This window comes from Equus asinus, chromosome 26 (assembly GCF_041296235.1).
Source record: "Equus asinus isolate D_3611 breed Donkey chromosome 26, EquAss-T2T_v2, whole genome shotgun sequence".
NCBI classification, from domain to species: Eukaryota; Metazoa; Chordata; class Mammalia; order Perissodactyla; family Equidae; genus Equus; species Equus asinus.
Genome location: NC_091815.1, coordinates 39,933,151 through 40,055,046, shown reverse-complemented (window position 1 = coordinate 40,055,046; position 121,896 = coordinate 39,933,151). Strand labels below are relative to the sequence as shown.

Sequence of the window (121,896 nt, the reverse complement as noted above, 5' to 3'; positions counted from 1 at the left end):
AAGCCACCATATTACCTTGTACATCATAGAACCTTTCAATTCTGAATGTGTTCATCTTTCCTACCTACTGGGAGAATAAAGAGTCCTCTGCCTGCTCTAAAATCTGCAGGTTTGTTAATCTAGACCTACTACTTCTTTTTACTCATAGCTGAATATGATTGTAAGCAAACCATTACCTTAATGGCACTAATTATCTGAAAAGGATTGTGTGCTAAATTCTTTAAATGGATTACCTAACATATTCTTCAAAACAAGCATTTTAAATGGAAAAGTAACATGAATATATATTTTTATTTTTAAAAGATTAAGCTGGCTACTGTGTTAAAAATGCGCTTGAGAGGAACAAGAGGGAAAGTGGTTACAACGCTATTGCAGAAATCCAAATGAGATGGTTGTGTCTTGGACTATCAAGACAGGATACGGACTGGAAAAAAAGTAGGTGTATCTAGAAGTATTTAAAATAATGAATTTAGAGGATTTGGTGGTATGGGGGTGAGGAGGAAGGAATAATTGAGGATGACTCTCCAATATGAATTCGCCGATGATGAGCAAGATGTACACTCTGCCTGAAGGCTTTTCCACATTCTTTACATTCATAGGGCCTTTCTCCAGTATGAATTCTCTTATGTAGCGTAAGATGGGCAATCTGGCTGAAGGCTTTGCTACATTCCTTACACTCATAAGGTTTCTCTCCTGTATGAATTCTTTGATGTAGCGTGAGGGATTTACGATGGCTAAAGGCTTTCCTACAAACGTTACATTCATAAGGTTTCTCACCTGTATGACACCTTTGGTGACAAATCAGGGATGCCCTCTGTCTGAATGCCTTTCCACATTCAAGACATTCATATGGCCTTTTGCCAGTGTGAAGTCTCTGATGTTGAACAAGATAGGAGCCATCACTAAAGGCCTTCCCACATTCAATACATTCATAAGGCTTCTCGCCAGTATGAACTCTCTGGTGTTGAACAAGGTGTGCAATTTGACTGAAGGCCTTACCACAGTCCTTACATTCATAAGGTTTCTCTCCAGTGTGTATTTTCTGATGTTGTGCAAGGTGTGCATTCTGGCTGAAGGTTTTGCTACATTCCTTACATTCATAAGGTTTCTCTCCAGTATGAACTCTCTGATGATGAGCAAGGTGTGTGCTCTGCCGAAAAGCTTTTCCACATTCCTTACATTCGTAGGGTTTCTCTCCAGTATGAACTCTTTGATGAAGAGTAAGTGAGCCACGATGGCTGAAGGCTTTCTCACAGACAGTACATTCATAAGGTTTCTCTCCTGTATGAATTCTCTGATGCACAGTCAGGGATGACCCATGGCTAAAAGCCTTCCCACACACATTACATTTGTAAGGTCTCTCTCCAGTATGAATTCTCTTATGCTGAATAAGTCCTATGTGATCAGTGAAAGCCTTCCCACAGTCAATGCAATCAAAGGGTTTCTCTCCAGTGTGGTAATATCTCCGATGACGTATAAGAGATGCATTCTGCCTAAAAGCTTTCCCACAGTCAATACATTCATAAGGTCTTTTGCCAGTGTGAATCCTTCGATGATGAGCAAGGGATGAACAATCACTAAAAGCCTTTCCACATTCAATACATTCATAGGGTTTCTCTCCAGTGTGAACCCTCTGATGTTGAGCAAGATGTGCAAGCTGGCTGAAGGCTTTATTGCACTGCTTACATTGATACGGTTTTTCTCCAGTATGAACTCTCTGATGTTGAATAAGATGAGCATTCTGGCTGAAGGCTTTCCCACATTCAGTACATTCAAAGGGTTTTTCTCCTGTGTGTATTCTCTGATGTTGGGCAAGGTGGGCACTCTGGCTAAAGGCTTTCCCACAGTCAATACATTCATAGGGTTTCTCTCCTGTATGAATTCTTTGATGAAGAGTAAGGGTTGAGATTTTGCTGAAAGTTTTCTCACAGTCATTACATTTCAAAAGTTTCTTTTCTCCATAGACTTGCTTGTGTTTCTTAAGAAATGAATGTGTTTTTAAGATTTTCTTACCTGTGTCAAAACTATATATTCTCTCTTCCATGGGAAATACCTGTTTTATATAAGATAATGTATTCAGATGAAAAATTCTCCCAGATTTGTTAGAATGGTCTCTTTTCTCAGTAAGGGTATCTATATTGGTGATTCTCTCTTGCCTAAAATGTGTCTTCTGACTTATGGGCTCCCTCTCAAACAGGTCTTCACAGTTTCCCCAGTTTTCCTCTAATGTGGAAGATTCAAGGTCATAGTTTGTAAGCCTTTCCATTATCATTGCCTGGGATAATTTTTCTTTAAAAATGTCCTGGTTTGCAGATAATTCCCTGGTCATCCACACATATTCCAAGTCTGAAAGATATTAAGAAAGCAAATGTCTCCTTTAATGCTAGAAGAATAGAAACTTCCAAACTAAAACCATGTGACTCAAAAACTTATTGAAGCTCACAAGAAGGGCATGTTTCTGAAAACTCTTAGATAAAGCTAGGCAATGCAACCATCCTTGCATTTCTGGAATAAACTCTCCTTGGCTATGGTATATTATTTCAATATGACCTGTTATTTAAGACTTTGGACCACTTCATAATTCAGATTTGTCTGTTAATTTCTTTTTTTGTGCTATTTTGGTATCAAATGTTATGCTGTCTTCATAAACACTTTTTTTTTAAAGTTCTCCTTTTTATTCTCTGTCATGAAACACTTTAAACAATGTTGGTGATGCTTTTCCTTAAAGGTTTTATAGAATTGATTTGTGAAACTATTTGGGGTTGTTGCTTCTTTTCTTGGGGAGGCAGTTCTAAGACATTCTATATTTCTTCTATGCTAACTGGTCTGTTTAAATTTTCTCTCTCTTCTGGGGTCACTTGTGGTCATTTATATTGTCCTAAAATATCATCCATTTCATCTATGCTTTCAAATTATTTACAGAGAGTTGAGAAAAATAGATTTATGGTTATTTATCATTATTTCTAATTTGTTTTCTCTCATCTGTTCTGACAGTTTAAATATTTTATTGGTTTTCTAAAGAAGTACCTATTTGATTTATTTTCATTAGATCTATTGTTTTCTAATTTATTTATTCCTACTTTTATCTCTAAAAGTATAAATTACTAAACGTAACTTACTTTAACTTTCCTTAGATTCATTTTGTTCTTTTTCTAGTATCTTGAATTGAATGCTTAATTCATTTATTTTTCACTATTTCTTATTTATTAATGTACATAATTAGGGCTACAAGTGACCTACCAATAATCCTCTTCTTGAAACTATGAGAAGTGAAAACAAGAAATTAGGCCACACTATAGGCTACAGAATAAACTGCAACCATCTCACTTGTGGCTCATTTCCCTGCAATATATATATATAATCTCTTATCTAGCTTTTTAAACCAGAACAATGGCTCTCAAGTAAGGCAGGGAACAAATAAATAAACTTGAAGAAAGTACACTGGGCCAAAAATCCCAACGAGTACAACAAAAGTGGGGAGATTATGGACAAAGAGGAAGGAGGTAACATTAATGAGCTCATTTCTTCACCTTTCATATGGATAGCAAAAGATGATGTCTTCAATTTCAAGTGGATGAATTTTAAAATACAGATTAAAAATTATTATAAACACATAAGGGAACAAGTTGTCAGACTAAAAACCTTTCCAATTCAAGAGGTAGGATGGTGTGAAGGGGAAATAAAGAAAAAACAGACATAAACAACAAAACAAAAATAAATAACAACAAAAAAAAAAACACCAAAGAGAAAAATAATTAAAAGCAGAGAGAAGAATATAGCTATAACACTTGTTAACCCAATAAACTCACTTTTTAAAGAATGGAAAATATTTAAACCAGTTCAAAAAACTAAACACAAATTTGCCTAAAGAATTCAGAAATGTTGAAAGTCAGGGATTATTATAACAATATGGGTAGCTGAGCAGAACTAGGTAAACACCAATGGAACATGACGGAGTTCAGAAACAGACTGTGGTATTTGCAGGAAATTCATAAAGGTAAAGGTGGTATGTCACACCAGTGGGGAAGAGAAGATCCATTAAAAAAATGGTGCAAGGAACAAAAAGTTTTAATTTGGGAGGGGTTTTGAGAGGTGTTTTCCAACAAGTACCAAAGAGAAGAAACATCTTGAGAATAGTTTCCTAGCTCTACTTATCCTTCACTTACCTGGGCATAGGCCTCTTGTCATCTCTCCTTTCATCATCCAGGGCTCTTTACCTTGTTCCAATAAGGAGATCACATCTGGTTTAGAAATACAAAGACCTGCATAGAAGAAAAAATAATAAAGTTGGTTAATCTGTGGATATTCCAGAGCTATGACCCAGTCCAAATGGTACTGAGAGAAGAGGGGCATTACAGGAAAATGCTGATAAGGGCATGAAGCACTAATGAGTTATGGGGAGATGGAAGGGGGAAGATACTCTTACCCAAGGAAACCAGGTTCCTGTAGTTCTCCAACATCACCTTCTTGTACAAAGTCCTTTGAGCAAGATTCAGCCATTCCCACTCATCTTGGGAGAAGTCTATGGCCACATCTGTGAAAGTCACTGAATCCTAAAATGACACAAATATAATCTTTCTCAGTAAGTATTCATGCCCCCACTTAGCTGGCTCTAAGGTAAAGGGTTATGCTGCACACTTTTGGATAAAAATATTGTGTATAAGTAATTGCACTGGGAGTCTAAACGATCCAGGTCAGGTAGTTACTGGACAACTTTTCTGCCCAGTTATATTGCACATATTAAGAAAAAGAAGATATGAGAGATACTCTCTGCTCTTGGAGCATTTCCAGCTTTATGGTGGTGAGAAGACATTCTCATATGAAAAAATGTTGACTGTATTCAAAGCAAGGTATCTCCAAGTACCAAACTGTTATCTAGGTTAGGAGCTGGAGCACTACTCTACATAGAGAAATCAAGGAGCTCGAGGACTGCAAGAGAAACTTTCAAGGAAGGATGCTGACCTGATGAACATGATTTCAATTTCCACATTGTATTCTGAGAAATCTTAGTGTTCTTGAGATGTTAAGAAGTATGCCTAAAAAAATGAAAGAAAAGAAATGCCTAGTGATATGCTTTTCTTTTCAAATAAAAATATATTTGGATTAGGAGAGAACACACGTGGAAAGTTGGTTTTTAAAAATCTATGGAGAAGTATCACAAGGGAGCATGTGAGGTAAGCACATGTCAGCAACCTGTTTTATTACATGAGCTGCATTTCCTAATCAACCAGCAAGGTGATGCCAGTCATCCATTCTGTGGTTGCTGGCATATTTTCCATTTCTCATTTTGTGAGTTCACTTATATCAAGATCTAAGTAGTTTTAAATAAATACCAGTCTTGAATCAAACCAGAGAGAGAGAGCTCAGATTAGTCCAAAGAATTCAGACTCTTGCACTGACTACCTGGGTGATCATGGCCAAGTTAATTAACTCCCATATGCCTCAGTTTCCCCATCTTAAAATTGGGAATAATTTTGGTACCTACCTCATCGCAGAATTGTGAGAATTAAATGAAGTAACAGGCATACAGTACCTGGCACAAGTTAATTGCTCAAGAATTGTTACCCATGATAATGATGAAGGAGGGATGGGAAAGGAGGAAGAGAAGGTCAAGAACAAGTGAAACATTTGGTTTAATACTTCAATAAGTTTTCCCTATAATTTATTTTATCTATTACTAGTTAAGAACAGGGTCTCTGAAGCCAGATCACCTATGTTCAAACTGTTCTGTTTAGTAAACCTAAGCTATTAGTGTCATTTTCACCTGTTGAAGATATTTAAAAGAACTCAAGAGAACAGTCGATTGTATTTACATACATATATTTACCATTTCTGTTGCACTTCCTTCATTCCTGATGTTCCAAGTTCTCTTCTGGTATAATTTCTATCTGAAGAACTTCCTGTAGTAATTCTTTTAGAGATTTGGCAATAAATTTTCTTAGTTTTTCTTCATATGACAAACTGTATTTCTCTTTCATTCTTTTTTTTTTTTTGGTCTAACATTGGTTTAGCCACATTTTTTTTAATTGAGGTATAAATTGACATACATTATATTAGTTTCAGGTGTACAACATAATGATTCAGTATTTGTATATATTGTGAAATGACTGCCACAATAATTTTAGTTAACATCCATCACCATACATAGTTACAGAATTTTTGTCTCTTGTTACGAGATCACCTTCATTCTTAAAGGCTATTTTTACTGGACATAGAATTCTGGGTTGACAGTTCTTTTCTTTGAGCACTTTAAAAAAGTTCTACTAGACTGGCTTACATGGTTTCTGATGAGAAATCCAGTTATTCAAACCACTGTTGCCCTATGTGTTATACATCATTTTTCTCTGGCTTCTTTTGAGATCTTTTTTCCTTGTCTTTAGTTTTCAGCAGTCTGATTATAAAGTTTCCAGGCAGGGATTTCTTTATCACCTTGGCGTTTGCTGAGCTTCATGGATCCATAGGTTTGTCTTTCGCTAACGTTGGGAATTTTTCCGCCGTTATTTCTTCAAATGGTTTTCTATATTCTACTTTCTCCTCTCTTTTTTGGGAGTTCAATGATACAAATGTTAAATATTTTGGTATTGCCCCACAGGGCCTTGAGGCTCTGTTCACTCTTTTTTCTCTGTCGGGTTCAGATTAGATAACTTCTGTTTATCTTCAAGTTCACTCTTTCCTCTGTCACCTCCATTCTGCTGTTAAGCCCATCTAGTGAGTTTATTTTTCTTCACTTCTTGTTTATATTTTCTATTTCTTTGCTTGAGACTTTCTATCTTTCCACTTGTTTCAAGGGTGGTCACTCTTACTTGTTGGAGCATTTTTATAATAGCTGCTTTAAAGTCTTTATCAGACAATTTCAACCTCTGTGTCACACCGATGTTAGTATCTGTTGTCTTTTCCCTTGTGAATTGAGATATTCCTATTTTTTTGTTAGCTGAGTAATTTTAGATTGCATCTGGACATTTTGGATATTATGTTATGAAACTCTCTATCTTGTCTAAACCCTGTGGAGAATGTTGATATTTTGTTCAGGCTGCAAGTTCTAATCAGCCTTCTATGGGTTGTGTTTCAACGTCAGTTCCATTTTCAAAGCCTTTGCAGTTAAACTGTTCTATTTGTACACCACCCAGTGGCCAGCCTGAGACCTGGATAGTGGCCTACCCCTTAGTTCACATCTCAAAGAGAATGATATGCTCTTTAGAGTCAGCTACATACATAAGCAGCTCAGAGTAAGTCCAGAAGTTCATAAACAACTTTATGTGGTTGATTTCCAAAGCTCCTCTCTCTCTGTGAGCTCTCTAGTACTTTCTGTTTCCCTGGGGCTCCTCTTTTTGGTTCTCTGGCCAGATAATTTAGGCTTATTTATTACATTCCACTGTGCACTTTCCATAACTGTACCCAACCCTGGGACGACGCACAGAGAGTAAAGAAGCAGAAAAAAAGCAATGAGGGTTTACCCCAGGTCTGGGGAACACAGACTCTCCAATCATAGAGAAAATTTCACCTCCCTCAGAGTTTTAAGACTCCTGCAGAACCCCACTGCCATCATCAGGGCACAAGAAAACAAATAACATTTTTTTAAAGGGGAATTCCCCCTCCCTGAGCATTAAATCCCTTTTCCACTTCTTAAGCCTGAACTAGAAGGTTCTCTTGCAGCTTTTTCTGTCCATAACAATACCTACTTCTAGGTTTTGGGCTTGTTGAATCCATGCTAGGAGATACTGGGGTGGGGGGCGCAAAGGGAATAAGGTAAACACACCGCAGGTTTAGTGGTACTCGAAATTTTGAGCTTCTTCCCTAATCTGCTTGCTACTGTTTAGAGACCTTAAATTGCTGCTCCACACATGCTGTTCTGGTTTTACAGCAGCTTTCAGTGGGAAAGGATGGACTGTCCTCCGTCCATATTACCCAGAAACAGGACCCTCTCAAATTCAGGGTAAATTATTATTTCATTGGAAATAAAAAGCCTCCTGATGTTCAGTGCTTCTTGTGCATCATACATCATATTGTAGTTCTTTAATTTATATATGTATGTGTGTGTATATGTGTGTGTGTGTGTGTGTGCACGCAAAGAACCACATACACACATAGGCAAATAGTAGCATATACAGCTAATGCTTATATGGTGCTCACTATGTGTCAAGTACTTTTCTAAATACCTAAAATACATTAACTCATTAATCCTCACAACAGTCCTATGAATTTGGTACTACTATTATTCCCATTTTACTGTTGAGGAAACTGAAAGTAAGGTGATATATCTAGTATATAGTGGAGCTAGAATCTGTACCCTGCTGGGAGCCGTGGCTACATCATTTGATCGGCTGTTTGACAGGGTCCAGCCGATTAACGCCGAGGGGTGCAGGGTCGCCCCTTGCTGAAGAATAACTGGCCAGCCCCTCACATAGTTCTGAAACCTGTGCTGCTTCTAATTGCCCTTCATTCCTTTTCCTTTCTTAACCTCCAGTTTTCACTCCTTTGGGTGGCTGCTTGGGAGGCACTACCTCCTGGGAAAATTAGATACAGTAAGAGAATGTGACCACCTGCAGGTAACTTTCAAGATATTTTTCAGTTAATTATTGGAGGAGCACACAGTCCTATTTGAGACAATCAGAAAGGAATCCTGCCCAGATAAGATGTCGAATTAGGTTTATGGCCTCTGTCTGGTTAATGTTTCCTTCTCCCTCCAGTTCTTTGTCTAAATATATATGCATCGTCCTTCTAAGTTTGTTGGTTAATTGGATGATCAAGAAGTATCTATATATTATTCTTGACCTTCTGCTTTCTGTTAAAATGTTATAGAGGTTTTCTCCTAAAAGCAATAAATAATAAATAATTGATGAGTAGAAGGGCCGAGGGGTGCAAGAATGCCCCTCAGTGAAGAATGGCCAGCCGAAACCCCTGATATTTTCTGAATTATATGCATGCTTTCTAGCAAGGTTGTCTATACTTGTTTCTGTTTTTTATTCTTGAAGATATATACTTTAGCTTAGCTTTTCAGCCCTTTACTTTACTAACAAAATGATACTTTCTCCGGCAGTGTGTTTAAGGGACTGTTAGCTCCACAATCTAAAAGACAAAGGAATGCTTTCACCCCCTAAAGGGCGCGAAAACGTAAAGGTGTTTAACTGCCCGCTGAGAATGCAGATAGCCCTGGGGATAAGACACCCTAGAGTCGCCTTTTGTTCCCATTAACCATCTACACTAATGGCGTAAATGATTGAGGGAGGCAGGGATGGCTCCACCAGGATGTAACCAGACGGACTGCTGTCCTGTCCGGAGGCCTGGACCTTCTCTCTTTGATTTAACTTTACCATGAATTACAACAGATGCCTAGGTACCTATCTCCTTTAGCTTAGAGACAACAAACATTAGTTAATTTCAGAGAAGACTACCATTAACCTTATGCTATACAGAATGGAATGCTAATAAATATTCTTGTGCTCATTTTTTACTTCCTTATCTCTCTGAGAATATTTGTAGAACTGTTTCTGTACCAATCCTGAAAAATATATAAATGACACTTGAGCACAGTAAAGTCGGACTTGCTAACACCAACCCAAGTCTCACGTCCCCTTTATTTTCCCCTCATCGCGCCGACGCCGTCCATCCCTCAGGAACCTGGACTCCGCCGGGGCGGGACCCCGGCAGTACCCAGGCAGTCTGGTTGCAGAGTCCATATTGCTAACCTTTCCGCTATACTCTGCCACTCTTAAAATATTTTCCTCTGACAAATAATAATTGTGCTCTTGTTTAAAATGTTTGAATGTACTTAGAAGCAAGTTCCATTGGTAGTGCATGTTTTGTGACATTATAGCTGATAAAAAAGGTGTTTTGCTTTGCCATAAGTTGCTCACTGTCTTTGACACAAAATAAAAACAATTTAAGTATTCAAGTTATTTTTTTTTAAGATTTTAGTTTTTTCCTTTTTCTCCCCAAAGCCCCCCAGTACATAGCTGTATATTCTTCGTTGTGGGTCCTTCTAGTTGTGGCATGTGGGACGCTGCCTCAGCATGGTTTGATGAGCAGTGCCATGTCCGCGCCCAGGATTCGAACCAACAAAACACTGGGCCTCCTGCAGCGGAGCACGTGAACTTAACCACTCGGCTGCGGGGCCAGCCCCTCAAGTTATTTTTTATTTGATTAGTTTTTTAAGTTTATAAATAAAACTTGATCATTTCTTACAATAATTAATTTGCTGGTGACACTAGTTTAGCATTTACTTTAATCAGAACATGAATTATGGCTCTTAAGCGTCTATTGTTGGTCATAAAAGTATTAGAATTAAAAACATTCTCGAGTAGAGTAAGTTTGAGAAACTAATCCACAAGGAATGAAAAATTAGGAATTTAGTCAAAGAAAATAATCAATTGAGGGCAAAAATTCAACTACAAGGATGATCACTGCAATTCTATTAAATAGCAAAACAGTGACAACAATTTACCTATGGAACAACAAGGGGCTGATTAAATAGATTCTGGTATTCACTCTAGAAAGAAAAAAGAGTGTAGAATATTCCCTGGCATTTTAAGACACTCATGGCTCCACAGTCAACTGGGGAGGGGAAAGCTTTGCGTACTCTGCCCAAAATGCCACCCATCTCACCTGTGCCCGCCAATCTCCTCCTTCAAGTTGCAACTCAGTAATTACTTCCTCTGAGAAGTCCTTCCAGCCCTTCCTCCCTCCAACAGTATGACTGTGCAGGCTATATTCTGCATGAGGATCTCTCACCAAGGAGGCAAGAAGGAGCTAAAATAAAGTAGACTTCCTCTTGCCAGATTGTGTGGTCTGTCACAGAGCTTCACCAGTCCACAGGGAGGGGCACCTTTTTCTAATTCAGCCAAAGGCCCCATTTGAGCTATTAATGGTCCTTCCTCTACTAGAGACCAGAAGTCTACTCTCCACTTGCAGCACTTATCACATTGTATAAATAAACGTTCGCTGCCTTTTCATTTCTCCAATGGATGATAGGCTGAGAGCCAGGATGGGGACTTAGGGACTAGGCAGATCATGGCCCTAAAATTTCCTCTAAGGACTTCACTTACGCTTTTTCAGATACTTATGAAAAGATTGAGCACAGGGAAGAGCTCAGACTGGGTCAATTCTTGAATGAAGAATAAACACTGAGTAGGAAGAAGAGGAAGTTCTGAGAGGGCACTGGGCCGTTTGAGTCTATCCCTGTGGCCCCATCACTTATCAGAAAGGAAAAAAATGGGAACCAGGCCCAAGGGTGGAACTCTAAGGCAGACAGCTTTCAGAAGGAAACAAACATCACCAAACCCTGGAAAGCAAGACTGTATTTTAGGGAGGACAGAGGGAATACTAACTCACCAGGGACATAGCTTTAAGAAGTTCAATTCCTGTCACCTCCTCCTCTTCCTGGCTCCTCATTTGGAGAAGAGCTTTACTCTGAGAGGGCAGAGCTGGGGGAGGAGAAAGGAGTAGTGAGAGGCTGAGTAGCTCTAATAGTCACAGCCTACAAACTCTTTCTGCCCTTCAGTTCCCTCTGTTCTCACTCCCCCATTCCCACCACACCCTCCCCTCAGCATTCCTGGGAGACCTACAGTTTACAGTGGGGTTCCGCTCTGCTCTGGGTTTTCAGGCTAAGCACAACCTCTCTCTCTCAAAGCCGCCCAGTAATTAACAACAGAGATGTACTATGGGTGCTGCACATCTGAACACTGACAAGTGTCACAATCTTCAGTGAAAACAGGGGAATACTGTCATCATTTCAGATGTGCAAGCTCTGGGAAGTGAAGGCTTCTGCACGAGTTACAGAGCTTGTCAGTTACGGAAACCAGCCACCAACTTAGGTCTGCCCTGCTGCACCACCCAAGTTATCTGCCCAAGCGGACACCAGAATATAACAGGAAACGGGCACCCCATGCGACTAACTACTCAGGATTTGCAAAGGTTCTATGAGACCTGGAAAAAGCCATCTTTCCCAGAGAGAGGCACTACCTCTGTTACTACCAAGAGTTCACATGGCTTGCAGATAACTGGACCAAAAACCATCAGGAGACCCAGGTTCTCATTTTGCTTTGTGACAATCTATAGTTTTGAAGAATTCCCTTGGTCCCCCTGAGACAAGTTTCTTCAATCAGGAAGAGGATGAAAGTATCAGACATAATTCTGGCTTCTTTCCTCTAAACTCCACTGCTTTCTCAAAGCATTATTATAGTGATGACAAGAATGAACAGTTATTGAGCACTTTCTACGTCATGTGCTTTACAGGTATGAGCTGGTTCAATCCTTATAACAGTCCTATAAGGTATTAATATTATCATCTCCATTTTACTTAAGAGGAATCGAGGGTCGGAAAGTTTAAGGAAAAAACACCTGTTCAGTAGAGGCTTTAGGATCGGAACTCTTGAAGTTATTTAACCCTGTCCGAGTCAGTTTCTTCGACAGTCACAAGTGGGTATGAACACCTACCTCGAGCAGTTGTCGAGGGGATTACACGAGAGCCAGGACGCAGGACTCTGGAGTCAGCTGTCCTGGATCTGAATCCTGGCTCCTCCACTTACTTGCGACACTTGTCCTCTCTACGCTTCAGTGTCCTCATCTGTAAAAAGAAGGTAAGCTAGTTCCCACTTCACGGTGTCGTGAGGGTTGGTGTTAACATCCTCAAAAGGTCCTGGAACTGTGTCTGGCACACAGTAAGCACTCAGTAGACATTAGCTGTTATTGCTATTACTGCGTGCAGCAGAACAAGCAAAGAACGATACGGCTTCGAGCAGCGCTTCTTCCCCCCTCCCTCCTTTGTTATCAGAGTTGGGATTGGGAGGGGGAGAGACAAGTGTGAGGGAGGAATGGGAGTATTTTCGCTCATTTACCAGAAGGCGACCAAGCCATGGGAAGGCTGGTGTCGCTCGGCACTTCGGGTGAAGCTGTGAACCTCGCCTTCCTCCCAGGCCCCATCCCACTCTTGAATTACGGACAGGGCTCGGACAGGGAAAAGTTAGACACTGAGGGCCTCCTCGGAGAGCAGCAGGGCGCCCAGGGGCCGCGCTCTGGCGGGAAGGCTCTCTCCCCCGCGTCCCCGGAGATCCCACAAAGACCTGGAAGCCGAGAGGCTGGCTGGCCGACTCTGGGCAAGTCAAGGGCCCTCCCTAAATGCAGCTCCATAGTCTGACCAAGGGGACCCTCCAAACCTCTGGACTCCCAGGTCCATCAGCCTTTGAGGCCGGGGACATCCTCCTCCAGGACGGGCCCCGAAGACAGCACCCCCAAACCTCAGTTTCTACCCTTGCGGCCGCAGGCGAGCCGTCCGTCACTCTTACCCCTGTGCTCCGTCCGTGGACATGTGGACGCGTCCCGGGGCCCGCCCCTCAGGTGGGACAGGCGGCACCCGCCCGGACTCCGGGGCTTCGGGCCACGGGGGCGCTCCGGGGCGGGGTCGGAGGGGAGCGAGGTCTCGGCCAGGAGGGTTTCCACTCTCAGCCGCGTAACATCCTTCCTTCACTCCGGCGCACGCCGTCTCTCACGCGCTGCCGGGACGCGCACACACACACGCCGCGGTCACACACATCCCTCCTGCGCCCCGCCAGTCACATCTCACACTTGCACACACCGCCCCATTCACACGCGTACCCGCCTCCTCCCCGTCAGTCACACATCCTCTCAAACGCATGCACACACCACGCTTGTCAGTTGCCAAGTCGCGCGCACACGTTCACGCCCGCCCCGCATGCGCGGACCGGAAAGCCAACCCCTTGGGGTCTCCGGGGGCCCGGGCCCAGCCACTGCCGCCACCCGAGCCGGCTTCCTCCTCAGAACCGGTCACACTCGCTCACGCACGGAGTTTGAGCCCTCGCCGGAAGTGGGCGTGTCCTCCCGGCGCAATGGCCCCTGGGAAATGTAGTCCTGACAGGGGCAGCGGCCGCGTTCTGAAATCGGGCGGTGAGGCTGCCAAGCACGGTTCCTTTCCCGGCCTGGTGATCACAACCCTCTGTCCCATACAAGTGGCTCCTGGTCCGGAACAGAGCCGACTAGAAGCCTCCCAGCTCCTACTCTGGCTCCCAGAAGCACAAGCCACCCCCAAGAGGCGGGCCGAGCCCCGGGGGCTTCTGGGAGCCTTCGCCGGGCTCGGAGGAGGTGCAGACAGCCGAGACCTAGCTCTCCGCACTCGGCAGATTCGGGTAGCAGGAGGCGGGGAGCGCGCAGGCGCATTGGGCCGGGGGAGGCCAAGGAAAGTGGGCAGGGCTTAGGAGAGGCAGGTGTAGGGGCGGAGCCTTCGGGATCTGAGGAGTGGAGGCTTGGATCTTGCCTGGTGTCTTGTGCACTTGTGATTTGTGATTTTTGAGTGTGTGTGTGTGTAACCTGTCTTATTTCATGCCTCCCGGTCCTCTGTCTCTGATATACTCTACTCCCCCAGCCCATTTTGTCCCTCCTTGCTAGAATGAGGGTCCCAGGAAGACACACAGCTTGTTGGTCCTGTTTAGGGTCGTATTCCCAGTGACTAAAAGTGTGTTTGGCACATGGTAAGTGCTCAGTAAAAAAATCACAATTTAACATGAGCAGTGTCATCGTGACACAGGTACAGAGACTGGTCCACCACGTATCACCCCAAAATTAAGCTCCTCTCTCAGACACACCCAATCACTCAAACCCACACAGCCACGTTTTCCGGGATCCAATTTCCCTCAGACTTCATGGACTCCATAACGAAGTTAATTCTAGCTGTGAAGATGCCATCTCTAAGGAATTGCAAATGGAATCTTAGTGTTCCTAACATTTTGTGGTTGGTTATTCAAGTTGGATAAAAATGACACTGCTACTTTGTTTTAGAACTGACGTATTAACAGCTTGGAAATCTTCACTCCCATCCTCACAATAAGAAAAACATTCAACAAAATGAAAATCAACTTCTTTTAGATCCATCAGAGAATTGAGGTCACAAAGGAAACCACTACCCTGAAATTTGGAGAGACAAGAGAATACAGAAAATCACAGCCAGTATCAGCTTACCTGAAGCAAAAGTTGCTGGAGCCATGAAATGGTAGGAACTCTTAATTGGTAATCTTGAAGAATTGTTGGAGACTTAGTGTGGACCAGCTTGTGAATTAAAAAATCTGAGGGGCCTAGTCTTAGAGGGGCCCCTAGACTTTCATGGATTTACCTCCAGGAACTCCATCAAGTTCTCACAGCAAAGATTGGGGAGAAACGTTGCGATTTAATATTCTTTATATTTTCTCGTGCAATTTTAAATTTTTTAAAGAATTTATCCCCTTTATTTGGATTTCAAATTTAATAACTACATAGTTGGTTAATTCTCTATTGTGTCTAAAGTTATTGCTCTTTTCTATTCTGCATTGTTCTTCTTTTTGTTCAGTTGGTTAAAAAAAAAACTCCTCTCTCTTTTGCTCTCTCATCAGAGGCTTTGATATATTCTGAATCTTTTCAAAGATAGTGCTTCTGCTTCTGTTAATCTTCTGCGTTTCACTGATTTTCTCCTTTGTGTTTTTGCCTATGTCCAATTGCTCTTTAACATGCTTCTTTACTTAAATACATACTTTGTTCTTGACCTTTCTAATTTCATGATAAATGTATTTAAAACTTAATTTTCCCACCATTTGAGCCATGAGTGTTTTATCATCTAGTTTTAAGTATTTCTTAACTCCTTTTCTTTTTTATCCATTCTAACAATCTCTGAATTTTAACTGGGGTATTTAGTCTATTTACATTTAATGTAATTATTGATATGGTTGGATTTAGGTTTATCATTTTGCTATTTTATCTTTTTTTAACCACTTGTTTTTAGTCCTTTTGTCCTCCTTTCCTTTTCTTTTAAGTTAACTGAGTATTTTTAAGAACTCTATTTTAATTATTGACTTTTTAGCTATAATTCTTTACATTTAGTGTATTTTACATTTATGGTACATTTAGTATATTGTAGAATAAATATATGCTCAAGGAATTATAATATACATCCTTAACTTTTCAGTGTACTTGAATATTGCATCCCTTCACATTAAATGTAAGAAATTTGCCAACATATAGTTCTACTTATGTCTCCATCACTTATGAAAGATATATATGTTACATCTATATGCACTATAAACTCCATGATACAATGTTATAATTTGGACTTTAAAAATCATGTTTTAAATGAAGTTTGTAAAAACAGAGAGAATAATTATTAGGTGTTTAAAATTCACCCACATGTTTACCACTTCTGGTGCTCCTCATGCCTTCTTGAAAATCCAAGTTATCACCCAATATTTACCTCAAGCCTGAGAAACTTTCTTTTAGCATTTTTTGTCATGTAGATTTGCTAGTAACAAATTCATAGCTTTCGTTTTTCTAAAAATGTCTATTTTACCTCCATTTTTGAAGGATATTTTCTCTGGATATAGAATTCTAGCTTGAAAGGTTTTCTTTCCTTTTCCCCCAGCACCTAAAAGAGTATTCCACTGTCCTCTGGCCCTGATTATGAAAAGTCAGCCATCGTTCATATCATTGTTCCTGTTTGTATCATTTTTGTTTGGCCATTTTAAAGTTTTTTTTCGAGGAAGATTAGCCCTGAGCTAACATCTGCTGCCAATCCTCCTCTTTTGCTGAGGAAGACTGGCCCTGAGCTAACACCTGTGCCCATCCTCCTCTACTTTATACATGGGACGCCTGCCACAGCATGACTTGCCAAGCAGTGCCATGTCTGCACCCAGGATCCGAACCAGCAAACCTGGGGGCACCAAAGGGGAATGTGCGCACTTAACCTCTGCACCACCTGGCTGGCCCCTATGGTTTTCTTTTTATCTTTGCATTTCAGCAAATTCATAATGATGCCCCCAGGTGTGGTCTACTTTGTATTTATCCTGCTTGGGGTTTTATGACATTCTTGAACGTGGAAATAGGTATCTTTCACCAAATTTGGGAAATTTCTGGACATTATTTAAACAGGTTTTCTATTCCTTCCCTTTTCCTCTCCTTTTGTAACTCCAATTACGTTAGATCTTTTGATATTATCACACAAGCCACTGAAGTATTATCCATTTTCTTTCAATCTTCTTTCAGATTAATGTATCTATATTCAACTTAATTGACTCTTCTGCCACCTCCAATTTGCTGTTAAACCTATCCACTTTTACTTTCAAATACTGTATTTCTCAGTTTTAGAAATCCCATTTCCAAATTGTGTTCATTTGCTAAAATTCCCATCTGCTCATTCATTAATCCCACACATTCTTTTATATATCCTTCAGTAAAATTATAATATCTGCTTTAACATTCTTGTTTACTAACAGCAATATCTGAATTATCTTAGGACTGGTCTCAGTTGCTTTTTCCTCTTGAATGTGGCTTGTTTTCTTGTTTTTTTCATAGATAAATATTCATATATCTAATAATTCTTATTGCATCCTAAATATTGTGAGTCTTCTTCCAGCTAGACATCATTTTCTTAATAATCAAGCCCTGAGTGACATACATCACTCCTATTCAAACCACATCGAAAAAAATTAATCTTATAGCCACAACTAGAAGCAATAGTGGATGAGTAGCGCAGGATGTGCCTGGGCAGTGACATTCCAGAATCAATTCCAGACAATGGAAAGGAAGCACAAACTTTTGGTGGCCATGTAGTCATATCACAGATATCATTAACACATACATACCCAGGACCTGGGGAAATAACCATAGTATGGGTTTGTGGGCACTGGACCTGCTATAAGCTACATTAGGTGAGAATTTCCCCAAAAGCCCTTACTCTACATAAATGCAAGTCTTTTACAAATTCCAATGGAAATGTTCATAGTGATTTTAGTTACAATCACTTAAGAGTACTCAGTACCTTTTCAACTGGCTCAAGTCAATATGGGACTTGGATGCCATGCCATGGAGTGTTTTTAATTAAAACAAAAACCTTAGTGTAGTTTCAATTCTGGTTATCAATTATTAAATACAGTGGAAATATCAGCTATCAGAACCTTCTTGGCGTGTGAGGCTTATTGTGACCTTTTCACTTTCCTCACATGGTTAACTCATGCCCTGTAATTCAGCTACTACACATGCCATAGTTCACCACAGAAATAAGATACCTTTTCCAAGTGCAATCACCCTTATGAGAAGTCTCAGTACTTAGAGGAGACATAAGGAAAAATTTAACATGCTGGCACTTCTTTTATGTCAAAAGAACATACAAAGGCTACGGGGTCCTGACAGAGGACTTTGCAAAAGATGGTTGGGGAGCATGGACATAAATGATCTAATCCAGCATTACAAACTCTTGAATCCTTTCAAGTCCTTATATGTTATGCAAAATAATTTAACCCTCAAAATACATTTCCAAAAATGTTCCCTAGATTTTTGATATTGTAATTAGTGAAGGACATTAAATATTTCTGGGTGAGTTTAATCTCCTCCCTATCTTTTGTATTTCAAGCTACAGGTCGTATTAAATTCAGATTTCAATTACCGACCAAGCAACGATGGTGGAAGTAGACGAGCAGACTCAGCTGAGAGTTTTCTGTCCCGAGGCAGGTGTGGCAAGAATTAGTAGGGAGGTTTCTTAAGATGTGAGCGAGAGCTGAAGTTTTCTAAGACCCCTGAATCCTTCATGATAGCCCCATTCCAATAACATGGGTTCAAATCTTTCCCAAAATCCAAATCTTTCCCAGGGCTTAAATTTCATTTAAGAGAAGTGGCAAGGTTTGGAATTCAGTAAGCACCATAGTTCAGCAACTAACTGGATCTACTGTTACATCTGACCTTCAGCAATTGCAGCCCCATGGTTAGAAGCAGTAAGATGATTCCTAACACAATCATAAAAGGGCCCTCATTTCAATTTCTTGCTTAATGTTAGAATTTCAAGTGGCCTTTTACTTTTCCGATTTCATTATAAACAAGCATCACATGTACTTTTGGAACTAGCCTTCTTCATCACCTTTAGTTTTTGGCAAGAGCTGTCCAGCCCCTTGGGCACAGTGAGCTTATGATCCCGCTGTATCGTGAATATCCTTTCCTGGTGCAAAACAGGGTTACAAGTTTCTGTGTCTTTTGATCTAATTCAATAATCAATCTTTAATACTCTGCTTCTCTACAGCCTGATAATCATTCTCTAGTATCAGTTTCTATATGGGCTAGCTTTCTTTGGTTGAAAGATGAGGACTCTCACTTAAAATGAGAAGTTAAATATTGGAAGAATACCAGGTGCCTCACAGATTTAAAGAAATGAACAAAACTAGGATGTGAGAAAGCAGGAGTCATTTTAATGGACTAGAGTGATAGGTATAGAGATGCAGAAATCTTGAGGTTGCTGCCAAAAGGATGAGTGAATTCCAATGACTTCCAGTCCAGGAGTGACATTTCATATATTTAACAGCTAGTACAGTATGGGCCCCAACCAATCAAAATGCATACTGACTGAAAGAAAATATCCTTTATGGCCATACATAAAACTGAATATTGGCCCTGCTACTGTCCCTGTGTATCCAATCAAAGTACAAAGAAGGAAAAATCTGATTGGCTTAATTGGAGGCATGTGTAACTGGCAGTTCACCTGAACAATATAAAATGAAGAAACAAAAAGTGTCAACAAAGAGCTAGGGAAAGTATGCGTGTTAAAGACAAAAACAGATTTCAACATATATACTGAATATATATATAAACATATGTACACACACACACATATATATACGCACACATATATGTATATTCAAGATTAATTTTGACTCTAAGACTACAAGATCATTTTATACATAAGGTTCTGCAAATCACATAATTCATTTAATATATTGTGCACGGACAACTCTCCATAGAAGCATACATAGAGCTTAAACTTTTTCTACTAGCTGGACAATACAGTATTGAAGAATCACAATTTAATCAATCTGCTTGGCAGGACACTGAAATCCTATTTGTCATAATTAAAACAATTCTGCAGTAAACATTATTTACATCTACCTATTTATTCCAATGGGATAAAATTCCTAGATCTAGAATTACTGTTTCAAAGGAAATGCACATTTATGACGTTGACAAGTCATGCCATATTGCCATCCAAAAAGGTAGGAGACAAATTTACACTATTGATGAACAAGTACCTATCTTCCAACACTGACAGCAGTGTTGAATATTATCCAAGTTTTAGATTTTAATCCATCTGAGAGCCAAGAAATTTTAATTTGTAATTTTCTGATGAATGAGGGTAAGAACTTCACAAATTTTCTTTATTCATTTGAGTTCTTCAACTGTGACATGCCTGTTGGTAAGCACTACCAGTTTTCCTCCCACTGCTTTGTATGTGTAATGGCACTCTCTTCCTAAATGATATATTCTTTCATACAAGTTGTGCATATTTTCTGGCAATTGCCTTTTACATCTTTTTGGCGCCTTTCACCATGACCACGTTTCAAATCCTTGTACAGCCCAGCTAACTCTCCTCCTTAGGTCTTCTACAACTCCACGTCCTACTTAGTGAAGCTTTCCTCTTCTCTATGTTTGCCTCCAACACATTATTTATTAGAGATGTCAAATACAATTGTGTTATATTTCTCTCTAAGGTGAAAGTGTGCTTCTAACTTTTTTTTGGAGATTGGATAACCAACTGTCAAAACATCATCTCCCCAATAATGAAAAACCAGTTTTATGATACACCAAAATCTCAAATGTGAAGAAATCTACTTCAAAGATTTCCCTGCTATGCTTGCCAAATTATCCTTCCTCGTGTTATTTTAACTAAAACTGTCAAAGTAAACATATCCTACTGGGACTCTGTTGTGAATGACAATTTACAAACATTTTAATAGTATTATTTCATCTAGAAAAGTGCCATATTTCTTTTATTGACATTTTTCCTATTGTTCAATATAGTTTAATAATTTTTCACCTCTATTCATAAATTGTTTCATAGTATTTCTTGTTTTTGATGTGAGAGTTGTATTACCCTCATAGACATAATTAAAACCTTTTGCATATTCTTCTCTGCACTAGAGCAGGGGTTGGCAAACTTTTTCTGTAAAAGGATAGAGAGTAACTCTGTGAGGTTTTGCAGGTCATACTGTGTTAGAGCTACTCAACTTTGCCATTGTAGGGTGAAGGCAGCCACAGGCAATATGTAAACTAATGAGTGTGGCTGTGAGCCAATAAAACTTTAGAGACACTGAAATTTAAACTTCATATAATTTTTATGTTGTCATAAAATACTATTTTCACTTGTTCAACCATTAAACTTTTTTTAAAAATTTATCATGGGTCACACAAAAACAGGCAGTGAGACTTTGGCCATGAGTCACAGTTTGCTGACACCTACTCTAGATTAGTTTACTTCAAGGTTAACCGTTCCTTGAAAGTTTAATAGAATTCATTCATAAGCCCAAGTGACTTTAAATAGGTCAAATCTTGCTAAGTTTTCTAGTTCTTGAGTAACATATCAGTAGTTTTAACTTATGCATGTAAATCTTGCATTGTTCTGATTGTTCCAGTTCTTTTGCTCCAAGTGGCCCAGTCATCCATGCTCTCCACACACTTGCTAAGACTGCTGGCGGATGTATAGTAAAGTTGAATTTTCTCACCAACAGGGTCACATCACCTTACAGTTTTGCAGATTAAGATGGGAAGGCACAATACTAACTCAACCTTACGGAATGAAGTTTTACACCAACATTGGCAAAGCCTCATTGACTACCTTGAAACTCCTGTTTCTGATCTAAATTCTGGTTTCTCCTAGCCTCATTCTATGCATCATTTTTATTCAGAGCTAACTATAGTAACTCTTCAATGTCTCCAAATAATATTTTTAAAAGAGATAAAATTACTCAACACTTAGTATGGATCAGGCACTGTGCTAAGAACATCTTATGCATTAACCAATTTAAAAGATCTCAACAAATGTTTACATGAGGAGTGAATGAATTACACTTACACTTAAAAAAATCAATCTGACTGCAATGTGAACAACAAACTTGTAAAGGACAAAAACAACATGAAACAAAAAGAGCAGAGAGACAAGTTTTTAAAATATTGGAATAGTCTAACTGAAATAATGATGTTTTGAGACTATGGTGATGGGAGTGAGGACGGATTCCAGAGAAATTTGGGAAACAGATCCACAGGATTTGATGTGGAAGGTAAAGGGGTGCGTGTTGATGACTCTCCAGTACGAATTCTCTGATGAGCAAAGTGTGTACTCTGCCTGAAGACTTTCCTGCTTTTCTTATAGTTGTAGGATCTCTCTCCAGTATGGACTCTTTTATGTTGATTAAGGTGTCCAATTTGGATGAAGGTTTTCCTACATTCCTTGCATTCATATGGTTTCTTTCCAGAATGAATTCTCTGATGTACACTAAGAGACTGACGATGGCTAAAGGCTTTGCCACATGCACTACATTCATAAGGTTTCTCCCCAGTGTGACTTCTGCGATGACAAATAAGGGATGACTTTGTCTTGAAGGCCTTCCCACATTCAATACATTCATAAGGTCTTTGGCCAGTGTGAAGCCTCTGATGTTGAGTGCAGGATGAGTTGTCACCAAAGGCCTTCCCACATTCAATACATTTATAGGGTTTCTCTCCAGTATGAACTCTCTGATGTTGAATAAGATGTGTGGTCTGGCTGAAGGCTTTACCACATTCCTTACACTCATATGGTTTCTCTCCTGTATGAGTCTTCTGATGCTGTGCAAGGTGAGCTTTCTGGGTGAATGCTTTACTACAAACCTTACATTCATAGGGCTTCTCTCCAGTATGAATTCTCTGGTGGGTGGCCAGCTGTGAACTGATGCTGAAGGATTTACCACATTCCCCACATTCAAAGGGTTTCTCTCCGGTATGAATCCTCAAATGACTAGCGAGGTGTATATTCTGCCTAAAAGCTTTCCCACATTCTTTACATTTAAAAGGCTTTTCTCCAGAATGCACTCTTTGATGTTGAGTGAGTGATGCATGATGGCTGAAGGCTTTTCTACAAACATCACATTCATATGGTTTTTCTCCAGTATGAATCCTTTGATGGACAGTAAGGGATGAGCCATACCGAAAGGATTTGTCACACACGTCACATTTGTAGGGTTTCTCTCCAGTATGAATTCTCCTATGTTGATTAAGTCCTATGTGATCACTGAAGGCTTTCCCACAGTCAATGCAATCAAAGGGTTTCTCCCCAGTGTGATAATATCTCCAGTGACGAATAAGGGATGTGTTCTGTATGAAAGCTTTTCCACATTCAATACATTCATAGGGCTTCTTGCCAGTGTGACATCTCTGATGTCGAGCAAAGGATGAACCATCACTGAAGGCCTTTCCACATTCATTACATTTATAGGGTTTTTCTCCAGTATGAATTCTCTGGTGAACAGTAAGGGATGAGCTCTGGGTAAAAGTTTTCTTACATTCACTACATTTAAAAAGTTTCTTTCCTGCATAGATTCCTGTATGCTTTATTACCACTGAATTTTTGGGGAAAGTTTTCTTAACTGAATCACGATTATGACCTCTCTCTTCTGAAACATCTAAATGGAACCATCTTCCAGATTTGTTACACGTACGTTCTCTTTCCAAAGAGAGGGTTTTGTTATGAGTGAGTGTCTCTCCCTTGAATTGTGCCTCCTGAGCTACCAGCTTCCTTTCAAACACACCCCCAGAATCCCAATTTTCTTTGAAAGTGGAACACTCCAGGTTAGTGTTTAAAGTTCTGTCTGTTTCCACTTCAGAAAATGAATGCTGCTTTGGAAATAATTCCTGGATCTCCCGTATAGATTGCTGACCTGAAAGATATCAAGAAAATAACAAGAAACAAACATTTCCCTTATTACATGATAGAAAAAGAGGAATCTGCTAAAAGGAAAATTGTTAATGAATTCACTAATTGTTGAATTAAACCACATAACTTATGTACTTCTAAACATGTAAACATGCAGTCTATACTGTATGTAAGAAGACCCCAGCCTGAATTTATACAGGAACCTAGGAGAGGTGAGTAGAAAAAAATATATATATGTGAACGTAGTTACATATCAGAAGACTAAGGAGTTGGAAAAATGTTCTGCAATCACACCACCTAAAAGTATAGGCTATGACATTCATTGCCTTTACCATCTCTCACTCTCTATGCTGCGTCAATGCCAGAGCAGTCAGCACATCACAGAAGTTGTTCCAGGAAGCATGCCAAAGCACAAAAAAGACAATGTATTCTATAACATTCATTAGGATTATCTGAAAGTCCGGTCATTCCCCTACAACCAGAAAATAGTGTTTCTGTTAACCATATCTTATTTGACTACTTTCAACAAAACCCACATTGCCAATTGATGGCTGAAGCTCAGTAGTCACATAAAAGCATTTTTACGTTTACCTGCTTGCTTCCACAAGCCTGAGAAAATCCTCACTTCTTTGGCCATTTATTAATGGATAGGGCCTTGCGGTTTAATTTCTCATTTTGAAGAGACTGTTTTTATAAAAATAGTGAGTGCTGACAGCGTATTTAATTATATCATATACACTACTGAACAAGTATATGTCTTATCTCAGACTATAGGCTTACAGGCAGGAGTGAATATGCCTGAGTTCCTTTGCTAAATTACTTAGCATGTACCAAAAACGTGTGCATGTACAGCTATATCTCAATAAATGTAAGGAGATGAAACTGGTATTGGGGAGATGATGCAGAGTCAAACGTTTGGAAAAAGATGATCTTAAAAAAGGGAAAATAGTCTTTTTTTTATGACATCTGAACACTGAAACCTTTCCTTCTTAAATCAGTAACAAGACAAGGAAGCCTGCTTTCACTATTTCTATTCAACAATGTACTGGAAGTTCTAGTCAGAGCAATTAGAAATAGAAATAAAAGGCATCCGAATTAGAAAGGAAGATGTGAAACTATATTTGCAGATGACATGATCCCATACATAGAAAACTCTAAATAATCCACAAGAAAACTATTAGAGCTAACAAATCAATTCATCAAAATTGCAGGATACAAGATCAACACACAAAAATCAGTTGTATTTCTATACACCAGGAATGAACAATCCGAAAAGGAAATTATGAAAAATAGCACTAAATGAATAAATTGTTTAGGAATAAAGTTACCCAAGGAGGTGCAAGATTGTATGCTGAAAACTACAGAACATTGCTGAATGAAATTAAGAAGACCTAAATAAATGGAAAGACATCCTGTGTTCATGGATGGGAAGACAGCAAGAAAGAATTAAATACATAATAGAAACAAGACCCAACAAATTTGTTACGTGGTACAAATGGGAATCACACATCTATTAATTTTAACAAAAAATTACGAGTGATACAAAAGGTCAACAAAGTAAACGCTTCTATAAGTGAAGATACCACCCAATTTAAACTACTGTATAGTCAGAAACATCATATGCAAACTTATAGGCCACATGAAACTGGGGAAAAATTTATCACATTTATGAAACAGGATTTATATTCATACTATACAAAGGCAAAGCAATATGACCCAGTAGAAATGTGGGTGATGAGTACGAACACACCATTAACAGAATATGAACTCTAAATGGATTTAAATGCATTTATTCTCAATATCACAAGTAGTCTGGGAAATAAAAATTAAACAAAACTCAATTTTCACCCAACAGCTTGGCAAAAATAAAAAAAGAAATACAAAATAGTCATTATTGGTGAAGATGTCTAGAAACAGGTATTCTCATAAATTATTCACCAATTGTTATAGCACTATATCCATGAAACTTTAAAAATATGTATAATTTGGTCATGCAAAAAGACACATACAAACTAGACCCTGTTTATTATAACTGAAAAGACCTAAATGTTCAAATGTCCTCAATAGTAAATTAGTTAAGTAAACTATGGTATTTCCATATATTGTAATACTAGACACCCACTAAAAAAATGAAGGAGAACTACACAGATCAAGTCTCTAAGGACACAAATAGAAGGAGAAATCATAAAAGAAATAATTTATTAGACTATATGAAAATTTTAAAAATTTTACATATCACAATTTTAAAAGGTCTAATTAAAACAAAAACTCTTATTACCATATGTGAAAAATAGTTTGAGACAATACATCAAAGAATTAGTATTTTATATAAAAAAGTCACTGGGAATGTTAAGAAAACATTTATAATACAAACAGAGAAATGGGTATAAATGAGGAACATTTTACAAAAGGATAAAGAGAATAAGTAAATTTAGGGAAAGTATTCAACCTGTTTCATAATAAAAAAATAACTTCAGGCTATAATCTTTCACCAAATAATATGAACACATTTTCATTAAAAATACCTGGTGCTATGAGGATGCAATTAAACCCAGACATCTGGTCAGCCAGTCATTGCTAGAGTCACTAAATGCAAACAAAACTTTCAAAGCCAAGCAGATGTTCATATCCAGGGATATGGCAATCCCCAAAATGTATCATTTTCACTTACGTAAAGATACCTATTATAAGTACGTTTCTTTTTTTTTTTAAAGATTGGCACCTGAGCTAACAACTGTTGCCAATCTTTTCTTTTTTCTTTCTGCTTTTTCTCCCTAAATCCCCGCAGTACATAGTTGTATATTTTAGTTGTGGGTCCTTCTAGCTGTGGCACGTGGGACACCACCTCAGCGTGGCCTGACGAGTGGTGCATGGCCGCACCCAGGATCCAAAACAGTGAAACCCTGGGCCACCGCAGCTGAGCGTGCAAACTTAACCACTCGGCCACAGGGCCAGCCCCTATATTTCTAATATCAAGAAATGTAAAATAATCTAATAGAGCAATGGCATATACAACATGTAACGCATGTGAAAAACATCTGCACACACAACTGAAGACACACAGCAATTTCTACTCTGTGAAAAAATATGTTTGTTATCACTTGAAGAATCTAGAATTGCCTTGGTAACATGTGATCATGATTTTCTATTCTTTATCCAGACAGGTTGTACAGAGTTCATTGACCTCCCCATCTTCCAAGAACACTGGGCCTGGGCCCTACGTGAAGGAATGTGTCTGGGCTCGGGGTCAAAGGTGGCCAGTTTGGCCCTGACTCTAAGGCACAAATTACAAAGAATATGTCCTGTGTCATGTTCCTTGTCTGGGCTGGGCACCCTGATGGGCACCTGACTGGACTTTAGAAACATCCCATCCGTGGGAACAAAAAAGATAGAAGCACCCCATCCGTGGGAACAAGAAGAAAGAACTCAAAGTATCCAAATGTCTGAAACCCTGAGTCAGAGCCCAGAGAAAACCTAGGATAAAAGGGAGTTACAGACATAGAACAACTGGGAGTCTCACTGAGGAAAGGACGCTTTGCCTCGGACCCGGACAATCGGCATTCCCACCCGCTGTACAAACTATTGGGACTTCCCCGGCTGATTGTGGTGTGGATGTTGTAAGTACCGATTTGCTGTTCCCCTTTATCCCTGCTCCTTGTTGTGTTTCCCTTTATCAATAAACATTGATTGCTTCAACAACCAAGTAGCCCTGGCGGTACCTGTCATTCCTTGCCCTTTGCGGCTGCAGACAACACAGGTGATAGGATTACACTTTCCACAAACCAGTATTTTCTAAAGAAATTTCTTTTCCTTCCCTTGTGTATGGAAAGAGGAAGAGACCCTCCAATTACGTCTTCTTGCAACTTGACTTTTGCCCACCCTGTCCAACTGGAACAAGGAAGCTGGTGGGAATCCTCTCCTTTGCGCATGTAACACCCTACTGGAAAATCTGCAAACGCTACTTCATGCGAGTTACCCACGAACGTGTCTTATCCTCTTATCAGAGTAATTAATTGATGGTTTGCAATGTATGTGTAAATCCCCTCCTTCTCCAACGGCCTGCCAATGCCAAGCAGAGTGGCTCCCTCAAATAACTTCCAAGCCATGGTTCTTACAGGAATGGACACTTAATGAAGTGAAGGGGCCATCTGATCACAGAAGAGTAAACCTTTGTAAGACAGCTCAAAAGTACATGGGGGTCAGGAAAAGGTCACTAAGGAACCAAGGGGCTGATTCACATGTGAGTGGCCAGGAACAGGAGGAGCTACAGGGAAGGAGTTCCCATTCAAGAGAAGGCGGCAAAGGAGGAGGAAAGAGAATAATTGTGAAAGCCCAGATCTCAATTTTCTCTCCAGACTCGGAGGACTTGGTAAAGTCTTCCACTGAACAGCAGCGAGCATGCGGCCTCTCCAGTGAAAGCTATGCTCTAACCTGCGGGGGCAATTCCACCCCAGGCCTCTGGTGCTCACCTGAGAACAGGCCTCTTGTCAGCTCTCTCTTCACCAGCCAAGGCTCCTTCTCTTGCTCCAATACAGAGACCAAATCTGGCTTAGAAACACAACGTCCTGTATGTGTGAAAGGACAAGGGGTTCAGTCATACTCTTGGCATTCTCAAATTGAGATCCAGTTCCTTGGCTTTGAAAGAAAAGTGTCATTACAGGAAGCAGCAGAAAGAAAAGTGAGGGGCATCTGAAAGATATCAAAGACAATGCTTCAAACGTAATGAAGATCCCAACTTTCACCTCCACAAATGTCAAATTCTTATCTTAGGAACTGGAGGCAAAGATGCAGCTCAACACTTCAGAAGACACCCCTCCACCCCAGCCCCCGCAACACACTCACATACACTTCAACACCGAGGAATGAAAATGGTGGATCCTGAAGACACATTCAGATGTGGGAGAGGGACATCCTTACCTACTGGCCCCAGGTCATGGTTCTTCCACATTACGTTCTTACAGAAACTCTTTTGAGCTGGCTCAAGCTGCTGGGAGAAGTCTACGGCCACACTGGTGATGGTTACCAAGCCCTGAAACGGCACAAAGATGTTTTTTGATCAAACCATGCTCATGACCCCACAGTGGCTCTGGGGTGGGCTGCATCCACATGCTGTGAAAGAGGCACTTGGTACCAAGAATTGACACTTAGGCTTTGAGTGACCCAGGTCACATAGTGACTGGGCCTAATTATATCAGACATGTTTTGGAAAAAAAAAAAAACAGTGAGGAGAAACTGTTTCTGCCATGGAGAATTTGTAATTCTGCAGAGAAGCATGAACTGACACACAGTATGAATTTCTAATGCTGACTGAAGGCTTCCCACATTCAATACGCATTATTTAATCGTCGGCAAGGTTTTTCTCTCATACAAAACCTCTGATGAAAACGAAGGGTTGAGACCCTGCTCAAAGTCCTCACCTTCATTACAGGTCAGGCATTTCTGATTTAAATATACACATTTGTGATTCATTACAGCTGAATTTTTCCCCACTTTTCCTCTGTGTATCAAGGCTGCATACTCCTTCTTCTGTGGGGAGACTCTGTCTACGAGAAGCACTGTATCCAAATGGAAACGTCTCCCATACTTACTGCAGTCATTGTCTCCTTCCTTATCAAGAAGGCTTTCTTGATGAAGGCTGTTGTGTTTTGACTAAGGGTTATCTCCTGACTTACCGGCTGCCTCTCAAACAGAGCACCATAATCCCAGTTTTCCCCGAATACGGAGCACTGCAGACTGCAGTCCGTGAGTCTCTCCATCAGCAGTGCCTTGGATAACTTCTCTTCACAGAAGTCCTTCTTTGGAGGTAACTCCTTGGTCTCTGGCACAGCCTTCAAGTCTAAAAGAATATTAAGAAAGTAAATATCTCTTTTGTTATGTATTAGTATGAAGAAAACTTCAAAAATGTAATCAGATGAATTAAAATCCTCAAAAAAGCACATTGTTTTGAAAATTTTTTTATATGACCAACCAACCTTACATTCCCAAATCTGTGCAGCTTTAATCCTAAAGGACACAATATGAGCTTTCTTATCTAAACGTTGAGCAAGCCATGCACATTATGTTTTTAGCAGGAGACTAGAAAAAGAAATTGAAGAGCAGGAGATAAGAGAGCTCATAAAAATTGAAATCTAAGACAAGATGTGGCTAATACAGACAAAGAGGGAGGGGAGGCCATAGAAGAGAATTGCCATACAATCCTTATTTCAGCATTATTAAGGAACACTCGCTTTGACTCTCCATTTTATCTCTAGCTCTCTCTTTTTTTTTCTTTTACAATGCCCTGTGCTTTTCATTAGTGTTAACTAACAAAAGGTCAGATCCTGGCCTTAAAAGTGCAAGTCTTCATAATTGAGAAGAGTCTCAGCAACAGATGAAGGATCGACAGAAGGAAAAATCCACTTCTGTCTCATAAAACTAGTTCAGAGAATGTGATTGAGTATGATGTTAAATGGAAAACTTTCACAAAAACACCATTTGAGTTCTCCTGGGCCATATGATGACCCACGTGAGTTGCTGTAATTTATAACTGTGAGCAACCTGTCCCGTTCTGTCAATACAAACTTTTCCTTGGATGTATGACTTGAACAAAGAGGTCTTATAGGATTCTCAATTCTTAGCAATTATTGCCATTTCCTATTATAATAACCTCCAGAAGAAATCTGTAGTTCTGATTCCTTGTCTTACTTGATTAATTTGTTGTTCCAGAAATAATGCTGTGGTTGAAATCTCTGTATTCCCAAGTGGTATAAATATCATCACAATATCTGTAAGAACATTCCATCAAATCAGAATCAGTGTTCTTTTCTTCTGAGAGCCAATCACCCAACTGCACACTGCCTGTCTACACCGGGAAGGCCCCCTGAAACCCAAACTATTACAGCCCAACCCAAACTCATCTCCTAACGTACCAACCTCTTTCTTCTAATTCTGATGTTTCTGCTAAAGGCTCTACTTTAGTTTCTTGTTTTCCTGGCTTGAAATTTGGAATGATTTTTCCTCTTCCTCTTAAGTCCCTATTTATACTGATCATATGTAGAAGAGCAGTTTCTAATCCATTTAAGTTATGTAGATACATCTTGGCTCCCCTAGGAGATAACTTAATTACTAAATTAATTTAATTATTAAATAAAGTTAATTCTTTAATGGCTTACACTCATCTTATCAACCAGCACCTGACGGCCTTACTCAAACCTGACACCCAGGAAACACCAGTTAAAAGAAGCCCATAAATGAAACAACCATCTAGTCAAACAGAAATAAGATACTAAAAACTACACCAGAATCAGTGAAAGATTTTTTAAAGAACAGAGATGATGATCTAAGTCTGAACAACAAAGGGTCTGAGAAGGAGCTAGGGAAGAATGGGATCCAGAGAGAGGTTTAGAGAGAGGGGAGAGAAGAGACAAGGGGAGAATGAAAATTTGGGAGCCCAGGCTCAAGAGGCCTCAATTTTCCCTCCAAGCCTGGAGGCTTAGGAAGGGTCTGTTGATGACCCTACAGGTCTGAGGTCACTGAACTGTGACTGGGAGTGGCTTCAACCCACCTAGGTCTCCCACACTCACCTGGGCACCGGCCTCTTGTCAACTTTCTCTTTGTGATCCAGGGCTCTCTCCTCTGTTCCAGTGAGGAGATCATATCAGGCTTAGAACCGCAAAGTCCTAAAAACATAAGAAGTAGAACATGGTCATGCTATGGGTCCAGATTTGAGATGCCACTTTCTTGGCTTGATGGGAGAGGGGCAGTGCAGCACATGGTGATAAGGGATGAGAGACTTCAGAGTGAGGGCAGCAGTCAGGGGAGAGGTGGGAGGAGGTGTGGGAAACAGCCTTACCCAGCGATGCCAGGTTCCTGTAGTTCTCCAACATCACATTCCTGTACAGAGTCCTCTGAGCAGAGTTCAGCCATTCCCACTCCTCCTGGGAGAAGTCTATGGCCACATCCCCAAACGTCACCAAGCTCTGAAAGGACAAAACCACATTCTTACTCAACCAGTGCTCATGCCCCAACACAACTAGGGGGTTGTTATGGACTGAATTGTGGCCCTCAAATTCATAGGTTGAAGTCCTAACCCACAGTACCTCAAAATGTGACTGTGTTTGGAGACAGGGCATTAAAAGAGGTAAGTAAAAGTTAAATGGAAGGGTGATGTCAATATCACAGCAGAGTGAGCTCTCCCCTTAAACTCTCCCCTCTAAGATACAACGAAAAGGACATTCATAAACCAACAGAGGACATCCACACAACACAAAAGATATCTGAGAGACCCACACAGCCATATGTCTGAAGGTGGAGGTGCTGCAACCCCTGGAGGAAGTGGAAGGAGGTACGTCGCTCTCCAAGGTCCCTCACAGCATGAGGGAAAGCACCACACAGAGGTGACTAGCTATTGCAGGGGTGTCTTCAGCAAGCTAGCACCACAAGAGAGCAGACAGCGAGGACAGAGTGACAAGTCCCCAGGATCACATAGGTGAAAGAAAGAGCCCCTCCCCCTGCCCACCGCCATAGTTCAGCCGATCCAGAAAAGCAGCAGCTGTGAGCTGAGCTGCAGATTGCAGGGTGCTCAAAATGCACAGCTCCTGACTCCCATCCAGTGGCAGCAGGTGGACATAACGACCACATATTACCACTATGCAAAGGCACAAATATACGCCATCAAGCAATATGAAAAAATATATTAACTCTCCAGATCAGAAGGAAAATGACAAGTAGCCAGAAATCAATCCTGAAGGCACAGAAATCTATAATCTAAATGACAGAGAATTCAAAATAGCTACCATAAAAAAACTCAACAAGTTAGAAGAAAATACAGATAGTTCAATCAAATCAGGAACTTCTTCAAAAAAGAGATTGAAACTACAAAGAAGAATGAGAAACACCAGAGATGAAAAACACAATGGATGAGATTAAGAAAAATATGGATTCCCTGAGTAACAGAGCTGATATTATAGAGGAATGAATCAGCAATCATAAGGACAGAAATATAGAAATGCTTCAGATGGAGGAGGAGAGAGAACTAAGAGTAAAAGGAAATGAATAAATTTTCTGAGAAATATCTGACTCAATTAGGAGATGCAACATAAGGTTATAGGTATTCCAGAAGGAGAAGAAAAGGAGAATGGAGCAGAAAGCTTGTTCAAAGAAACAATAGCTGAGAAATTTCAAAACCTGGGGAAGGAGCTGGAAATACAAGTGAAAGAAGCCAACATATCACCTAACTATGTCAATTTAAAAAGACCTTCTCCAAGGTACATAGTAGTGAAGTTGGCAAAAGACAATGACAAAGAAAAAATATTGAGGACAGCAAGGCAGAAGAAAATAACTTTCAGAGGAACTCCTATTAGGCTTTCAGCAGATTTCTCAGCAGAAATCTTACAGGCTAGGAGAGAGTGGAATGATACATTCAAAATTCTGAAAGACAAAAACTTACAACCAAGAACACTCTATCCTGCAAAAATATCCTTCAGATATGATAGAGAAATACAAACTTTCCCAGATAAACCAAAACTAAGGGAGTTCATCACCACAAGACCCCCCCCTTACAAGAAATCCTGAAGAAGGCCCTCATACTTGGGGAAAAAAGGGGGACGAGTTACAAAGCCCTGAGCAAGAAAATAAATAGGTAGACAAAATCAGAAAATTGTAGCTCTCCATCAGAACAGGTTAGCAAACACTTAATTATAACATTAAAGATAAAGGGAAGGAAAATATCAAAAATAAATATAATCTTGTTATTTTAACCACAAACTCACAACACAAGATGGAATAAGATGTGACAATAACAGCTGAGAAGGGGTAGAGGAGAGGGATAGAATCGGCTTAGTCTAAGGAAATAAGGCTATCAGAAAATGGACTACCTCATCTACGAGATTTTTTATACAAACCTCATGGTAACCACTAAAAAAATAATTGGAAAAGAGACACAAATGATAAATAAGGAGAAAACTAAGAAAACCATCATAGAAAACCACCTAACTGAATTGGTAGTCCAAAATATATGGGACGAGAAACAAAGGAAACACAGAAGAACCGGAAAATGAGTGATAAAATGGGAGCATTAAGCCCTCATATATTAATAATCACTCTAAATGTAAATGGATTGAATTCTCCAATCAAAAGACAGAGTGGCAGGATGGATTAAAAAACAAGATCCAACAGGGGCTGGCCCCGTGGCTGAGTGGTTAAGGTCGCGCGCTCTGCTGCAGGCGGCCCAGTGTTTCGTTGGTTCGAATCCTGGGCGCGGACATGGCACTGCTCATCAAACCACGCGGAGGCAGCGTCCCACATACCACAACTAGAAGGACCCACAATGAAGAATACACAACTATGTACCGGGGGGGCTTTGGGGAGAAAAAGGAAAAAAATAAAATCTTTAAAAAAAAAAAACAAGATCCAACAATATGCTGCCTCCAGGAAACAAATCTCAGCTCCAAGAATGAACACAGGTTCAGAGGGGAGGGATGGAAGATGATACTCGAAGTGAATGGCATACAAAAAAAAAAGCAGGTGTTGTAATACTTAGACAAAGTAGACTTCAAGATAAAACAGGTAAAGAGAGACAGAGAGGGGCAGTATATAATGATAAAGGGAGAGGCCACCAAGAAGATATAACACTTATAAATACTTATGCATCCAACACAGGTGCACCAAAGTAAATAAAGCAATTATTAACAACCCTAAAAGGAGATATAAGAACAAAATAATACTAGGGGACCTCAACACCCCACTTACATCAATGGATAGATCATCCAGACAGAAAGTCAACAAGGAAATAGAAGAATTAAATGAAAAACTAGACCAGATGGACTTAATAGATGTGTATAGAACACTCCATCCAAAAACAGCAGAATACATTCTTCTCAAGTGCGCATGGAACATTCTCAAGGATATACCATATGCTGGGAAACAAGGCAAGCCTCTATAAATTTAATTCGATTGAAGTAATATCAAGCATCTTTTCCAACCATACTACAATGAAACTAGAAATCAACTACAAGAAAAAAGTGGCGAAAGGGACAAAGATGTGGAGACTAAACATTGTGCTACCAAACAACCAATCGATCTTTGAAGAAGTTAAAGGAGAAATCAAAAAACATCTGGAGACAAATGAAAATGAAAACACACCATACCAATTTATATGGGATGCAGCAAAAGTGGTCCCAAGAGGGAAATTCATTGCAACATAGGCCCACCTTAACAAACAAGAGAAATCTCAAATAAACAATCTCAAACTACATGTAATAGAATTAGAAAAGAAAAACAAAGCTGAAAGTCAGAAGAAGGAGGAAAATAATAAAAATTACGTCAAAAATAAATGAAATCAAAAGAAAAAAGACAGTAGAAAGGATCAATGAAACAAAGAGCTGGTTCTTTGAGAAGATAAACAAAATTGACAAACCCTTAGCCAAACTCACTAAGAAAAAAAGAGAGAAGGCTCAAATAAATAAAATTAGAAATGAAAGAGGAGAACCTACAATGGATACCACAGAAATATAAAGGATTATAAGAGAATACTATGAAAAACTACATGCCAACAAATTGAACAATCCAGAAGAAATGGACAAATTCTTAGACTCATAAAACCTCCCAAAACTGAATCAAGAAGAAATAGAGAATCTGAATAGACCAATCACAAGTAAAGAGATTTAAACAGTAATCAAAAACCTCCCAAAACATAAAAGCCCAAGACCAGATGGCTTCTCTGGAGAATTCTACCAAACATTCAAAGAGGATTTATTACCTATCCGTCTCAAACTATTCCAAAAAATCGAGGAAGATGGAACACTTCCTAACTCATTCTATGATCCAACGTCACCCTGATACCAAAGTCAGACAAGGACGACACAAAGAAGGAAAATCACACGCCAATATCACTGATGAACATGGATGCAAATCCTCAACAAAATATTGGCAGATCAAATACAGTAGTACATTAAAAAGATCATACACCATGATCAAGTGGGATTTATACCAGGGACACAGGGATGGTTCAACATGCACAAATCAATCAATGTGATAGACCACGTTAACAAAATGAGGAATAAAAACCACATGATCATCTCAATAGATGCAGAGAAAGCATTTGACAAGATCCAACATCCACTTATGATTAAAACTCTCAATAAAATGGATATAAAAGGAAAGTACCTCAAGATAATAAAGGCCATATATGACAAACCCACAGCTAACATCATACTCAGTGGGGAAAAACTGAAAGCCATCCCTCTGAGAACAGGAGCAAGACACGGGTGCCCACTCTCACCACTCTTATGCAACATAGTACTGGAGGTTTTAGCCAGAGCAATTAGGAAAGAAAAAGGAATAAAAGAAATCCAAATAGGCAATGAAGAAGGTGAAACTCTCACTGCTTTCAGAAGACATGATTCTATATGTAGAAAACACTAAATAATCCATCGGAAAACTATTAGAAATAATCAACAACTACAGCAAAGTTGCAGGGTACAAATCAACCTGCAAAAATAAGTTGCATTTCTATACTCTAATAATGAAGTAACGGAAAGAGAACTCAAGAATACAATCACATTTACAATCGCAACAAAAAGAATAAAATATCTTGGAATAAATTTAAGCAAGGAGGTGAAAGACCTATACAATGAAAACTATAAGACATTATTGAAAGAAACGGATTAGAAGAATAAACATAATTAAAATGTCCAGACTACCGAAAGCAATCTACAGATTCAATGCAATTCCAGTCAGAATCCCAATGACATTCTTCACAGAAATAGAACAAAGAATCCTGAAATTCATATGGGGCAACAAAAGACCCCAAATAGCTAAAGCAATCCTGCGAAAAAAAGACACTGCTGGAGGCATCACAATCCCTAAATTCAAAATACACTACAAAGCTATAGTAATCAAAACAGCATGGTACTGGTACAAAAACAGACACACAGATCAATGGATCAGAATTGCAAGTCCAGAAATAAAATCACACATTTGCGGACAGCTAATCTTCAACAAAGGTGCTAAGAATATACAATGGAGAAAGGAAAAGTCTCTGTAATAAATGGTTTTGGGAAAACTGGACAGCCAGAAGCAAAAGAATGAAAGTAGACCATTGTCTTTTGCCATACACAAAAATAAACTCAAAATGGATCAAAGACTTGAAGGTAAGACCTGAAACTATAAAACTTCTAGAAGAAAATATAGGCAGTACACTCTTTGATATCGAACTTAAAAGGATCTTTTCAAATACCATGTCTACTTGGACAAGGGAAACAAAAGAAAAAATAAACAAAGTGGGACTTCATCAGACTGAAGAGCTTCTGCAAGGCAAAGGAAACCAGGAAACAAAACGAAAAGACAACCCACCAACTGGGAGAAAATATTTGCAAGTCATATATCTGACAAGGGGTTAATCTCCATTATATAGAAAGAACTCAAACAACTGAACAACAAAAAAAACAAACAACCCGATCAAAACAGAGGATATGAACAGACATTTCTTCAAGGAAGATATACAGATGGCCAAAAGGCACATGAAAATATGTTCAGCATCACTAATTATCAGGAAAATGCAAATTAAAACTACGAGATACCACCTTACACCCGTTAGAATGGCTATAATCACCCAGACAAAAAATAACAAATGTTGGAGAGGTTGTGGAGAAAAGGGAACCTTCATACACTGCTGGTGGGAATGCAAACTGGTGCAGCCACTATGGAAAGCAGTATGGAGATTTCTCAAAAAAAAAAAAAATAGAAATACCATATGACCCAGCTATCCCACCACTAGGTATTTATCCAAAGAACTTGAAATCAACAATTCAAAGAGATGTATGCACCCCTATGTTCATTGCAGCATTATTCACAACAGCCAAGATGTGGAAGCAACCCAAGTGCCCATTTACTGATGATTGGATAAAGAAGATGTGGCATATATATACAATGGAATACTACTCAGCCATAAAAAAAGACAAAATCGTCCCGTTTGCAACAACATGGATGGACCTTGAGGGTATTATGTTAAGTGAAACAAGTCAGACAGAGAAAGACAAACACTGCATGATTTCACTCATACGTGGAAGATAAACAAACACACAAACAAAGCGAACAGTCCAGTGGTTACCAAGGGGAGGGGGGTGGGGACAAACGGTGAAGGGGAGCACTTACATGGTGACAAATAATAATGTACAACTGAAATTTCACAATTTTGTAAACTATTATGACAATTAAAAAAAGAGTTAAATGGTTAAAAGTTCAATAAAGTCATAGTTGGGCCCTAATGCAATCTGACTTGTGTCCTTATAAGACAAGGAAGAAACACTAGAGATGGGTGAGCACCATGGAAAGGCCATGTGAGCACAGGGCGAGCAAAGGCTGTCTGCAAGCCCAGCAGAGGCTGCAGGAGGAACCAACCTTGCCCACTTCATGCTCTTGGACTTCAGCTGCCAGAACCATGAGAAATAAATGTCTGTTGTTTAAGCCCCCCAGTCTGCAGCGTTGTGTTATGGCGGCCCTCAAAAACCAATTAGGGGCCTAAGGATTACCTTTCCATTTTGGGTGAGAGACTACACATGTAGGGAATAACATCTAATTATTTGGAAATCTAGTTAATTATTGGACAGTTGGCCTCACTATGTCATAAACTTCAGAGAAAAGAGAAAAATAAGGAGACAGCCCCTGCCCTGGGAGAACTGGCAATTTTGTGCAGGTGAAAGGAGGTACATGCAAGAAAAATATCTGACATCAATTCAAAACAATAAACAACGGAGGTAAATTGTTCCAGGCACAACAAATACCAGAGCACTTTTCACCATGAGGACACTTGAGTGGCCTGGACCAGAAGAAGAATGGAGGAATAAAGCTGAAGATGAACCTCAAAAGACAACACAACTAAACCCCAAACCGGGTTCTAAGGATTTCTGACTTTGTGCTCAATTGATGTTGAGTGTTTAAAAAAAAAAATTCTGTTTTTTTGAAATAAAGTGTATAATAAGAACAAAAAATACTATGAAGCTTTTTTTTTTTTTGAGGAAGATTAGCCCTGAGCTAACATCTGCTGCCAATCATCCTCTTTTTGCTGAAGAAGACTGGCCATGAGCTAACATCCATGCCCATCTTCCTCTACTTTATATGTGGGATGCCTGTCACAGCATGGCTTGACAAGTGGTGCCATGTCCACACCCGGGATTCGAACCGGTGAACCCCAGGCGCTGCTGAAGCAGAATGTGCTAACTTAACCACTGCACCACTGGGCCAGCCCCTACTATAAAGCTTTTAGTTAATAAAATGCCTTTGGGAATCAAGATGCCATCTCAGAAAAGCTGGGAAGAATCAAGGAGGTGTCATGAGCACATGTACGATAGTGGGCATGCTGCTCATCTACTGCTGGTGCACTTTTATATGGCATATTTTTATGATAGTGTATAATTGTGATACTTTCCAATGGAGTTTTTTTTTTTTTTTTTTTTTTTTTTGCTGAGGAAGATATTTGCTGTGAGCTAACATCCACTGCCAATCTTCCTCTTGTTTTGCTTGAGGAAGATTAGCCCTGAGCTAACATCTGTGCCAATCTTCCTCCATTTTTTGGATGTGGGTTGCCACCACAGCATGGCTGACAAGTGGTGTAGGTCTGCAGATGGGATCCAAACCCCTGAACCCTGGCTGCCGAAGCAGAGTGCACAGGACTTTAACCACTAGGCCATGGGGCCGGCCCCATTCGGACGTATTTTAAACATTTATTGAATTCAAACTCTGACCCCAGGAATCTGTGGCTAACCGAAGGTAGATTTAAATACCAGCAGCCTTGGGATTTTCAATGTACTCAAATGAATAAGCAAAAAAGTCCAACTACCCCAAAGGCTAAATCCAGACTGGGGTACTCACCAGCTCTGAAACCTGAGTTAGCTACTCAACCCCTCTGTGCATCAGAGTCCCATTTGTAAAATGGAAAAATCAACAAACCAACCTCATAGACTGTGATGTGGATTAAACGAGACAGCATACACACAGCACTCAGACCACGTGCGGTGCCCCGTAAGTGCTCAATGAATGTTAGCTGTGCTGACGCTGACCCACAGCTGAACCTTTGGTTTAAAGGGTCACATAATTCTCCCGGAAACAAAAGTCCCTTTGAGGTTTGGCATCTGTTGAGTAATATACCATCACGTGTTCTCTAACCCACACCAGGTTTGAAGACATTTTTAACCGAATTGTGTAAAGACAAGTCACAAGGGTTTTGTAAGGGATAGCTTGCTTTGCATGAAGACAGGAAACTCCTGAGGCACAAAGCTGCTAAACCGGAGACTGAAAGGCCCCAGGCCAGGGAAAACATCTGGTAATACTTGCAGGAAAGAGCCAAGAACTGCTTAGTGAGCCTTGGGTAAAAGAGGTACTCATAGGTCTACCTGAGCGAGCTGGTCTACACTGAACGCCGGTCAGCTCTCAACAATAGTTGTGCAAGTTGGAGCACCTGCCCATGAAAGCAGAGGAACTGCTCTGCTGGCTGAACAACTGGTAGGAGCACCCATCTTGCCAGAAAGGCTTGGCTCTAGGTCCTGGGGTTGTTCATGTCGGTCTGCTACTGACCTGCATTTTACACCAGCAGCTTGTTAAATGCCTTCAATTTTGAAAATCGTGAAAGACTCAGCAGTAGAAATCTTCAAGTATACTAAAATTCAAACCTTTCAATGCAGATGCTCAGTGAAATAAGCCAGACACAGAGAGACAAATACGGCGTGATTCACGTATATGAGGAATCTAAAATCGTCAAACTCAGAGAAGCAGAGAGCAGAGAAGTGGAGGCCAGGGCTGGGAGGAGGAGGGAATGGGGAGGCGATGGTGAAAGGGGACAAGTCTCAGTTCCGCAGGATGAACAAGTTCCAGAGATCTACCGGGCAGCATGGTGCTTGTGGCTAACAATATGTATTGCATGCTGAAAATTAGCTAAGAGGGTAGATCTTATGTAAAGTGTTCTTACTACCAAAAATAATAATAATAATAAAGAGGGCAGGAGGAAACTTTGGGAGGTGATAGATAAGTTTATGGGCTCAATGGTGGCGGTTTCGCTTACCCCTTTACCCCCAAACGCATCCAATTGTACACATTAAAAATGTGCAGCTCTTTACATATCAATCATACCTCAATAAAGTGGTTTAAAAACAAAAAAAAAAACATTTCAGTGCAAAGATTTTCAATTGTGTTCAAAGATATGGGTGTTAAGACACACGCTCCTTCTGTGCTTCCCTTCTAAGCCGATTCTAAAAGGCAGGTTTCCACTGATCCCAGTCTTATAACTCTAACTGTATGTGCCCTGCCTGGCACATCTTGCACTTAATTTTTTCAGATATTCAAATATTTCAAATATTTTTCAGATATTCTTTACTAAATGAAACAAATTATATACTATATATAGTATATAAATTGTATACAAATTACAATATCTTTTTTAAAACTTTACAATATCTTTACAGCATCTTTACAATAACTTATAGGTCTGTTGGTACAAGAGAAAATGACATCCATTTTTCTAGCATCTGTCACAACTTTGTCATTGGTAAGAAAACCGGAATCTGGGGGCTCCTAAAGAGAAGAACATAAGTTCTAATATTTTCTTATACTTGGCAATTGGGTTTTTTGGGATTTTTTCTTAATAAGACATGTCCCAAAGGGGCCGGCCAGGTGGCACAGTGGTTAAGTTTGCACACTCTCCTTTGGTGACTCGAGGTTCACAGGTTCAGATCCCAGGTGTGGACACACACACCATTCGTCAAGCCACGCTGTGGTGGCATCCCACATACAAAATAGAGGAAGACTGGCACAGATGTTAGCTCAGCAACAATCTTCCTCAAGCAAAAAGGGGAAGATTGGCAATAGATGTTAGCTCAGGGCCAATCTTCCTCACCAAAAAAAAAAAAGAAAGAAAGAAAGAAAAGAAAGAAATATCCCAGGGCTGGCTGGGTGGCGTAGTGGTTAAGTACATGCACTCCACTTTGATGACTCAAGGTTCACAGGTTTGGATCCCAGGCACAGACCTATATACCGCTCACTAGGCCATGCTGTGGCAATGTCCCATATGCAAAGTGGAGGAAGACTGGCACAGATGTTGTTAGCTCAGGGCCACTCTTCCTCAGGAAAAAAGAGGAGGATTGGCAACAGATGTTGGCTCAGGGCTGGCCTTTGTCACCAAAAACAAACCGAAACAAAAAATGTCCCCTTCTCTACCTCTCTAATCCCATGCTCCAGAGGGACCCAATATTAACAGTATGTATTTTTCTAAGACATTCTCTCAGTTTATAGAGACTGCCCTTTAGGCACAGCATCAGTGACTTTTGTGAGTGTTATGGTCTGAATGTTTGTGTGCCCCTAGATTCACATGTTGAAATCCTAATGCCCAGTGAGAGGGTGTTTGGAGGTGGGGCCTCTGGGAGCTGCTGAGGTCACGAGGGTGGACCCTCAGGAATGGGATTAGTGCCCTTATAATCGACCTCAGGGAGCTCCCTCAGCCCTTCCACCAAGTGAAGACACAGTGAGAAAGTGCCAGCTATGAGCTAGGAACCAGGAACCAGCCACCACACAGAATCTGCTTGGCACCATGATCTTGGACTTTAGCCCCTAGAACTGTGAGAAATAAATTTCTGTTGTTTATAAGCCATCCAGTCTGTGTCCTCCTGTAATAGCAGCCCAAACGGACTAAGAGAGTTAGCAAATGTCTTTTACTGTAAATAGTAACAATTATAGCTCACAGCACTTATAATATTCCAGACACAATTCTAGATACTCATATATAGGTTCCTTTAATCCCCACAACACCCCTCACAGTCAGTGCTACGACTATTCCTATTTTACAGATGGGGAAATGGAGCGCTGTAATGTGCCCAAGACCAGTCAGCTGCAGAGCCAGGATGTGGGACCAGGCAGTCTGGCTCCATACTCAATGCTTAACCTCCATATGAGGAAAGTTTTTCTGTAAAGCGCAGGGACTCAAGCATTTTAGCCTTTGTGGGCCATCGCCTCTTTCACAACTATTCAACTCTGCCCCTGTCACACGAAAGCCACCACAGACAGTATGTAAACACTCGAGTGTGCTGTGCTCCAAGGAAACTTTATTTATGGACACCAAAATGTGAATTTCATATAATTTTCACATCATAAAATATTGTTCTTTTGATTTTTTTCAACCACTGAAAAATGTAAAAACCATGTGTAGGACGCGAGCTACACAAAAACAGGTGGTGGGCCAGATTTGGCCTGTGGGCCAGACTGCCAACTCCTGTCCAAGACTATATATTGTCTGTTAATGTACGTCACCTAAGGGGCTTGTCTGTAAATTTCTAAAACAATCAGAATGACATGAGGATGCTGACAGCTAACACTTACTGAGTTCTCACTCCGTGCCAGGCACTTACTCTGTTCCAGGCACTTTACATGTGTTAGCTTAATTAATCCTTACAAGAACCACACAAGGCAGGTACTGTTATAAGCTCATTTTTATAGATGAAAAAAATCTAGTCATTTAAAGTTGCCTTAAGGTTACCCTGCGATTAATGCCAGAGCTAACGTCTGAACCCGCGCCATCTGGCTCCACAGTCCACACCTGTGACCATTACACTACCCTGCCTCTAGCAAAAGCTTCCACTCTGACAACAGCAATAATGTGTGATATCCCTTCACCTTGACAGTGGAACAAGATCCACTAGACAACACAGCTTCCAGATCAAACAAACGTTCTCTAACTGATGTCTGGATTCACCTGCTTTAGGACATAAAACGCCCTCAGATGTGCAGGTCCTAGGCTTCCTCCTGTTGCCATCACGTAAATGTGTAGATTTCCAGACGGGTTTCACAATATCACACCACACCTCAGAGAAAACACGCAGGGGCAGCATCTGCACCTGATACAGCAATCTGATTTGGTGCTTTAACTCTTAATGAAGATGAGATAGAGACATTAAAACAAAAGCAACTCTAGCCTTACAAAAATACTTTGTGTTAATATTTTACAGGAAAAAAGGGGGAAAAAGTATTTTATAGGAAAAAATGCATTAAAAAGTTTTTTTCATTCAGTTAATTTTCTTTTTTTGAGGAAGATTACCCCTGAGCTAACATCTGCCACCAATCCTCCTCTTTTTTGCTGAGGAAGACTGGGCCTGAGCCAACATCTGTGCCCATCTTCCTCTACTTTATATGTGGGATGCCTACCACAGGATGGCTTGATAAGTGGTGCATAAGTCCACACTCAGGATCTGAACTGGTGAACCCCGGGCCGCTGAAGCAGAACGTGCAAACTTAACCGCTGCAGCACTGGGCCAGGCCCCCAGTTAATTTTTAAAGCACAGGAATGAAAAATTGGTAGTAATTTTTTTTGGTGACGTTTACTTTTTTTTAAAGCATGAATTCTAGCTTTTGAGGCCCTATTGCTATTCCACCCAAATATACATTTTAAAAGTATTCTGATTTCATGTAAGTTTGGTAAACTTTAGTCTACAAGGTAAGAAAAACTTCTGGAAATATATCCATAGAAAATAATCAGGGAAAAAGCACATCTTCAGGTATAAAAATGGTGATCATAATACCCTATTAAATAGTGAAACACTGGCTACAAGTGAACTTTAAACTATATTCACATTCATCCACCAAATATTTTCTGTATTGGGCACTGGAGCAAAACTGTCCAAAATCTCTGTGTCCAGTGTACTTTGGAGTAAGGGAATAAGACAAGAGAAAACCAGACGACTTAAGTAAAATATGCAGGACGTTGAAAAATGCTAAGAGTTTAAAAAAGTAAAGCAGGGAAAAGGGCTGTGAGGAATTTGAATGGGAGGCTTTGAAATTTCAGACAGGGTGACGGGAACAAGGAGAAGGCAACTTCTGAGATAGCAAAGTGAGTGACGAGGGAGTGTGGTGGTGGGTGTCAGAGGTACAAGGGGCCCTGTCTGGCCTTCATCCAGGGAAGCCCCAGGAGGGTTCTGAGCAGAGGGACAGAGCTAAGAGAGACCCCTCTGGCTGATGGTTGGGAAGCGAGCATGGGGACCATAGGTAGCAGGTGGTCACAGAAGGAGAGTCAGCGCTGACAGTAGACAACGAGGACTGGGCAGTGGGCATGGTGATGAGAGTCAGATTCTAGAGACAACTTGAAAACAGTGCTGACAGGATTTGCAAATGGACCAAATTCAGGAGGTGAGGAAAACTCAGGAGATAAGAATGACACCGAGCTTTCCAGCCTGAGGAACTGAGAACATGAAACTGCCCTCATCTGAGATGGAGACAACTGTGGGAGGGGCCAGTTTTGGGGTGAATCTCAGGAATTTGGGTTTGGATGTGTTAGTCACCTATTCAACATCCAAGAGGGAGTCATGTTGGATACACAGGCCTGGAGCTCAGAGGAGAGGCTGGGGCCGGAAAGGTGAATTTGGGAGAGGCCAGCATGTGGCTAGTTTTCCCAGAGAGGAATGGGCTGACCTCCCCAGGGGAAGGTGTGCAGACAAGAGGGGGCCAAGAAGAGTCCTGAGGCACGCCGACAGCTGTAGGCCAGGGAGATAAGGAGGAACTAGTAGGGAAAACTGAGAAGTCAGGAAGGTGGAAGGAAAGCCAGATGAGTGTGGTGACCCAGAAGTCAAAGGAAGAAAGGGTCCCATTGGAGGACAGGGATGAGCTATTTCAGGGGTTGGCAGCCATTGGTTTTTGTAAATAAAGTTTTATTGGAACACAACCCCACTAGTTTATTTACATATTGTCTGCAACTGCTTTAGCTCTAGACTGCAGAGTGGAGTAGGGGCAGCAGAGCCTTAAGGCCTGCAGAACCTAAAAGATCTACTACTAGCCCTTTACAGAAAAGTGTGCCCACCCCTGAGCTCTTTCAAATGCCAATGAGAGACAAAGAAAAGCCTAAGAATTGAGCACTGCATTTGGTAATGCAGAAATCACTGGTGACCTGCTTAAAAGCAGTTTGGGTGGGATGAGTGGAACCTGGTTCATACATTTAGGGGACACAGCTGACAGACACACACAAAACTGTTTATCAGCATTCTAAGAAGCCACACAATCAACTGAGAAAAAGACAGCCTTCCGTATTGCGCCAGCATTGCCCTTCCCTCTTCTGCCTGCCAAACATCTCTCCCTTCAAAGCATGGCTCAAACTCATCCTCCTGGTAGACTCCTTACCCTCCCCCACAGGCGGCCAGAAGCCAGGAGGTCTTCTAGCGCCCTCTCATGGTACTTGCTCCAAGCACTCCTGCACTCCAGAACCTTGTTTGCTTCCACGACTTTCTGCCAACAGGCTGTGAGCAACTTGAGAGCAGGCACTGGGGCTGAGCCATCTGTTTCTCCAGAGGCTGGCACAAAGCGGATCCCAAACAAACCAGGGACCGTACAAGGAGCTGCCGTGTTTGCCCCAAGGAGTCCTTCCCCATCCATCAGAGTCCCTCTGAGACAAGTGGCCCAGGGAAGGGCTGAATCACTACGTCAATGAAGAATGAACACTGAATGGGATGACGAAGAAGCAGGAAGGGAGATCTTGGGCTATGCCCGCAGCCCATCACTCACCAGAATGGGAGGAAATGGGAACCGGCAACCAGGACAGGTCTCTTAAACTGAAAACTTTTAAAAGAAAATAAACATTACTAAGTCCTGAAAAGCAAGACTGCATTTCAGAGAGGAGAGAGGAAATGCCAACTCACCGGGGGCATGGTTTTCAGCTCAATTCCTGTCCCTGCTGCCTCCTGCTTTTGCCTCCTCTCCTGGAGGAGAGCAGTGTCCCTGGCAGGCAGAGCTGGGGGAAGGGAAAGGAGTGGTTAGAGACCAGATCTATACCACACGCCGGAATCACCAACCTGGTAAGGGGGGCCTTCCTGCTGAGTCTTAAACTTCAGCCATCAATCAGGAAGGGCTTCCACAGGTGGGGAATCAGAAGCTCGGCACGAGCAGGATGGGACGAGTTTTGAAGGGGCAGCTGGGATACTGTCATTACTCTTCCTAGGGCTGCCGCGGGGCGGGGCGGGGCGGGGGTGGTGGCTTCTTTCTGGGAGCACCGAAACGGGGAGGTGCCAGATTAGGGTGACCCTGGGCAAGTCAAGGTCTCTCCCTGCCCGCTGCCTGATGCTCTGACTCAGGTTAACTCCAACCCTCTGACCCCCCCGCCCCTCCTCGCAGCCACGGGAAGACACGCACTAGCACCCGGGCCCAGAGAGGCCCCCTGCCCCAGGGCCTCACCCTCCCCTCGCCCCGAGGGATGGAGTCGTTCCCGTTCTCCCGGCCGGCCACCTGTCATCTCACCTCTGAACTCAGGCCCCGCGGTCACCGCTCCTCGCTGGCCCTTGGATGAGAGGCCATTCCTCGCGCACGGCCTTCCCCGGGCGGGGCGGGCAAAGACGGCCGGGGTCCCCGCGCTCCGGCCTCGGCCCACCCCGGGCTTTGTGCGGGGGGCGCCTCGCCGCGGCGGGGACCCCCGCTCGCGCGCCCGCGCCCTCCGGCCCGCGCCCGCCGCCCCCGGCATGTCCCCGCCGCGCGCGCACACGCTCCCCGCGGCCGCGCCGACACACCCGGCCCGCCCGGGGCCCGCCTGGCAGCCAGCGGGCCCCGCCCCGGCCCCGCCCCGCGCCCGACCCCGGCCGCCGAGCCCGCGACCCCGCCGGGCCCGCAGGAACCGTGCAGGGGGCCGCCGCCGGAGGTGGGCGTGGCCGCCCGCCGCTACGCCCTCTGGGAAACGTAGTCCCGGCCGGGGCGAGGCGGCGCCGAGCGATGCGCAGGCAGCGAGGTGGGTGGACCTGCCCCGAGCCTGCACAGCGTCCGTTGGCTCGGCCCTGGGCCGGTCGCTCCCGGCCCCTCTGGATCGCCGCTGCCCAGTGGTTGTCGATACCAGGCCCGGGTCTGGCCGGAAGTACAGGACGCCCCGAGAGACAGAACCGCCCCCCAAGGGCTTCTGGGAGTCGGCGCCGGGCTTGGAGCGCGCAGGCTCGGTTGCAGGGGCGGGGCTTACGCCGAGGGGCGGGGCCTCGGGGATGATTGAGATGAGGCTGGGCGGGGCAGGTAGCGCGGTCGTCGCGGTGGGCGTCCCCAGAGGTGTCACCGCTGACAGAGTTGGGGGGACGCTCTGGGCCTTGCCAGTTTCCAGAGTGTGATTCTGATGGGGGTGGGGCTTGTGAGCGCAGCGGGCCTTCGTGTGTCCGATTCGCATCACACCTTTGAGCCCAGATGGGTCCGCTTCTCCCTGGGTACGCGGCCCCCACCTCTCACAGCCATCCTCCGAATGTCGCTCCCTTGGTGCTTGCAGGCCCTGGGTCCGGGCTGGCGCCTATTTGTCATTCACCTGCCATCTCCTCCTAGAGGGCTGCCCGGCCTCCCAGTCACAAATACCACCCTCGTGACCTTTTAAAATCCTCTCCAGAACATTCACCATTATCTGAGTTAGCTATGTTTTATTCATTTACAAGGCTATATCACAGGAATGCCAGGGTGGGAATCTGTAATGAAATTCACCACCATTCATAAATAAAAGGTGAAAAAAATCCTCTATCATCTCTATAGATGAGGGAAAAGCATTTGATAAAATCCAACACACGTCTCTGACTTAAAAAAAAAAAAAATTCGTAAACTAGTAATGGTGGGGAACTTCTTTACCTGAATAAAAATTTAGAATACAAATATTCTAAACCTCAAATACTTTCATTCAGCTTTTGTTAAAATTATGGTTTTCCAGCTTCAGGCTAGAAAGAAAAGGTTGCCATAAGTAGTTCTGTGAACGGAAAGCAATAGCATAAACTTTGTCTTTTATCATAAAGAATACTCATCACTTACCATAAATGTAAAAGAAAAAGGCTTAGCCCAAGAGGTGAAGTCTTGCCTCGATTAAATTTTTATGAACCTACTTGAAGGGCAGTAGACTAATAAATTTGACTTCATCAAACTGAAATAGACAGTATGTGAAATAAAAAATTCACTGGGCTTAAAAGCAGAATGGAAATGAAAGAAGTAAGATTCAGTAAACCTGAAGAGAGATCAATAGAAATTACCCAATCTGAAGCATAGAGGAAAAAAGATTAGGGAAAAAAAAACCAAGTGCCTCAGGGAATGAACACTTAGAAACAAAAATTAAAAATACAATACCATTTCTAAACATCCAGATTGCAAAGGAATAAATAAAAGTGTCTTTATTCAAGGATGACATGATTATCTACACAGAAAACTCCAAAGAATTATATCAGTTATGATATTCCCCCCTGAAATGAAGTAGTTGGGTATTAATCTAACAAAATATGTGTAGGATCTACATGCTGAAAACTTTAAAACACTGATCATGGAAGCGGAAGAATATCTAAATAAACAGAGTAATACACTATGTTCACAAACTGGAAGACTCAATATTTCAAGGACCATTATGCAGGTTTCCCATCCAGATATGTAGTCATTAGTAAAATGTAGGAAATAAATGTTCGGAACTCACTGTTTCCAAACTATTGTCTTTGTTTTTAATATAACTTATTGAATTGTCAGTTATAATGTATGTATATATGTACATATATAACATATAAACATAGATACAATGTGTGCACATTATATACGCATAGTACAGATACACACTATATATAATATATACATATATTACATATGTATGTAGATATTTATACACAAACATAAACACACTTACACACACACATGAGCCTACCCACCTACACCACTGCATCGACCACTTGGCTTCTGAGTTGCCGCTGCCTGGGGCTCAGCTTCCCTGGTCTCCCTCATTTGCTAGAGATCAGAAATCGTTTTCCAAAAGCAGGGCCTCTCTCCAGTATGAGCAGCGTCCTGACGACAAGTAAAGCACTTTCTAAGGCAGTGATACTTTCCCCAGGTTCAAGGAAAGGCATTTTGGCCCCATCTCAGGGAGCCTAATGATAGGGTAAGAGAGAAACTCAGACATGAGAAAGCGAATTCAGCATCCTAAACTTTTTCCACGTCTTTCTTGTGTATCAGGTAAGATCATTTCTGGGCTTTCAATGTCACTTAGTATCAGTCAGGACTTAATAGCTTTGCAGTCATCTACCCAGAAAATTGTAAGAAAAGCAATAAGCCACACAAATTAGCACTACGAATATTTAATTACTCATGTGTACACCTATAAATAATTTCAGCCCAGTTCAAAATTTTGTTCCAATTTCTGAGGTCAAGCACTATTAAAACCCACTCCTGCAGCCATTTTCTACCTTCTGATATAAATGTTGATAAATACAGGAGTCTTTGTTCCCTTCCCTAATCTCTTTTTTTATATCAACTTCTAGACTACTTTAGAATCTTTTTTTTTTTTTTTTTGGTGAGGAAGATTGGCCCTGAGCTAACATCTGTGCCAGTCTTCCTCTATTTTGTATGTGGGACACTGCCAAAGCATGACTTGATGAGTGGTGTGTAGGCCCACGCCTGAGATTTGAACTTGTGAACCCTGGGTCACCGAAGGGGAGTATGTGAACTTAACCAGTATGCCACCGGGCTGGCCCCTTTCTTTCTTTTTTTAAATCAGCGGAGGTACAATATTGCTTGGCTAAAAGGCAAATTGGTTTGCCTTCATCCATGGGTAGCTCAGGCAAAGGAGAATTCATTGGTATTGTTTCTTAAGGTTTCATTGGGGCTTAGAGTTTTAAAATCCCCAAATTCTCCCCCAAATCCTCATTCCAAAAACCAGGATACTGACCATTCCTAATTAATGTCAAACATCTTACTTAAGAAACCTGCCAAAATTGTTAGCCAACTGGCGCTGTAGCTCAGCAACCTACAGGCTCATTCTTTGATATTTAGCAATCAGAGCCATAGAGCCATAAGGAGGAAGAGTCTTTCAACTGTTACCAAAACAGCTTGTGATCTAGTACATGCCTCGAAACAAAAATCTTAAGATCTAAGTTGTTCTTTCTCTTGCTTTATATTGTCCAATTCCATTACGAACGGGCAGCACACAAACCTCTTGAACTGGCACTTCTCGTCCTCTTTCAATTGGTCAAGGCGTTGGCAATCGAGACCACAGCTGATGAGTTGTTTTACCGTTACTATAAATGCATGCTACTCTCATGGCACAAAATATGATTAGAGGCCTTACAATCCTTTGCTGCATTTCACCCAATAACCAAACTTTAATAATAATCCACATTTTCTGAGGACCTTTCGCCTGAAACCAACTCAATGCTACCAATTTCTGTATTAGTTAGGTTTATTTGGTTGACTGGAAAAGAACTTAATGTAATTTTAAAATGAAAACAAGATAGAGGTGGGATACAACCTGGAAAGAAGATGAATCTCGTCAGCTCTCGAAAGCAGAGCAGCAGGAACTTATGCATCACCTTTAAGTGGTGGCCAGAGATGACTCATATGCAACTCCCTCCTGTGTCCCTCTACTGAGTGGAGTAAAGTGAACTGTGTACAACTGGTGATGCAAACAAAACCTTATGGAATGGCATCAGAGCAGCTCAGGGAAAAAGTCTGTGTGTATTTGTGTCTGTGTGGTTTCTATTTGTATTGCAGAGAAAAACAACAAATACCATCCGATATGTACACATTTTCATAATTTTAACTTTATAAAGTTTATGTATTTATAACTATGTGATTGTATTACAAGGTGATGAAAATCACATTTTCTATTAATAAACTACAAGACATCTTTCTACGAGTACAGAGAGCTATCTTATTCTTTTCAGGGACTGTATAATAATATACTGAGCTGATCTTCCATAATTTAAGTAATCGATTTACTATTGCTGGATGTTTAAGCTGTTCCAATTTTACATTTCTAATAAATGTGCTTATGCATCTACATTTCTGCATTTTTCCTTTTCAAGAAGATAAATTCCTAGATGTAGAATTGCAGCAAAGATTAATTACATTAAAAATGCTGACATGGGGCCGGCCCCGTGGCCAAGTGGTTAAGTTCGCACGCTCCGCTTCGGCGGCCCAGGGTTTCGCCGGTTCAGATCCTGAGCGTGGACATGGCACGGCTCATCAAGCCATGCTGAGGTGGGGTCCCACATGCCACAACTAGAAGGACCCATAACTAAAAATACACAACTATGTACCAAGGGGCTTTGGGGAGAAAAAGGAAAAATAAAATCTTTTAAAAAAAAATATGGTTTCTTACATCTGCAACAGTACTTGATATTAGCCAACATTCTCACAAAATTTGTGATTTGTGTTGGTGGTGAGGACTTTTAAAATTTGCATACATCTGATCATTAGCATGATTAAAACCTCCTGTATTTTATTTGATTGTTTTAATTTCTTCATCTAAGAGTTGTTTGTTGGTAAGCTTTGCCAGACTGTCTATCTTATCTTGACCTTGCTGCTTTCCAACAGCATTTTTTATAAGGGCGATATCTTTCGTAATATACGTTTTAAAAATCTCTCAGCCTGTCATATGCCTTTAATATTGCACACATGGTTTGATACCATAGAAAAGGTTTAAATTTTTTGTATGGTCCTACCTGTCTCTCTTTCTCCTTATGGCTCCTGGGCTCTGTGTCCTGCTTACCAAAGCCTTCCTGAACCCAATGGGATAGAAGTAGTCTACGTTCTCCTCTAGAATCTTAATATTGTGTTTCGTATTACATCTTCAATCCATAGTGAGTGAACTTTTCTGTAAGTGGTGAAATACAGATCAAACACCACTTACATAATCCATCCCTCCCACTGATACATCAAAAATACCACTTTTACAATATACTAAATTCACAAGTATATGATCTTCTTCAAAAATGTCCTTGTGGAGCCAGCTCTGATGGCCTAGTGGTTAAAGTACAGCACCCTCACCACTTTGGCAGCCCAGGTTCAGTTCCCAGTAGCAGAACCACACCATTCATCTGTCAGTAGCCATGCTGCCAGAAGGAACTAGAAGGACTTAGAAGTATGATATACAGTCATACACTGGGGCTTTGGGGCAGAAAAAAGCAGAAGATTGGCAACAAACATTAGCTCAGAGCAAATCTTCTTGCACAAAAAAAAAAATCTTTGTAATGCCTATTTATCATTCTATGTGATTTTCAGAATAAAACTGTCAATGTAAAGATATCCTACAAGGACTGTGACTGGAATTGAGTGAATGTACAGACATCTTTACAATACTGAAACTTCCATCTAAAAACTTGTGTGGATCTCCATTTATTCAGAACCTCTGGTCTCCTTCAATAGGGGTTAATAATTTCCTTTCTCTATATAAGCATGAGTACATGCATCTATAATTTCATCTGTTTCTGGGTTTGATATCGGAGTTGAGTCAGCCTCATGAAAGAAGTGGAATATTTTAAATATTTTTTCTATACTCTGGAACAGCTCAATTAGTTGTTCCTTGAAAGTTAAGAATTAATCTATAAACCCAGGTGCCTTTAAATAGGGCTAGACTATTCAAGTTCTCTATTTCTTCCGATTTGGTTTTCTGTGCATGTGTAAGGTTGTCCCTGAGCTAATATTGCCACTAAGCCTCCTCTTTTTGCTCGAGGAAGATTCTCCCTGAGCTAACATCTGTGGCAATCTTCCTCTACCTTGTATGTGGGATGCTGCCACAGCATGGTCTGACAAGCTGTGTGTAGGTCTGCACCTGGAATCTGAACCTGCAAACCCTGGGCCGCCAAAGCAGAATATGTGAACTTAACCAATACATCACCAGGCTGGCCCCCCTTCAGTTTTAAATATTAGTAATTTTTTTGTTTTGGACTATGTATCATCTTACATTCTTCCCAACAAATTCTAATTCTTTTGTTCTAGTCTTATCCAGATCTCTAGACACTTCCTAAAACGTATTCTATGTATCAGGTCACACTGAATTTGCTCACCAACAAAGAAACACAGCCTTAGAGTCATGACAAAGCCACTATATTACTTGATTATGATATCAAGCTTTAAAACATATCATCATTCACCTTAAGATATAGTTTCAGTTTCAAATTGTTATGATCTCCTAGCACTGATATACTGCTTTCCAGAGTTTACTATTTAAAAATAATTTTTAAGCAGACTCTGAAGAATGCTGACCTAACATTTACCAAGCACTTAGTCTGAGTCAGGTACCATGCAAAGGACTTCATATGCATCAAGTTGTTAAAATTTCGTAACAAAGGTTTTAACAGAAGAAGAATATGTAAATTACATTTACATCTTTAAAAGACCACTGTGGTAGGAGTGTGAAGAATGAATTTGAAGGGGACAAAGGAGGATGCATGGAAACCAGTTTTTAGACAATTGGAATAGTCCAGGTAAAGCGATTGTGTTTTGGACTAGGTCGATGAGAATTGAAAGAAGTGGATGAATTCCAAAAATATTTAGCAGAAATATGGACAGGACTTGGTGACATAAGGGGTGAGGATGAGCTGGATCCCAGAGATGACTCTGTAGCATGAATTTTCTGATGATGAGTGAGGTGTGCACTTTGTCTGAAAACTTTTCTACATTCTTTACATTCATAAGATCTCTCTCCAGTATGAATTCTTTGATGTAGATTAAGGTGTCCAACCTGGCTGAAGGTTTTCCTACATTCCTTACATTCATATGGTCTTTCTCCAGAATGAATTCTCTGATGAACAGTAAGGGATTGACGATGGCTAAAGGCTTTACCACATGCACTACATTCATAAGGTTTCTCCCCAGTATGACATCTTTGATGACAAACAAGGGATGATTTTGTTCTGAATGCCTTCTCACATTCAACACATTCATAGGGCCTTTGGCCAGTATGAAGTCTCCGATGCTGGGCACGGGATGAGCTATCACTGAAAGCCTTTCCACATTCAGTACATTTATAGGGTTTCTCTCCAGTATGAACTCTCTGATGCTGAATAAGGCGAGTAGTCTGGCTGAAGGCTTTTCCACATTCATTACACTCATAAGGTTTCTCTCCAGTATGAATTTTATGATGTTGGACAAGGTGTGCCCTCTGGTTGAAAGCTTTACCACATTCCTTGCATTCATAAGGTTTCTCTCCAGTATGAATTCTCTGATGAGTAGCCAGCTGTGAACTGATGCTAAAAGCCTTTCCACATTCTTTACATTCATAGGGTTTTTCACCAGTATGAATTCTCAAATGACTAGCAAGGTGTATACTCTGCCTAAAGGCTTTCCCACATTCCTTGCATTCATATGGCTTCTCTCCAGAATGCACTCTTTGATGCTGAGTGAGTGAAGCATGATGGCTGAAAGCTTTCCCACAGACATCACATTCATAAGGTTTCTCTCCTGTGTGAATTCTCTGATGGACAGTCAGGGATGAGCCATAGCTAAAAGTTTTTCCACACACATTACATTTGTAGGGTTTCTCTCCAGTATGAATTCTCCTATGCTGAATAAGGCCTATGTGATCACTGAAGGCTTTCCCACAATCAAAACAATCAAAAGGTTTCTCCCCAGTGTGATAATATCTCCAGTGACGAATAAGGGATGTGTTCTGCCTGAAGGCTTTCCCACATTCAATACATTCATAGGGTCTTTTGCCAGTGTGACATCTCTGATGTCGGGCAAAGGATGAGCCATCACTGAAGGCTTTTCCACATTCCTTACATTCATAGGGCTTCTCTCCAGTATGAATTCTCTGATGCTGAGCAAGGTGTGCAGGCTGGCTGAAGGCTTTTCTACATTCCTTACATTTATACGGTTTTTCTCCAGTATGAATTCTTTGATGTTGAATAAGGTGTACATTTTGGCTGAAGGCTTTCCTACATTCTTTACATTCAAAGAGTCTCTCTCCAGTATGTATTCTGTGATGTTGAGACAGGTGTTGACTCTGGCTGAAAGCTTTCCCACATTCCTTACATTCATATGGTTTCTCTCCAGTATGAATTCTCTGATGAACCGTAAGGGATGAGCTCTGGGTGAAGGTTTTCTCACATTCATTACATTTAAAAAGTTTCTTTCCTGCATAGACTTTCTTGGGTTTCACTACCATGGAATTTTTGGAAAAGATTTTTTTATCTGACTTGTGATTATAAACATTCTCTTCTACATTGTCTAGATGGACAAATTTCCCATATTTGTTATACTTATGGTCTATTTCCTTAGTAAGGGTTTCTTTATGAGTTATTGTTTCTTGCCTGATAAATGTCTCTTGACTTACCAGCTGCCTCTCAAAAACATCTTCACATTTCCAATTTTCCCCAAAAGTGGAACGCTTAAGTCCATAGCTTGTAATTCTCTTCATTAACACATCATCACACATGAACTGCTTCAGAGATAATTCTTGCATCTCATACATAGATTCCCAATCTAAAAGATATCAAAAAAGCAAATGCTTCCTTTATCATGGGCTATAACAAAGGAAACACTTAACGTAGAAAAAATGATTAAAAAATAACGAACCCCACAAAATCTATTACGTACAGGCATATCAACTGAAAAATATTCAAGCAGACTTCAGAGAACGAGAGCTTATAGAGGGACATGGAAAAGATGATTAAAAAAATTAAACACAGGATAATGAAGTCCTGGAGAAGTAGTCTGCAGTGGTAATAATATTTTATGCCTGCATTAAAACAGCAGACTATAAATTAAACTCCCGTTCTCTATTCTCTCCCACTTCCTGTTGACTTGCATATACAACTAGGTTAACTTTGTTTAAATACCAATATCACCAAATAACTACTGCTGCTCAGAAATCTCTACAGATCCCCAGCAGTCATAAATACCTTATACTTTGTGACTTCCCTTGGGGTCTAGGTAAAATCCTAGAGTTCTCTTTTCATAATTAGAAAATAGTGTTCCTATGAACCATCTCCATGTGTTGCAATACATTGAACTCTTCATTTTTCATAGATTCCTGAACTTCAGCCTGCATATTAAGGGATTTTTCCATTTATCTTCTTACTTTCACCAGCCTAGGAAAAGTGTTACTACGCAGGCCACATCTCAGAGGGGTTTTGCCTTGTGTCTTTTTGAAGATATTGTTTTATAATGATATGTACATTGGTATCACTATTACTAATCACATTCTTATTTACTTACATTCTTACTTACCACATTCATATTTTACCACCTTTCCTGCCTTGTGAACTAGAATATAAGGTTTGAAGAAAGAACAAATGTGCCTTAAACACTGGCCCCATTTGGACTCATAAGGCTGACAGACTCCTATCTTGGCATACCTGTAATGCACCTGAAGCATACCTGGGTACCTTGAATAGTTTAGAAAACTCTGGACTAACGAATAGTGAAAAAGCTAAAAAGTGATAGAGGATAAGGCTGGAGAAGTAGGAAGGCATTGATCACATAGGGGCTGGCAGGGTTTGGGTTTTTCCTATTGATAACAGGAAAGCAAAGAAAGATTTAAAGCAGCAGGGTGTTATGATTTGCAAGTGACACCTAATTCGGAGTTAAGAAAGATTTAAGAAACAAAGAAGCTTATACAAGTCTGTATGGCAAAAGAAAAGAGAGGATGGGAGGGAGCTAGATACAGATTTTTGGGAAACGAGTTATTAGAGAGAAGAGAGTCAAGTAGAAGAGAAGATATTTGGGGATCCCATGCTAAGTAGTAAAGTTTTACCTTTCTTCCAAGGGTTAGGAGCCTTGAGAAGAGTTTCTAAGAAGCATAAGTGAGGAGGGATCATCTTTGAAAATGGCTGAGCCATTACCTAGAAAGGATTCCCCCATCTGGTTCTCCCATACTCACCTGGGAATGGGCTTCTTGTCATCTCATTCTTCATCTCCCAAGGCTCCTTCCCTTGCTCCAATAAAGAGATCACATATGGCTTAGAGATGCAAAGTCCTGCATACGAAAAAAGACATGAAAAATGGTCGTGTTTTAGGTATTTCAGAACTATAAGCCAGTTCCCTAATTCTGACGGAATAATGTTATAGGAATGATTAGACAAAAGGGTACAGCACATTTTAAGGACAGACTACAGAAAGCTTCTGATATAGTCTAGCGAGAATGCCAAGAGTCAACTCTATAAAGGTTAAACAGTTCCCTAAGGGGCCACGGGCAGAAATTCAGCCCAGCATTTTCAGAGGATCATCAGGCAGCAGCAAATGACGTACTGTAAAGGGCCCCTAGTTACAGGGTTTGGAATTTGAGTCGAGGTAACTGCCTCCTTTAAAAAAAGTCAATACTCTTCAGAGAAATAGAACGGAATCCAGAGTCTCTACAGTGTTTTACAGTGTCCAGGGTAAAGTCCAAAATTACTATGCATAAGAAGAAAGAGGAAAAAGTGAATCAACTCAGAAGAAAAGACAACTGATGGAGATCCAACGTGAGATAACAGAGATGTTGGAATCAGTAGACCAGGATTTAAAATAGCTATTATATATATTCTCAAGAATGTAAAGAAAAATATAGTTGTAATTTCTCAGTAGAGAACAGAAATTATAAAAAAGAATCAGGTGGAAAGTTTAGGGTTGAAAACTACAGTACGTGAAATTTAAAATTTCACTAGATGGGCTTAACAAGACATTGAAGAGGACAAGGAAATAGTCGGTGAACTTGAAGATAAATCGAGAGAAATCAATCTGAAAATCAGAGAAAAAAGACTCACAAAAGTAAACAGATCCTCATTTACATAGGGCACAATATCAAAGGTTTAACATCTTTGTAAATGAAGTCCCAGAAGGAGAAGAGAGTGAGCAAAAAAAGAAAAAAATTTGAAGAAATAATGGCCAAAAACTTCTCAAATTTGGTGAAAGTCATAAATTTAGTTTCAAGGAGCTCACTGAACCACAAGCAGGATAACAGGGGCCTCTAGAGGAAAGAAAGCTAGTCTAGGCAATGAGGTGGGCCCAGGGCTGAGAAGGGTCCACGTTAGTTTCCCCAACAATATCTGAAGCCATTTTCCGAGTTTGTGTTTCAATGGTTCACTTATTGAAAGTTAATAAAAAGATACAGATTTTAAAAGCAATATTCTGAATTTATAGTAATCCCGCTATATTCTTGGTAAACCTTGTTACCGTCTAGCAGTGATAACGATACTGTAGGACAGAGAGAACAAAGCAGCACAGGAGACCGGAGACCAGTAAGAGTCACATCATGGCCTGTGTTCCCAACTGCCTGAGGGCATACCCAGGGAGTATCCGATACACATCAAAGTCACTGACTCTAAATCTGAAATTTCCATCAATCTCTGAATATCCTCTTTGTTTCTCGATTCTATTCTAACTTACATATGATAAAAAAAAAGTTTTAATAATAAATAAAAATGTAAAGAGTCCCTCAGGGTAGATTCCGATTTATGCAGAGGGGAAAATATCCTCACCGAGTGATACCAGGCTCCGATAGTTCTCTAACATCATACTCCTGTACAAACTCCTCTGAGCAGGGGTCAGCCATTCCCATTCCTCCTGGGAAAAGTCTATTGCCACATCCTTGAATGTCACCAAGTCCTGGAACAACACAAATACATTCTTGATCAACCAATGCTCATGTCCACACATGACTCCAAGCCGAAGTGTTAAGTTGCCCCTACTTTATGTGAGAAATGGCCCTTGGAGGAGAAAAAACTTAAACACATTATAATATTAACCTCCAGCCTCAAATAGTACTTATTGAAGTGTTAAACTGCATTGCATACAGTGGTGCTAATCCATTTCTCAGCATGGGGAAATATGGACAGTTGGCCACAGGGCAGTAAACCGAGGCTTCAAGGAAGAACGTACACCTGTGGTTGAACCTTCAAAAACATAAAAGAGTATCTAAACTGATATGTTGCAAATGGCACTCTATGGGATCTTAGTGTTTCAGAGGGGAAGAGGCACTGAACTGATGTGGCTGATGTTTTTTTTCTTACACAATAAAAATTATGAATATAATTAAAACGCAATTTTCTTATGCTATACCATTAAGAACTAGCATGCAATGCCATACCAGAGGCAGCTGGGAAGCAATATGAGAAATCACCCAGCACTACAACACATCCAACCTGTGAATTGAGTTTGAGTACGACAAACTAATATATACCTAAGATATGTAAAAATGAAACTGAGGGGCGGGCCCCGTGGCCGAGTGGTTGGGTCCGTGCACTCTGCTTCAGCGGCCCAGGGTTTCATTGGTTCAGATCCCAGGCACAGACATGGCACCGCTCATCAGGCCACACTGGGGCAGCATCCCACATGCCACAACTAGAAGGAACCCCAACTAAAAATGTGCAACTATGTACCAGGGGGCTTTGGGGAGAAAAAGGAAAAACAAAATCTTAAAAGAAAAAAAAAAAGAAACTGAATAATTATAATTTTCAGTTTCTAAAGATTTAAATGTGCTAAGAGAAACAATTTAAGTCCAGTTACAATCACCAGCAGGTTGTAAGGATTTTTTTAAAGTATTATGAGCATTTTTCATCTTCAAGTTTATTTCCATTGAAAATAATCTTCTTAATGCTCAGTGCCTGATTTGCAAAGTTACCAAAGACATTGGTAATTAACTAATAAAGACAATGCACAGAATATCTTAATTTACTTTTAAACTGTCAACACAAGTTTAGAACAAAGGCATGATACAACAATATTCAATGTATGGGACATTAGAGGATGTACACACCTTTGGAAAAATGTTTACTCTATTTTTCACAAAAAGGTATTAAAAGATTTTTAACATTGACTGAGAACTACTGGTTTTCCTGAATTCTGGTTTTCACCTTCTAGTTAGTTGAGGCCACCATTTTGGCTGAGACCCATCATTTCACATTTTTATAAAATTAAATGAGATGAATTTATCGATGCAAGCAAAAAGTGGTCACATTCGTTCCAATATTTGGTACAATTTGGTCACTGGTAAGTAAATAGGTGTTTTGGCTATTCCCACAGAAAAACAAATTTGCTTGTGATCCTGATACTCATGGTTAATTAGTTGGTATGTATACCATTCTTCCTAATGTCTATACAGGTATCTTTATATACACGTACAACGTATGTCCCGTGATTGTTTTTTACTGATAATCTTATATTCAATGAAGTACATCCTAATTTACAGCATTTGAAGAGCTTGTCATTCTTTTTTTTTTCATTTAAGAACAAAAACATTTATTGCAAGGTACTGAATAACTTCTAGGATTTCCAGGAGGACTAAGGAACCAGATCTGGATGCTATACAACTAAGAGGTACACAATCAGGAGAAAATCCCAATTATACAAAGATGGTACAGGGCCAGACTGGTGGTGTAGTGGTTAAGTTTGTGCACTCCACTTCAGCGGCCCAGAGTTTGCTGGTTTAGATCCTGGGCATGGACCTACACACCACTTCAAGCCATGCTGTGGCAGCATCCTGCACCGAAGAACTAAAAGGACTTACAACTAGGATAGACAACTAGGTACTGGGACTTTGGAGAGGGGAAAAAAAGAGGAAGATTGGCAAACAGATGTTATCTCTGGGCCAATCTTCCTCACCAAAAAAAAAAAAAAAAATTATTTTTCAAAAATTCCGTTCTCCAACATTACTCACAGCTGAGCATCTAACATGCTAGGATCCACCAGCAGAACTTCAGCCACAGTTGCCTCAGAAGAACCAAACCCCTGTACCAACATGCTGGCTATATAATACTGTTTCCTTGCACACAGCCTCTGCTTCCTGTTTCCACAAGTCATACTGGAAGCCTCTACTAACGGTAACGTAAGTCATATATAGAACTCTGTCTGCAAAGGAGTCTAGATAATGCAGTTTTTAGCTTTCTGGTGTACCATGGTGCACTGGAAGGGAGCTGAAGTGGACACTGAATGTTAGAATCTGCCGTGTTGGGCACACTATGCAACCTCAACCAGCTGAGAAAGTAACCCAAAATTTACCTGGGGAGAACCCCAAAAGTGACTGATGCTGGGGCTGGCCCCGTGGCCGAGTGGTTAAGTTCGCACGCTCCGCTGCAGGCGGCCCAGTGTTTCGTTGGTTCGAATCCTGGGCGCGGACATGGCACTGCTCATCAGACCACGCTGAGGCAGCGTCCCACATGCCACAACTAGAAGAACCCACAACGAAGAATACACAACTATGTACCGGGGGCTTTGGGGAGAAAATGGAAAAAATAAAATCTTTAAAAAAAAAAAAAGTGACTGATGCTAACATAATTATTTCTGTCACGGATAAATGTATTTAATGCTGCAAATATGTGGAATTGAGAACAAACATACACCAGGTTTGTTCTGATTGTTGGTATTAAAGCCGAGTGATGGAATATGGGAAGAGGTGGGCAAGGGAATTTCACTAAACTAGTCCCTTTATTTTTTGTATATGTTAGAAATTTTCCATTAAAAAAGTGAAAAAAATTTTAAAAATCCATTCTGACATGAAGTAAATAAAAATCCAATAGAAAAAGTATATAATGTAATGATTTTTAAAAGCAAATGTGATAAAAGATATATAAAAGATATATCATCAATCTGCACATACAAAAAAACATAAAAATATAAAGCAAACAAAGCCATAAAAATAGGCTTATATACCTGGATATAAGATACATATTTAACAAAATTTTCCCCCTTTTCTAGAAATGTGCAACTAGAGATGACAATGGGAAAACATTCCATTCACAAATGTATCTCTTTAAAACACACAGATATATTTAACAGAAAAAGTACCAAATCTATCACTAAAAGAACTGTTGGATTTTCTTAAAGGCAGTTAAACAAGTCCTGAACAGATGGAACACATACTACTGAGCAATACAAAAGCTTGAATAAATGTAAATACACACTCATTTTTTATTCTAGGATACGAAAACTCAAGCTTTTGAGTCTCCTTAAATTAATCTACAAATGTGATAAACTCTCCATCCCAGCCCTTGCCAACGTCACCTCTTATCTGGATTTTTATAACAAGCCCTCCTGCTTCTGTCCTTGGTCCCCTACAGTCTGCTTTCAACACAGCAGCCAGAGGAATCCTCATGTCTCACCTCTCCTTAAAATTCCCCTAAGTCTTCAGAGTAAAAGCCTAGGTCCTTATAAGGCTTTTAGACTCAGATGGTCTGGCGCTCAGGACTTCCCCGACATCATCTACTATTCCTCTCCCATTTGCTCTGCCCTTCTTGCTCTTCCAGAACACAGTAAAGATGTTCCTGACTCTGGCCCTTGTACATCTTGTCCCCACTGCCTGCAACGAGCTTCTCCTGACATCCATGTACTTGCTATCTTGTTTTCTTTATGTCTCTGCTCAAATGTCAAAGGGGCCTTGCACGGCGATCTAGAAACAGCGAAATCCAGACCTTCCCTTATCCAGTACTCCTTCTCCCACTTACTCTTTTTTATCTTTTTTCATTTCACTTTTCACTATTTGACATATACTAATTTGTCTCTTTATGTCTATTCTCCCCTTCTAGGAGGTAGGCTCCACCAAGGGCAGGGCCTTTGTTTTATTCTCTGCTGCACCCTCAGAATCTAAAAGAACACCTGGCACATACAAGGCCCTCAAAAGTGTATTTGCTGAAGACATACATCTCAGTTTAAAATAATGAGAGAGGTTTTTAAGAGCTGCCTGATTCTAAAAAGTGCTGGAAAAACTTATAAGAACAGTCTGGAGAATTCTGGAAAAGATGAGCAATGAGAGAGTATTAGGTATTAGCCCTTCCACATTAAAAAATACCACAAGCGCCCATATACAAGGCAAACATTTTCCCCAACATACTTTATGCCATGAATTATTTCCAAGGTCTCCCATGTTAGGAGATACCCAGTGTTCACAAGCAGAAGTAGATTATGAAACTCTCACAGTGGACTAGTTGAGGACTTCTGAGGAATGAAACATCAGGAGAAACAACAGCAATAGATGTTAATCTAGAGTGTTTACAGATCACTTAAGTCTGCCAAAGACAGGTCCTGGTAAACATCCCAGCCTTTTGGTTGGGAACCCAAAGGAAGGACTACACCCCAGGATTAATGGTGAATGGGAAATAGCCTAGCCTGCACAAAGACTGATGCCCATCCTCTAATTTTTTCAGCTCCTGATTGGATTAAGATTTGTTCCTAGTATAGCTGTCTGCCTGAAGCAACAGTAAACCCTCTCCACCTAGGAGAAATGGCTGACTCCAGCACCTGGGCAGAAAATACACAGGATGCACTTGGATACGCAGTATCAGAAAGTCAGCGCTCAAAAAACAAAATATCCCACGATGATGGGGTATGACAATGGGACACAGGAGCTGCTGGAAGAGCACCCAATGACCAAGGTTGGAACAATTAGAGCAATAAAATAAAGTAGTACTGGAATATAACCTAAAGTATAAGATAAACATGCGTGAGTCCATCCTGATACAAATAAGTGACTGAATAAATAAATGAAGGAGAACAGACAAATCTCTCACACGTAAGAATTCCAAATGAATTACTTAAGATACTCTGCACTCGAGGTAGAACTTAACTTTCCACTTGTTAGGTGTGGGTCGTACATAGTAACTTCCTTCCAAAGAGTGCAGTATGGAAAGGTGCAAAACAGAGTAACCTTTCACTGGAGAAAACTGACAAACACTGCCTCAACCTACTAATCAAGGCACAGGAATAAGTGATGCTGGCAGTATGTCCCCTTGATAAGATGTGACGAAAATGAAACTTCACCGCTGTTATCTTCCTTCCAAAAACACATTACTCCAATCTAATGATGAAAAAAGCCATCAGATTTGAGAGAGGTTCTACAAAATTTGTGGGTACTCCTCAATACTGACAAACTCATCAAAAAGAAGGAAAGTTAAGAGAAACTGTCATAGCCAAGAGGACCCTGAGGAGATAGAACTACTAAATGTAAAGTGGTGTCCTAGATAGGGTCCTGAAACAGAAAGAAGACAGTAAGTAAAAACTAAGGAAATCTGAACAAACCGAGGCATTTAGTTAATAATAATGTATCAATATCGGTTCATCAATAGTAACGAATGCACCAGACTAATGCAAGATGTTAGTAACAAGGGAAGCTGCGTTGGTGTATATGGGTGAGCTCTGTACTAGCTCTGCAAGTTTTCTGTAAATATAAAACTGTTATAAAAAACAAAGTTTATTTTTTAAAAGTCCTATCAAGAGGAAGACATCAACATTTCAAGTTATCCCTAAAATTTTTCATATATAAAGTCCAGCACCTAACCCAAAATATGAAGCAGATAAGACAAAAATCAAGAGGAAAAAAAATCAGAAAATAGAAACTCACAGGAGATTCAGATAATGGAATTACGTGACAACTACGTTAAAACAATCATGACCAATATTTTTAAAGAATTAAAAGAAAAAATGGTGAATTTAAGCAGAAAATGGAAAATGATACAAAACAATCAAGTAGACATTCTAGAACTAAAAATGCAATAATGGAAGTTTAGAATTCAATGATGGATTTAACAGCCAATTAGAGAGTTGAAGAGAATTAAAGCACAAGGAACACATAAAACAGAGTGAAAAAGACCTAGCACTCATTTAATTATAACTTTAGAAGGAGATGAGAGAAAAGATCAGAGGTAATATTTGAAAAGACAGTGGTCAAAAAATTTCCAAAATTGATGAAAGACACCAAGCTACCCTGAACACTGACTTAAAGCAGAAATAGTAATAAAATAATGTCTGAAGGCTGACGAAAAAGAAAACTGTGTGTGTATGTGTATTTGGGGTGTCAGGGTAATTAATGAACTACACATTTATCAACCATAGTAGTAGGTTCACAGATAACATCTAAAATTAAAATATCAAGGAAGAGTGTTCCAAACATATTATTCAGGAGTACAAAGTTACATATCAGAACAACTAAGTCAGTTAAGTGGTAACAACGTGGAGACCCCCACTTATTCCTATAGGAAAAATGAGAGAAAAAAAAAAAAATCCTAATGATATGCTAACTGGTGCTTGTGACTTTCGATACAATTTCAAACAACCTCATACAGAGAAACCGTATTTCTGGAAATATGTTAGATGATTCATAAAGTAGTTCTAATGCTGAGGAAGACAGAGATGCTCAAAATCCATGTAAATTTTTATGAATATTTAATGAACTCTGACAGTGGGGAAAAAAAAGCATAGAGTTTTAAAATTAATTTTAGGGGCTGGCCTGGTGGCACAGTGGTTAAGACTGTGCACTCTGCTTTGGTGACCCGGGGTTTGCAGGTTTGGATCCCGGGCGCAGACCTAGCACCACTCATCAAGCCATGCTGTGGCAGTATCCCACATAAAACAGAGGAAGATTGGCACAGATGTTAGCTCAGGGCCAATATTCCCCAAGCAAAAAAATTAATTTTACTATCATTTTCAATATAAAATGTGTAATTAAATTAATTAAATATTAATAAGTGGACACTGACTTTCATCTAGATAATGAAAGTATGTTTTCCACCTGGAAAAACTTCTCATTGAGAAAATTAAGGGCTCCCTTATATTCAGAGTTCCTTTTGGAAATGATATATTTTAAATTTTTATGATTAAAAACAGAAATACAAGTATATACAGGAATTTAGTACAAGATATAGGTGGCACCCCATATCAGTGAGAAAAAGATGAATTATACAATAAATTCCATTGGGACATATGGACAGGCAACTGGAAAAAAAATGAACCCCTGCCTTCCTTATCATGATTGGTTAAACATTTAATATAAAAATTTCATGTAATTTTGAACCTTATCCTCATAGAAAAATGAAAAAAATCAAGTCTAAATTTGTCAGAAACTTAACTGTGAGGGTAAAACAAATCTTTTATAAAAAAAAAAAATAGAATATCTACATGCCCTAAGAGTAGACAGAGATTTCTTGAACAGGACACAAAAAACACTATCAAGGGGGAAAGTACCTATATATATACATAGACTAGCCCTAGAATGAAACCTAAGAAGCTGAGAATAGTCACTGTCTCAGAGGAACTGGGAAGCAAGAGGGAGGCTTCATGACTTCTGAACTTTGTACTATGTGTATATATAATTGTATCTATTACTTAAAGTTTTTAAATTTTCAAAAGCCAAGTAGGATAAGATTTTTTAGGTGAACAAATGAGGCTGGGAAGTCATATATAAAAAAATAAAGAACAACTTTTAAGAAACTAAGGATATAATTAGAGATTTGACAAACTTCTGCTGGGAGCATGATTCCTGACGCACTCTCTGAACCACAGAGGACTATCAGATGCACATTTAACTTGGAACGCAACTCGCTGACACTGAGATACCTCGATTCCATATAACAGAAACCAAATCTTTTCACAAATGTCAACATTGAACTAAAAATGTACAGGAGGTGAGAAGAAGAGAGGGCTCTATGTCTCCTCACACCCAGTTTTACCTCTCCATTAGGCAGTCTGAGCTAAAGACAGCGTCTTCTGAGAGAAGGGAAAACCAGGCCCTTGGACAACCAGGCCCTTGGACAAGATTGTTAATCAGGGAATTTTCAAAAGAAAAGAAGCATTACTAAGTCCTAAACAGTAAGACCACCCTTCACGGAGGAGAAAAGAAATACCACCTAACCTGAGGCACAGCTTTCACCAGCTCAACAGTCATCTCCGCCTTTTCTTCCTGGCTTCAGTCTTGGAGAACAGCAGTGTCCCGGGAAGGCAACGCTGGAGGGAGAAAGGAGAGCAAAAGATGAGGCCTTCTCTGAAGTTCCAGAACCACCAGCCTAAAAATCCTGTCTTCCCGTTCTCCCTCCCGGCTTTCTTTGGTCCCACTGCCCACATAACTGGGAGATTATCGGCAACGTATGACAGTTAAGGGGGTATAACTTATGCCTATTTCTCTTATGCTTAAAGTCCTGAATTTAATCTTTTTTCTAAAAGTTGACTTCCCATTCTTTGGTCTTATTACAACAAAAATTAGAGACATGCTAGGTACTCTGCACAGATTATATTCTTTCACTTTATTTTTTAAATAATCCTATGAAATAGTTACTATTTCCTCTATTTTATAGGTAAAGGTGGATTTTTCCCCTTCCTGTGTGTCTGCTTCATGCTTTGACACAGTCTATAGTTTGAAAATCTGACTCCTAAACACCACGACAGGCCAGGGAGTGGATCCTTTAGCACCAAATTCTGCCACCTTGACTCTCACCTCTGTCCTCAGCCCCCTGGTTTCCCCTCCTTTCTGTCACTCAAAACTGAGGGTGTCTCCTGCTCCATCAGGAGCTCGAGTACCCCAACCTCTTGCTTCTTACTGGAACTCCCGGACTGGGGGCGGGAATCCCACTCCAGGAACCTTCCCCCGGCAACGCACAATTCCAGACAGCCACACACATAAAGAAGCCAGTGCTGTCAATCTTCCCAATAGTCGCCCCGTACACACCACAGGCACACAGGGCCTGTTAGAAGCACACAGGGTGACACACGAACACTGACACCAGATCCTCACACACTCCCTGATCCCACAGAGGATACAGTCACAAGCAGCCAAAGGAAGGGACACTATATGCAGTCACACGCACCATGGTCTCAGACGGGCCATGGGTACCAACCCCTGTGGCAATACTCAAACATCACACACACCCCCCATCTTATTGGCTCACACACACCCACATCTCACTGCTTCTCACCTGCACACACGCCACAACCACAGAGGCCACATTTGCAAGCCTTAGGGTGACAATCCATGGTTCACATGGTCTCTCTCCTACCCACTTGGGTCTCACACAGATGCATTGCCAGTTTTCCTCTCCACACATAAACATGATGGTCTCACACACACACTCAGGGGTCTCTCTCAGAGACAGATGGGTTTCTCACACACAAATACACTAACATCCTGGTCTCACACTCGGACGCACATACACCTCACGTGCAGGACACACATACTCCAGTCTCACCGGCTCACTGGTCTCTAATCACACACACACCAACACACTCAGGTCTCTCTCTTACACACACACACCACGCTCTCTCCCACTCAGTCTCTCCCGGAGTCTCACACACTTGTTGACCTTTCACACACAGGCACGCTCATCTCTCTCACACTCGGTCTCTCACACTCCGGTCTGTCTCCCTCCCTCTCACACTCACACCAACATACCCCGGTCGCACCCTCTCCGGACTTTCACAGACCAGGCTCTGTCTCACACAGACACACACCCCGGTCTCTCACTGATCTTGCACACGCCCTTGCCTCACACACACCCTGCTCGAGCCGCCCCACAGTCCCGAACCTGGTTCCAGCCGCGGCCTCGGTGCACCCGCCCTGAGGACCGAAGGAATGCGCCGCGCCGCGGGCCCCTGGGACATGTAGTCGGCACGGGGACGACGGCGCAGCGGCGCACAGGCTGGGGCGCCTCGGCCGGGTCAGAGCGGTCCGCCCCGGCTGCCCCGCCGGGCCCTGGGGCTCCGACTCCCCACCACCCAGGACAACCCACCAGCCTCAGCCCGGAAGCCAGCCGCTCTCACCCGAAGGCCTTCGGGAGTCGACTCCGGGCTCCGAGTGCGCAAGCGCCGAATCTCCCAGAGGCGTGCAGGGTAAAGGGGAGGAGCCCGACGCGAGGGGCGGGGATGGGGCGTGGTTTCGCGGAGAGGGGCGTGTCCTTAGCCTGTAGAGTGGGAGGAGGGACCTTAGCGCCGCAGCGTACGACCCAGCGCGTGTGATTATGCTCGAAGGGCGTGGCCTACGGCTTCAGGGGCGTGGCGGGGCCGGGCGCGAGTGTGCGCAGGCGCGTAGTAGGCCCACTCTCCCGCCCCTCGCCTGGAGACCAGAAGCGTCCCTAGTTACCGGACCCGGAGTGTCCCAGCGAGGAGCTCGCAGCGGCCGAGCCCGTGGTGCGCTCCTGTGCGCGGCTTTGTGACGCTGTGTGTGTCCTGGTGACCGCGGTGTCGCTCGGCCCTCTGAGCCTGTCTGTGGAGTGTGGTTTTCTTTCCGTGCTAAGTTTTGTCACAGGAAGAACAGCGACTGGGAACCCAGACTGTGTTCAATCACCGCTGCGACTACAGCAAATTAGTCAATTTCTCAGCTGCAAAATGGGAATGTTATTATTATTAGTGTTCAGAGACGGTGAAAGACGACGTCTTTGGAACCAGACTGCTGGGATTGAAGCCCGGTCTGCCGCTGACCAGAGTGGAAGTGGTCCCTGGTATGGGGGACTAAGAAAACTGCAGAATTAGCACCTGCATTCGAAGTTGAAGCAAATAAGGAAAACCTATTCAGGGGAATACGGCAGAGGAAAAACCAGACAAAATTCCCCGCCTCTTAGATCTTACTTTCAAGTGGATGGAGACAGACCACAAACGAATGAGTAAAATAAATAGTATATCGGATGGTGAAAAGGGCTATGGAGAAATATAAAGCCGGGAAGAGGATTAGAGAGTAGAGAAAATTAGAATATTTATTGTCGAAAAGTAAAGGAGTCAAAAAGGAGAGAAGGAAAATCACCCATAATCCCACAACTCAGAACTGCTGCCAACACTATTAACATTTTTGTTTGAACTTTAATACGTATTTTTCTTTCACACCCAGGTTGAGATTTCTATACCTAAATAAATAATTTAGAAAAACGAGATTATATGGTACATGATTTTTTAAACATTTTTCTCTATTATATATCGTGAATATCTTTCCATATCATGAAGCATTCTTCTTCAGCCCAATTTTTAATGACTTGCAATGTCAAAACTGTTGGTTGCCATAAGTAATTTAAATAAACTGCTATTGTTGGGTTCAAAATCCTGAATATTGAGCAAATTCTTAACATGCTTCTGTATTTCGTGTCAGCCAACTTCCCCTCCCGTCGTTGCAGTGTGGATGCCTGGTGAGTGTCATTCATTTCTAAGTCAGAGATGCTCAGATTCCCGGGGATATATGAACTACAGAGGATTGTATACTGTTTGTTATTGGAGAACTGCAGAAAGCATTTGGGCTGGGAAAAGTCACATTCTCCTACCTCAACATCTTGGTCTACCCTCCGGACTCTCTGGCATCTTCCACTGGGACAATCTGGACCAATTCTCCTACAGATAACAAATATAAACTCTGCATAAGATATGAAAGAAAGTTAGTGGAAAGAACCAGAGTGTGGCCAGAGGGGGGGGAAAAAAAACATAAAGAAATAATGGCCAACATTTTCTCAATTTGGTGAAAGCATAAAATTGCAGATTCAAAAAATTCAGTGGAATCCAAGCAGGATAAAAACAATGAAAACCACGCTGAGGGACATTATGAGCAAATGTGCTGAAGTCAAAGATAAAGAGGAAATTTTGACAGCAGAGAAAAATAACACATTAGCTACAGGAGGAGCACCATATGAATTACTGTTGACCCCATCAGAAATGATGGAGGCCAGGTGACAGTAAAGTAACATCTTTTAAGCGCTGAAAGAAAGGAAAAACCAACCATCAAACCAGAATTTTATATCCAATGAAGTAAAAACAGTTTCAAATAAAAGACAAGATAATTCAACTCGAACACATCTGCCCCCAAAAATATGCTAAGGAAGTTCTTTAGGCCAAAGAAAAATAATATCAGATTAAACACAGATCTTCAGAAAAGAATGATGACCTGAAATAGTATATATGCAAGTAAAGGTTACAACTTCCTCTTATTTTAAAATACACATCTTTTAAGCAAAAGTACTAACATTGTATTTAGATTTTATAACATCTATGGATGTAATACGTGTAAAATCTTTAGTATAAGGCATAAAATAAAGTTTGGAAACAATTACGGTTTCTTGCTTAGGAATCATTCCTGTTTCCAATATTTGTAGTTGCAGCCCTGGTCCTGTGACCCCTGCATCAGATAGAAGAAAAAAAAAGTTGAGGTGATGTGGAGAAAAGAGAAAAACAAGTGTCATTATACCAGCATCCTCCTCCCTTGGCAAGAATTGCACGGTTGCCCCAGTGTCCTTCCCCGCCCGCACTTCCCCAGGTCTACTAGAAAAACAGAGGAATCTATCTAGCAGAGTCTCTCCTTTAACCCCACTCATGGTGAGTGTGAGCACACACTCATGAAGGTGTGTAAGGCAGCCCTTCATGCTTTTATCTCCCATTTTAGACAACCAATGTTTTGATTGCCTGTTCCAGTTCTCTATCAAATTATAACTCTGAGGAGGATATCTCTCTGCCCTTTGTTGGACATTATGGGCTGTAAAGAATATTTCCTGATCTGAAGAAATGACAGTAAGCCATCTAAATTGGTGCAATGCCTTCCGTTCCAATTCTTTTATAGCACGCTGAGCATCTGTGTCTACCACAGGCTAAGCAGAGGCCAGTCCTGAGTCAGTGTCCACTCCTGTCAGGACCCATTTGTAGCCCCCCAGGGCTACTGGCATCAGGCTAACTTGCCAGCTGGCTTCAGGGCCTTCCCCCCAGGAAATCTGCCTCATTGCCGTCTGCAGTGTCTGTCTCGTATGCTGGCAGACAGAACAATTCTTACTGGCATTTTGTACCTCAAAACTATGTCTATATTCAGTCCTCTCATGTCATGGCCCCAGGCAGGCACCTCAAGCAAGCACACGAGGCTATCTGCTTGTTTATTGCAATCACCTTCTGAACCTGGAAGGGAGTTCTGGGGATGAGCATGGACATGTCCTACTTTAATGCACCCTCAAATTCCCACAGGGCTGTGCCATATTGGCATTCCTTTAATAGGTCAGGTTTCCACTGCCCTCTGCCTGGCCATATGCCCAGGTCATTGGCCAATGCCCATGAATCAGAAAAAACTCAAACACTGTGGCTTTATCATTGTTCAATTCTTCCATCACTGCTGGGAAAGCAGCATGCAATTCAGCCTGCTGAGCTGATATGTTTTTACCTTCTTCAATCAGAGTCGTGGCCTTCCAAACAAGATGTCCATCCACCACAGAACTGCCATCCACAAACCAAGCAGCTCTTTGTTGGTCAATCAAGAGCTGTTTAAAGGGCACTGTCCAAGTGATACTGGAACCCGGCAGCTCCTCATGCAGTTCCAACGTCAGTTCTAGGGGAAAAGAGGCTCCTTGCTCGTATCTCCTCCTTGCAATCCCTAGCAGTGTGATCCTGGATAAACCATTTCCACTTATTATGGAACTCTTCTAGGCATTGCCATCCCCATTAGAGTGTTTCTCTGACATCACCCATTTCAGATTTTAAGATCACTTTATGTCCCTCAGTCACTGGAGTAGCTTCAGTGAATAATGTCCAATAGCAAGGTAGTAAATGTCTCTTGAGTGGAAATTCTCTAGTCCAAAGTCCCAGTAGTAGCTGGTGGGAGGCGCTCACAGGCTTTTTCCATAAGTCCAGTCTATTCTCCATGTAGGGCTATGGCACAGAGAATTTGTCCCTACCAGCACTCCCACTTCTATTCCACACTGTGTGGGCTTGGGCAATCTTACTGGGTCCCACTTAGCACGTCCAATTAATGTTGCTGCAAGGGCAGATTTACATGGCTTCTGTTTTCCAAGACTAGGTGGGGAAATGTCGAACAGTCAGATGCAGTGTTCATTCCCATAATGTACTCAGGCAAAAGAGACAGCCACTTCACATAAAGCTTGTTCACACATGCCAATTCTCCTACAAACTTTTACTTTAATTCCATCAACCCTTTTATTCCTAGCTGTAGCCTCCTTTAAGACTTTATCAACAGGTTCTGTGGTTTGGGGGTTTTTTTGTGGGGCTTGGGGGGCAGGAAGGAAGATTGGCCTTGAGCTAACATCCATTGCCAATCTTCCTCTTTTTGTTGAGAAAGATTAGCCCTGAGCTAACATCTGTGCCCATCTTCCTCTATTTTGTATGTGGGACACCGCCATGGTGTGGCTTGATGAGTGGTGTGTAGGTCCACATCCAGGATCCGAACCTGCAAACCTGGGGCTGCCAAAGAGGAACACGTGAACTTAACCATTATTACACTGGACGAGCCCCAGGCTCTGGCTTTTTAATACTAGGTAGGGGAAGTGTTCCCCAACCAGATATAATATCCATTCTCATAAACCATTCCAATAAAGGAGACACAAGTTCTTCACATAAAGCCTGTTTAAACACTCCAACTTTCACGGTCCAATCAACCATTACATTTTAATGTTCTCTCAATCTCATTTTAGCCCTGGTCAGGGCTTCCCAAATGGGTCTTGGTAACTCCTCTTCTCGACTCCTTGACCATTTTACCCAGTCTTGTGCAAAAGGCTTGGGTGCCCAGGGATGGTCCAGGCAAGGAACCCTGGCCCATTTGTCAATCTTTACCTTGATTAATCTGCTTAACCACTGCCCCAAGCGACAGCTGGCCCCGTGACTCTCCACTCTCTGTTTCTTCTTTGTTTCTCTCCTGTCAATATTTGCCTTATTCACCCTATTTCTTAATGACTTTTTTTTTTTTTGAGGAAGATCAGCCCTGAGCTAACATCTGCTTCCAGTCCTCTTTTTGCTGAGGAAGACTGGCCCTGGGCTAACATCCGTGCCCATCTTCCTCTACTTTATATGTGGGACGCCTGACACAGCATGGCTTGCCAAGCGGTGCCATGTCCACACCCAGGATCCAAACTGGCGAACCCCGGGCTGCCAAAGCAGAATGTGCACACTTAAGTGCTGTGCCACCGGGCCGGCCCCTCTTAATGACTTTTTAAAAATTTACACCCAGCTAAGATCAGTCCCCTAACTCTCTTCTCTGCTTTTTCTCACTCTCTTGTTAGTTAACCTAATGGCTTTATTAGCATCTGTCAGAACCATGAGGGGAAGCTGAGACAGAGACAGCAAATTTGAAAAGGCCTCCTGAACTGTCCTTCATTCAGTGTTAGAGCAGTGAGGGGTGTCCACATACAGGGGTGCCCTTAACCACAGCATTTACCATGACCTGGGTAACAGACATACTCGGCAGGTGAGCTTCCCGGTCATGTAAAGCCAGTCCCCAACGGCTTGCATACAAAGCCTATCAGCTGCTTCATCTGGGCGCTCCACTTGACATTCACATGGGGAGATGGACAGTCCTCCTTTTCTGGGTAAACAGGCCTTATAGTGGCTTTTATCCAGTCCACCAGACTGACTGTTCCCTCAGGAATAACCTCCCGTGTGTCTGGATCACGTACAGCTCTCTGTGATCGCTCCACGGTGAGCTGTGGGTCCTGCATCAACTGAAACATGCTCTTCCACTCTGCAGCTTCAAAACCAGAGACTCAGCCCCCAAATTAGTTACTTTCACAGTCCATATCAGTAAAGGTTCCTCAGGAAACAGATCACACCGACCTACAAGATGAAACAACTCCTTCGCACTATCGCCTCTGATTTCAGTAGTTTCTTGTGTTAAAAGATAAATGGAGATACGTTAAAATTTTTTTCAGTTTTATGGAGGTATAATTGACAAAGTTGTCATTTTCTTCGGATACATTCCCAGAAGTGGAATTACTAGATCATATTGATGCGGGCTCAGCGAGCTGAGGAGTCAAAAGAAAGATTTCTTGGACTCTCAAGGTCTGGTAGTACTACTCCTTTATTCAGAGAATAGCATGGGAACAGGACCCGTGGGCAGTAAGAGCTGCAAACATGGGTTGAGGGTAGGGCTAAATTTAAGGCATAGGTATGTGAGTTATCTCTTTACAAGACAAAGGAAAGATTGTGTAAAAAAGTCATTAAAATGGTATCAGTGTAGGTGGGGTCTGGTTATTGGGTGGTCCTATACCTTTAGATAAGAATCCAATCAGGGGGGCCAGCCTGGTGGCACAGTGATTAAGTTCCCACGTTCCCCTTCAGTGTCCCAGGGTTCGCCGATTCAGATCCTGGTACGGACATGGCACCACTTGACAAGCCATGCTGTGGCAGGCGTCCCACATATAAAGTAGAGGAAGGTGGGCATGGATATTAGCTCAGGGCAAGTCTTCCTCAGCAAAAAAGAGGGGGATTGGCAGCAGATGTTAGCTCAGGGCTAATCTTCCTTGAAAAAAAAAATCAGATCGGATCAGGTCAGGACATCCTGTGCTTCCTGGAGGATGATGTAGGGCAGGATGCTTTGGGCTTTTCTCCCTGGGGCAGCCTTGATCCTCATCAGTATGGTAGTTCTGTTGTTAATTTTTTGAGGAACCCCATACTGTTTTCCATAGTGGCTGCACCAATTTACATTCCCACCAGCAGTTGGGTGCTTGACGTGCAGTACATTAGAATTTTGAAGAGTTTATTTGAGCAAACATTGACTCAGATCAGAGAGTGCCAGATGGAAGATGGTCAGGATTGCTCACCTACAGGAGCTAGGGAAAAGGCATTTATAGAGAAAATGCAGAAGTAAAGCAAAGTAATTATTTAGTTGGCTCTAGCTTAAGAGGTTGCCTCATTTAGGAAAGCCTAGTTGGCTGTTTGTGATGGGTTGTTTTTTGGTTTCAATTTCTTAATCTTAAGACATTCACAGAAATTTACTCTGGCTTAGGTTTTTGTTTGCCCATAGGCTACCAAGGCATTAGAGCCACCCAAGACTAAAGTGCTGCTTGTTTAACTATTTAACACTTGGTGTTGCCCACCCTCCACGCTGACTACCTTCTTGGTGACCAGAGGTCTCAGAGGTACTTTCTGTTTTTCTCGCGTCATTTTGCCATGAGGATCCACTTCGAGGCCAGTGGCCATAGCTCAGACTCGCTGGAATCTGAGCTGGGTCCAGCATCAGTGTCCAACCCAGCATTCTCCTTTAATTTCATCTTAGCTTCATTACACATAACAGTAACCAAGAGATTAAATATTTTGCCTTTTTCTTATTAGTTTGCATTTCCTTATGCATCCAGTGAACAAATTCCCCAGGAGTCTAGCAAATCCCACTTCACTGACATCAACTGGAAGAAGAAAATCTGTTTTCCTTTACTCTCACACACTACTACCACACTCGCAACACTTCTGATGCCAGATGGCGAGGGGGTCTCCTTCACCCAGCAATTCTCTGATGCCAGCTGTGTGTCCTACAATTCAACTCAGTTCTGATGCCACTGATGAAAATAATAAGATGTTTTCACACACTGAAGCATGTGGGGCAGCCATTCTGGTTTAACTCTGATTCAGCCTAAAACTGGTTTTTCCCAGAGCAGCCTGACTTATGACCCACCAAACATGCATTGTACATCTGCTTCAAACATTTTCCCAAAGCAAGGACACCACTCTTTAAAGATAGGGATGAATGTCTTCCTTTCTCTGATGCTGATACCAGTATTTCTTTGAAGATAAGCTTTTCTTCCCAGAAAACCAAAGTCAAATTGACCTGCTGTGTACGTGCTGAACTGCAGCAAAACATCTCCTGTGACTTTGGGAAAAAATTGTATTCCTGTCATGCTTGATGTATGTTCTTTGTTCTGAAATGGTATGTAACCAGGCTATGAACCGTGCTTCTCAAGAGAGCTTTTTTCCCTGGGGAAGAGAGCACTTCCAGCCTAGTCCTCACATTAGCTCATAACATATCAATAAATATCTCTCTATCTTTCTTATCTAAAGATTGGTTATTCATTGTCTGCATTGACCTTATCTACCTGACATTAGCATCAGGTCCCACAAGTTACAGGCTAAGTCCCACAAGACTGCCCCCACTTCAGACATCAATCACAAGCCCCTGGTTCTCTGGTACTTCTGATTGACTGGTTATAAATTGGGATTCCCATGACGCCCTCCTTGGGTTTGATAATATGCTAGGACAGTTCACAGAACTCAGTGAAACACTTAGGTTCATCAGTTTATTATATAATAAAGGATGCGATAAAGGATACAGACGAAGGGATACATAGGGTAAAGTCTAGGAGGGTCCCAAGCACAGGAGTTTCTGTCCTGTGAGTTGGGGTACATCACCCTCCCAGCATGTAGATGTGTTCACCAGCCCAGAAGATCTCTGAACCCTATACTTTTGAGATTTTTATGGAAGCTTCATCACATAGGCATGATCGATTATTAACTCATTTTCCAGCCCTTCTCCTCTCTCTGGAGAATGGAGACAGGACTGATAGTTCCAAGCTTCTAATCAGGGCTTGGTATTGCTGATGACCAGCCCTCATCCAGGAGCCCACCTAGAGTTGCTTCGTTAGAACAAAAGACATTTCTGTCAACCAGGAAACTCCAAGGGATCTAGGCGCTCTTGTCAGACACTCCTGTCACTCAGGAAATTATAAGGGTTTTTGGAGTTCTGTGTCAGGAACTGGGGTCAAAAAACAAATATTAGCAGGAACCAGGGGCAGAGACCAAATCACTTATGTTTCTTATTATTTCACAAGGATCATAATAAATTTCATTTTTAAACCATAATAAATTTCATTTTTTGTATACTACTAGCAAACAACTGAAAATGAAATTTTTAAAAAGTTCAATTTACAATAATGAAAGATGGTAAATAATGAAATAATAAAATGTGCAAGTAATCTTTGCTGAAAACTGCAAAAAAGAATTATACAATATATGGAGACACATACTGGGTTCATGGATTGGCAGACCAATATTATTAAGATGGCAGTCTCTTCAAATTAATACGCCACATTAACAGATTGAGGGAATAAATATGATCTTCTCAACTGATGCAGAAAAAGCATTTGAGCAAACTGAATCCCATTTCCTGACAAAAATGCTCAACAAACTAGGATAGAAGAGACCTTCCTCAACACGATAAAGGGCAACTAGGAAAAACCCACAGCTCCCATCACACTCAACGTGAGAGTTAAAGCTTTCCCCCTAAGATCAGGAACAAGGCAAAGATGCCCACTTTTATCACTTCTATTTAATATTGTGTTGGAAGTTCTAACCAAAGCATTCAGACAAAAAAAAAAAAAAAAAAAAGAAGAAGAAGAAGAAGTAAAAGGAATCCAAATTGAAAAGGAAGAAGTAAAACTATATTCACAGACAGCATGGTCCTATAATAGAAAACCCTAGAGAATCCACACAGGAACTATCAGAGATAATAAACGAATTCAGCAAAGTTGCAGGATACAAGATAAACACACAAAATTCAGTTGTATTTCTATACTAGCAATGAACAATCCAAAAAGGAAATTAAGAAAACAATTTCATTTACAATAGTATCAAAAATAACAAAATACTTAAGAATAAATTTAACTAAGGAAGTATAAGACTTGTACACTGAAAATTGCAAAACATTGCTGAACACGGGTAAAGACTTCAACAAATGGAAAGACATCCCGAGTTCATGGATTGGAAGACGTAATGTTGTTAAAACGGCAACACTTTCCAAACTGATCTGCTGATTCAATACAATCACTACAAAGTTCCCGATGGCCTCTTTTTGCAGAAATAGAAAAGCTTTTCTAGAATTCTTTTGGAAGTGAAAAAGACCCCCAATAGCCAAAAGACTCTTGAAAAAGAAAAACAAAGATTAAGAATCACACTTTCCGATTTCAAAACTGTCTACAAATCCTCAGTAATTAAAACAATGGTTTACTGGCATAAATATAGACATGTCACTCAATGGAATAGACTCGAGAGTCCAAAAATGAACCATACATCTACGGTCAATTGATTTTCAACAATGGTGCCAAGACCACTTAAGAGGAGAAAGAATAGTCTCTTCAACAAATGGTTCTGGGACAGCTGGATATTCAGATATAAAAGAATAAAGTTGTACCCTTACTTCACACCATAAACAAAAATTAACCGAGATCAAACACTTAAATATGAGTGAAAACTATAAATCTCCTACAATTAAATTTATTGGCAAATCTTCCCTCAAATATTGCAAAAGTTTCTTAAGTATTACATCAAAAGCACTTCACAGCAAAAATTAAAAATAGATAAGTTGGATTTCATCAAAATTAATTTTTTTGCATCAAAGGACATTATCAAGAGAGTGAGAACGAAAATCTACAGAATAGGAGAAAATAGTTGCAAATCATATATCTGTTAAGGCTGTAGTATCAAGAATACAAAAAGAACTCTTACAACTCAACAACAAAAAGACCAACCATCCAATTTAAAAGTGGGCAAAGGACTCGAGGTGGCATTTCTCTGAAGAAGACACGCAAATGGCCAACAAGCACATGAAAAGATGCTCAACTTCATTAGTCATTAGGGAAACGAAAGTCAAAACCACAATGAGATACCACTTCACATCTGTGAGGATGAAAAGAATAATCACAATTATTATTATAAAAGCTAGAAAATAACACATGTTGGTGAAGTGTAGAATAATTGGAACCCTCAACATTTCTGCTGGGAATGGAAAATGGTGCAGCCACAACGGAAAACAGTTCGCCAGTTTCGCAAGAAGTTAAACACAGTTACCAAATGACCAGAAATTCCACTAGTGGGTATTTACCACAAAGAACTGAAAACAGGTGCCCACACAAAAACATGTACAAGAATGTTCATAGCAGCCCTATCACAGGTGCCCCAAAATAGAAACAACCCAAGTGTCCATCGCCTGATGAATCAACAAAACGTGGGCTACATGTACAGTGGAACATATTCAGCCCTGAAAAGGAACGAAGCACTGAGACATGATATAACATGGATGAACCTTGAAATCATGCCAACTGAGAGAAGCAGACACAGACAGCCAACTATTGTTTGATTCCATTTATATTAAATATGCAGAACAAGCAAATCCATAGAGACAGAAAGCAGATGTGTGGTTGCCAGGGCCTGGGGAAGGGTAAAATAGAGAATGACTGCTTAATGGGTACAAGAGTTCCATTTGGGGTGATGGAAAGGTCTGGAACTAGATAGTGGTAATGGTTGTACAACATTGTGAGGGTCCTTAATGTCACTGAATTGTACACTTCAAAATGATACATTTTATGTTCTATGTATTTTACCACAAGAAAAACAAGACAACACAATACAAAATGTGCAAATTATTTGAACAGACCATTCACAAATGGAGATATATAAATATCCAATAAAGACATGAAAAGTCCTCAACCTCATTAGACAACAGGGAAATGCAAATTAAAACTACAATGAGATTCCAAGAGACCCACCAGAATGGGCTAAAATTAAAAGACTAAAATCATCAACATTTCCCAATGTAGACTCCAGTCCAAAAAGCATTAAATGAAGCAAAGACATGCTCTTTATTATACTAAAGGTATTACTGGAAAACAATTACCAACATCCATTTACTACATAACAGCCATGACTTTCCTAAAGCAAGTAATCCAGATGCAAGGACTACTACACAGAAACAGAAACATATCAGCATCTAAAAACATCGCTCAGCCCAAGACAGGTCAAGAGGACAAAAACTGGTAAGAATGTAAAAGACCCACGTGGTCAATAAGATAAACCTAAACTAGGGGCCAGCCCCGTGGCCTAGCAGTTAAGTCCATGCACTCAGCTTCAGTGCCTGGGTTTCACTGGTTCGGATCCTCGGCGCAGACACAGCACCACTCAGGCCATGCTGAGGCGGCCTCCCACATAGCACAATATACAACTATGTTCTGGAGGGCTTTACAGAGAAGAAGACGGAAAAAAAAAAGAAGACTGGCGACAGATGTTAGCTCAGGTGCCAATCTTTAAAAATAATTTTAAAAAAATAAAATAAAGTATATATATTTAACTTCAATTCTGATTATAGTCAATGTAATTTCCTTATCAGTGCATATAGAACATTTATGATTATTGACTATATGTTAGTCTACAAAGAAAACAGAATTAAATTCTAAAAATATATAGAAATGACATAAATTCTTTAGTCTCTACCTAATGCAATATCTAGAAATTGCTAGCACGATTAAAGCACAAAACCATCCCTAAATGAGAAGAAAATCTTTCAGAGTGATTTCCAGACAGGGCAGTCTGCACACAGGTCCGTGTGTGCACCTGCAGGTACACGGGGGACGTGGTGGCGCTCTGTCTGCTCAAGTAGCCAAGAAGCAGACGCCCAGTAGTACTGAAACCTAGGGCCCAGTTCTCAGTGTCTCACTTCACTCCCCACTGAGAACTAAGACGCGCTGCTGTGGCAAAAGATCAGAGACTGAGTGGCTTATAACCAACAGACATTTATTTTTCAGTTTGGAGGCTGGAAGGCCACATCATGGTGCCAGAAGATTCACTTTCTGGTGAGAACCTGTGTCACCTTCTCCCTGTGTCCTCACATGATGGAGAGAGAGCAACCTCTGGTCTCTCTTCCTCTTCTTATAAGGACGCTAACCCCAACACAGGGGCCCCACTCTCATGACCTCATCTAAATCTAATTACCTCCCCAAATGGCCCCACCCCCAAATACCATCACATTGGGGGTTAGGGCTTCTACATGTGAATTTTGGGGAACACAAAGTTCAGTCGTAACATGTCCTGATAGAGATACAGCTTTCCGGAAGAGGAACGACCAGGGTCCTTGCAGGTGGGCTTAGGGGGTAAGCAGACTCCTTGAGATATAGAAGCAAATGCTCTGGCCTAAATGGGGGGAGTCAGGGTCCCCCACTGTCCTACCTGCTCATTGAACACGCCGCCTCCTCAGATAAGCGGTGCTTTGGTTGTGTGCACTCCTCAGGGTGGGTGGGAGGAGAAGGGATGTTACCACGACAGCGGGGGCACAGACGCTGTGGAAAGGCAACACGGCTGTGGCTGCTGTGTCACGGGGAATGGTGTCGGCAATAAGGATAAACAGCTTTAGATGGACTGAAATCATTATGCTTGTCAAGCCTGAGCTGGTGGCTGCTTGAAACCAAAAGTACAGGCAAAGCCAGGCTGACTGGGGTGGACCCTAAAGGGAGCCCTCCCAGCCTCCACCTCAGCTGCTGGAAGAAAAACGTCGAGTGTGCTGAGAAATCTTGGGCAGGGGAGGGACTCACACTTTTACAGTTTGGTTGGATGTGGGTGTCCGGGGCACCCTCCCATGGGGCTCCGTGGCAGGGGGCAGTGCTGGGCGCTGGGAATGGTGGAAAAAACCCGAAAACCCTTATCGTTGCCCCCAGCATCCAGACTCCCCTCTCTCCCCCACCCTCCCTGCCCTTTTTCAAGCTCCCAGCCAGAGCACCGCATCTTCTCCTGGCACCTGCTGTAACCCCAACATGCAAGTGCTGAACTCCTTCGGTCTGTGTTTCTGTAGGAAAAATAAGTGCCTGAATTCAGCTGACAGGGTTTAAGTAACGTTTGCAACTGGGATTGAAAACTAAAGTGAGCTTGATTCAAGGTATAATGAGAAAATAGCACCATCTAGCATAATGTCCCATGAGCATGCTTTGCTGTTTCCACTGTATTTCGGCCTGATATTGTTATATATTTACTTGTTTATCTGTGTATTGTCTAGCTCCCTTGCTAAAAATGTACGCTCCACCATGGGGAGAGTTCTGTCTGTTTTACTTCTGTTGAGAACAGCTCCTGGCACACACTGGTTACTCAACAAATAGATGTTAAACGGATGAATTTTTTAAAAATTGATGTGTTCTACATCCTGCAAACGTCCACAGATCAGAGGAGCTTGTCCTATTCCGAGACTGCCGCATGTAGAGGCGATCCCTGTGCCTCCTGGGAGATCTAATGAAAACAATATCCTATCTCAGGATGAAAGAAAGGAAACGGACGCGTTAGGCAGAAACAACGGGGGGTTGGGAGAAGGGCGCGGAGGCGGTTTCGCAGTCCCGCAGCGCCACCTGCCGGACAGCGGCGCCGAGGACACCGGCTCCGCCGCCGGGAAGGCGCCCTGTCTGCACCGCGGCCTGGCGGTTCCAGCCCGGACATCGCCGCTCCGGGGCGGGTCAGCTCAGACTGAATGAGTAGCAAGCAAGGGACCCGACAGGCTTCGCTGACCAAATGAAAATAGTATACTCAGGGGTGTAGGCGACCTGGTCCTAGCGTCATCGGAGTTTTACACGAAGGGGTGGCAGCCACCCTTTCAGAGAAATTTGATTCCCCTCTCTGCCTCCCAAGGAGCCGCTAGCTCAACCGGGCTTTTGGTTCGCAAAGCTTCGCCTGAAATTCCTGGGCCTGATTCGCTGATGTTTCTGCTAAAGCGAAAGCTGATGGTGGCAGCGATGCAGACCGACGACAACTCTCGAAGACGGATCCATGCAGAAGGGTCAGGTGGCAGAACAGGCTGAGTGAAAAGCCATCGGCCTTGCCTCAGACAATACTCTACGGACAAGGCCTTACAAGAGCCCAAGAATCTGGAGGAGCCATGGCCTTACTACCCAGATAAGAAAGAGCCACTAACTTTATTAGTAATTTTACGTACTTTAAAAATCACAGCAGGGGGCTGGCCCTGTCGTTGAGTGAAGTTCGCGGGCTCGGCTTTGGGGGCCCAGAGTTTGGCCAGTTGGGATCCTGGGCACGGAAGTGGCACCACTCATTAGGCCATGTTGAGGCAGTGTCCCACATGCCACAGCTAGAAGGACCCACAACTAAGATATACAACTATGTCCTGGGGGGATTAGGGGAGAAAAAGCAGAAATTTTTTTTTTTTTTAATCACAGCAGTTGTCTAAGGGAGGGAGAAATAGGTGATTCTAATCGTCTCACATTTTAAGAGATAAGATATACAAATCAATACAAAACTAAGCATAATACTGTTAAAATAATACTGGGATCTTAGGTAAGGCCTTTTTTCCTAAGAACCAGAAAATATATTTCATATGAAACAATAATTCATATAAAATCCCTATTGAGATTGTGTCCACTGCAGATGGGGTCCTGCATAACACTCCAGGGAGATGAAATATGGGATTAAAATACTGTCAATTTAACTCTAGTCAACAAACATTCTCTGGACTCGTGTTGGATCCTAAGGGTTCAGAGGCCAGTAAAATAGGGTCCCTGTCCATAAGGAGTTCACAGCAAAGCTAGGCATAGATAGGTAGGCATTTTAGGCATAGATAGGTCGGCATTTTGTATTAGTCCAGGTTCTCCAGAGAAACAGAACCAACAGGATGCATGAAGACATAGGTGGAGATTTATTATAAGGAATTGGCTCACACGGTTATGAAGGCTGGCAAGTCCAGAATCTGTAGGGTGGCCCAGCAGACTTGGGACCTGGGAGAGCTGATGATCTAGTCCCAGTGTGAAGGCATCCTGCTGTAGGCCAGAAAGAGCTGATGTTGCACATGAAGTCTGAAGGCCATCTGCTGGAGAATTCTTTCTTGCTTAAGGAAGGCTGGTCTTTTTATACTTTTCAGGCCTTCAACTGATTGGATGAGGCCCACCCACACTAGGGAGGGCAATCTACTTTTCTCAAAACCCACCAATTTAAATATTAATCTCATCCAAAAACACCCTCACAGAAACACTCAGAATAATGTTTGACCAGATATCTGGGCACTCCATGGCTCAGTCAAGTTGGCACATAAAATTAACCATTACTCATGTTGGGGACAAATCCACCAACTTGGATGTACCAAGTGCAGGGACAGCAGAAAAGAATTCATTGAGGGGGGAAGTAGCTGACCTGGACTCACCAGGCAATGAGACAAGGAATGTCCTTTCCAGGTGAGGGGACCACCATACTCCAAGGAGCCGAGTCACATACTGTGGCGTTACTGGAGTCTTAAAAAGGGAGAAGGGAAGGGGTGGGAGATGTTCCTGGAAGGACAGGGATCAAATTGAGAGGCCGTTGTGGGCCACACTCAGGGGCTTGAACCGTCTTCTGTAGTTGATGGGGAGCCACCAAAGGCTTCTGAATCAGGCACAGACATGGTGACTTTCGCATCATCTTGGTGGCAGGATGGAGAAGGGGGAAGAGGCAGGTGAGTGAGCCGGAGTGCCAGCTCATTTCCTGGCCCCCGAAGCTCCCTCTATCTAGGGAAGACTGGCCTGATTTCTCCACATTCAGTTCCACCGTACAGCGTCGAGCTCACAGTCCAAAACCAATCTCATGGTCAACATTTGCGAGCAAGAAAATAAAAGGTGACCCTGTTCCTAAACAAATGTTCAGAACTAGGCTGCCTGCTGTGAGGGGCCCACTCTTTGCTCACCTGGCTGTCCCACAATGTGGGGAACACTGGCTCCTTTCCCCTCAACAGCTAGATCTGCAGGTTTTCCCTTAAGGAAGGTGATTCTCTTTGGCTTGCCGAGACAGCCGGCTGCAGAGGTGTGATCTTTCTTCTGCTGCTGTTTTAGGGTGGTTTTTTTTTTTTTTTTTTTTTCGCCTTTTTGTTTTATTGTGGTAAAGTACATGTAACATAAAATTTACCATTTTAGCCACTTTTTGGTGTGCAATTCAGTGGCATTAGATACCTACACATTGACATACACATAAAGCATGACCAAGTGGAGTTTATCCAAGGAATGTAAGGTTGTTTTAACATTTAAAAGTCCAGCAGTATAATCCACCACGCTAAAAAAATAAAAAAAATAAAAAAAAAAAAACTGAAAAGACCCCTCAAAACCATATGATCATATCAATGGACACCAGAAAAACTTTTGATAAAATGCAATATCCAATCTTGATAAAAACCCTGAGCAAACTAGGAAAGATGGGAACTCCCTTAACATCCACAGAAACCATTTTCAAAACGAGCTAAATGATACACAGCAGTAAAAGCCTGGGTGCCTTTTCCCTAAAATCAGGAGCAGAGCAAGGTTATCTGCTCTCACTCCTACTTAATGCAGAACCAGATGCTCCAGCCAGGGCAATAAGGCTAGGGAAAAAAATGACACCCAGACAGGCAAGGAAAAAGTAAAATTGTCTTTATTTGAAGAAGACATGATTCTCTGAGGTAGAACAACCTACGAAATGTACCAAAACAACAACAACTAGAATAATTTAATTCAGCTTGGTTGCAGGATACAAGATGGATATACAAACATCTATTGTATTTGTGTGCTAACAATGAACCATCAGAAATTGACTTTTTTTGATGAGCAAGAGTGTCCCTGAGCTAAATCTGTTGCCAATCTTCCTCTTTTTGCTTGAGGAAGACTGGCCCTGAGCTAACATTTGTGCCCACCTTCCTTTGTTTTGTATGTGGGATGCCACCACAGCATGGCCTGATGAGTGGTGTAGGTCCATGCCTGGGATTGGAACCCACACACCCCAGGTCACTGAAGCAGAGCATGCGAACTTAACCACTACGCCACTGGGCTGGCCCCTGAAATTGAAAAGTTAAAAAAATACAAATAGAATAAAAACATGAAATATTTAGGGAATAATCTGATTAGGTTATGCAAGATCTGTTAACTGAAAACTACAAAACACACTGATTAGAGAAATTAAAGGTGGCCTGGTAACGTCTGTTTGCACTGCTAGGAGCTTTGATCTACCACAGAAGAAGTCCAGCTACTCTCTGCAGACCACATGAGGTGGCCGGCTGAGAGGGAGAGGCTCTGAGGCTGCATGGAAGAGACGCGAAGAGCAGCTGACAGCGAAGAGAGGCCCCAGAATCACGGTCCCAGCCATCCTCGCTTTGTGTCACCACGTGAATGGAGAAGCCATCCTGGATGCCCAGGCCCAGCAGGAATCACTAGACCAGAGAGTAGACATTCCTCCCACATACAGTCCGGATGCTTCACACACAGAATCATGAGAAACTAAAAACTCAGAAACGGCCCTTCCTCCGGCTCCCATGGTTTGCGACAGTTTATGAAGCAGCAATAAATAATTAAGACAATGTGATTCTGGAAACTGCATCAGAAGCAGGGCTATTTCACCTCCTCTGCCTCCGCCAGGTGAAAGCTTAGCCAACACTCAAAACAGTTTCTTCTGTTGTGTCAACTCGATGAACATCAAGGTGCCTGTGGCAGCAGAAATACACATTTTCACATTTTTCCAAACATTAAATTATTTTTAATCACCTTTGATACAATTTTTAAAAATCTGGTTTAAACGAGTATATGTACATGTGTTACCAGTTTTGCAAAACACATGTTCATATACACAATGTGAGAGGTGTGGGGGTGAAAACATATCTAGGTTTTACATCAAAATATGAAAAGCTGTCCTTCAGTTACGAGATTACAGAGGACCTTTGTCTGCTTCTGTTACGTACTCATACTGTCAACGTGCTGAATCGTAACCATACAACACTTCTTAAATATGAGCATTGAAATTGGGACACAGAGGCTCTTTTTTCCAGGGCAAAAACAGTGAAGGTTCCTCATTTTCTACACTTGGTCATGAGGCTTCATCTCAGGCATTTAAGAAATCGTCAGTATGAGTGAGGGCATTATTCTTTACATATTTTTTTTTTAATGTACACACCAAAAAGAGTAGAAACTCGAAGTGTACAGCTTGGTGAATCTGCACAAGGCAATCTACCCAGGTACCTAGCGCTCGGAGTAACAGGAACATTACCAGCACCCTTCATGTCTCCCTGGGGCCCATTCCAGACACCATCACCTCCCCAAGTGTAACCGCTATCCCACTGGTTCTCAACTGGGGGGATTTTGTCCTCCCTCCTAGGGGACATCTGGCAATGTCTGGAAACATTATTGGTTATCACAACTCGGAGAAGAGGGTCTCCTGGCACCTAGTGATTAGAGGCCAGGGATGCTGCGAAACATCCTACGATGCACAGGGCAGCTCCCCTTCACACTAATAAAATATCATCTGGCCTCAAATGACCATAGTGCCAAGGCTGCGAAACTTCAATCTAGAGCATCATTTTGTGTCCACAAAAAGTTATATCCAAAAACGTTCATAGAAGCTTTACTCATAATTCAAACATCCAGAAAGAACCAAATGTCTTATTCAACAGGAGAATGGAGTATTCCATTAACATGATGGAATACCACTTGGGAAAGAAAACGCTACTGAAAGACACAGCATTAGGGAATCTCAAAAACATTATGGTGAGGGGCTGGCCCTGTGGCCGAGTGGTTAAGTTCGCGCGCTCCGCTGCAGGCGGCCCAGTGTTTCGTTGGTTCGAATCCTGGGCGCGGACATGGCACTGCTCATCAGACCACGCTGAGGCAGCGTCCCACATGCCACAACTAGAAGAACCCACAACGAAGAATACACAACTATGTACCGGGGGGCTTTGGGGAGAAAAAGGAAAAAATAAAATCTTAAAAAAAAAAAAAAATTTATAAAAAAAAAACAAAAACATTATGGTGAGTGAGGGAAGCCAGATACACCAAAGCAAGTGAACAAACCAACCAGCCTGCTTGATTCCAGGTCTAAGAAGGAAAAAACAGAGGCAAAAGAAACCTTTGCAATAAAAACAACAAAGCAGTTTCCTCTGAGGGTGGCGGTATGAAGGAGTGATGAATATTTATCTTGATTTGCGTCTTGGTTACATGGGTCATCAATTGCCAATATGCATCAACCCTGTGTAGTGACGTCACCTCACCCAAGCAGAGGAAGTGAGATCAGAGGTCTCCTTCCAGAAACAGTTCCTCTGCAAGAAAGTGCTTTTTAAGGAATCTAGCGTGCTTCAGGCCAAGGTCCACAGGAATTCCATTGGCTCATCCACTCCAGCCCAGCAATTTGTCGAACATTTTCAAGTCCTGTCACGACGGTGTGCAAACAGATGTCTATCATCATCTCATTTAATACCATATATATTATCTGGTGCACATCTACACCAGTCACTCCAGAAATTGTAATAACCTCTCCTGATTTAATCCATGTCAACAGATTTTGCTAAACCAGAAGTTTGATCTACTTAGTTTGGAGAAGCACCTTCAAACCGATGTTCACAAACATTTCCTTGATTAGGGTGAGAAATCTTAGTGAATGCTTTTAATGATGATCTTGAGTGTCATTTCTATCTTCCTTTATTATCCTTCCACAAATCAAACTCTGGGAAGAATTTCAATCAGATTTTGAGTACCAGCCAGGCAGGCAGTGGGGATGGACAAGGAGAAGCAGGGCTCCTTCAGCTCAGGAACAGCTAGACACTGGGGCTGAAAAGCTCTCTAAATCCTCTGAATCCTGACAAACATACCTATTCCACTAACAACGATCTTGGTCTTTTTCACTGAATGCTCTAAACATCACAGAAGCAACCACACACAGGTATAAACTGAATTGTCGGTGTAACTAGGAAAACCATGGGACCCTTATCTGAGTTTCTACAACAATAAGAGACGCAAGGCTTACAGCAATACGAGATTCTTTCAATAGAATCACATCAAGACCCTGAGTTCACACATTCCACTTTGGCCGCCTGGGGTTCGCTGGTTCAGATCCCGGGTGCGGACATGGCACTGCTTGGCAACCCATGCTGTGGTAGGCGTCCCACATATAAAGTAGAGGAAGATGGGCACAGATGTTAGCTCAGGGCCAGTCTTCCTCAGCAAAAAGAGGAGGATTGGCAGCAGATGTTAGCTCAGGGATAATCTTCCTCAAAATAATAATAATAATAAAAAAGACCCTGAGTTCACGTTGATGAGCTAAGGCCTTCCATTCATTCATTCATCAGTTTACTTGATAAGTGTCTATTTAGTGACCTAAAACATCTAAGGCACTTTTCTAAGGACTGGAGAAAATTCTTGCCCTTGTGGAGATTAGATTCTGGCACTGGGAAGACAAACAATAAACAATAAATACATAGTATAATAAATGAATAAAATAAGGGTTATGGAGAAAAATAAAGGAAGGGGCAGAGCACACTGCTGGACAGAATCCAACGTAATTGATAACTTATGGGGGAGCAAAACTCCCAGGTATCTTGACTTTCACAAGCACGAGTCTGCAGGTTCTTTCCCCTTTGACTTGAATGTACTTTCTCAACTTGTCTTTGAAAATCCCTACTCATTTTTCAAAGCCCAGCCCACAGAACATTTCCCTGAGATCCCTTCTGGCCTTCAGAACCATTCAAAACCAATGGCATTTCAAGGACACTCATGGATTCTAAAGTGTTGGTAATATTTTCCATCTTAGCTTGGTTAGCGAGTTTATGAGTACAGCCATGCACCACATGACATCTCGGTCAACAATGGATCATATATATGATGGTGGTCCCATAAGATTGTGCCATAGATCCTACGTGTGTAGTAGGCTACGCCATCCAGCTTTGTATAAGTACACTCTATGCTGTTCACATGAGGACAAAATGGCCTAAGCACGCATTTCTCAGAACATATCCCCATTGTTAAGTGACACGACTGTATTTATTCTTCTTCTCTAAACCAGCACACATACTTTATAAATGCTTTTATATGTGCATTTCACAGAAATTCAAGGAAAAAATCCTATGTGTTCAGTTTAGGAATATCTACCCCTAACATCTATCTTGGCTATCCCTTATATCTATGCCTGGTGATGTTCCCTTGTGTCAGTCTCTGCCTTCTCTCTATTCTTGTTCACAGGCAATAAACAGTGATGAGATCCTCAAGATACAGCAACTGTAGGAAGTGTGGAAGAAAACTCAGGTAAGCACACTGTGGTCAGCTAACTCAAAGTTAGACTTGGGATCATATCTGGACACCATTTTTAGGATGCAAAGCATTAAGCAGTAGCTACACATTCTTTCACGTTGGCCAACATCAGAGGCCCTCCCATTTGAAGGGAGCTCTCCATTGCGTCTGAACTGGGTAGGATACAGTGTCTCTCCTGTTAGGACAGAAGCAAAAGCCAAGAGATGATCTCTTTGACTAGCCTTCGGCAATCAGGACACAAGCATTGTAATCCTGGCTTCGGGACATTAGACACGAGGTGACACTTACTGAGGGCCAGTAAAGTTTCATTTGTAAAACACTACTGCGTATCCGTGGTGGTGGCAGCACAGGACCTGTGTAGGAGCAGGAGGCAGAGCCTCCAGGTCATAGGATCATGGCTTCACTTTCTGCTCTTAAACCTGATTTACTGTGGTTCCTCTCTACTTTCAAAGGTGATTCATTGCTGTCCCATCCATTCAATGAGCTCTTGAGACAGTGTGAATAAACTGCTTTTCTAAGAGGGTCAAAGTCAATTTATGCTACTTATAACCAAGATCTTAACTGTTAAATAATGAGAATATTAACATTTTCAAGTCTAGTTCGCTTTGGTTAATATTCTCCAACATGAATTCACCTATGTCGAGTGAGGTGTGACCTGTATCTGAAGGCCTTCCCACATTCGTGGCATCCAAAGGGTTTCACTCCACTTTGTGTCTATCATGTGTAACGAGCAAGGAGTGGTTACTGAAGGTTTTCCCACGTATGTGACATTCATGGTCTTTCTCCCATGTGACTCCTCCTATGAATAACAAAACGGGACCAAGAGGTAAAGGCTTTTCCACATTCCTGACACTCGTAGGGTTTCTCACCCGTATGAAGTCTCCTGTGCAGAGTGAGCTGCATCACATGGCAAAAGGCCTTCTTGCAGTCCTGACACTGATAGGGTTTTTCTCCTGTGTGAATTCTCTGATGCTCCATCAGGGAAGAGGGACGTATGAAGGATTTCTCACACTTACTGCATTCATAGGGTTTTTCTCCAGAATGAATTTTCTGATGTTGAATGAGCTGTGAACTCTGAGTGAAGGCTCTGACACAGTCCTTACATTCAAAGGGTTTCTCTCCACGATGAATTCTCTGGTGGTCAATAAGGGCTGAGGAGCGGCTGAAGGCCTTTCCACACTCACTGCACTCGTGGAATTTTTCTCTGGTATGTGTCCTCTGGTGCCGAGTAAGGTGAGTCTTCTGACTGAAGGTCTTCTTACAGTCTTTACATTCGTAGGGTTTCTCACCCGTGTGAATTCTCTCATGCTGGTTAAGGTGTGCCCTCTCATAGAAGGTTTTCCTACACTCAGTACATTTATAGGGTCTCTCTCCTGTGTGGATTCTATGATGTCGAATGAGAGTTGAGCGGCGACTGAAGAATTTCCCACACTCGTGACACTGGCAGCACTTCTCCTCCTTAAGAATTTTCTGACAGATAATAAGATATGTATTGGTGAAGGCAGTTTCTTCATATTCTTTACATGTCTTGCTTGTTTTATTCATCACTATTTCACGCTGGAATGTTTCTTCTTTCATATTCTTCCTTAGAGATAATTCCTTGCTCTCCCATATTGACTCACTCTCTGAAAATGAACACACAAATACGTTAATATAAAGAAATAAATACATTCCCACTTTTGAGAATCTATCCTTAGATAAAGGCTTTAGGATAGGATATTAATGGGAGTTAAGGATATATGTACAAGGACATTTATTGTCAAACTCTACTGGGAAAAAACTAGGAAAAATAAATACATGCATTAAAAGTACCTATTTGAGTTGACGATGTTATGTCCAATAATCTGGCTTATTTATGAAACTATTAAAAATCATGAGTTTTAGCTATATTGACCTGAAGAGATGAGGCTGACTGAGAAAACCAAGTTGCAGTGTACAAGCGTAGAAAGATATCTATTTTGTAAGGACAAGAAATAACAAAACGTTCCCTGGATGTCTGTGTCTGTGTGTTGTGTGTGTATTAGCACAGATAAAGGTGTGAATGGACACCTGTTATATTATTACTATTGGTCCTTTAGGGCAGCGAGAATGAAAACATGTGCAAGGAGATTATCAATTTTTTCTTTTTACAGTGTGACCCTGAATATTTGGTAAAACAAACCCATCCTGGTTTTACAGGTTTGGAATAAGATTTTCAGTATCATCACATTCTCTAACTAGCCATTGGCCACGAATCCAATCATTTCGAGAATGAAACATTCATAAAATGACACAAAGTATACCTCCGATTATGGTATGGTATGGTATGGATCATGAATGATACAAAGTTTCAGAGACTGGATAGGCAGATATTTGGAAACAGGGCCTTTAAAGAGGTAAAACTGGGTCATTGGGGGGGTCCCTAATCCAAGATGACTAGTGTCCTTGTAAGAAGAGATGAGAACACAGACACGCACAGAGGGACAACCAGGTGAGGACACAGGGAGGAGACGGCTGTCTACAAGACAAGCAGAGAGGCCTCAGGAGAAACCAACCCTGCCAACATCTTGATCTCAGACTCCCAGCCTCCAGAACTGTGAGGAAATAAATGTCTGTGTTTATGCTACAGCAAAATCTGAAGACTCTGGACTCCTCAGCATTCTGCAGACTATCACACTGGTCCATTACATTGATAACATGCTCGTGAGACCTCAATGAGAGGTGGAAAGTAACCTGGATGACCTGGTAAGACACATGTGCTCCAGAAGGTGGGAGACAAATGCTATCAAGACTCAGGGATGTGGCACACAGGGAAATCTTAGGGGTCCTGTGGTCCAGGGCATGCTGCATCATCCCTGCCAAGGTAAAGGATAAATTATTGCAGCTTATATCTCCTGCTACCAAGAGAGAGGCACAGTGCTTGAAAGGAGATAGCATATTCCATCATTGGAAAACTGCTCTGATCTATTTACATGGTAAGGTGGAAAGTACTAGATTCGAGTGAGACCCAGAACAAGGTCCAGGCCTTGGTACAAGCAGCCTTGATGCCTATGCCACTACTGGGCAGATCCCATGGGACTGGAGGTATCTGTGGTAGAAAGAGATACCATATGGAACCCTGACAGGAGAGTCACAGCTCAGACCCCTATATTTACACCATCTGCAGCAGAGAACTATACACCATCTTTAAAATAGCTCTTGGCATGATCCTAGCTACCAGGAGAGACCATCTGCCTCAGGGACATTTTTATGAAGAGAATGTTTGTCTCCCCTACAAATTCATATGTTGAAATTCTAACCCCCAATGGGATGATATTTGGAGGTAGTGCCTTTGGGAGATGCTTAGGTCAGAGGGCAGATCCTTCATGAATGGGCTTAGTGCTCTTATAAAGACCCCAGAGAGCTCTCTTGTCCCTTCCACTACGTGAGGACAGAGAGAAGATGGCATCTATGAACCAGGAAGCGGGCCCTCATCAGACTTAATCTGCCAGTGCCTTGATCTTGTACATCTAGCCTCCAGACTGTGAGAAATCAATGTTTGTGGTTTAAGCCACCTAGCCCATGGTATTTTTGTTAAAGCAGCCTGAATGGACTAAAACAGACATCAAGTGCTTATGTGGCCCAACATGAGCTGGGTACCATCCAAACCACCAGCACTCAGGTAGGGTGGACCAGCAGCAACCTTCCATGAGATGTAGGAGGTGCATCCATCTCTGCATTTGAACAGGTCCAGAGGGTACAGGTAAGCTGCACAAACAGTGGCCAGACTCCTGCAGCATCCACCACTGACGTGCTGATCCTTGGCCACTCCAATGCCTGTGCAATAGTCACTCTGTTTAAAATTCCCTCATCTTGGCTCCTACTTTGCCAAAGGTATTTCAGAACATTTCTTAACTCCCTTATTAAACAGTAAATTCCTTGATGGGTTATATTCTCTTAGAAAATCCACATTCTTGGCCCAAATTGAAGATTGCATATGTTTGTTAATAGAATAGCTCTTAGATAGATGTATTTATTCAATCAGTCAAAGGATGGAATGAGTACTTTTTGGTAGATAAAGAAAACAGAACTGTTGAGGAATATTTTTGAAAAACAGCCTTATGAATGAATTAAAGAAGGAAAGAAGATGAGCTGGTGAAAAACAATCTAGAGAGTAAAGGTAGAAAGCTGATCATAAACGAGGGGAAGGATACACTTACATTTGGAGCTAGAGGTAATTATTAACAAAGATATAACGGCAGGGTGATGAATGAGGATGAAAGGCGGATCTATCATGGAGCTCAAAGGGCCCTCTGAAGGGAGATGTCCAAACATGTTAACGCTGCTGTGACTCAGGGAGCAGCTGGCCTTTCGCAGGGACAGGCTTCCTTCTGCTTGGTGCCTGACTCACCTGGCCTTGGGGTTCCTGCCTCCTTGCTCCTCATCCCCCAGGGCTGTTTGCCTTGCTCCAAGAGGAAAGTTACATCAGGCTTAGAAAGATGGCAATTGGCCATGCCGTCATTATCCAAGAATTCTGCCCCACCACCATAGGAATTAGGATAAAAGCTTGTACAAGAATGACCAGAAGACATGTAAAGGTTTTCTGAAGGACAGGAGAGAGGAAGCCGCCCACTTCTAACCGTGCTTGTCATAGGACATGGAACAAAAAATAATGGCCACAGTAGTTCCCCAGAGATTTCCAACAGAAGGTGGAAGAAACACCAGGAAACAGATGCTGAATTAAGGGCTCGACGCACTCACCCAGCCAGACCAGGTTCTGATAATTCTCCAACATCACAGCTGTGTACAGTTCTCTCTGGGCAGGGTTCAGGAACCACCACTCTTCCTGGGAGAAGTCAACGGCCACATCTCGGAATGTCACTGATTGCTGAAATGGCAAACACCTTCTTATTCACAAGGCCTTGGGAAGAAGGGTGAAGTCTTGGCTGAAAGAAGATATGTACCATATAGGCGTTGTAGTGTGGACTATAGGGTCTAGTTTCATTTTTGCCAAGTACAAGTTATAGACAGTGAAAACCAGCTCTTTAGATAGAAAGAAGCATACTGTATTATGTACCAAATGTTAAAAATCTTTATGGGATTATGGATTTCTCTTTTCCTAAGTGTATTTCATAATTTTCTAGAATACTTCAAAACGTATTTGTTTAGGGGCTGGCACAGTGGCATAGTGGTTAAGTTCGTGTGCTCCGCTTCAGCAGCCCAGGGTTCGCGGGTTCGGATCCTGGGCATGGACCTACACACCACTCATCAAGCTATGCTGTGGCAGATATCCCACATACAAAAAATGCAGGAAGATTGGCACAGATGTTAGCTCAGGGCCAATCTTCCTCACACACACACAAAAGTATTTGTTTAAATTTGTGTGTGTATGTGTGAAATGGAAGCTGCTCTCCAATGAGTAAGGAAAAAAGAAAAATCTCATTTCATTTTAAATTTGTCCTTGGATGTGGGATTAAAGCTTGAGGCACTTAAAAATCTGCAGTATTCATGAGGATGCCCATTTTATTACACGACTCTATTCTTTTCATTTCCTAACGTCTTTGCTAACTCTGCCTCTTCCATGGTACACAGCTGGGTTTTAGTCCCATCTGAAAAGCACGAGGACAAGTCAGTGTGACTGTAGTTCACAGATACAGATAATGGTCTCATTACAGGAAAAAACAAGCCTATGATTCACCTGTGATGGGCCTTCTAGTCCAGTAGTTAGTCTCCCCTTCACAGGGCCCCTCTCTTGAGGAACACAGTCCTGTGAATGCAGAGCTGAGGAGAAGGAAGGGATGATGAAAAGAAAAAAAAAAACGCCTCAAATCTGCTGCCGTTCCCTCTTATCTACTTCCCCGTCAAACACCAAAATAGAGCGCAGGGTCAGATCACAACACCTCTGTGGAAGCACTAGTGATTCGGAAAAAAATTGGCCACGAAAACCCTAGGAATAGCAGCAGAGCATCATCTGCTAGAGCACCAGACGGTGAGAGGATGGCACAAAAAGACCCAGCACGGTTCCGCTCTGCTGTCCAAAGTGTCGCTAGGCATCGGAATCCACTCAACAGCACTAGCAACAAATTGGTTCTCAAAGTTGTGAGAGATCCGGTTGCAATATCTCAACATCCATTCCTCACAATGGTCATTGAAAATATTGACAATCATAACAACACCTAATGTTCTGGGTGCATGACATGTGTTACCTTCATGCTCCGTCAGGGCTGACCCAGGCATTCCTCTCTGGCTAGATGTCTCTCGCTGGAAAGGGCAGAATCCTGAGATGGTAGCTGGGGAAAGAGAAAGGACAGATAAGAGAGACTAGGTCTACTTGGCAGCTCCTAGCATCACTAGTTTAGAAATTTCTCCTTCCACGAAAATTTAAATAATGTTCAAAAGACTGCTCAGCATTGTGAATAAGCACAGGAAGAGGTACTCAACATCATTTCTCGTCAGTGAAATGGAACAGGACAATAAGAATTAAAAGAAGAATCCAATAAAGTAGCAAGATGAGGAATTAACTTAGAGAAATAAATCTCCTACATAGATATAAACAATAAAAAGAGAACAAAGAGATAAACAAAACCCCTTCTTTGCGGCAACAAACATGAAATACTTAGGAATATATTTAACAAAAAAATGTGCAAAACCTATATGATATAATCTTCCAAATACTCTTGAAAGACACGAAGTAGACTTAATCCATCAGAAAGATACTCCCTTTTTTTGGATAGGAAGATCAAACCATCACAATGATGTCAGTTCCCTAAGAACTGATCGCTGACAGGGCAAACACACTCTGACTCACAAGTGAACACTGCACTTCGTCTATATGTCCTTATCTAAAGACAAAAAGAAGGCTCCCCATGCTCCCCAAATAAGGATTGGAGTGTGTTAGCAATTCTGCCACGCATGCATTCTAGGATTAAGCAAATAAGTAAATATATTATGGTTAGTGGGAGATATGTTTCCTCCTGTCACAGAACAGAGTTTCAAACACAGAAAAGTGGAAATATAGAATGAATTTTGCAGTGGTGTACTGGAATTGGAGTTACCTGTGAACGCACTGGTTTTAACATATGTAATCGAGATATACAAACACAGATGTTTGTGCGTTTGAATCTATTCATTAGGATAGGAGATCCTATCTGTCCCCTAATAGGGCCTAGAAACAGCAACACCCAAGTAGTAATGAGCACACTCAGCCTCCACGTCTTGGTTTCTAAGTACCATTCTCTAACAAAACAAAACGAAAAGCACCCCAGGACTCCACGGAGAAGCAGAGACTCCAGGGCTGGGTCAGGGACGTGTCCAGAACATCTTGCAGTGCTAGAGAGGAAGGAAGTGCTCGTAAAATAACAGTGCATGTCAAAACACACAGGAGCCAATCTGAGGGTGTTCCCAATGGCTAAACTAGCAACAACTTGACAAAACAAATTATATTATTGGTTTATAACTCACGGAATAGAGTAATTACCATGAGCCCATTCTAATATAAATAAATGAATAAATAAGTGGAGAAGGGACAGCTTTTTATTTACAGCACACCAATTAATAAATGAAGAAGGAATAAAAGAAAGAAATTCAACATGAGGTAAATGTCACAGCAATCACTGTTGTAGGCAAGAATGGATGATAAAAATAATGGGTGAAAACACATTGAGAAACAGGATATTTGCAGTCTCAGAGTACCTCCTCTCAAGATAGTTATTAATTATGAGGACTAAAATAATAACTTTACAACAGAGAAACCTGTCAGATACCACCTCAACCATGTTATCCAAGTAATCATTCCCAGTTGACATCATGTGCTGCCTGATATCCTGCACCCAGAAGGGCACATCACTTCCGTGGTATTGGTTTCCAAAATGAATAACCTCAATCTAATCATGAGAAAACATCAGACCTACCCAAGTCAAGGTCGTTCTACAAAATAACTGGCCTAGACTCCTTAAAAAGTATCAAAGTCATGAACGACAAAGAACAACTAAGGCGTTGTCATGAATTGGAGGAGACTAAGGAGACATAACGACTAAATGAAACGCAGATCGGATCCTGGAACAAAAAAAGTGCACAAGTGGGAAAGCTGGTCAAACTCAAATAAGGCCGAGAGATGAGTTCACAGTATTTATCAATGTTAATTCCCTAGTTTCATGATGGTTATGCAAGAGTTAACTTTGAGTGTGGCTGGGTGAAGCGTATGTGGGAGTTCTGTACTATTTTTGCAACTTTTCTCTAATTTTAAAATTATTTCATGATAAAAACTTTTTAAAAAGATGACGTCATGAAATACAAAGACTGAGGAAATGTCACTCAGTTTAAAGGAGACTAAAGAAACATGACATTTACATGTATATGACACTCAATTTTCTTTTGTTACAAAAGACATCATGGGGATAACCAACGTAGGATTATATAATAGAAGTGTATCGATGTGAATTTACTGATTTGGTAACTTCACTAGAGTTACAGAAGAGAAAATCCTTGTTTGTAAGAAATTCACACTGAAATACTTAGGTTAGGTAAAGGGGCATGATGTTAGCAACTTATTCTCAAATGGGCCCAAAAAACAATATGTATATATATAGAGAAATATATGGATAAAGCAAATGTAGTAAAAGGTTAACATTTGGGGAATTGGGATAAGAGGGTAAGGGAATTCTTTGTACTTTCCTTGCATCACTTTTTTAAGTTTGAAGATATGTCATAAAGTAAAATAGTAGCAATACATCATGTAACCCACTAACTACCTCACTGGAAGTTTATTCAATTTTGTGATGCCATTTGTTAAAAGTACTTTAGTCAGAATCTGCTACTCTATTATTTCTACCTGGTTCTATTCCTAGAGCTCATGGAAAAGAACTGCAATTTAAATTCCTTTTTTCCAGAGACACACTTTCACATCTCTCTCCAATGATCTCTTCTCCAGGGAAATATACACAGATTTTTTGACCACTTCTCATGAGACATAGTTTCCAGATCCTCCCCCATCCTGGGCTCCCACCTCAACATATGTTCCAGTTTATCAAAACACTTCAGAAAATGCTGCTCACAGGAGGACCATGAACTTCCAACTAGCCACCATGAGGTAATGGAAAGGCAGAATCCCTAAAGTCTGCTAGATGTGGTAGGAACCCCCACTCTAACACCATTCCCACCTGTCACTCAGCCTACACTGCAAGGAAGTGACTTCAGAGACTCCACTGGGATAGTGCCATTTTCATCTCTTCTTTCTTTTGACCATTTCAATTCTTTCCTACTTTTGTGTGTGTGTGTGTGAGGAGGATTGGCCCTGAGGTAACATCTGCTGCCAATCTTCCTCTTTTGCTTGAGGAAGATTGTCGCGGAGCTAACATCTGTGCCAATCTTTTTCTATTTCATGTGGGATGCCGCCACAGCATGGCTTGATGAGCAGTGCTAGGTCTGCACCTGGGATCCAAACCCGCCAACTCTGGGCTGCCGAAGAAGAGCATGTGAACTCAACCACTACACCACTGGGCCAGCCCCACTTTCCTACTTCTCGCCTTCACATCTTTCATTTTTTGCTTCTATCCTCTATTTTTAAAAGAGGTGGGAATACAAAAGTAACAAAAGCATGAAAGAAAAAGTGACTCAATCAAGTCTAAAAGTTCCTCATAGCAACTTTCCTTACAGAAATTAGGTACACACAGTATTTCAAATAATAAATAAGCTATTGGGGCTGGCCCGGTAGTGTAGTGGTTGAGTTCTCACACTCTGTGGGTTCGGATCTCCAGTGCGGACCTGCATACCGCTCATAAAGCCACGCTGTGCTGGTGACCCACATACAAAATGGAGGAAGATTGGCACAGATGTTAGCTCAAGGGACAATCTTCCTCACCAAAAAATAATAAGTAAATAAATAAGCTATCAATTTGATTTGCTTAACACACTCTTCTGAAGGTATAATGAATGCTCAAGAGTAAGAGCACTGGACACTTCAGGCATGAATGGAAAGAGGCCTGCCGACCCAGAGTCCATCCAGTAAAGATGGAAAGCAGGTGAGGGTATGAACTGCTGGAAAAAATCCTCAGGCAGGGCAAGGACTATATTGAGGAGAGCACCTGCAAGGTAAGGGCACTTTCGTGAAGGTCACTGGTCCTTTGCAGGACTTTTTTGTTGTTGCTGTGGCTTTTTTTGAGGTCACACTGGTTTATAACATTATATAATTTCAGGTGTGCATCATTATATTTTGATTTCTGTGTAGATTACATCATGTTCACCCAAAGACTAATTACCATCCATCACTGTGCACACATGCCCTTTTACTTCTTTTGACTTCCTCCCTCCCCTCTGCAGGACTTTTTGAACAAAGTGTAGCAAACCAAGAGGTAAGTGAACATCTTCCCATGTGAACTCGTGATAACACCAATGAAAGAATTTGAAAACTAAGTAAAACAGTTTTTAGCTATTGTAGGCAAGTAATAATCAGGATGTCTTTTGAAATTAAATTTGCTGCATTAAAAAAAATTGGACACTACTATGTATACACACTTAAGATTTGTACATATTTCAATACAGCATTTTTAAAAAGTTCTGTCCCTGAGAAGAGAATAGACAGACAAAGCCACACACAGCTCTCCACATTAGTGTCCCCACTAATGACACAGGGATTTTGGTACAGTCAGCAAAAAAAAACAGAGAAAAGAATCAAAATCAGCATGATTTGGGTCTTGATCTGATACTCGAATTCACGAAAGATCTCTGGGACAGAATCTGGACTAGTGGTTAGGCATGGTGTACCGAAAGTACAATTCCATGTGTCATGTTCTGTGGTTGCTCAAGTCAGTCCCACATTTAAAACCAGTAACAGCAGCCATCTATCAACTGAGGTAAGCCTTTTGCATGTCATCTTTTCAACCTGCACAACAACTGTGAAGGAGAGATTTAACTTTCCTCATTTGACAGATTTAAGGGCCAGAGTTGATTCTGAAACCTGGGTCTGGCTGCAAACAAAAACCACAGTACTTTCAACCAGGCCCCTGCTTATCTGTACACTGTTTATTCGGCGCCAGGCACCATTTCAAGCATCTAATCTCCAGAACACTATTAGCTTTTCAAGAAATATTGTCCCACTTTACACATGAGCAAACTGAAGCTCTGAAAGAGTAAACCATTAGCAAAAAGTCACACAGCCTCTCTAGAGCTCAAAGTAAAGCCGAGGAAGGAGTTGTTAAAATTTCCCTGGATTATGGTGAAACTGTGGTTTGTACCCACAAGGTTAACGTGGGAAACAAAATAACCGAAGTTTCTAAGCTTGCCTTGCAGATCAGCAGGAGGACCGCTGATAAGAGAAGACCTTGCTGACAGCCCCGCCTGACTAAGCATCTTGCAGGAAGATTGAGAAGCTAAAATGACTGACTGTTAACTGCTGACCTTAAAAATAAAAACCCACCGCATGCAACACATAGAAGAGTCACGCCTGTGCAGAGGGCTCAGAACTTCAGCCCCGAAGGCCACATGCTCTCCCTCCCCCACCTAAAACCCCAAATAAAAACCCTTGCTTGTAACTTTTTCAGGAGTTTGGGATTTCAGGGTTAGCTGCCCTTCTCCTTGCCCAGCGCCCTGCAATAATAAAAGTCCTACCTACTTCCACTACACCCGGTGTCAGAGACTGAATTGCTGCGCGACAGGTGAGCGAACTCACTTCAGGTTCCACATCAAAAGGAGTGAACGGAACAGAGACAGCCACAGAGACGCGTAAAGGGCCACAAACCAAACCCCACAAGCACACAGGAACCACAAAACGCACAGCATAACCAACCAGACACACCTAAGCGCTGACACCGCGGTCCCACACAGCTCCAGGAACCAACCTACCCGCGAAGAAAGACGCACACTCCCAGACCCGGGGGCTGCCGGAAGGCCCCTCCCACCACCGTCCCCGGAAGCCTTTACCTGGCGAGCCAACCCGCTTCCGCCCCTCCAGGAACCGACAGCAACGCACTCTACGCGCCTGCGCAGGGTCCCCTCGTCCTGCCCCAGCAGGCACGAAGCCACGCCCCCAAGGACGACCACACGCACGCGCGCTCCGTCACTCGCGGGCACGGACCCTCTCACCCTCACACTGGAGTCGCGGTGCACTGAGGCCCCGCCTCCACGGACGCTAGTACGCTTGCGCACTCTATTCCGGTGCCTTAACCCGCACTGTATCAGCCCAACACACGAGGGGAGGAGGCGACGCCCTTTCGGATAAAGGCGTCCCAGCTTATTGACAAACCTAGATACTCCGAGTCCCCCGCCCGCCCCTCGCCGCCTAGTCCCGGGCCCCAGCTGGCCAGGATCCCGTGGAACTCTGAGACCACAGCGGGGAGACTGCACATGCGCACACGGAGGCTTCGACGACTCCCAGAAACCACGGCGGCGCGTGGGCGGTGCTGGATGCGGAGGCGGGCACTTCCGGTCGTGCGGGCCCGGCGGCTCGTGGTCTGACGGGCGGCGTCGTCCGCTTTCCTGGGTGGTGGGTTCCCGACCCCGGCGGGGCGAGGGCGGCGGTGAGGTGTGGGTCGTGCTGGGGCGCGGAGGTGGGTACCCGTGGGACCTGACGTCGCGGCCCGTGAGCTGGAAGGGTCCGCGTGGTGCGGGGGGCGTTGGTGTGGTCAGGGTGTCACTGTGTGCGCGCAGCGAGGGTTGATAAAACGTTTATCATGCATTTTATTAGTGATTCTGTCCCGGCGTTGAAAAAGGCCCGGTTACGTTATTTGGGAACGAACGCGTACACTAAACAATGTTGTATCTGGACACTGAAGTTTTGCTTGCAATTTCTTCCGGGGCGTGCTTGAAAAGGGTGGAGGTGGGTTCGACGTTCCGGTCTTTTTAAGTTTGCATCCTTCTCCTTTGCTCCGCGTCCCTAGGACTCTCTTCTTCCGCTGGAGAGGGACCCAGCGAAGTGGGCACTAGGCATGTCACAGGTGAGTTTTTGTTTTATCTTTGTTTCCTGTAGCATCATGTTTCTTCAGTCCTGGAAGCATCGAGGCTGTCCTCGGGAGACTTGTTTGGGCAGTAGAGACTGACACAGGGACGAGATCCGGGGCCTCTCGTTCCAGCAAAAGGTGGGACTCTGGGCGCCCCCTCCTCCGTGTCCCTCTCCTCTACTTTCAATGTTCATTTCTTATTCACTGAATTGTTCTGAATCTCCACTGTGACCATTCTTCTAAGCACTTTTTGGGGTCAAAGATATGGTTCCTGGAGGAAAAGATAACAGCCTTATCTGGAGACTCATCATCTTGAAGTAGAGGTGAGTTCTCAAGTTATCTTTGACCTTCTTCACCCCCTGGGGATCGAGAGGAAGCAAGATGGAAAATGCTGTTGCTTAGTTCAGTCCCAGTAATGGTACAGCCGGCCTTTGGAAAATTTGGGGAAGAGGAATGTGATTGGTGTCTGGAGCATGGAAGTCCAGTTTATCAGGGTCAGCACGTTTACTAGGGCACCAGTACAGGTTGAGGTTGGATGGCAGGAGTCAGGCTTCATCTGTGGGATTCAGGCGAAGACCTTATCTGCTCTCTGTAAATGAGGAGCAAGGCAGTGTGCTGCACAGAAGAGGATTGGAGAGCTGGCTGGGTTTCCTGGAGTAGGGCTCCGGACAGGGTGGTTGCATGGGCCCTGAAATTCAATGCAGGTACAAGCAGAGTTGAGTCTTAGCCCTTTAAATGTAGAAAACAAGGCATTTTACTTTGAAAAACAGATCTTTTTCTTCTCAAAGAGGAAACTCCTATTTTCTTTCTTTTAGGAAAAGAGGCAGTATTTTCTCTCCATGTCCTGTTTGTTATAATGACTCATGTTATTCATGAAATTACTAAATTACATTTAAAGAGAAAACCATAAAAATATTTCAACAATCTTGTATATACCCCCATGCAGAAAATTTTTTTTTTTACCATTTTACTTTTGCTTCTTTCTGTATTTCATTTTGACAACATGAAATATCTATGCCTACAGCTTTTTTAACAACTACTCCTTGTCACGTTCGTTCTCTACTTCCCTTACTCTTGATATTTTTGTACATTATCACTGTAATTGAGATACAATTTACAGATATTAAATATGCAGTTTGGCTATTGATTATAGCTGTTGATTACAGATTATTGATTACAGCCCTGTAACCACCACTAAAATCAAGATAGATTTCCATCACTCCTGAAAGTTCTTTCATGCCCTTTTCCCTGCCCTCACTCTCAGAGAAAACCACTTTCTTGTTTTTATGACAATATTTTTGCCTTTGTTTCTTTCTTTTAACTTCATATAAATGGAATCACACAGTATGTATGTTTGTGTTTGGCTTCATTCATTCAACATAGGTTTTTTGAGATTCATTGATGATGTCTATTAGGTTTTTTTGTTTTTGGGGGGTTTCTGATGGTGAGGAAGATTGGCCCTGAGCTAACATCTATGCCAGTCTGCCTCTATTTTGTATGTAGGACTCTGCCACAGCATAACTGGATGAGCAGTGTAGGTCCATGCCCAGAGCTCACGAACTTAACCACTATACCACTAGACCAGATAGATAGATTTTTGGTGACAAAGTGTTATTAAAAATAATTTAATGGCTGCAAATTTACTAAAAGTCATTAAATTATACCCTAAGAAATGAATTTTATGGTATGTAAGTTATTCCTCAATAAAGCTATTAAAAATAAATAACATTTGGTAACATTTGGTAACAGGTGAAAGTGATATATTTCTGTTTCCACGGGAGTACCTTGGTGTTCATCAAGTTGACACAACAGAAGAAAGCAGTTTATGTGTTGGAGCTAGACTTTGCTTTATCACTGTGAAGCAGAGATCATTCCATGTTCAATACAATAAAGTTTCAGTGGGTTTTCACCTTACGTACTATTGGTACAAAGAGATGGTGCAGACAAGGTGTTATCTGGAAAGGACAGCTAAGGGCAGTTACAGGTGGTTGAGATCATTGTGGATCATAGTTGTGTTAGGGCTCAGTGAGGTCCTGGGATGTTGGAAAGCCATGAGCTAGGCATGAGCCAGGCATGAGCTAGGCATCTTGAGTCCATCTCCTGATTCATTCTCCACAAGCAGCTGAAGGTGGAACCTAACTCCTTGTTCCTGTTGCAGGCCCTGAAGAAGGCAGATGAGGTGAAATTGTAACACATCTGCAGTTTTCTGAGGCACGTTGTCTCCAACATTTATTGCTACACAACAAACTCTCCCGAAAATGTAGTAGCTAGAGCAAGGACCATTTTATTATTTCCTGTAATTCTGTGGGTGAGAAATTCATACTGGGCATGTGATGTCTGCTGGGGCTGGAATACCCAAGATGGCCTCTTCATTCACACCTGTGATACTGAGCTAGAATAGCTGGGGTCCTATGTCTAGGCCTCTATTTTTGCTGCCAGCTGGGTTCCTCAGCTTTATTCCTTGTTCTCAGAACCTGTCCCTCTTCAATTGACCCCTTCTTATGCCCTTTCCAGTGGGATGGCTCGACTACTTGCCCTGAGTTTCCATGAGCATAAAATAGAATATGCCAAGCCTTCTTTCTGTTTTGACCTAGAGCTGGCACAGCATCTCTTGCATCACATTCTGTTAATTAAAGCAAGTTGTAGACCCAGTGCAGATTCAAGGAAAGGGAGACTGCATTTCATTTCAGCGAGTGAATTATCCTGATATGCACTCTAAAGATCTACTAAAGGGAATCTGTTTTTGATTCCCTGAGGTAGAGTATGTCTTCCCTCTTCATCTGTGGTAAGGCTCTTTTTAACTAGTAATCCTGTTTCTCAGCAGCATGTCCTTTTTCCATTCTGTCTTGTATAAGGCTCTGTATTTTTACAAAACACTATTCTTTGATACTGCTGTTTCTTTATTGTAAATAAAGTCTGATCATTTGAATGCATGTATTCATTGATGATTTATTCACTAACAAACATTTATTCCTTTTTTAAAACTGGTCAAGTGTTGCGGGCCCCCAAGATCACCCCCAGGTCCAATAATTGACTAGGAGTAGTCACAGGACTCGGCATATAGTTGTATTTATGGCTGCGGATTTAGGGAATAGTCCACAAGAACACCCTAATTTCTGACACAAGTTGCACATTCAGGGATCCCAAAGATCACCCTCAGGTTCAATAACTCACTAGAAGGACTCACAGAACTTACTAAAAACTTTTATACTGGGGCCAGCTGGGTAGCATAGTAGTTAAGTTCATGCTCTCTGCTTTGGTGGCCTGGGGTTTGCAGGTTTGGATTCTGGGCACGGACCTAGCACTGCTCATCAAGCCACGCTATGGCGGCATCCCACATACAAAATAGAGGAAGATTAGCACAGATGTTAGCTCAGGGCCAATCTTCCTCGTACACACACACAAAAAACTTTTATATTTGTGGTTATGGTTTATTACAGTGAAAAGATGTACATTACAATCAGCCAGCATGGGGCAGAGTCCAGGAGGGTTCTAGATGCAGAGCTTCCATTCCCGTGTTGGAGTCATGGACAGCATAAACACCTCCCCAGCCATGTGTGACAGTATGCACAGAGTATCGCCTGCCAGGGAAGCCCCCGACCCCTGGTGTCATTCTTTATTGGGCTCCGTCACGTCGACATGATGGGTTCCTCATGTGGCTCTCCTCAGTCTCCAGCCCCTCTGGAGGTCACGCTGATACTGTGATACAGAGCCCAGCCTAAGTCACATCCTTTGATTACCTGGTGTGGTCCAAGTTCCCTGCACAAACAGAGATACTTTTATCAGGCAGGACATTCCATGAGGTCAGAGATTACCTCCCAGGAGCTGAGGGCAAAGGCTAGATCTCTGAGAAAGATTAAATTCTTTACCACGTAACAGCTAAGACTTATTTTAGCAAAAGGATACAAAGCAAAAGCAGCAAAGGGGAAAGGCTCATGGGGCAAAGTCTGGAGGACACGAGGTGCAAGCTTCCAGGAGTCCTGTCCCAGTGCAGTCACACACAACGTACTTAATTCTTCTAGCCAAAAGCTGTAACGTGTGCTGGACATTGGAGACTCAGTAGAAACTATCAGTAGAAGGATCAAAATTGGTTTCTTTGATATGTGGGAGTGAATATTGTTTTAGTTTCTAAGCTTCGTGATATTTCCGTTGATCGAAAGTGAGGAAATGGAGCACGTTTGTGATGTGCGTATTAAGGAATCATTTAGAATTGAGGTATACCTTGGACTGTGAGTTGGAAATGTATGACTGGGTCTCAGTAGATGAAACTCAGGATCAGAGGTCAATGTGTATTTCATTATGTATTGAGGTGATAGAGTCTTAGGAATGGGAGGAATGGATTGCCTGTGGATAGCAGAGAAGGATTGATTCGTTGGTAGGAGGAGAAACAAGAAAGTCCTATATTACAATTCCCAGGCCTCATAAGGGAAGAGGCGGATTTAGACTCCAAAGGAGGTGTAAGACCTGGCCCACCAGACACCAGATCTGCCGGCATCTTGATCTAGGGACAGACTCCAGTACTGTGAGAAATAAATGTTCTTGTTTAAGCCACCCAGTCGTGGCATTTTGTAGTAGTAGCCCAAGTTGACTAAGACAGCTCTCTACAAAAGACCTATAGCCAACGTCATATTTATGGATGCCTTTCTCTTAAGATCAAGAAAAAAGACAAGGAAGTCTGCTCTCACTGCTTTTATTAAACACTGTCCTGGAGGTTTTAGCCAGTGCAGTAAGGCAAGAAACAGAGCAAAAGGCAGAGTGGAAAGGAAGCCGTAAAACTGTATTTGCAGATCACATGATCATGTAGAAAGTCCTATGGATTATAGAAAAAGTTACTTTAGAACTAAGTGAGCAAGGTGCAGAATATAAGATCATTCTATATACTAGCATCAGAAAATCAGAAATCGAAACTAAAATATCACTTACAATAGTACCAAAAATATGAGATACTTAAAAGACCTGTATACTAAAGAGTATGGGACACAGTTGAGAGAAATATTGAAGAAATACAGAGCCATGTTATGTTTATGCATTGGAAATCTCAATATTAAGACATCACTTCTCCCCAAAGCTCATCTGTGGGTTCAACATCTCAATCAAAATCTATGTAGGCTTTTTAATAGAAATCAACAAGCTGATTCTATAACTCATATTAAATTGCAAAAGATGAATAGTTAAAAAAAATTGAAAAAGTAAATTTGGAAGGCTTTTATTACCTGACTTCAGGGCTTGTAAAGCTAAAGTAATCAAGACAGTATTTTGGCATAAAGACAGAAAAAGAGGTTAATGGAACAGACTACAGTCCAGAAATAAACTTGTACATTTATGGTCGGTTGATTTTTGAAAAGGAAGCAAAAGCAATTAAGTAGAGAATGGAAAGTTACCAGTTGGTGCTGGAACAACTGGATATCTATATGCAAAAATAGAAATAAGAAGAACTTTGATCCACCTCTTTTACCATATATAAAAATCAACTCAAAAATATGATAGAGCTAAATGGAAACCTAAAACTATGAGACTTTAAGGAGGAAATATTTGTGACTTTAGGTTAGGCAAAGATTTCTTTGATATGACACCAAAGGCACAATCCATAAAAGATAAAAATGATATGTATTAATTCCTCGTCAAAATTTAGAATTTCTACCCCTCAAAAAACACTAAGATAATGAAGACAACGGCCTAGAAAGAATATTTGCATATCACATATGTAATAAGGGACTTATACCTGGAATGTATAAAGAAAACTCAAAACTCAAAAGAAAGCAAACAAGGGGCTGGCCTGGTGGTGTAGTGGTTAAGTTTGCATGCTCCGTCTTGGCGGCCTGGGGTTCACCAGTTTGGATCCTGGACAGGGACCTACCCACTGCTTATCAGGCTATGCTGTGGCAGGCGTCCCACATACAAAATAGAGGAAGATGGGCACAGATGTTAGCTCAGGGCCACTCTTCCTCATAAAAAAAAAAAAAAAATCTGTCCTTTGCTAATCTTTACTCAATTCTGGAAACTTAGTTTTTCCTTCTTAGGAAGTGAAGTTCATCTAAAATTTGAGATTTATTGGCATCAAAAATGTAAAGGGTTCCACCTTATTTTGTAATGTCCTTTATGTGTGTTACTCTCTTTTTCATTTTAGTAATACTGTATAGTACTTTTATGAAATTTGCTACATGTTTATATTACCCTTTTAAAGAAAAGCCTTCAAGGTTGATAAGACCTACTTCTCACTTTAAATTTCAATGCACTTTTCCCCTTAATTCTGTCTGTTGCTTAGTTATGTTTGTTTTCTAGCTTATGAAGAGGTCTCTGGTTCACTTATTTTAGTGTTTGTAGTTTTCTGGTCTATAAGTGCATTTAAGGTTATAACTTTTTGAGTATAGATGTGGCCACATCCCACAGGTTTTGTTTTATATTGCTTTCATTCACTTCATAGTGTTATCATGATTTCACTGAAGCAGAAAATGTTAGGTAGAAGGTAACATAAATGTTATTTTCATTGATGTCTAATTTATTACATTTTTACTGAATTACAGCCCCCTATGATTTGTTACAAAGTTTTCCACACCCTCCTCAACTTCTTTGATACATGTTTAACTGTTGTTTTAAATGCCTGGAGTTTTAGTCACTATATATTATCTGGTGTGCAATAAATGATAAGCTTTGAATGGAGATTTTTTACTTACATTCTTCAATATGAATTTTCTGATTAAAAGAGCCTTATGGCGGGGGGCCGGCCCGGTGGTGCAGTGGTTAAGTGCGCACGTTCTGCTTTGGCAGCTCAGGGTTCACCGGTTTGTATCCTGGGTATGGACATGGCACCGCTTGGCTAGCCATGCTGTGGTAGGTGTCCCACATATAAAGTAGAGGAAGATGGGCACGGATGTTAGCTCAGGGCCAGTCTTCCTCAGAAAAAAGAGGAGGATTGACAGCAGTTAGCTCAGGGCTCATCTTCCTCAAAAAAAAAAAAAAGAGTCTTATGGCTAAAGAACTTCCCACACACATGACATTCACAGGATTACTTTATCTTATGCATTCTTTTATGTAAATTAGGGTTAGCTTAAGCTAAAGGGTTTCCAAAATTTCTCCACTTATGTGGTTGTTTGCCAGTATGAATTTTCCAATAATTAATGAAGGTAGTGTTGGGAAGTGTTTCTACATTATCATATAAATATGGTCTTTGGTGATGAATGTGATGATCAATCTGCTGATGAATGTAACATGAGTCAAACCAAAAAGCATTTCCCCATTTGACAAGGTTATACATAATTATAAATTATTTGATATTCCCTGAGAGATGAGAGCAGTGAAGTCTTTCCTTCACTTATTTATAGGGATTTTCTGTAGCATGAATTCCTTAAGGTTCAGGAAGATGACAATGCCTGAAGGCCTTCCCACATTTTTAAATACATCAAGAATGAATTTTCTGATGTCAAATAAGTTGTGAACACTGACTAAAGGCTTTCCCACATTCCTTGCATTCATAAGGCTTCTCACCAGTGTGTATTATCTGATGTTGTTTAAGGTCTGAGCCCTGCCTGAAGGCCTTCCCACAAACCTTAGGTTTATAAGGTTTCTCACCAGTATGGATTCTCTGACATTTAGGAAGATATGAACGATGATTGAAGGCCTTTCCACATTCACTGCATTTATAGGATTTCTCAACAGTGTGAATTCTTTGATGCTGGATAAGGTATGAGATAATCATAAAGGCTTTCCCACATGCCTTACATTCATTGGATTTCTCACCAGTATGAATTCTCTGATGTTGCATAGCTAATGTTAAGTGACTAAAGGCTTTTCCACATTCAGTACACTGACACAGGTTCTCACTAATGTGGTTGCTAATATGTACATTAAATTGCGAAATCCAACCAAAGTCTTTTCCACGTTCATCACATTTATGTGGTTTCTCACCAGTATGAATTCTCTGCTGATGGTTAAGCTGTGAGCCCTGTCTAAAGGCCTTCCCACAAACCTTAGATTTATAAGATTTCTTTGATGTTGAGGAAGATGTGAATGACAACTGAAGGCCTTTCCATGTTCATTGCGTTTATATGGCTTCTCACTGGTATGGATTCTTCAATGTTCCTTAAGTCGTGTGATACCTCTAAAGGCCCTTCCATATTCCTTACATCATAGGGTTTTTCTCCAGCATGAATTCTTTGATGTTGAGTAATTAGTGATAAGTGACCTTTAAAAGCTTTTCTACATTCAATACATTGATAAGTCTTTTCACCAATGTGAGTTCTATGATGTATATTAAGTTGTGAGAGCCAAATAAAGGTTTTTCCACAACCCTACATTTACAGAGTTTCTCACCAGCATGACTTCTCTGTTGTTGGGTAAAGAGTGATACAGAACTAAAGCCCTTTCCACATTCTTTACATTCACAGGGTCTTTCCCCAGTATGAATCCCTTGATGTTGAGGAAGATCAGAATGTCCTTCCCACATTGCTTGCATTTGTAATATTCCTCACTAGTATGAGTTTTCTGATGATTAAGAGATTTCTTCTGCCAAAAACCTTTTGTAAATTCAATACACACATAGGGCCTACTTCCAGATAGAACTTTCTGAAGCACGTTATGGGATGTTTGCTGTCTCCAAGTGGGTATTTCTTCACGGGTGAGTATGACTTGACTGGAATTTCCTTCCTATTTCTTTGTTGTCTCTTGAATGTGCCTTTACATTTCCAGTCATCTTGGAAGCTGGGGTCCTCAGGATCTTTGTTTATAAATTTTTCCATTTTCTCCCATTGGGATACCCAATCTGAAAGATAATGAAAAAGCAGAGATGCTTATTCTAGTACCTGCTCTCAGACGAGTTCCTCTTTGAATGGAGAGACACACGAGGAGTGGCTCATGAGTCAGAGATGCCCCCTGCAAGAGTGTGTGCTGATGAGGGTCATACTCTGCTCTGTAACCCTAGGGACTCTGAGGGGATCTTTCCAGGCATTACCTCAATTTCCAGGCTCCCTCCCAACTGACCTGGGCCACTACCTACAGTGCCACTGCCCTTGATCATCCTCCACTCACCTGGGTGCAGGCTTTGTGTGACATCACTCTCTACTACCCAGGCTTCCTTTCCTTGCTCCTTGAAGGAGATCACATTCAGCTTAGAAATAGAAAAACCTGCATACACTGAAAGAGATGGAACACAGTCGTAAAGAGGGTGTCCCAGAATTCATATCTGGTTCCTCATTATCCATGAAGAAATGAAACTAGAAAAGGCCAGAGAAGAGGAGGAAGTCATCTTTGGAATGGGGAAGAAGCTTCTTCAGGTGTTAGCCGATTCTATACAATCTCACTGAGAACAGAGAAGAAACTCAACCAGAGACTTGAAAGGCACCCCAGAAATTCACACCAGAGGCAGCAGATATCCCTGTGGGCAAATTTCAACCTTCCAGGGGTGCTAACGTCTTACCGAGAGGGTTGAAGTTGCTGAAGTCCTCCAGCATCATTCTCTATACAGATCCTTCTGAGTCCGGCTCATCCTGAGAGATGACCATAGTCACATCCCTAACCACCACTAACCCGGAAACAAATTGAGGATTTGTGCCATTGAAGTAAATATGACTAGAAAATCGCAAGGATGGAAAAGGACATTGTAGGAAGTGGGGAGACACATCAAGGGAATAAGGTGAGGCAGGGTGAGGACAGTGAGGAAACTGGCAACTGAGGTGGTCTACATGTTCTTGATATGTCTACTAAGAGCAACACAACTTCATAAAGGGAGATATTTCCATCAAAAAACACTTCAAAGAACAAGGAGTTCAGTTCAGTGGTTTCACAATAAATGAAACTGTATAGAAGCTCACTGCACAACTTCTTATGTCTGAATTCTTCTCTCCTTCTGTTAAGAAATTAGGGAGCAAATATGGCAACACATTGATATTTCTTAAATGAATGCTTTCATAATAAAATGTTTCAAGAAAAGTTAAACTTGAGAAGTGGTTGTCAATTAGGGGAAGTTTTGCCCCCAGAAGATATCTGGCAATGCCTGCAGACATTTTAGTGGTCACCACTGGGGAGAGGACACGACTAGCACCTAGTGAGTAGAGGTCAGAGATGCTGCTGACCATCCACCAGTGCACAGGACAGCCCCCCAAAGCTAAGAATTATCAGCATCAGATGTCATTAGTGTTGAGGTTCAGAAATCTTGAACTAGAGAAACAATTTTTTCATGGAATCATTCCAAAATGTTTAACAGACTCTCTGTTAGGTATTAGAAAATAAGATTTGCATATTATTTAAAAATGTATTGAAAAGTCAGGTTCATCACTGTGTCTGCATATTACCCTCCCTTACTGGGTCATACCCTTTACTATAGATTTATTGTTACTGGCTACATACTTTCCCATGAAATTGTACCAAGTGACTCAACCTTTTTTAAATTTTTGGACACTGAGCTCAAACTAGATATCTTTAGGGATTTTCCCAGCTCTGATGGTTTATGATTTTCAAGAACTCCTGCATTCCAGCTAGTCTCACCTAGCCCATTCCCCTAATTGTCCCCTTTCCTTGCTCCTAAGTAAGAGCATGCTGATGGAGGATATTCCAGGCTCACACACATGTGGCCCACTGTTCACACATGTGGCTCAACCTCAGATCTGACCTTGGATCAGACATCCACCTGAAGGGATTCCCAGGCAATATCCCAGGTTCTATAACCAAACTCCCAAATGCCATCCCCAGTTCAAAAGATCTGGAAAAGAAGGCACTGTCATCACATCCTGAGACTGAGACATTCTGGCTTCATTCGGGCCACTGTAGTAAAGTACCATGGTCTGGGTGGCTTATATACAACCAAAATTTCTCACTTCTGGAGGCTGGACATCCAAGATCAGGTACCAGCATTATTGGGTTCTGGTGAAGGGCCTCTTACAGGTTGCAGGTGGCCAACTTCTTGTGTCCTCACATGGTGGAAGCAGGCGAGGGATCTCTCTGGAGCTTCTCTTAGAAAGACACTTATCCCATTCATCATGACCTAGTCACCCGCTAAAGGCCCCATCTCCAAGTACCATCACCTTGGGGGTGAGGTTTCAACATATGAATTTGGGGGGACACATTCAGACCACAGCAGAGACCAACCAACACCACTGCCCATCTTGTCCAACAGGAAACCCTCGTCTGTGGATTACCATTAAAGCATTATTATGTGTGTTTAAACATATTAGCTCATCAAATCATACTCCATGTGGTAGTCTTTCATTTTTCTGTCAAGCAATGCATTTCCGGTCCATCAAGCCTCCAGGCAGAACTGAACTGATAGGAGATTCTAAGTGATGTGCTGACCACATGAACCCAGGACAGAGAGGAGATGGATTCTTAGTGAGGGCTCAGGACCACTGGTTCCTTTCACCGTCTCAAATGGGAAAAAACAGAGATTGCAGGCTTGGGTGAGACTGAGGCAGGAGATATTCCTTCAATCATATGAAGTGACCAGAGCTTAAGGAAGGAGAAAGAAAGCACAGCTCACCTGGGACATGGCTTTCAGAATAGCAAAGGCTGATGAGTCCTCCTCCAGACTCCTCCCCTGGGGAAGGGTGAGTCCTGAGAAGGCAGAGCCAAGGAAGGAAGAGGAAACATGAGAGGTCAGGCTTGCTCACAGCTCCCAGAAGGAGAGGTTGCAATTCTCTTCCTCCTCCTTCCTGCACTGGCCTTCCAGTGTTCGGGAGCATACTGAGCATTTTGGACAGACTTTCAAGATGTTGCCCACCCCTTAATTCTGCCCCTCCCATCCCATTCTGCTGCTGATGAGTTGACATTGAGTTACCAAAGGGAAGATGAATTTGAGTGGGCCTCACCTAATCAGACGAGCCCTGTAAAAGCAGAAGAAAGAGATGCTCCTGCTGGCCTCGATGAAGAAAACAGTGATGTTCTGGACTGCCCATGGAGAGGTATGGCCCCGAGGAGCTGAGAGTGACCCTGGTGGACAGCCAGCAAGAGAATGGGTACCTGCAACTGTAAGGAAATGAATTTTGCCAACAACTAGTGGCCTTGAAGGAAGACCTGAGCTGCAAGTAAGAACCACAGTGTGGCCAACACCTTGGTTGTTGCCTGAGCAAAGGATCCAGCTGAGCCGTGCCCAGACTCCCATGGAAACTGGGAGATACTGAAGGTTATGTTGTTTTCAGCCTCTGAACTTGTGATAATTTATCATATAGCAATAGAAAACTAACACAATGAGGTTGATGGGGAGATCATGGACATATCTCAGCCATCCCCAACCCTAAGGAACCGTCTCCAGCCCTAATGAGTAAACAAGGATGAGGTGGCCCACCCATTCTGATTTTCCAAAATCGCCAGAGTTCCTGGTTCAGGAGGAAGGATTCAGCCAGATCAGCAACGCATGTCTGAAACGTCGATGGGGATACTGGGTGGGGTTCTGACCTGGCAGAGCTGCCCCCGTGGCCCCAAGGACCAGACACAAGCTCACTGGAGCCACACGCAGCATGAGGCTGGCTGCTATTGGCCAAAGAGCAGTGGACAAGCCCAAATCAGGAACAAGAACAAAGTAACAGCATAAACTGAGAGAGAATATAAAATAAGTATGTCTTAAAAGGTATAAAGAGATCAAAAACTCTTCAAAAATATAACTTTTATTAACTGTATAGTACTCCACCACATGGATGGACCTGGGAGATTCACACAGAAGTCTATGATTTGCCCAGTCATTGATTGTAGAGCACTCCTTTTGGACAAGTCCTTAAGGTCTTTCCCAGACACCTGCTTCTGGACCAGTGGTTCCAAATTTTTGAGAGATGGTATATTAAGAGCACAAACTAGAGTGAGACTGCCTGGGGTTGGAATGGCAGCTGCACCAGGATCCTCAACTTCTCTATGCCTCAGTTCCCCGCTCTTTACAGTGGATTGATGACACTAGTTACCTCAGAGGGGTGCTGTGAGAATTGAGTTATACTATGCAAAGCTCTTATTACAGTGCTTGCTACATGGTGATCAACAAACGTTTACACATAAATATAGACACATAGAGATCTATATTCATAAATATCTGTATCGGATCTATTGATACACCCATATAGATGTCTCGCTCTCTCGTTGAACTAACTCTAGTCAAGCTTCTCTAAGCCCTCAAGGCCCCAGTCTTGGGCTCTGTCCTTGGCCCAATTAGTCCAGTTTTAGCAAGAATTCTGCTAGGTCAGTTTAGCAAAAATCCCCCACCCATGATATCTGATCAGATTCCTCATCCCTCACCTTCAATAGCACTGGCCGCCTTCAGAAAGAATCCTATTGAGTCCCTTTAGCCAAAATCTCCCCTTATCCTTGATGTTTTCATAGTAATTCTCCATCCACTGACCTCTGCCCTCTCCTTGGCTAAGATCCCTACTTGCTCTTATATTCGGAGTGGAGCCCAGTTCTGTGCTGAGCTCTCTCTTCCATATGGCAATAATTTCTGAATAAAACTTGCCTTTTCCGCTTTAACTTCTGTCGGGCTCGAGTGTTCTCTGACCGTATACGGGGGAGGCTCAGAGACCTTCGAGAATTCATACAACTACAGTCCTCTTCCTAAGGAAAATGCAAATTTAAAAAACTGCTATTGGGGCTGGCCTGGTCCTGCAGCAGTTAAGTTGGCACGTTCGCTTTGGTGGCTGGGGGTTCGCAGGTTCAGATCCCGGGTGCGGACATGGCACCGCTTGTCAAGCCATGCTGTGGCAGGCGTCCCACATATAAAGTAGAGGAAGATGGGCAGGGATGTTAGCTCAGGGCCAGTCTTCCTCAGCAAAAAGAGGAGGATTGGCAGTAGATGTTAGCTCAGGGCTAATCTTCCTCCGAAAAAAAAGAAAGAAAATAAACTTTATTTTAAAAAAACAAGCTCCCGCGAGCCTCACCGTACTGCCCTCGGTACCGTGTTGGCCAAGGAGCTCCCGCGCTGCGGACCGGAAGGGCCTCCCGCTCGCCCTCACACGCGACAATCGCTCTGACGCAAGATGGCGCAGAGACGCCGCATGGGTCCCGCCCCGGACGCCTGGAGCTCAGTCTCCGGCCCAGCCTGAGGAACCCGGAGGCGCCAGACCCACGGGGACCCGCAGTCCCTTCTGGGAAATATGGTCCAGAGGCGAAGGAGCCACGGCCCGCCCATTCTAAAGGGCCGGTCGCCCAAGGGATGCTGGGAAGACGGATCCGGGCTGTGATTGGACTCCGGCAGCAGTGGCTTCTGGGATGTGTAGTTCGGTACTTGGCTCCAGTTATGCCTGCAGCCCGGCCTTTCGACCCCTCAACTTTGGCCTCGTCAGGCGGCCTAGGACCGGACCCTCGTCTGTGAGTTTTTGTGGCTGTGGGACGTGACTTGTCATACGTGCCCTGCGTACTGCTCCGAGTGTGAGGTGTGGGGCAGCCCGTGTGTGACGTGACGGTTTGTGGGGAGAAGCAGGCCAGTGGATACGCGCGAATGACGAAGCCGCTGGGTGCGGCGACGGGCGCGTGTGGGGGGCGGGTGGGCGAGCGCGGCTGGCTTCGGGGTTCGCGGCTTTGTGTGTGACGTGCGTGTGTGGGTGACCCCGTGACTCAGCCTTCCTTCAGTCCCGCGGTATGAGCGTGACCACAATTGTTGGGAAACCGTGCAGGTTTGAGGTGATACAGGGCCGCGTGGGCAGGAACGTGAGTGTAGGGCTAGGGGTCTGTGTGGTTGCCTGGGGGGGGGGTGTGGAGGGGGGGCGATAACTTCTTTAGGGTTTGCCTTCCCCATTTATAAATATGATGATAACTCCAGGTTTCTTATTACCCTGAAGTTTTGCAGCAAAGGACAAAAATATAAAACACGATGAAAACATGATTTTTATGTTAAAGAAACTCACAATTATGATGGAGGAAAATCCAAAATCAGCCTAAAATCTTAAAATCTGAAGATGGGCTTTAAAACAATTCTTACTCTGGTGTGGCCAGTCTTGGCTCTGACGTTATAGTTAGACGTTCCTTTCCTTTTGCCGGTTGGAAGATGGCCGTGGAAAACTGCAGAAGCCTTGCACTGCAGAGCTGGCCTTGCCCATCCTGAAGCACGGGTCTGGGATACGCATGGCTACTATGCCCATTCTCTGAATAAGGATGCTTTCCCTCAGATGGTCCCAAAGTTTGTTCAAGGCAGCAGTCTGTGCCTGAGCCAGGCCCAGAACCCGAGTTCCTGTCCCTTTAGTTTTGTTTCCATCATCCTTCATGGCTTCTGCGATGTCGTGAGGCAGACGTCTTCCATCTCTGATCCTGCTTTCTCTAAGGAATTGACTACCTTGATTCCACCTCTGTGGGGCTGGAATAATTAGAGGAGTGTTTCTCTGCAGGCATCGTGTTTGATGGAAGAGTTTAGAGTCACAGACCTGAGTGGAAATACCAGCTCAACCACCCACGTCCTGGCTTTGTGTTTTTCAGCAAGTCACTCAACTTTTCTACATCTGTTTTGTTTTTTCTCCTATAAAGAAAATCTAATCTGAGTGCGGAGTTATTTGGAGGAATTATGGTTACCAATACTAAAAGGTGAGTTAGGCATAGAGAGGTTGAATTTCACACTTGGAGAATCCAAGCCCAGGAAGGTAATGTTCTGTTGGTATAATAGACAGGAGGGAAAAAGGATAGGAAGCATACCTATATTTTTACTGCACACTTTTCTTACATCTTCAAGTTTTTGAATCATGAGGATATACTGCTTATTCAAGATGTTAAAGTTTTAAAATAGAAATGAAATAGAACAATTGAGAAGTACTAATTAAACACTATTTAGAGGAAAATTTCCTTGGGCTAGAAAAAAGACATGAGATTATTTAAACATATCCTGCTGAAGTTCCTGAATTCTAAGGACAGAAAGAAACTCTTGCCCAATGCAGGACAGAAGCAGTTACTGTGGTAGGCAGAATTATGGCCCTCCAAAGATGTCTCCATCCTAATCCCAGGAACTTGTGAATGTTATGTTACATGGCAAGGAGCAATTAAATTGCAGATAGAATTAAGGTTGTTAACCAGCTGACTTTAGGACAAGATTATTCTGGATTGTCCAGATGAGCCCACTGTAATTACAAGGGTCCTTAAAGAGGACTATAATAGTGCTCTCATTTTGCCCAAATAATGATTAAGAATGGGGAGATAACTACTACCCTAAGCTCAGTGGGAAGTTCCAATTTAGCAAGAGAAAAGAAGAATGATCAGCCAGCGAAGGAAAGATAAAGACCAAGATAACATAAATAGTACACACAATGTGAAATGAAAGGAATGAAATTAAATTATTACACTAAATAAAAATGTGAACTTCCCTGTAGAAAACAATTCATATTTTGAGTTTTAAAAAATCAGCTGTATGTTTTTTGTAAGAAATAACTAAAATGATGGGTTGAAAATAAATGGCTGGGCAAAAACATACCAGGTAAACAAAGATAAATCACTAATATTTGTATTACACAGTATGAAAATAAAATACCAAAAGGATTACACCAGGCTAAGTTTAGCAAACTTTTTATCTAAAGGACCAGACAGTAAATATGGGCTTCACGGCCACAGTCTTTGTTACAGCCACTCAGCTCTGCTGTTGTAGTGCAAAAGCAGTTGGAGACAATATGTAACTAAACGAGCATGGCTGTGTTCCAATAAAACTTGACTTATAAAACAGGCAGCAGCCCAGATTTGGTTTGTTGACCCCTACACTCGACAGAATGGGATATTATATAATAAAAGGTATGATTCATAAATAGGGGTAAAGTTATATGTCTTTATAGGTCAAACAACATAAAGAGTAAAAATCTCTGGAAATGCAAGATCTTAGTTAAAAAAATTCAGTTTTAGGAAATTCTGATCCAGTATACCAAATTATGTAAGAACAGGAGAATTTGATCATTATAATCCACTGACTTAAATAGAATCTTGTATCCAAAAAAAGTACAATATATTTTTTTCAGTGTTATGGGACACATACAAAAATCAATCCTGTACTTAGCCACAAAGAAAAATGTCAAATTCAAAAAAGTAGCTATTTTCAGGCCACATTTACCCATCATAATAAAATAAAACTTGAAGTTATGTTATTTAGGATGCTTTCAGCTGCAAGTTTACAAAATATCCAACTAAAAGTAACTTCAGCAATAAAGGCTTATTTTTCTTACATAACAAGGCATCAGAGAGAGTTCCAGAATTGGCCTTGAAGCTGAATGTTGTCAGTGCTCTGGGTCAGCTTCTCTGAGATCCTGTTTCTCTTTTTAATTCCAGGATGGCTGCAGCAGCTCCAGGTATCATATTCTCATAGGAAAATGTTTAAAAGCAAGAAATGATAGGGAAGGAGTCTTCCAAATATATCTGTCTTCTGAATGAGGAAAATATTTTCCAAAAGCCCCTATAGATCCCTGGAACACACTGGCCATATGGGCCATCCTGAGCTGCAAAGGAGGCTGAAAATTAGCATCTGACATCTTCAGATTCTAAGGCAAGACACAGATGCACCAACAGGAAGGGAAATTGGGTATGGCTGCTAGGTAGGCAACCAACCCCTTCTATCTGTGACAGAAGTTATAAAAGGCAACCCAAAACAATTAATGTGGAAATTAAGAAACCCTGTTGTAAATTTAGTTTACTCTTGGATCAGGAAGAAATAAAAACTGAGATGATAAAGTAACAACCACTTTCTATGTCATCATTTTCGATTTTTATTTTCCATTAATTTGTTCTTTCATCATCTGAGTGTTTGGTATTCTCTTTTCTGGCTTCTTTCTTCTAATATTTTTCTGAAAGTGGTTAGTACATTCAGTATATTTGAGTATAATCTTTCAGGTTTTCATGTTTTGCGTGCATTGAAAGGCCATAAAAATTCCTGAGTAGCTTTAGCCACATCCCAGATCTCTCATTGTCATTCTTTTCATTACCATTCATGGTAACTGCATGATTTATTTCCTTGTTAACCAAGAGTAATTTGGCTTTTTTCTTTTTAATTTCCAAGAAAATTAAAACTTTTGGCTATTGTTAAAGTTATGACACTGTGGTTAGAAAATGTAATTCTAGAATGTGTTAGAGACAAAATTTTTTCCAACCTTTCCTTGCTTCTTTGACAAACATGGTCTAAACATTTTACATCCTTAAAGTTTTTCTTCAGTATGAATATTATGACAAAGGACAGAGGAGAGCTCTGGCTGAAGGCATGCTCACTTGAATGAATAATTTGTGCTTAGCCTAAGCTAGTGGGCTCTTCCCGTTACTTCCATTCACATGGTTGCTTGCTAACATAAATTCTCTGATGATTAATAAGGGATAAGTGCTGATGGAGGGCTTTTCTACATTTATTATATCCACTTGTGTTTCTTTATTATGCACCTTTTGATGTTGAATAGTTGAATCATGATTTATAGTCCTCTCACATTCCTTATATTCATAAGGCTTTTCCTCAGTATGAATTACCTGATGTTGAATCAGTTGTGAACAATGA

General features: G+C 41.8%; 4 protein-coding genes and 2 long non-coding RNA genes across 12 annotated transcripts in view; 2 read left to right on the top strand and 4 right to left on the bottom strand.

Moving 5' to 3' along the window:
- Positions 1-220: 220 nt before the first annotated feature.
- LOC139042236 (zinc finger protein 28 homolog) lies at positions 221-47,908 on the bottom strand. The gene is given in 10 exon segments (XM_070499607.1): positions 221-600; positions 602-1,883; positions 22,436-23,699; positions 28,165-28,260; positions 28,613-28,724; positions 29,368-29,531; positions 31,258-31,353; positions 31,527-31,653; positions 46,336-46,427; positions 46,931-47,908. Coding segments are annotated over 10 exon segments (4,368 nt in total). The 5' UTR covers positions 47,832-47,908; the 3' UTR covers positions 221-366.
- Positions 47,909-49,921: 2,013 nt separating this feature from the next.
- Positions 49,922-68,940, bottom strand: ZNF471 (zinc finger protein 471). Of its 3 annotated transcripts, none has more exons than XM_014866678.3 (5): positions 68,885-68,940; positions 66,987-67,078; positions 58,849-58,975; positions 57,273-57,368; positions 49,922-55,873 (listed from the first exon to the last, which is right to left on the bottom strand). In XM_014866678.3, the coding sequence occupies exons 2-5, from the start codon at positions 67,017-67,019 to the stop codon at positions 53,853-53,855; spliced, it is 2,277 nt and encodes a 758-aa protein (XP_014722164.1). In that variant the 5' UTR covers positions 67,020-67,078; positions 68,885-68,940; the 3' UTR covers positions 49,922-53,852. The 3 variants fall into 3 exon arrangements, with proteins under 3 accessions (XP_014722164.1, XP_070355665.1, XP_044615179.1); XM_070499564.1 differs by having other exon boundaries at positions 68,650-68,908; XM_044759244.2 differs by lacking the exons at positions 58,849-58,975; positions 68,885-68,940 and adding an exon at positions 68,650-68,860.
- An 18,112-nt stretch (positions 68,941-87,052) lies between these two features.
- Positions 87,053-102,884, bottom strand: LOC139042235 (zinc finger protein 383-like). Of its 4 annotated transcripts, none has more exons than XM_070499593.1 (4): positions 102,803-102,884; positions 96,771-96,854; positions 95,326-95,452; positions 87,053-92,231 (listed from the first exon to the last, which is right to left on the bottom strand). In XM_070499593.1, the coding sequence occupies exons 2-4, from the start codon at positions 96,774-96,776 to the stop codon at positions 91,378-91,380; spliced, it is 987 nt and encodes a 328-aa protein (XP_070355694.1). In that variant the 5' UTR covers positions 96,777-96,854; positions 102,803-102,884; the 3' UTR covers positions 87,053-91,377. The 4 variants fall into 4 exon arrangements, with proteins under 4 accessions (XP_070355694.1, XP_070355692.1, XP_070355691.1 ...); XM_070499591.1 differs by lacking the exon at positions 102,803-102,884 and adding an exon at positions 102,481-102,590; XM_070499590.1 differs by lacking the exon at positions 102,803-102,884 and adding an exon at positions 102,403-102,468.
- Positions 102,885-102,906: 22 nt separating this feature from the next.
- On the top strand, positions 102,907-106,423 carry LOC123281119 (uncharacterized). Its single transcript, XR_011498733.1, has 4 exons — positions 102,907-103,042; positions 103,437-103,634; positions 103,741-103,819; positions 105,655-106,423. It is a non-coding gene; the product is annotated as an uncharacterized lncRNA (long non-coding RNA).
- Positions 106,424-117,666: 11,243 nt separating this feature from the next.
- Positions 117,667-120,826, top strand: LOC139042237 (uncharacterized). The gene is made up of 3 exons (XR_011498735.1): positions 117,667-117,767; positions 118,781-118,973; positions 120,690-120,826. It is a non-coding gene; the product is annotated as an uncharacterized lncRNA (long non-coding RNA).
- The window catches only part of ZNF582 (zinc finger protein 582), a 17,894-nt gene continuing 14,263 nt past the window's right edge, over positions 118,266-121,896 (bottom strand). Inside the window, exon 5 of one of the 2 annotated variants that reach the window (XM_014866685.3) lies at positions 118,266-121,896. This exon is cut by the window's right edge and continues 1,066 nt beyond it. In XM_014866685.3, coding sequence (XP_014722171.1) covers positions 121,644-121,896 — 253 coding nt within the window. In that variant the 3' untranslated portion in view covers positions 118,266-121,643. The other variant, XM_014866684.3, reaches the window with a different exon arrangement.

Excerpts from the sequence above, each read along its gene's own strand:
- LOC139042235 (XM_070499593.1), bottom strand. Across the intron at positions 92,232-95,325 it reads TCAGAACCTGGTCTGGCTGG|AGAGTGAGTCAATATGGGAG; the intron begins GTGAGTGCGTCG and ends GTTCATTTTCAG.
- ZNF471 (XM_014866678.3), bottom strand. The coding sequence starts at position 67,019 with ATGACTGTTGAGCTGGTGAAAGCTGTGCCTCAG. Across the intron at positions 57,369-58,848 it reads TCGGAGCCTGGTATCACTCG|GACTTTGCATCTCTAAGCCA; the intron begins GTGAGGATATTT and ends TTTCGTATGCAG. Across the intron at positions 55,874-57,272 it reads GACAAGAAGCCCATTCCCAG|ATTGGGAATCTATGTATGAG; the intron begins GTGAGTATGGGA and ends GATATCTTTTAG.